Below are 122899 nucleotides of genomic sequence, written 5' to 3'. Positions count from 1 at the left end.
TTTAAGCTTTTTCAAAATCAGAGTTAGGGAGCTTTTTACTTTCTTGCATGAGTTGTGGGAGATTCTTGCAGCTTTTCTATGTTTTTTTTTTTATTTTGTGAAAAACATAGTTTGCTGAAAAATGTCCAACCAACTTTAAAGATTATATCCTTATTCAACTCACTGGAAGTGGCTCGTGTGTTTTATTTTAAACAAGCTGCTAGTTATCACATATTATATTTTCAACATTTTAAACCATGTCATGAATGAGTATAGAGAGTAAGACGAGGAAAACTCAGGACAATTGAGCAGATACAAACAAGCGACTATGGTGCTCCTGTTAAACAAGCCTTTAATGTCTTGCAAAGTGTTTCTCTCACATTTAAGGTAAATCTTTCATATATTATAAAGAAAATTATTAGACTCCACATTAAAAAAAGGTGTTTCAAGACAAGGTTCATGGAGAGAGAGAGAGGGTTAAGTGCAATTGACTTCCCATCCCTGTCAACAAGTAGAAGTGAAGATATAAAGGGATTGTGTTTTGGTATTTATAAAATGTAGGCTTGCTACAAAATCAGATGCATGCAAGAAGTGGATCTAATTGCTTCTTTTTCTCGGGGAAATAATTACTGCGCTTGTGCATGCAAAACAGTTAATGTTGTGCAAGAACAACTAACGGCAATTTGTAAGTTCAGGTTACTCAAAGTAAATACTAAGCAGATGGACAGAAGGAAATTTTATGAAATGCATGACATTTTGTCTGTCTTGTTTTGAAAACAGTCCTTTATGAGGAGGAAATGATGTTTAAGTCTTCAAGTTTGTTTTAATTTAAATAAAATAGTCCTCTTCTTCCCATCCCCATATAACATGCTCCAGATGTGTTTGCAATGTGGTGTTCACACAACCAGTTAAAGTGATAAAAACCGGTCAGGCCTCTTTCATCCGTGTAATTGCAAGGTGAGATTAATGATTTTTCCTCTCTGTGTTGTGGAAGACAAAGACAAATTTAATCCTTCACAGGCTTAACATCCAAATCCCAAATAAAGGGTCTGAAGTATCTTTGCCCAGCAGAGGACAAGGCAGGGTATTTGCTCATCATCTGTCCTAGGGGACCAGTGGGTCTCCTTTTCCCTGTGTCACACACATACCTTAGCATCCATCATCATACTGGTGGGATAAAACCTTATATGGGTCTGAGGAGGCTTTTAGAAGGTGAGGAAACCCTTTTGAAGGACATGATGGGCAGTAGCTTCCAGCATCTTGACTCACTGATCCCAATGTTTCCACAGCGCTTGACACCTTCTGCCTCTGCCAGCAAGGCCCTCACGGACGCCTAGGTTGGAGGAGGGCAGGCAAAATGTCCTCGGTCTTCCGGAGCGAGGAGATGAGACTGATGCAGCTCTTCCTGCAAGTGGAGGCTGCCTACTGCTGCGTGGCTGAGCTTGGGGAGCTGGGTCTGGTCCAGTTCAGAGATGTGAGTAGGGCCCAGCCAGCACATTGAGCTGTGGGAGGTGTGCCCTGGGTTGTGCTTGTCCTTCCTGCAAAGTATGTGGGGAAGGTCCACCTGCAGGGTGGTCAAAAAGCCCGTAGAGAGAGTGAGACTTCCCCAAAGCTGATCTGAAAGCCAGTCACCATGCTGAGACCCAGCCTGCTCCTGAGTCCCTTTCCAGTGCTCTGCACACTCTATGCACAACCTTAGGACGATTCCCTCCAACCCCGAGAAAGTGGAGTCTCTCCATGAGAGTCCATCTATGACTGACTCCTGCTGCCACAGGAAAGCTGGGTGGAAATAAGCCTGGTAAGGCCACAATATCCTTGGTCCTAAGGAAACATATGGTATTGTCCTGCCTCTAGGAGTCTGTAAGATGCAGCAGTGTTGGCCATCTGCACCAAAGGCGTTCAGTCTCTGCTGATGTTAAAACTGAGCACAGCAGCATACAGCCTCCAGCCTCAGGCTTGTTTTCCCTCCTGTTTTTAGCTGAATGCGAATGTGAGCAGCTTCCAGAGAAAGTTTGTGAAAGAAGTGAGAAGGTGCGAATCCTTGGAGAGGATCCTGCGTAAGTAAATGCCTATCAAATGCAATCGGCTTCCTGCCAACTAGTGGCATGGGATTTATTTCTTTGTTAAGTGCTCTCACACTGTGGAGCAGAATTAGTGGCAAAATGGTGATGTTTTCATCTGAGCCCCTGGAAATGTTTTTGCATGTGTCAGCTAATGACTGCTTTGCCCCATATGGGCAATAAATTGCTGCTCCTGTTTTGAAAATGGTTAACTGAACTGAAAGGAGGAGAATTAGCTTATATGAAATCACAGGATAAATCTGGGGCTGGGCAGGAGGCTAATCCGGATAACCTGACTGTAACCCCCATGCACTAATGCTTGGCATACGCTTCCTGTGGCCAAAGACTTCAGCCTGGGGACAAAGCCTTAAAACCCAAGCAGCGGAGCCCGTGGCACCTTGTGTCCCATGGACGTGTGTCCTGTGAGCTCTGCACTCACCCCACCATGACACCAGTGCCCACCAGAGCCACTGTAACAGCACCTGCCATGGCTTGAGTGGAGAAGTGAAGCCTGAGCTTGCTGCATGCCTTGCTTGCTGCCTCAAGCAAGGAGGTGCCATCCTGGCTGCAGGCCGGAGGGCTGTCCAGGGCATGGGGGTGGGAGCGGCTACGACAAGTTTGGGAGAAACAGCACCCTCACGGAGAAAGGAGGGTGCTAAACACTCAGTTCTTGATGGCTGTTTATATGCACTGGGATGATGGCACTTGTATATCACTGCCCCTTGTCAGATGTCCTGACAGGGGATGATGCTTCAGGGATGACCCTGTATAAAGATGTCTGTGTCCTTTCCTTGCAGGTTTTCTGGAAAATGAGGTGGAAGGCAACGTTGAGATAGTCGAACTAGAAAAGTACCCAGAGACGCCCCTGCCTCGGGAAATGATTGATTTGGAGGTACAGAATTTGGAGCAGGACAAGGAGAGAGGGAAGGGGATGTCCACTGGGTACCATGCTCAATACAGCCCTCCGCAGCAAAGAAGGACCCAGTGACTGAGGCTGGCACAGCTCTCCCTGCCTGGAAGGTGCTCCCCAGGTTGCTGTGTCGGCAGTTAGGTTAAGGCTGGTCTTGTTGCATGTTCCTAAAGGAGCCCCGTCTTTTTAACATCCCCTGTGAAAGCTCTGATCCAACACATAGCTCCCACAAAACCCCCTTCTCGCCATCCTGTAGGTGAGAATAACAAGGTTTTTGGTGATTAAACAGGAGAGCTGATGTTAGAACTGACTACACTGCAGAAAAATCCCAGGGCTTTCTGTCCTGGTGGGAGTATGGTTGTGATACAGTAATGTTGTGGCCTGACACAAATATTTGTGCCTTGCTTTTGGAAATCAGATTTACAGACTGGGTCACTTTTAAATGCTGCACAGGTAGGTGACTAGAAAGGAAAATTGTGCTCTCCAAGGGCTTCAGATTCGTGTGCGAGGTGATTCCTTGGTGTGCTCCTGAGTCCACATCCTCACCTAATTTTTGGCTTATGGCTAATGAAACTAAGCTGACGGCCTTGTTGTAGGCTCCTTCTGTGGTCAATAGGCTGACAGCCAGTCCACCTGGGGCTTGAGATGTCCCATGAGGAACCACAGAAGTGCTAAGACAGGCTGAGGCACCCACACCAGGCACTCACTCACCTGCCTGGACTTAGGTCAGTTGAATTCAGTTTCTAATGCTAGAAGAGGGCAAAACACCCAGTAGGGACTGTGGCAATGGGAAAATGAGGTGTCAGCATTGATGTGTTAATGGACTCAGTGTTAATGAATGCACACATTGGATATTTCTTTATTTCCCCCTTGAAAAAAAAAAACAATCATCTATTTTTTTAAATTTGGTATCAGCTTGGTAAAGGGCCATTGATCTGCTTCAGAGTTTTCCTGGATATGCTTGGACCCTAAACAGGCAGTGCTGGAGAAACTTGGAGCTGAGCTGTTGGAAACCAATCATAACCAGCAAATGCTGAAGCAGAACTTCCTTGAACTGATGGAACTCAAACATCTTCTGAAGAAAACCCAGGACTTCTTTGAGGTGAGAGGCCTCTTTACTCTCCCAATAGAGATATGGAAGGTTCCTAAGAATACTGACATTTTCCTTCAGTATGTGTTGCTGTTATTGATTTTTAATCAAAACCCAGCAGTCTTTTACCACAAGTCAGTAAGATACGTTTGCAGAAGCACTTCAGTCTCTTTGGAGCCTGCATTGTTCCATGAGTCCATGGGACTCAAGAACCCGGTTCCCAGCTCTCTTTGAAAATGGGTTTTATGCTCTTCAGTAGACAAGATATGGTTTACCTTTTTTTCCCCCTCTTTCACCTAAATCTCTGTGGAAAGCTACCTTTGGGGGAAAAAAAAGGTCAGGAGAAAAATGTGAAAATAGTTTTCAAACTGGCAATGCTGAACAGTTTTTAAAATGAATGTTTTCCAGGCAGAAACAAATCTGCCAGATGATTTCTTCAGTGAAGACACCTCTGGACTGCTGGAGCTGAGAAGCACTCCTGCCCCTGCAGCTGCCAAGCTGGGGTGTGTATTGGTGACAGCCCTCAGTGTAGCCAGGCTTCCCATCTGCCCTGCCTCTCTGTAACACTACTACACTTCCTTCAGCTTCTTAGCAGAGGTTTTTTGCCAGCCTGTTCAGCGTAGTTGTTTAGTGAAGGTGAAAGCGCGACTGTCCTCTGAAGTTCTCATCAAAACTGTGGTCAGGTTATGGGTCAGTGGGGCAAATGGACTTTTACTTCCAGTCCACCAATTCCAGTGAGCTTTTAGTAGGTATTGACTGGAAATTGTTATCTTACGACATCTTTCTGGTGGTTTCTGGACTCAGGCAGCTGGCTACCAGCCGGCTCCTTAGGGATGGCTGTCTAAGCACAGCGAAATGCCATGGGATTTGCTTCCACTGGACTTTGTTTGCAATAGAAAGTGGCACTAAAGTTGAGAGTTAGGGGAACAGAAACACTGCTGAGCATAATGCTGATGGTAATTCAGCAGCCAGTATAGACTCAAATGGCTTTCCCTTGTGTTTACATCAGCTCTGGGTGGTTAAACTCACTGATGGTGTTCTCCCAGACTGGTGGTTTTAGCTGCTTATGGTGGTATTTCTAAAGTCCAGTTCAATTCTGGTATTAGCAAAGCATATGCCTGCAGAGGGCTTTCTTTGGTGGGTTTAGCAGCATGTTGTGGTGCCCTTCAAAGGTGCAATCTGGTGCTTCCTGGGGAAAGAAAAATAGGAGGGAGTAAAGATGAACCACCACTAAAAAACTGCTGCCTGCTTTTGTGTGACTTTAAGCATCTCTCTGTTCCTCCATTTCTAGCCAGAATTGTCTCTTCTCCTTTTCTTCTGTTGATCTGTGGAGGACTTACAGTGTTTTAAAGAAAGAACAACAGGATGAAGTCAGTAGATTGAAGCTTGAGCAAGGAGGTCTTCCCTATGAGTGCCTACAGCAGCAGCAGAGCCCTGTGTGTTACAGGTCCTAAAAGAGTTGGAATGGGCTTGTCATTTATTTATCTTTTAACTCTGCTCAGATTCACAGCAGGGGTAATAAAAAGGGAACGGATGTTACTCTTTGAGCGTTTGCTGTGGCGAGCCTGCAGGGGAAACATTTACTTGAGATACACTGAAATTGACACCCCCCTGGAGGACCCTGTGACAGTAAGTACACATGTGTTTTTGTTTCACCCTTCTCCTTGTGCATGTTTGTGACCTGCAGAAACCGAATTGGTGCCCTGGCTATGCTGCGTCAATGGCTGCTTCACCAAAGCTGGGTGTCTGAAGGCAGCCTGTAGAAGAAAGGTGGAGAAGTTTGAGGATGGGAGAAGGTTTTGGGACGTTGCTTTCCCCTTTTGCCTGTTATTGAGGTGGCTTCTTTTTCCTGCTTGGTCTAGGTGCATGTGAGCCCCAGCAGGGTGGCTGTGTTACAGGGACCACCGGGGAGGTGGGCTGTGGCTGTCCTCACCCTTGGCACGCCATGGAGTGTTGATTTCCCTTAGTGCCTCTGGGGTGAACCCTGTGCCCCAGCAGAACCTCTGTCCCTGACTTCTCTGCTCCATGTTGCTCTTTCCCCCATAAGCCAGTTCTGCTGCCTGCACCTGGTCCCTGAAGCAGCATCTAGGGAAAACATTGCTGCTGAAAAACTGGGACTGGGGGAAAAATACAATCCAGTGGAGACACTGATAAAAAAAACCCCTACATTTTCTGCACCTGATGCTTTGCTCTAAGTGTGTTAAATTCTGCTTGAACTGCATTGCAGAGAGAAGAGGTGAAGAAGAACATGTTCATTATCTTCTATCAAGGAGAGCAGCTGAAACAAAAAATCAAGAAGATTTGTGAAGGGTAAGGCAGGCTGCTGGGCAAACCAGCCATCTATAGAAATGTTTACCTGTCAGCCCAGGCTGGCTGAGTTTGGAGCTAGAGATCAGATCTCAAGCTCTCCAGCTGTCAGCTCTGCCATGGAGCTCCCTTCCGCTCCTCAGCTCTGCTGCTCCTAATAATAATGAAAGATGTCCATCACCTTGGCACTTGGAAATTGAGATCCTAAATTTTCCAAAGTGACTCAGAAATCTTGGGAGCTTCAGTTGCCATGTTTTTAACTTGGGACATTTTAAAGGGGATGTTTTTTTAAGAAGTATTCAGCATCCTTCCCCTGAAAATCAGGGGCCCTAAAGTAGGCACTGGGAATGTGGTAATACCCGACCTGCTCTCAAGACTTCCTCCATTTCTACATAAAAAAGTTGATGTTGTAGTTTATTCAAACCTTTCCCAAGGCCTTTGGGCAATATCTGTAATCAGAGACAGAGCCCAGAAGAGAAATGAAAGCTTCATGCAGCCTGACTTGTTTCCACCCTGCTAAGCATCTTGAAAAGATAATTCAGGTTGAATATTTTGTTACTCTTTCATAACGCTGATGACTGATGGGCTTTGTTGCAGTGTAAATCAGATTTGATGAGGGGATCTGTCTGCTGTCACTGAATCCATTTCAGGTACAACCCGGAGGCCAAGCGAGGCCAGCCAAGTGCCTGCAGGGTGCAGAAGGTCACAGGGAGGGGGTGAGCAATTGCTCCTACCTGACATGTGCACTCAGGGCAGGTCTTTCCTTACATCCTGCTTTTAATCAGAATAAAAGCAGGAAGACCATTCATCCAGCTGGGAGAAGTGACTTGGGTCCCATGAAGTGACAGACCCCTGGGGACTTGTCAGCAATTCCTGCATTAGAAATGGGGTCCTCCAAGATGCCTTCTAGAGGCAGTGGAGGGCAGTGCTCATCATGAGAGCAATTCAGCCCTGCTGAGGTGGGCATCTCTCTCTATGAAGCAGTCCGGAGAGCATGGACAGCTGGAGGGAAGAGTCCCAGCTCTCAGCCCCCGATTTCTGACCCTGAACCTCAGAGATGGAGGGAGTTTTGCCATCTGCGCAGGATCAGACTGCTGCTGCCAGAGGTCTCCAAGCTTTCAGTGAGCCTCTCTGGATTACGATTTCCTGCTTATTTCCAATTTTCTGCTTGTTTCCTCTTTCCTGCTTATTTCCCATTTCCTTTGCCTGTTCAGTAGCCTTTTCCTCTGCACTCATGAGCAGTTGCTGCTGGTGAATGCTTCCCATTGCATTTTCCCCTGTGTCGATGGCCTTGCAAGTTGCCAAGCCATACATTTTGAATTGGCTGGGCTTGCCCAGAGTGCTGCAGGCACTTCATTTTGGAGTTGTTTCTTTTTCCCCTGCAGCACTGTAAATTCCCTGCAGTCAAAAGCCCAGTATGTTTTTTGTGGGGTGGGAGTAAAAGAACAGGCAATGTGATGCCTGTCAGCATTTTCATTATTGAACCCAGAATCATCCAAACTAGAGGCACGACCTTCTGCAGTGGGGTGCAGCTTGGAGCATGGGGCCAGGCAGCACTGGAAGTGTGAGCAGGTGTGCCAGGATGTGCAATGAGCTAGTGGCATGGATGTGGTGGCAGGTTCATAGAAAAGAACTTAGACTGGTTTCTCTCAGCCTTTGTAACTGAAGTAAAACATACTTACCTAAGATAAATTTACAGGATGTCCTTCGCAGTGCTAGTGCACTGTTTTTTGTTTGTTGCCAGCTAATCAGGCTACATTAAAATCATCCTTTCTGTCTTTTCTTCCTCTTTCTCAAATCTTGGCCTGGTCCATCTTCAAGGCAGGGTTAACTATACCTAAAAGCAGATGGCAGTGTCATTCCAGCCCCAGCAGGACATTTCGGCTTAGCACTAAGTCATCATTCACGACAAGTAAATATCCTGCAAAAAATCATGTGACTGGTATAAGCCAGTCTCCTGCAAGGCAGGCTAAGATTTGTTTGCAGAGCAGTGTGCCTCGGGTTACGCTTGTAGTCCCAGCTTGACTCTAATTGGTAACATTAGTCTGCCAATTTCATGAGCATTAAGTCCGTGCACAAATTTATTAGTGAAAGGTGTAGAGGGAGCAGGAAGGAGGAAAATGTAAGAATTTTTCTTTTCCTCCTTTTCTTGTGGCTGCCTCAGTGCTAATGTGAATACTAAACTGGGTTTATCAATATAAGGATTCCCTGCTGAATTCTCCTGGAGCTTTCAGAGATGTCTGTGCCATGAGGGCAAAGCTGATACTCAGTATGCAAAATGGCTGTTAAAAGATCAAAGCAACACTGCTGCAATAACGTTATTGGAAACAGGGGAACTGTACAGCATGGAGGAATAAGCTTTCAAGTTTGATTAAAAATCCTTATTAAAGATGAACTAAGAGTTGTGAAGAATAAGAAGATGGAAATAATTAGGTAGGGTGAATAACCTTTGGAAATGAATATCAGGTGTTGAGCGAGGAGAGATTCAATTCTGGAAAGGGAAGTTTAGCTGAAGAGCACGTGCTGTCATTACACACAGCTCTGGGCTGATCGCTAGGAAACCACTCTGTGTTTTTTTCAATTTGCAACTGTCCTCACTTGTGTGTGTGCTGGAACTGATTTTGGAGAGCAGGTGGTGATATATTCTGTGCTCAGACAAAGCCAGGACATGATGCTTATCTGTATACAGAGCATGCATGTTTTTGTCTCCTCAACAGGGATAGGCCCCTATGACCCTGTTACATCTTCTTTTAATTCGTCTCACGTGCAGAAAGGCAGCTCTTCCGCAACCCTAACTCAGCATAACTCCATGGCAGGATGGTAGAATCTTGTTGCCTTAGGTGGGCAGAAAATCTCCATTCCATAAAGAGGAGTGATCTCTTTCTGCAGACCTATTGGGGCAATATTGGAGGATGACATTTACAATGCCCTTGAAGTGGCAGGGCTGGCACAAGCGCTAGACAGTACTGAACAAACCCAGTAGGAAAAAAATGGAGAGATCTCTGCTGATTTTAGTTGCTGCAGCACCTCAGCTCAGTCAAAGCTTGTAGGTGCAGAGCCTTGCAGCATTGCACCTTGTGACCTGCAAGGTCCCACTGGGAACTCCTTGTGCCTGCTCTTCATGCCTGAAGTATACTCTGAGACCTGTTTTGCAGGCAGGACAGGTAGCTTTGCACTTTTCAGTGAGACATGCAACTAATTTATTTCTAACGGGTGGTATTGGGTTCATATAGTGGCTTTACAACACTGCGGTGTGCTGTGCTAGTGTAAACAGCTTTAAACTAGTATGAACTGACAGCCGTGATGGAGAAGGTCATTGCGTGCTATAGACAAAGCATTGTACAACACCTGCATGGACATAAGACCTTCACTTACATATTAGAATCCCACATTAGTCCTTATTACACCACACTGAACAAACCAGTTGGACCTCACAAATACAGCCTTGGGGGTAAGTTTATAAAAGCATTTATACTGGCATGGCCACATCTAAGTGGACATAACAGATAACACTCTCAGGTGTTTCATCCTTCCCTCACTCCCAAGATGTCTAGCCGAACAGATGGACCAGAAGCCAGCAAGAGCTGGCTGTGTGGTCATCCTCCTTTTGTTTTATCCTGGAAATACACTCATGGGTGATTTTCGTGGGTTTTGGGGCTTTCCACCCCCCTCCCCTTACAGGGTTATTTACTTACACAGCCTGCAGCACCAAGGCTGTTTGCTGTGCAGCAGTAGCTTAGCCGATGCCCTCCCCCAGTGCCTGCGAGAGGGTAGTGCAGGGACAGGGACGTGGTATTTTTCCAGCCTCAGTGCAAGAGGGCCATCTGTTGGCTACCGTGCTATCGGTGATGCCTTTGCCAGGGTGGTGGTGAGTTGTGATTTTTTTTTGGTGACTCTTAGCAATTCGAGCGGCTTGTGGGCATAAGGGAGGTGCCTGCATATTAGTGCTGACCATTGTACAATGTGACATACCTTGTAGTGCTGTGGGTTTTTTTTAGCTAGAACGGGTGAAGGGATCCTTTTTCTCATTAAGAGATATTAATAAATGTGCCTTTGTGGACCTTTCTGGGAGACCAGGCACACTTTTGTAATATGTAACAAGTGTATACTACCGGGTAAAGAATAAAGGCTTGTTTCCCTGCCTTTCATCTGGGAAGAGTCCAGAGGAAGAAAAACTCAGTCAAATAAATGGTATTTCTCACTTTTCTCTTACTGAGACCAGATTTCGTACCACAGTCTATCCCTGTCCAGAGTCTGCCACTGAGCGCCGAGAAATGCTTGATGGAGTCAACACGAGGATCGAGGATTTAAACACAGTAAGTGCCAGTGGCTTTACTGAGACCTGAACCCTGCAAGTGGGACCTGCCCAGGTGTTTGTCCTGTCTGAAACCCTGTGGCCGTGGCCAGATCCCAAGCTTGAGACCTGGTTGTGCAGAGCTGGCTGGGGATGAAGCCACCAGCCCAGGAGTTGTCCCTCCACCAGTTGTGGAGGCCAGTGGCTGTGTTCTGCTCTGCTCATTTACACCCCACAGGAGCTGCTGAGGGACAGCCTTCCACGTGAGGGGCTCAAAAACTACTTGCTGCTGTTGGCTGTGCAGAGGTTGGAGGTTTAGACCTTATGATATGAGGGAACAGGGTGGGATCTAAGGTCATCAGCAGGCTGCAAGTATTGTAAGCAAATTGCACATTGTCCAAAATGGTTTCATCTAGCTCTTACAGCATGGTTTCCATTGGCAGTTTGCAAAGTTGTTCAATCACAAGTGTAGTTCAACTATACTAGGCTCAGAGAGGACTCTAAATATTCTTTGTATTTAAATTAGATTCACTTTACCAAGGAAATTGTGCTTGTCACACTAGCACTGGAAAGCCAAGACTGCTGTTATAGAAGAGCAAGTCTCTAACCTCTTTACCCCAGCATTTAACACATGGTTGAAATTTATGATTTCAATTGCTATGGGTGCTTGGTAGCTTGTATATCCATATGCTGTATGAGCACACCTTTTGGAGGGACTCCTGCCTGTCGCCTTTGTATTGTCATACATGACAGTCAGCATGTCCCAAGGAAGGAAGGAACAGATACCCTGTTTGCCTGAGGTGGCCCATCTTGCAGTTGACATCCTGCTGTCACCCCCTCTGTGGATGCCTGTGACTGCCAAGCCTGCATGCAAGTCTGCTCCCAAACTGCCTTTCAGTCCTGAGCATCGTGGGCAGCTAGGCTTCCTCAGCACTTGTAGGCCACACAGGTTATCTTCCCAACGTATCTCCATCTCTTATGTAGCAGCACTGTGATGACTACAGGATGCATGGAGGTCCCACCAGGGCCATGAGCTGTAGCTCCAGTAGGACAGGCACACTCATGGATGTGATGTACCCCAAGTTTGTGGCATGGAGATGCCTACAGGAGATGGCAGGTTTGGGGCACATGGTGAGATGTGACCAGTCTGTAGGCTACTGGGTAATGAGACAATCCCACAGCGGAGTCACTTCTGATGGTCTCCTCTACAGTTACAGTGGCTCAGGGCCATGCAGGCAGAGTCCTTAGTGAACAGCATCGTGTACCTGGTGTCACATGTTGCTGTGTCCAGACCTGCACACACTGCCCTCCAGGACTGCCCACACATTTATATGAATCGCTCCCTTTCTGCAACACTATTCCACCTGCCAAGTAACTGCTGAATAGACCATGCCACCTATCTCTTCCTATCTCTAGTGCTGCCTGTGCTGTGCTTACAGGTGATAACCCAAACTGAGTCCCACCGCCAGCGACTGCTGCATGAGGCAGCAGCGAGCTTGTGGTCCTGGAGGATCAAGGTGAAGAAAATGAAGGCCATCTACCACATGCTGAATTGCTGTAACATTGATGTCACCCAGCAATGCGTCATCGCAGAGATCTGGTTCCCAGTGGCTGATACTGGCCGGATTAAAAAAGCTCTCCATCAGGGAATGGTAAGAACAAACATTTTGAGTCCTTGAAGCTCTCACCCAAACTGAATTGTTTATGTGTTGAGCATATGTTCAGATTTCTGTCTGTTACCATAATGCTGCGCTCCCTTTTCTATTTTAATTAAAGTTGAGGTTGTCACATGATCACTTGGCCTCGAGGAGTTTAAGGTCAGCATTAAATCTTAGCAGGTTTGTGATCGACCCACAGGAGTCAGCAGTGCTGGCAGCTTTTCCTGAACAAATCAATAGCACAGTGTCATGGTTTAACCCCAGCTGGCAACTGAGCACCACACAGCTACTCACTCACTCTCTTCTGGTGGGTTAGGGGAGAAAATCAGAAAGGAAAAAGTGAGAAAACTCATGAGTTGAGATAAAGACAGTTTAATAGGTAAAGCAAAAGCCACAAACACAAGCAAAACAAAACAAGGAATTAATTCACCACTTCCCATGGGCTGGCAGGTGTTCAGCCATCTCCAGGAAAGCTGGGCTCCATCACACCTAATGGTGACTTGGGAAGAATGCCATCATGTCAGCCATCTTCCCCTTTCTTCTTCCTCCAGCTTTTACACTGGGTATGATCCCATACAGTATGGAATAACCCTTTGGTCAGGTTGGGTCAGCTATCCTGGTTGTGTCTCCTTGCAACCTTTTGTGCACTCTGATCCTACTCATCGGTGGGGCAGTATGAGGAGCCAAAAAATCCTTGACTGCATAGCAACAGCTAAAACATCAGTGTATTGTCAACATTACTCTCATACTAACTCCAAACCACAGCACTCTGTCAGCTACTATAAAGAAAATTAACCCTATCTCACTGAAAAGTAGGACACACAGAAGATGGAAAAATCTGGATATTAGAAAAAGGCTTGAGATACAAAACTCTTGAGCCCAGCTTTCAAGTTGCTGCCTGTGTATGTGTGGACACAGACCATGGTGCTTTGGGACTGATTCTTCTCTGCTATCCACCCTGATTGTGTCAGTCCTTGTCACTGGGTTTGCAGGAGCGCAGTGGCTCTTCTATGACCCCTATCCTGACTGCTGTACACACCAAGATGGCACCACCCACCTTCAACAGGACCAACAAGTTCACGGCTGGATTTCAGAACATCGTGGATGCATACGGTGTGGGCAACTACAGAGAGATGAACCCAGGTGAGAAACACTCAACTACCTGCACCTGGCTTGCTAGAGCCAAAGTAAAGCCTTTGAGCTCCATCACTATCCTAAAATATGTGCTCATTGCTGATTTAGAAATCTGAATCATATTTTCTTCTGGTAAAATTGATATTGTTTGATAGATAGGCATGGCTTTTCTCAGGCAAAGAATTCAGCTGTTGGTCTTCAATGATTAATTGTGACAGGAATAATGAACTACGCAAACACGGGATGGGAACAAATGGTGAGGTGGCAGCTCTGAGGAAAGACCTAAGCTCATAAGGCAAATATAAGTTGAGTTTATAGTGCTGAGGCAAAAAAAAGGCCTGAACTACCTGAGAAAAGTGTGAAACAATGGTAGCAAATCTCAAAGAGACCACTGAGAAATGAACAGAAACCTAAAAATGGGGGCCCATGGGAAAGGATTGCATGAACTCAGATTGTTGAGGCTGAGAAACATGATAACAAACTTCAAGCACATTTTTCTGTTGCAAAACAGAATGCAATTGTCTACACATGCTGTTCATTATGGTGAGACATGAAATGAAGGCTAAAATTGCAAGAAAGATGCAGGTCGTACAATTAGAAAATATTTCTGGTGATAAAGCCAGTTCTGCACTATATCTGACTCTCAGGTGAGTAGGGGAGGGATTGTGGAGGCCTTTAAGGGTAGCAGCTGTGAAGAATGGTCTGATGGGGTGGACTGCTGCTCTGCTGACACCTTTTTGTTTAGGAAGAACTCAGCTTCTTGTCCTTTCCTTCCTGCAGCTCCATACACTATCATTACATTCCCCTTCTTGTTTGCGGTGATGTTTGGGGATTGTGGCCACGGCGCCATCATGCTGGGCTTTGCCCTCTGGATGGTCATTAACGAGAAAAACCTTCTGGCCCAGAAAAGCGCTAATGAGGTGAGTACCAGGGAGCTGGTGCACCCCATGAGCATAGGAAAAGGCTCATCATCCCCATTGGATAAAAGGGGCATCCAGCCTCCCAAAGGCTGAGTGCAGTTGCTTCGAAGATGCTCATGAGGCAGAGATTTGGCAAGTAATTCTGCCTGCTCCTACACAGAGACATCTGTGGGCCCAAGGGACCTGGAGTTTCCTATGAATAATGGTATATACATAGATTGATACAATCATGTCTCCTGTTGGCTGATGCCCACCATTTGGTGGGACTGCAGGTACGTTGATCACTGACACTGGCTTCTCTCCCTGCAGATCTGGAACACCTTTTTCAGCGGGCGCTACCTGATCCTGCTCATGGGCATATTCTCCATGTACACTGGCTTCATCTACAATGACTGCTTCTCCAAATCATTCAACATCTTTGGCTCTTCATGGCGTATCAACCCCATGTTTAAAAATAGCACTTGGAAGTAAGTAGCTAAATGTAGGAAAGAACTGAAAACACACTGAATGGAGCATGTAGGCTTTGAAAGAAAGGCACAGCAACTGCCTGTGTGGGGAATGGAAGAACTCCCTGCTGTGGATGCAGTCATGAATGAATCAGAGGTTTTGTCTGACACACACAGACAAACTCACTATTGAAATGGAAATGCAGAGTCCCCAGGAACACGCCTATTTGTTCAGGATCTGATGTGCATAAAAATCTGCAGGTGTCTGGGACTGATGCATAGAGAATTATTCAGTGCCATTGTGTAGGACCCATTTATACACACACGTGCCCACACACACACACACACACACACACACAGAGGATAACAGTTCACAGAAAGACTGGAGCTGGTGACAGATATCATGGGGTAGCCCTCAGCACGTGTCACGTAAATATACTGTAAGTTTATGCCATGAGATTAAGCTGCTAAGGTCAATTCCTTTTTCTCTTTTAGTAATGACGTACTTCATGACAATACGGTGCTGCAGTTGGATCCGGCAGTCCCCGGAGTCTACTCTGGAAATCCATATCCATTTGGAATAGATCCGGTAATTAAATTAAATTGCTCTAAGATAATTTGTATTTCAGTCCTGTTTCTGTCTATCAGGTACACCAGGAGTTCCCTGCTCTCTCTCCTGAAGCCGTGCTATCTTCTTGCTCTTTGCCTGTTCTTTAGATAGTAGTTGTGATGCTTTTCTTTAGCAATCACAGATATACATTGCTGACAGTTTTGCACAGGCAGCAGCAAAATGGTAAGCAGGAAGGAACTGATTTCACTGGAGAGTGGTCTTGTGGTGCAGCCTCTGCTCTGTCACCAGGCTGCTGGACTCAAGTTTCCTTACTTACATTTTCTTCTGTGTCCTATTTCCCTTTTCTTGTCGTTGTTCTCTCTTTATCACGTATTGAAATGCAGTTGGTAACATCAAACTTTCCTATTTCAGTCTTCATATCAGCCAAATAACCTTTGTTCTGCTGGATGCACTGTAATTTCAGTTTCTCACACAAATAAAAAGTGGCTTCCCCTGGTTTGCAGAGAGGTTGACCTCGTAGGAAGTTTTTCACAAACCAGCCTCTAATGCTCTGCCCAGGACATAGGCAGTGCAGCTCAAGAAGTCACGACAGAGGAAGATTAATTTTCTGTACATTGCCCCAAACTATCCTAAATTTAGACTAACCCAGGCTAGCCTCTCTTCCACCCTGGCTGCTGCTTGCTCCAGGGTCTGGGGCCCCTGGCTGGGAGGGAGGAATTAGCTGAACCAGTGCTGGCAGGGAAGGGGTGGGCTGGAAAGCACCAGCCCCCTTGTGACTCTCTCTGTGGAAATTATCTATGTCAGCTGCCCAGAAGGGTGGAAGGCTCTTTGCATTTTGCAAGTCCTGGCAGGATGGCTGAGGTATATCTTGGAAGAAAAAGTCCCCTTGAACCGAGAAGGCTAGGCAAGCTCTTCCATAGCCATAGAAGAGGCAAAGAATCTTGAACAAAGTCACATAAGCTAATGTTTTGCCTTCCAAATAATCTCATTTTCCCTTCTTTCTGTGCAGATACTATACTTAATATCTGAAAAATGTATCTACTTACCATCTTTGGGGTCAGAAGACTTTGGGATCTAGGAAGTTTTAGATGAAAAGAGAAGGAACCCTGGAGCTCTGTAGCATAAAAAGGGCAGGACTGAGAAGAAGTATATGGTTACTGTCTTAACACAACCGAAAAGCTACTGCAGAGAGGCAGGAGATGATCTGATCTCCATGACCAAAGAGCTGGAGTGAGCTGGATTTTTGTTCAAACAAAAAGTTTTAATATGCTCTGCCCTTGGTACTTCTCTGATGAAGGTGGAACAAATTTCTGTGTCGGCACAAGGGATTTTCCCATGTCTTTCCACCTGTGCTAAAGGAGATGACTCAGCCTGGGGGCAAGGAATGACACTGCAAATGTCTAGGTTTTGCTGCCATCCTTTGCATCAGTTCTGGAGGACTGAAGAAAAGTCAGTGCATCATTTTAAGTTCCTGTTGTTTCCTCTGTTAAATGAGAGCAATACTTTATACCTTATAGATGAGAAGCTTGGCAGAGTGAAAAGTATTATAAGGAACATCTATATTTCTGTTACTTGTTATGTTCTTACTAGAACCAGTAGAAGTAATTTGATGGCATCAAAGCAACAACTTCCACAAATCTGTTATTGAGCACACGCATGAAAACCTTCTTCTTCTGTCTCTGCTTCTTTCCTCAAAGATCTGGAACATTGCATCAAACAAGCTGACTTTCCTGAACTCCTACAAAATGAAGATGTCAGTTGTCATAGGGATTGTGCACATGATTTTTGGGGTGATACTCAGTCTCTTCAACCACATGTAAGTATGTTTTGCCAAGCCCATTGCTGCAGCACACAAGTCCTCATCTCTAGTGTCCTTCATTCAGAAAAATCCTCGTATCTTGGACCGATTACGTGAACTTCGCCTTTTCTCCAAGGCGAGTAGAAATGCCTGGTTCACACCACTGACTGGTGTGAACCACTGACTGGTTCACACCACTGTTGGTACAGAGTGCTGAGTCTGAATACCAGATTGATACCCATTGCATTGCAGATATTCTCTTGGATAAGCCTTCTTTTTCTTTTTCTCTCTTATGTTCTTGATTCTGCAGAAATGCTGAAGTACACTAAATTAAAAATATATAGCACCTCCCACTATTGATAACTTTTGTCTTGAAAGACAAACTCTTCTGCACTAATCCAAAGCACACAGAAATCTTGCACAGTTTCTGTGTGTGTATTTCACCTGATTAGTGGGCCTTTGGTCAGGATCTGTGGGTGTGCGTCTCTATAACTCTCCCTCTGTATTTTGCAACACAAAATCAGAAATGGTGTTAGAGTGGAGAGGCTGAAACTACTGCCTTGAGAGACTCTTCAAATCTGGAAGGAGTGTAGTGACAGTACAGAAAGTGTTTGCAGATGACAGAGAGGAGAACTGCCCCTACAGAACTGATTCTGACCTTCCTTAGCATGTAATGCATAACTTTGTAAATCAGCCATTTCTGAAAATTGGCTTTTATTTCAATGTAGTAATTTTTTGAGGTGCTGAGATACTGGTGGCTCACGTACAAAAACCTGAAGAGAGTCGGGATGACAAAACTTTTGTATTTACATAATGGCTTTCATTGCTAAAGACTGCAATTACAGAATTCTTTCTTGGCTAGTGATATTTGTATATTTCTCATATTATTTTGCAAACTCCAAGTAGTGTACAGTACTACCATACTTGGGTCCAACTTTAAGTTAATACCTAGTGTATTAATTGTAGTTGCTTTTCCTGTTTCTTTCCAGATACTTCAAGAAATACATAAACATTGTCCTTCAGTTCATTCCAGAGATGATTTTTATTATCTCTCTTTTTGGTTACCTGGTCTTCATGATTATTTTCAAATGGTGTCATTTTGATGTCTACTCATCCCAGAGTGCACCAAGCATCCTCATCCACTTCATCAACATGTTTCTGTTCAATTACAGTGACACTTCAAATGCTCCATTATATCTGCACCAGGTATGGATCAAGCAGCTTAAATCCACTGTAGCTGGTTTTGGATTCACAGTGGGTGTTGTGGATGGTGGGCATAAATATGGGAAACAGGCTCAGAAACTCAATCACAAGTGCCAGTCACATAAGAGAAGTTTATTCTTCTGGCATTTGTGGTGGCAGGTAGGACAGAGAAGCTGTCAATCAGTGATGCAGAGGAAACATCATCCTTAGCATCATCTTTACAAGAATGATAATGCAATTTAAGATACATTTGGGGAAAAAAAAGGAAGAAGGGTGATTAGAGATGCAAAGCCGGGTATTGCAGATGTGCTATCCTGAAGTCTTGGCATGATGCTAGCATGCTAGAGACAAAGCATGCCTCTCCTTTCCTTGGTAGTTTCTTCTTTGGCTAAAAGAAGCTTCTTCAGCTAAAAACCAGAAGTAGCTAGAGGATCTTCTGGCAGCTTTTTGTCTGAAATATCTCCTTTGGGGAGTTGACTTAAAAACAAAACATTTAAAAAAAAAAAAGAAGCTAAAAAAAAAAAGGCTAAAAAATTTCCCCTAAGAGAAAACATCTTTTAAAGTCATGTCTATCTATTTGCTCAGAACATGGATTATGTTTTTCTTGCTTGATTTTACATCAGCAGCATCAATGAACAATCTGCAAGCAAATACTGCCTCCAGCCACATGTTTGTGTCTACAATCTATACAGTCGCACTTCAATGTGAGCTCGGTTTTAGGGCGGCTGGTGGTTCAGAGTTAGTAGAGAGCCTCAAGCAGTTCCAAGTAACTGCGTTAAGGCTGCAGGGGAGTTTTGGAAAACACAGTTTTCCCAGCCTTCAAAAACTCACTAGATTCACGTTTTGCTTTATAACATCCCAAAGCCTTTCCAAGATGGTAATTTTTTTCTCATATTTCTGTCACCTTACCCAACCAGCAACTGTCTGTGCCACCCATCTGGGTAGTCTGAATGCAAAGATTGTATGAGACCAACCATAAGGTGATCAGAGATCTGTGTCAGTTTTAGAAAAATGCAAAAGTTGTACCTTGGTGTTTTGTTTGTTTGTTTTTCTTAAAGCACAGTTACATTAGGACAGCAAGAGGGGCGGCAGACTGCAACAAGAACACCTTATATTGTGTTATCAGACCTAAACGATGGGGATTCAGTTCCCTTCTGGAATTGCAAATGTAGAGCAATTCCTGGATTCCCTGCTTTCCAGGGGAAGACATGAATGACTTGGCTCTTACTGTAGCATTTCTACCTTGACTCAAGCCAGGCAGACTGACTGGCTCACCCAGCAGTTAGGACATTCACTTGGAACAATGGAGATACAGGTTCAAGACAGTAACATTGGGTTTTGGCAAATTAGCCCTTTCCAACATGAAAGCCTTTCATCTCAGAGTCTCCAACCATCCCTAGCTGGCAGTGCTTTCTGGAGCCTTAAGCAGCATACATTTATTTTCATGTCCTTACAAGCAGAGGAGACTCAACCAGTACAGAGAGTATATCTGTTGTACAAAACAACCAAACAACCAAACCCAAAACAAAACAAACACCACCACACACAAGTATAGAATCAGGTTTCTAACTGTAAGTGTAGTTGGCTAAAGGAAGTAACTTTTTGGTCTTCTTGTTTTGTCTTTTAGAAAGAAGTGCAGAGTTTCTTGGTCATATTTGCTCTGATTGCTGTTCCCTGGATGCTCCTAATTAAACCTTTCATCCTCCGAGCCAACCACCAGAAAGCACAGCGCATGGTAAGGGATGTGGATCAGGCAAGAACTGTTCAGTACAGCAGAGGCAAAGCTGAGGAGACAGATGCCAAAAACTGTTTGCAGAGATCTAGATCTGCTTTTCTCTGATTTCAGAGTTTCTCCAGTGATTTCAAACTGTACTTTATCACACATGCAAAGAGAGCATGTGTATGGACATTTGGCTGAGCCATCTCAACAGGAAGCAGGAGCTTTGCTCACAAGGCCATACCCTATTTGTTGAGAGAGGAGTTAGGCTGACACTGATCTCTTTCAAGTGTTGTATCCAAAACCAGAGAAGGTTTAGAAAGACTGAAGTGTTGGTAAAGCCAAAACAGGGCAAAGGACTCAGTTCCTGGCCCACAACCACCACTAACCACTGTTTGTCTGCTCTGTAGGAATGAGGCACCCGTGATGCTCCTCCCTTGGAGAGATCAACACTGCTTGTAGGAGAGGCTTGATTTAAAAGCTGTTGCATGCTTTCTTCCCTAAGTGATTGCCTTCATATTAATGGAGCCTGCCTTCCCATGGGCTCTGTGGTTTGCCCAGCTCTCTAGCGTGTAACTGCGGCAGCTGCAATTTCCCAGTTGTTCATTAATTCTCTCCTTTATTACACTAACACGACTTTACTTGTCTGTCAGGATTTACTTCTCTTTATAGTTGGAGTTAGTGCCTGGAGTACCTTTTATAGAGCACAGATGTTTCCATTTGAAGAAAGAGATGCTGGTTGTGTTGCATGACCTTTTCCAACCCAGTCACTTCTGACCTATAACTGAAAGCCAGATCCCTGGGAGACCTTTGCAGCTCTGCCTCTGTGCTGTAATTTCTTATTTTGTCATTCTTCTGGGATTTGGATGAAAACTTGACACAGCTGACTCCATCTCCTGCTTTTATGCTAGTAACATCTGACAGCTTTTCCCCACCTCCTATTATGCCCCTGTATTTCTGTTCCTAATTTTCATATGTTAGCTGTCTGATCACATCTTACATTTACCCAGATTTATATGTTTGCAACAAAGTCTGCTCTCTATGCTGACATTCAGGTAAAGCAAAGACAAAGTGAGTGTGACAATGATTACTGCTGCAATAGGAAACAATATGTTATCATGAGACCTTGCCCATGAAACCTGCTGGAAGCTATAAAGAGTGACAGGACAAAACTTGGCAAAAGCTGTGAGGTCCGTATTCGGTTATGCCATATAATAGGCATATAATATACAACTGTTCTTATGCTGTGCTGTCATTTCTGGAGTGAGGCTCATATCAGGTTGTTCAGGCCTCTAGAAAAGCTCCGTAAAGAATAATTACAGAGAGAAGATGGGTTATTATGAGGTTTTTGTCAATTTGGAATGAATCAAGAGATCTGAATTGTATTTCTGTCTGTATCCCAGGAACTGTGTGACCCTCATTAAGTCACCTGATCCTTTCAGGCTCCATTTCCCTTTCACTAGGTGCTAATTCCTCTGATTTGCACCCATCTAATTTTGCTCATCAGCTTTAATGTGCCTCAGTTTTCTCATTTCTCAAAAGTGATCGATCTTGTCATGGTGGGTATAAAGAGGGCATTGTGAGACTAGAAACTAGCTCTAAAGTAGTTGGAATGAGTGGGAAATGCTCTAGTATGGAAAATATTTAAGTATTATTAGCCATTTGGCAGGACTACTCAGTTTCTGTGGTTCGTGGTGATTGACTATTGTTGAAATTGTCCTCATGCTCATTATATGGTCCTTCATATGTTACCCATCATGAGGCAGTTGATGCAGTTCTGTGCTATGGTCAGATTCATTTTGGTGTCAACCTGTAGCATGACATAAAAGACATGTTACGCTTTGTTCCTGAAAGGTTCAGTCTCAAGCTGTCTCAGGAAACCCTGGAGGTGAAAATGAGGTAGATGTCCCAGAGATCAATCACTCCAAGAAAGCTTCCCAGGGAGACAACAGTGGTAACCATGGAGGACATGGGGATGATGATGAAGAGGTAAGAAGATGTGGGCAGAAAATTATTCAGACAGACACAATAGTAGAAGACACAAAGTCAAGGAGAAGGCTTTTGCAGAGTTGCCAGCCCTTCTTTTTAACAAGATACCAAGACATAGTCTTGCAATAGTTTGTTTTTCCAAGCAGAGTAAGCTTTGAATTTTCACATAATTCCTCTAAATTTTTCCTTTAGTTTTACCTTGTGATGGCAGGCGTTCTTACAAACATCAGGCTTTCACAAACGTCAAGCTTTTTTTTTCCCCGGGGGGTTGTTTCACTTCCACATTACACCTGGAGAAGGTCAAGCCTTCCCCAAGAGTCAGTGAGGTTTCCTTTCTTTAAATTGCAAAGGAGCATTGAAAAGTTGGCAACCTGTAGTGTTGGCTAGGGAGAAAAGTCTTCTTTTGGCAGGTATTGTCAAGGCCTTCTACAGTATGCAGCAACACAATTAAAGTGATCAAAGTGTTTGTAGCAGTTGGGAGTACCAACAATATTGAGTGAGGATATGGCTGACTGTTCCTGGACACAGGGAATCTTCAGAATCTTACAAGATATGCTTATTCAGTGATATCTCCCAAAATGCATAAGCCAATAGGGAGATAGTCTGAAAAACTCTCATTTATATAAGAATTTCTGCCTCTACAAGAAATCACAAAGACAGGTAGCAACTGGATTTCCATCTTTTTTCAGATTTGAAATCATAAGGCTGGAATAAGAGGTGGTTCATTAACATTTTATTTTCATGGGAATTGTAGAGAACTGGGAAAATCATAGAGAACTGACAATTTTCAAAGCAGTCCTTTTATCTGGGAACTGTCTGTGTGCTGCTCAGGACATACCAAGGAAAAGGGAGGACTATGAAAAACCTTTGGTGGTGTGTTGCCTTGTTAACCAGAAAACTCTGAACCAAGAACTAACAAAATGTGTTCGGTTTCATGTTGTTTCAGTTCAATTTTGGAGATATATTTGTCCACCAGGCCATCCATACCATTGAATACTGCCTTGGATGCATCTCCAACACAGCGTCCTACTTGCGCCTCTGGGCACTGAGCTTAGCCCATGCACGTGAGTGATTTACCACCAGTTTTTTACCTCACCAGCAGCTCCGTGCCCGTCACGTCCTCTGCTGGTGTTTGGTTATTGTTTGAATTTCTCCATGAAATCAAAATTGCCCTTGTGGATGTTTGTGTCTTGCAATGTTTTGCTTCAGGTCAGATCAGTCCAAGCATTTTGCAGTGTCTACCTCAGTTTCCAGCGGTGACCCCTGGCAGCTGTCTAGCAGGCAGCTCCTGGCTGCATTTACTGGCTGGGGCCCCTTTCCCACCCCTCTGGAATAGTCCTTATGGGGTGTAGTATGATGGGAGGTGCAGCCCAGATGGGTAGTCCAGTTCATAGAGGTAAAGGCAGCATAGGAATCATAGCTTCATTTCTACAGAGGCACTTGCTATCACCTTAGGGTGTGCAGGTGAATGTCAAAATGACTTGAAACAGTTATTTTTATTTGGTTCAGCAAAGGAGAAAAAAGTTTGTGTTCAAGAACTCCTGGAATTTGTCATTTTCACTGGGATTTTTCCCAGCAACATTTAGTGGAACCTCACATTCCATGAGAAAAGTACAGCATTTCAATGTCTTTTGTCTTGATTTAAGATAAAAACAAATGTTCAAATACTAGAAATTGCCTCAGGCTGATGTTTCAGATTTTCAATGACTCTAATTTTTCTGAAATGTTTTTTATTAATATTGCTGTACTGCCTCTGGCTAGGAGTTGTGCCTGACCTAAAGAACTGGGCTCACAAAATAGGAAAACAAAAGGCAGGCCACGCCATGGATTGACAGGGGTGAACTGTACTTCTTGGCACAGAAATGAGCCTAGTAGGTGTTGAGTGGAAGCTGATGCTCATCAGCTTTACATGGAGGACAGGTATCTAAATAAAATAAACCAACTAAAAAGCTTAGCTAAGGGCCATCTTGTGTATTCTGTCAGAATTCTGCCTGGAAAAAACACTGTATTCCTTTGCAGCCTTACAAACTGGAATTGACAGGAGTGTTTTTCCTCAGGGCAGTAGTTACAAGGGATCTCTTACATCTGTTGTCACCTAAAGTAACAGGTCATTAGATCTGAATATGGTTCAAAGACCAATGCCTGGCTGAACTGGTGGCTGGAGCATCTGGATGGAGAAGAGCTGAGCTAAGTCCTTGATTTTCCTGTATCACAAGAGGAAAATTGCTCAGTCCTGAATCTCTCCTGTAGGACTGGGGTAGTAAGTTAGGAATATGTTATTGTTATAGATGGAGATATACCAGTGCTGTGAACATTGATATACACCTGTGCAGGGAAAAAAAACTTTCACAGCATGCAAGCAACCTGAACACTAATACAGCCTGCCTTGGGCAGGACCAACCAATTGTTCTTTTTTTCTTTTTTCCACCACAGCTTCTCTGTGACACCCTAAGAGTAGCAGTTTAGAGAATTACAAATATATGTAATTTATTAATAATATATAAATTTATATAGAAATTATCATTTATTTAATTATAACTTACTAATGGGAATTACATATCTCCTGTGGGTCTTAACATCAAACAGCAGAGCTTGTAACCTAATTTACACATGTATTGACTATGTGAATTGATCGTGTTCACTGGGATTTAGCAGCAGGCAGTCCTAGAAGGCTCCACATACTGCCTATCTCCCATGTTAAAGAGGTGCAAATTAAACTGGTAACTGCATCATGCCAGGGTAACAGCAGTCTTGGTGGTGTGCTTGCATGGACTTGGGGTACAAAGCCAAGGCAAAACAGCACCATCAGCTTCTGACACTGTGAAGAGGAGCCATGGAAAACAATCTGCATCCACTTTCCTTCCCCAGTCATCAAGAAGGGACAGAGCGGCCATACGTGATTACTGTCATATACGTTTTACTATCACGTACCTGATTACTGTCATGTACATTTTTTCCTAGGTCAACTTATCTAACTGGGAAAAATGGGTGAGCTGCCAGACTGTGCTCTGTCTGTACGCAGCTGTTGCTCAGCACTGTTTTCCTTTTATTTCCTTTGCAGAACTGTCAGAGGTGCTCTGGAGCATGGTGATGCACAACGGGTTAAACAACAGCAGCTGGGCAGGCCTCATCATCATCTTCATCATCTTCGCAGCCTTTGCAGTGCTGACAGTAGCCATCCTGCTTGTCATGGAGGGGCTCTCAGCCTTTCTGCACGCCTTGCGTCTGCACTGGTAGGTGGTGTGTCTTTAGGAGCTTTTCCCAAAGAGGTCTTTGGGGAGGGGTCAGGCTGTGGAAACAGATGACAACCGCCAGCTTACATTAGACATATTGTGCTAGTACCTATGTGTTAGGACATCAGTCTCCCTAGGCAAATGAAGTGAGGGAGACTCCTCCAAAGGGAGGTCAAAGCTCCCTGCTCCATCTCTGAGCTGCTCCATGGAGCAACCTGCCTGTCCTCCTGAGCCTGTAGGGCCTGTGAGCACGTGTGGCAAATGGCAACCTGCAGCTCTGCCCTGGTAAACATGCAGAGCTGCCAAGGCCACCTTGACCTGCATGGTGAGGCCTAAAGGCATAGCCACACCACTGGTGGTGTATCCCACACAGGGTTACCATCAAACAAGCCATCTGGGGACTACCTCCTGCAGCAACCGTTCAGCGAGGCCTCCGAAAACCTGCTGAAAACCTGGGTGAGCCCTTGTGCCATTGGCCCAGGTTGAGCTCCAGGTTGTTTTGGCTTTGTGGCAAACCAGTTTTAAGTTAGCTCGTGTCTGCCTTAACTAGGCATCAGTCCAGGCAAGGACAGCAGTGCGGATGCACCATCAGGCTAATATGTAAAGCAAGACCAAGGTAACAAATCACCCCTCACCACCACCATAACTTGGCATCCTGCCTGAGCACTCAAGCTGTGGCATTTTCCACGATGTAACATCCCACCACAAATCACAAATGCTGCCCAGGCAAACTGGGGCGCAGTTGTTTGTCGTCGTGCAGGGAGAAGGAGGCGTCCATCTCCCACCAGAGTGTGCAACCAGCAGGCAGTTATTCCAGCTCTCAAAGCTGCTAGAAGCAGTTTGGCGGGTAGGCAAGGTCCTGCCGACCGTCCTCACAAGGAGCATTTCCAGGCTGACTGATGGAAAGTCAAAGCAGAATGCATGCTGGGTCGCTCCCTGGGCTGAGACATCACCACTGGCTCCAGAAGGAGCCTGTGTTCCTGGCTTAGAGGCCACTGCCTCGTGTCTGCCCTTTTCCTGTGGGTGCCATGTTTCAGCCTCTCAGCTGGCCATAGGTCCTGCTCGTTGGCAACACCAATGCCCTTCTCTTCTCCTTCCCAGGGTGGAGTTCCAGAACAAGTTCTACGTGGGAGCTGGGTACAAATTTTCTCCGTTCTCCTTCAAGCGCATCATCGATGGCACTGCAGACGAGTGAAGCTGGTGCATCGCTACTTTGCTTCTGAGACTGGGCTCTATTTCCTTGTGATTGGTCACCCACAGAGTGAAATGTATGGGATGAAACAGAATGGGATGTGGCCCTTGAAAGGAGAGAAGCTGTAGTTGAAAATGTCCTAGCTGTGTTCACATATACTGCTCTGTGAGTTGAGAGCTACACTGACCAGGCTGGCTGGACCCCTGGTTGAGTGTCTCTTCTGATGTCTTTGCCAAGCGCCTGGTCCTCAGCATCTGATCAGGTCAGCTGCTTACAGCTTGGCTGAAAGTGGAGACACACCTTTTTGAATTAAATTTGTTGTTAATAATCTACTCGCATATGTTTTGCTCCACTTACTGCCTTGCCTTTGTGGCATATTCCTTTCCAAGGAAAATATGTTTCGTCTGTTGTTTCAAGCTGTGATTGGTCATATGACAACGATTAAGTCCCTTATAAGATTGCAGCCCTTCATTTAGCACACAATGCAAACCAGCTCAAAGATAGATCATATTGCAGGCTAGCAATTTTCTACATGCTTCACTACAACGACCCTCTTTTTATCTGATTTGCTCCAGGGCTTGACAGCAGTGGATTATAGATGTTTGCACACGTCATCACTTAACAGAAGTGTTAGTTTTGAGCTATGTAAACAAAAGAGTGTGCCAGTTTCCACATTGGCAACCAATTTATTTCTCTCTATTGACTTGTTTCTCATTGGAGACTTAAGATGACTCCCCTTGTGCTGTATTTTTCAAGGCAGGTTGTTAAAGCAGAGAGTGTAGAAATGCTAATACCTAACGAACAGGAAGAAGAGAGGAATCAAAACAGTTGAGATGAATTTGAAGTATTGATGTACTGTGAACTTTCCTAAATATTCATGAATTGCTTATCTTTCAAACTGAATAGTGTTAATTGCAACAGGCTATTTTTTTAATCATGGAGGATGTAAAAATCCCAACACAGCACATCAATGGATTTGGAAGTGGCAGTGCTTCCTTCCATGTGGTGTGATGAAACAAGGCCTGTTTTCAAACTTCACACCCTTGGCATTCAGCTCCACCAAAGAAACCCACGAGAGAGTGTTCCTAGCAGGACACACAGTGGAACAGTCATCTTGGGCCATGAGTCTGCAGTAGTCAGGCTTGAGAGTCACCTTCCTGCTGCAGTGACCAGGGAGAAAACACAGCCCTGGGCAAAGCAGCTGTTCCTCCCTTCCCTTGTGGTCTCAAGAAGCCACACTGGTGTCAGGCACCAGTTGCCAACTGAGCCACAGGCATTTTTCCCTTTTAACAGCTTGGGTTTGAAGCCACAGCTAGAGCAGAGAAAAGGTGAGCACAGGAGTGTGTCTGTGACCCATGCGTGGCTTCATGCCACCGGTTCTTCAGGCATGAGTAGCCTATGGCACAGATGAAAAATGCACGGATATGAATGCAGTTGGTGTCATGGTTGCTCAGCATGTGCACATCACCTTTGTTTCTTCCTTCCAGCCTATTTTGTCTGTTTCCATTCAGGAGAAAAGCTGTCTTGCAGGAAGAAAGGCCAAACTGGTCTGATGCATTACCAAACACTTTATGAAACAGTGGGTGGATTTTCTGCACAAACATACGTTTTATCTTTATTGCACCATTCCCTGTGATTGCAATGTAATTGAGAAGTTGATTACCTGACACAGAATACCTCCTCCTTTTATTGCTTCTTGGTGTTTTGCTTTTTGTCTGAGGTTTACATTTTAAGCAAGAAAAACAAGTTATCCTGTGACCACTGCAGGTGACAAGATGGTCTGTTGTTTGCTATACCAAACGGTGATTTAAATATTTGGCTTAATTCTGTATTCAGTTCTCCCTTTCTGTGCACAAATGAATAACACAGCAGAGCCTGTGGCTCACTTGAGCATTGGTGATATGGGGACAGCATTTCCCCACTCCACATGAGGACCAAGCCCACTTATAATCAGGGAGCATTCAGATGAGATATTGCTGAGAGACAGGGTTGAGGAGAGCCTTGCCCTTTATCTGTGTCAACTTCTTTAAAAACCCAGAAATGTTCCAGAGAGTACTATATTTTAAAAATACTTTCCTGCAAAAAATGAAGGGGATTTTGGAGCAGTGACTGGCCATTCACCTGCACAGCAGCTAAGCTGAATGGGACTGTGTTTTCTGGCTGTTGCTGTGAAGGTGGGCACCAGATGTGATTAGATCCAGCAGAGACCACTGTTACAGTCTAGTAGACCTTGGTACAACAACCTAGTGTCTTTATCTAGACTTTACCCATTGCTGAAGGAGGTTTGACTTGTAATTACCTGACTGGGAACACTTCCCAAATCAGGACCTCAGTGTGCCCCTCTGGGGCGAGCTCAGGATCGATGCCTAGAGACAAATGAGTGTTTCTGGATCCAAAGGTCATCCTATTGCTAGGAAGGCAGTTGTTTCTGAGAGCTGGTGACATCAGTTATACCATTTTGTAGGAAATTAATATTAAAAAAATTCAGTGAATGACCGTGTAAGAAGGGAAAGGGATAACAAAGTCAATCAAACTGGTTTGAGTCACTCACCCTTGTTCTCTCCTGGATATTTTATTTCTTCTCATGAGAGACATTGCTGCGTATGGCCAGGCCCTCCTACCATGATGACTTTGGTGATGTGGACGATGAGGAGAGCCAGGTATCGAGTTCTTGTCCAGTCTCTTAGGTCCTCTGGACTGGTGCTGATGAACCAGTTTTTCGATTGTACTTTCATAAACTTCAGGAGTGAACAGTTTCTTGGAGCCCAGCCTCTGGCCCCTGCAGCAAACAGCACTTTCCTCAGCGCTTATCCATATGATGGCTCTTCATCATGTCCTTGGCCAGCATGGAGACCTTTCTTCTTGCCCTCACTCTTCTGTTTGTCCTGGAGCTTTCACACATGTAGACATTCCCATTAATGCTTCAGTCTTTGCATTTCTGTGGCAAATAACTAAAATATCATGAAGTGGTTAAAAAAATATAGTAGACGTAGCATCCCTTTGTTCAGTCCCAAACGCCTGGGCCTGAAAGCACATCTCTTGTTCAGAATTTTACTGGTATTTTGGTTATATTTTCCCTTCTGTGCTGGGAAGTTGGAAGGCTGAAATATCTGCACCCTCCTGTGACTGCATGCATGCTGTCTGAGATTTTGTAATGCAAACATAATGGTATGGATCTGGCAGCCTGGATCATGCATCTCATTCAGCAGATGCCAATAACAGCTGTAGCTGAATATTAGATATTATTAAGAAGATGTAAAATAAGGCTGTGAAATAGCATATGTTGGCTTTTAGCAAATGTCCTCTAATGCTTGGAAGCATGAGATTCAGGGTGGGAGTTGCATGCTTGGATAAAAATATTGCAGCATTGCTGTCAGCTCATTGTGTGTATTTCAAAATGGAAGGATTTGGGTAACCCTTGTGAGAGAGACACAAAAGCCATCCCAGCATCTTTGCTGGCCTTCATCAATGCCAACACACTTGAGCAGTAAAGGTTGATGTATAATCTCCTGGTCAAGAGCACCTACTCATCATAGCTCACATTCACTGGACAACACAACCTGTAGCACTGAGATTTGCTGCATGGTAAGGTTGGGATCACTGTGGCAGTTTAAGCCATGAATGCTCCCTGCAGTTTGGTACTTGGTCAGGAAATTTAGAAGGATGAAGCAGATGAACAGGCCTCATTTCTTCATGGTGCTGGCACCTGAGTTGGCTTCAAGTGGCCCCTAAAGTGGACTGGTGGCTGCAACACCTTGGCACTGCTTATGGCTTTGCAGGGCATGGCAAAGGTGCCTTTAGTGGGCACTGGTGCTGCAGGACCTGCCCCCAAACCTGTCAGCTAAAACCTTGCTGGTGTTGCAATAGGGATGTCTCCCCAGTGCCCTCCCTCCATCTCACTGGGTTTGTCCTCACAAAAAGGATGGGCAAATGGGCAAACACCCTCACTCATAATGAGCACCCCCTGGGGAGGAGCTGTAGGTGCCACAGGAGAAACACAAATCAGCATTAGGGCATCTCACCTGCATCACCTTCTTCCGGGGGTGGAGAGTGACCCGCCTGTGCCCAGCAAGGAGGAAAGGAGGAAATCTGAATCCTGGGAGCTGGATCCCAAACCCACAGCACCGCCAACACTGTAAGAAGAAAATAACAGAAGAGAAAGGAACCATCAGAAAAGAAGAAAGGTCTGCTGCTCCATCCCTGAGACACCGCAGAGGTAAGAAAGCTTCATTCAAGGAAAAAAAAAGAAAAAAAAAAATCTAATCAAGACTTGGCTTAGGAGTGGGGGTATCTGATTGTTCATATGTCACATGCAGAAGACTTTACTGACAAAATTCCTGGCTGGTTTTACGAGCAACACTACATATTGTGTGCCTTTTGCTGTGTCGCAGCCCTCTGCTCTGGGGCCATAGCATCCCTCCATCAGGTCCCAGCAGCAGTTGTTCCTTTTGGATGGAGAATCAAATAGTGGGAAATCTGTGACTCTCCAAGGAGATGTGATGGAAACTAGCTGCTCCATTATGGCAAACAGGGCTGCAAATGAGCAAACTGTGGGTTCGGTAGGAACCGCTTGATTTACTGAAGTGTTGCATCTAAATCTCTGCCTTTTGGACATGAAGTCTAGAGCAGAGCGTACAATGCTAAGGACTTAACTGAACAGTGGCTTCTTGTCTGCTTATGGATAATGAGTTTTGCTCCAGCTGCCACAATACCCTGGAGAGAGGGGGATGCAGGTGCCTGCACAGATTTGTGATGTTATTTAAGATGCTAGGGCAGGTATCCCACCTGTTCACCTGCTGCTATTTGAGAGCAGTGTGGGTCTCTCATAGATGTTATCTGCTATCCTGATGCCTCTGGGTGGTGTCTTGGTTTCTGTGAAGTGCTAGAGGTGGCATTGCACTCTTCTGTTTGAGCACATGAGCTTTACCAGGGGTCCTGCACAGCAATGCCAGGGATCAGGGTTTCATCACCTTTTCTGGAAGAGCTGCAGCACCTCCTAACAGGGCAACACATGGCCAAGAGACAGTGAGCACCACTGAAAAGCTCCAGCATTTTTCAGCAAAAATTAGCAGAGTAACCCAGCGTCAGGCTTTCACATTGGGGTGGGAAAGGGTGTAGGGCTCGATCCTTGTCCTGGGCATGTCCCAGCCTGGCCTGCCAGCACCCTGGGCTGCACCCACCACAGGGTTCGGAGGAGAGCAGCTGTTGTACCAGACGCAGCTGTTTTACCACACACAGCTGTGACCTGGCAGTTTAGGGCAGAACCTGTTTGCAGGTCCTTCATCATAAAGGAACAGAAAAGGAGAAAAACAGGCCCCCAGATTTTGATATTGCAAAGCTCTTCTTGATTCATTGACACAGTAAAACTTTACCTCTTCTGGCGGGCTCTCCCAGGAATCTTGTTTGGTTGCTCTTGAGCTGGTTCCACTTGGAAACGGTCCATAGCTGGTGGCCAGCATGGTCAGCTCGTGGCACCGTATTGCTGTCTCTGAGGCCACTGCTGAGAAACAGTTGTAAGCAACATCCTATGCATCCTCTTGGATGCTGACTGTAACAATCCATAACAGCAAGGTGTGCGACCCGACAAGCTAATCTACCATTAGCCCTTAATGGCCTCCTCATGACTGTATCTCAGTATAATGCTTTTATGGTGTCCAGCCTGGGAGTGCTGTAACTTTGTGTTTTCCATGTTTGTGCTGCCCTCTATCACAGCTGGGATTTTGCATCTTTCATCAGATGTGCTCAGTTGTAAATTCTCTCAAGATCTCACCCTCCTGCAGCCTCCCCGATCGCTGCTGGGTGGCCATGAATGCTGCCTGGGCCAAGTCCAGCACCCCTGGGGAGAGATCATCAAAGGAGAAGGTGTCATCAAACTGAAGACTGGTTGAGTTCCCCTAACCCGGTGTCTGTGCATGCACTCAACAGGAAAGCTTGTGGGTTAAAGCAAGAAGTATACTTAATCCCTGCCCTGGCATTAAGATGAGGATAAAACTAGGGATCTGGCACTGCAAACCAGAAACACCAGTGGAGGAAGCCAGCTCTGCCCTGTTGTAATCAGGACACATATCTGTGTTTATTGCTGACCTGAGAGGACGGGGATTAGCGCAGCGGGGGCATGAGGCAGGGGATCAGGTTTGCCGTGGGAAGTGCTCAGTTGGCAAGGTGTGGGCTGGTTGAGGAGGTGTTGGGTGCTTGCCTCTGGCTAGCCTTGCCTTCCCCGGCCAGCTGGAGTTAGGGGAGCAGCTGGGCCACCCAGTTCCTTGGCATGGCTGTTCCTGCCCCATGGCTCTGCCCCATGGGTGCTCCCGCAAGGCTGAGCCATTCCAGGGTGCAGCAGCTCTGCTGCTCATGCAACCCAGCTCCCAAATGGTGGCAATTCCTGCCTCCAAGAAGGACAACATGCTGCCAGTCATGTCATGTTTTGGCTCTAGGAAATGCAGCATCTTTTGGCTGTCTCTGCATTTCACTCATCTCTGGGCTGGGGAAGTTGTCACACGCTCTCTTGTGTGATCAGGTCTTCTGTCTTCCCTGAGGCAGGGCCTGGATTTTCGATAAAAATGGTCACTGCAATGTGATGACTGATCTCTGTCAGTTTGACTAACCTACCTTGCGAAGTTTCTATCTATTTTTCACCGAAACCACTATGGGAAGGGACATCTCACAGGAGCTGCCCAAAACAACCTTGTGTTTGAGCAAATCTGAATATTTCCACTCCAGCACAGGTTGCTGCTTTGCTGGCTGATTGTTCAGATGGCTTTGTGACTCTCCAGAAGTTTCACAGGTAAATCCCAGCTTTGCCCAGCAGTGACAGTGGACCCCAGCAGGAGCTGACATGGCCACTGCACCAAAAGAGGCGGAAAATGCTATTGGCTTGGAGGAAATCCACATGGAGAGACAAGAACCCCCAAAAGGTGGGTTTGTATTGTCAGGACTAGAAATTTGGGTCCCCTGTGCTGGCACTCCAGCTACCTAAAATGTCTGTATATGGAGCCAGAAGCATCAGCTTCACACTGCTCCTCTCTCATCACAGCTGCCATGCTGGTGGCTGCTGCCCATGATGGTAGGAAGAGCTGGCTGGCTTGGTTTTTCTCAGACCTCTCCTTTGTGTAAATATTTTTTTATATTGGTAATTCGAGGATTCTCTCATTTTGGATACTTTTTGTAAAGAGAAAAATATATTCTATTTCAAAAGCATTTTCAAGTGAAAAAAATGCAGAAGAGCATAAAATGAAAAGTTCTGCATTTGAAACAAAAAATAATAATTTCCTCCTGAAATCCTGTTGTACGTTCTGTTCCATTTCAGAGGTAATGTTGATGGGTTTGAGATGACTTAGCTGGGAGATAAACGGTCTGACAGAAAAATTTATATAGCTATGACTTTACCTAAATAAGAGTTTGAATGTATACATAGACTGAAAGCTTTCTGCCAGGTCTGTTTATAAAGCCATCCTGGCCCTGATCTTGAGATGCTTTGTTTGCTCTTGAAATGGGGTTGGAGTGGGGAGCAAGTCAGGAATAAAGGTTTAGGAGATGAAACCGAGCCCAGAGCTCCTGGCTGTGCTCATCTTGCAGGGCTCAGGGCTGGGGCGGCCCCCAGCTCACACCACCCATGCCAGGAGCAGACCCATAGCCCAGGGGTGCAGAGGGGCAGTGTATCATGGCAATTTGGGCAGGGGAAGGGAGCAGACCATTGCCCAGATGTAGTCCAAGCCATGGGTTTCTGAAGCAGCTGGGGTAACTCAAGGCAAGGCTGTCCTGCCTCCATGCCCAGCCTGCCCTCTTCCCCCCTGGCTGCTGTTTCAGCAACCCCTGAGCAGGGGCTGGTCTGTGGACACAAAACTGGTAGATGTTTCCAGCCTTTTTCCTGGTGTGGTCCCACAGTAACATGAAAAATGTTGACATTTCATAAGAAGGAGGTAAAATTTGACTGCTGACATGTTTTTTGTCTCTGTCTTTCCCTTTGGTGTTCAGGGCAGAAGACATTTACAGTGGAAGAGGCTGTGGAAACCATTGGGTTTGGGAAGTTCCACATTGCACTTTTCCTGATCATGGGCAGCACTGGGGTAGGTGTCTGCAGCCATCTGCACTGGCCCGAAAAAAGGCTCTTCTCATTTTCCTCATTACTGTGCAATAACAACCATAAGCACCATGAGCACGTATTGCAGCCCATTTTTTTCACACATACCTTCTCAAGCAGGATTTCTGCTTTTGTCATCTTTGGCCAAATTAGATGTTGGCCACAAATGATTTCAGGGCAAAGCCAAGCAAGTTTTTCCTGCCTGGAGCACTGTCCCACCGGGCAGCACTGGTGGGGCACATCTTCAGTAGCACCTGAGGGTTTGGTTCAGTCTCTTGGCAGCATGTTTCATGCCATCCCCAGGGCACCCAAACCCTGCTCAACCTGGCATGGGACGGCTGCCATTCTCTCACCCTTGGGTACCTGAAAAATTTGCCAGGGTCTTGGGTTAATGGTGTATCTGTTTTGGGAACTGGGGCAAAAGCCTGAGGTCAGGCTGGGGTAAAGATGTGATGTTAAGACGTGATCCATGAGGATCACTGCAGCTGAGGTCTAGAAGTCTCTTGCTATGAGTAAATGATAGGCTTATTTCTTTTATTTCTTAACCGAAGCCAGCTGCTGGGGCAAACAGCCAATGGATCAATGAAGTTATTAATAAAAAAATTAGAAAAAATTTTAAAAAAACAAACCAACCAACCAAAACAAAACAAATGCTGAAACTTTTAAGTTCTCCTTGAATTCTCCTCAAACAGATGTAAAATGTTCCCAATTAAATGAAACTTTTTGCCCTGTTGGGGCAGAAAGGGGGACATGGAGGGGGAGAGGAGGAATTCACAATATTAACAACCTCTTCACTCGGAGCCTGGCAAGCCTGGTCATCTCTAGGTTAGATGCCAAAATTCACAGCTGGGTACCTAACCAAGAAGCTTGGTTTCCAGAGATTTTTGAAGACCTTCCACTAGCACAACTGAGTGAGAGTGTCCTCTGCAAGCGATGAGTCTTTCCATCTTCCTAGATACACTGTGTACCTAGATACCTGCTTTGTAGGTGCATCTTTCTCCCTTCTTCTCCAAGTACTTTTTCCAAGTGCTCACTTCTTCCAGATCATGCACAGGGTTCAGACCACTATGGAGACACCATGGCTTTGCAGGGCTGTTTTGACATGGTGGGACTGCCGTGGCTGCAGGCTTGGTGGGACTTCCATGGCTGCAGGTTTTGTAGGACTGATGGACTTTCCCCAGTGGGCTCCTTGTGGCTTCCCTTCTTGATAACATGCACACTTGTTCCCGAAGGTGGTTGAAGCCATGGAGATCATGCTAATAGCTGTTGTGTCCCCTCTCATCCGATGCGAGTGGCAGCTTCAAGACTGGCAGGTGGCTTTAGTGACAACGGTGAGTGACTTGTATTCTTCCCATGCATGTCATCCGTCATGTGGTCATTGTCAGGGGCACCACCAAAGACTTTGCAAAGTACGTTATTTCCCAGTGGGCCAAATAAATTCCTAGGACATCCTCTCAGGGACAGGAACAGTACCACAACTGCAGAAAACCAGAAAGCGAGCTGATGTGAACACACATCTGTGCCCAGAACTGTAATGCCAAAACAAGCCCCTGCTTCCGTATTCTTATTTTGAAGTCCCTACCATCCAACTTCCAGCTTTGAGGACTGAAACAGTGAGTGACTACCTGAAGGAAATCAAGCCACCTCACTCATGGTTCTGGGTGCTGCAGTTTGTCCTGCTGCCCAGAAAGCTTTCAGCTCACCTACAGTTCAAAGAGCAGAGCTGCCTGGTGCTGCCAGGCATGGATCCACTACAGCTTGTGTTTATATCCCCTTAGATGGTGTTTTTTGGCTACATGGTCTTCAGCATAGTGCTCGGGCTCCTGGCCGACAGGTATGGCCGCTGGAAGGTGAGTGAGCGCCTGGGGCTGCATGTCCTTTTCCTGAGCCCCACAGGAGCCACACACCGGGCTCAGCTCATGGTTTGGTGACCCCAATCTTTCCCCTTTTGCAGATTCTGCTGCTCTCATTCCTCTGGGCAGCCTATTTCTCCTTGCTGACCTCATTTTCCCCATCCTACATCTGGTTCGTGTTCCTGCGGGCCATGGTAGGAGGCGGCGTGGCGGGCCACGCACAAGGGTAAGGCAGTCAGAAGCCTTCACGGGGAGGTTAGTGGGGGCACCCACGGACCTGAGGGGCTGAGTTCCTGGGTTTACAGCAAGAGCTGACCTTCAGCTCATTTTGTCTGGCCCTGGTGGAGCTCCTGGTTTGCCTTGTGCTGAGCCTGGTAAGCTGTGGCTGTGCTGGAGGCTGGAGGAGATGGTGGGGAAGGGGCCTCCATGGGGGCTGGAAGGGGAGAGGGGAACAAATTCCCACACCACCTGAAACAAAATGCTGCTCTGTAATTTCACTGAATCCTGGTTGATTGACCTAAATTGCAGTTCTCAAGGACTCCTTGGAATAGAGGGGGTAGCTGGTTTATGTTAAGCCAGTGACAGAAGGATTATTAAGCATATATATTATAAAAAGAATTAGAAAGGGAACAGATGAGCAAAGGCCGCTTTCTCATTAAAAAGTCACAACAATTCTGCTTAAGTAGCAAATTGTCCTCGAACAGATGTAAAATGTTCCCACTTAAATTAAACTTTTTGTCCTGTTGGGGAAGAAAGGGGGACGTGGAAGGGGAGAGGAGGAATTCACTGTATTAATAACCTCTTCACTAGGAGCCTGGCAAAATAAATTATTTCTTGCAACTCTCTCAGGGAAACAAATGCAACATTTCAGCGCCTTCCATGGTTTCTCAAAGCCTGATTGCTGCCTATGCAGGAAAGCTTTAAGTCAGTCATGCTGACCCGAGACCCCTGTGCCAAAGCAAAGGACAGGAGGGAGATGAGTGCTGCTGGGAGGAGATGGCACTGTGCACCTGGGCTGTGCATTCTCTGAGCTCCCAGGGCTGCCCCCCTTGCAGGAGAGCCCCCATTCCCTGGCCATGGAGGCTGCTAGTGAGGATGGAGGGAGATTACACGTTTCATAAAACACTTCAATAGCTGAGACAGAAGGACCCAATGTGGGTCTCTCCCCACCCCTCTTTCCAGCCAAGGGAGCACAATTCACTCCTGTGAGCTTGAGAGATGCCAGTACCAGGCCCTCCCCACAAAGGCTATCCAATCATTTGATAAAAAGTGGAACAGACTCTTTTCTTTATTTAATGAAAGAAATATGATTCACTAAAAATTGTTCATTTCTACAAGCATACTCTGTGCCTTCGATGACACCCCAGCCTCCCCATAGGACCTTCCCATAGGTTTCCTGCTGTACAGACTGCAGTGTTCACCTGCCTATATCCTATAGCAGTGGCCTGCAGGGGGACTTGTGCCATGAATCTCCCTTGCCTGTAATTTGCTGCCTGCCCAAGTGGAAGTTTTATTGAGCAGGGATCCCCCATCTTTGGGTGCTCAGTGTTGGAAGAATCATAGAATCACAGAATAGTTTGGGTTGGAAGGGACCTTCAAGGGTCATCTAGTCCAACCCCCTGCAATGAGCAGGGACATCTTCAACCAGATCAGGTTGCTCAGAGCCCTGTCCAGCTTGGCCTTGAATGTCTCCAGGGATGGGGCATCTACCACCTCTCTGGGTATCTGTCTATAGGCAGCAATGTCCAGCACTGACTGAGCTGAACTGCTATTTGATTAGTACCGAAATTCTCATTGTTGCTGTATTTCTGCTTTTTTTCCCTTTTTTTGCTAGGCTCATCATAAAAACGGAATTTTTGCCCACCAAATACCGAGGATACATGTTGCCCTTATCTCAGGTAAGAGTGAGCACGTTACTATTTCTCCTAGCCCCAAGTCCCAGGAGATTTGTCCCACTGCTGTTTGGAAGCTGGGTCGCCAGCACATCAGCCTTTCTCTCAGACTATTCACACTTGCCTGGGTCTGAGTGAGTGCCTGCTGCCTCCTGCACCCCGCGACGTGGTGTCTGCAGTGTTAAAAGATACACACAGGCAGCTCCCTGAAGAAGAGAGACAATTTCTTCTCAAATAATGGGATGCTCTGAATATTGCCCGGAGACTTGAGCGATGGCTGACATCCAGCCGCTCGGTCTCCCTATTGATAACTGTGCTGCTCACTCTAATGGGGTCAGTGTCGATGGGCTGTCTGTCAGGCACTGGAGCTGGCAGCACCACTGGCCTCCTCCAGCCCTGGGCTCATTGCCCCCTTCTCCTTGGATCCCTGATGATAAGAGGTTAATGAGGTGGTTCTCAGATGAGATCCTGATTTGTGCCTCTCTCTGTCCCTGCTAAGGGATGGCACGGGGCTTTACTCAGGATAGGGTAGTCCCAAATTAGGCTGGAGACACGCTGGATGGATTGTGACCACTTGCTGGGCAAAGACCACAGCAAGCGTGACTGGGGCTGTTACTTACTCCATATTTCTGCAGCGGGCACTTGCTGCATGAGCAGATGATCTGCGGAGGCCTCACCGAGTGCACAAATTCAACTGACTATTGAACCAAAAGTGTTTGTATATGGTGTTGGTGGCAGGGATAATTTGCTTTTCGTTACTGCCTCTTTGATCCTGGTGCTTCATCACTATAGTATCATCAGAAACAAAAAGGTTTATAAAAAAAGAACAATCTTGTATTTCTCCACAGAAATTTGTTATTTCTGCCCATAGATTACTCACGAACATGCTGTGGCTTTTATGTATTTGTTTGTGCTTTGTGCTGGCTGAGCTCCCTTGGGTAGTCCCCTGGAAAGGGGCATGTCTCCTAATGGCAGCAAGTGGACTTTGGGGAGGAACATACTTGCAGATCAAGGGGACAGATTCTCTGTTGGTATATCTTGGCATTGCATTTAGTGGAGACTCACCAGCTTCCAACAGTGGAAATCTGGTCTGTCTTTGCCTTTAGTGCTTGTAAAGCTGCTGCTTCCCCACAGAGATTTAGACAAGAGGAAACTTGACAGGCAGGAACATTAGCAGAGAAGTGACTGAAATGACAAAAGAATCGGCTTTAAGTACAATGGTAGCCACAGCAAGTTTTCTGTTTTCATCTGGAGCTAATTGAGGCTATCTTCAGCCATCCCTCCCCAAATCCTAGTCTTTCCCTCTTTCCTTCAATCCAAGCTCAACTTCTTAGACAGCTGTGGGATGGCAGCATTTGCACCTCAGTGCTCCTTAGCACAGATCCCCACCTAGCTATAAAACCAGACCAAAAGGGAAGAAAATAAACCAGTAATTTCCATATGTTCATGTTTTAACCCATTCCTTTCCCTTGGAAAGGTGTTTTGGTTGACAGGATCCTTGTTAATCATTGGCCTGGCATCAGTGGTGAACCCAACCATTGGTTGGCGGTGGCTGATCAGAATTGCCTCCATCCCCGGCATCCTTCTCATTCTGGTGTTCAAGGTAAGAAAAGCCCCTCTCCCTGCTCTCCACCACACCACCAGCAAGCTGGCATTTCCCCAGGCACCCAGAAGCATCAAGAGAAAGACAGGCTAGCTGGGATGTGCAAAAAAACACAATACCTTCAGTCTAGTGCTGGTCACTGCACACCCTTTTCAATCTTTACATTTCCTAGGGCTGAGGGAAGGAGCCTCAATGAAGTGTTCACACAGCAAATGGATATCAGGGTCAACTGCAGCTTCCCCAGGTCCACTCATGTTTCTGAAATACTGATCTGACCATGTTATTTGTGGGGAGTGATGCAGAAAATCCCTACTTATGGTGCTCATGGGTACTGCAGATGTGAAAGCCCTTCCTGAAGCTGAATGAATGCACAAGTCCACCTGGGGTGCTACCTGGGCAGTGAAATGCAAGATTGCCATGAACAGCCAGTTGTATATCTTTGACATTTGGTTTCTCTGATTATTTTTGCCAGAAAGAATGGGTAGCAAAAGTTTTTAGTCCAGAAGAAATAAAAAACATGGCAAATATACACACACCTTTAAAAAAGGAGTCTTCTACTTTCAGTGATACACATGTAATTGTTTATAATTCAATAGAGCCATAATTTAATAAAAAGCTATTTTACTTTGGGGAGACCATCAGGTACTAGTGAACATTGCAAATGCTAGTGATGAGTAAGTTTGTTCCTAATTTTTTTCTGTGTACCCCTTTTTTAGATTATGTTGTTGAGTCTTCCAAGATTTTCACTTGAGTACGTGACATGCCCCTCACCCCAATTTTTGTTAAACCCGCATCTTTGGCTTGGGAGCTGGACCAAGATATGGGTTTGCCAGGCAAAGTCAGCCCCCCAGAATAGGCCATGGGGAGCTGGGATACGCAGGGGTGTCCCGAGGCATGGCTGAGGAGGAGGAGAGGCAAAAGGCTTCCCCAGCTCAGGCTGTGCTAACCTGGCTGGCCTCCTGGGCATGACAGGAAGCTGTGAGTAGGGCTGCACGGCCAGAGAGATGCAGAAACACTTTCTGATGCCGCTCCACTTTCAGTTCATCCCGGAGTCAGCGCGGTACAACATCTCCACGGGAAACACGGCAGCAGCTCTGGCCACGCTGCAGAAGATCGCCAAGATGAATGGGGCAGTGATGCCTGAGGGGGTGCTGACAGAGCCCGCCAAGGTAAGCCGAGCTTGGGGCCCTGCCCGGACCCTCCGTCCCAGGCAGGGCTGCCGTCATCTGGGGTTTGAGGAGTGAGCAGGACAGCCAAGCATGTCTTGCTCTGCCTGTCTTCCACTTCTCACCTGTGTTCTTTCCCAAGCAACTACTGAATGTGATGACCAAGATGTCACTTTTCTTTTGGAGAGACAGTAATCTTGACCCTCAAAATGCAATTGAGTTTTCTGCCTTTTTTTTTTTTTTTTTTACATTCTTTTTGTGTTCACTCAGAAAAATATTATACTGAGAAAATATTTGCTTCCTTTACCACAAAAAAGGCTCCCAGCAAAGCACGTTCTTCCTGATTGCCCATCCATCCCACAGGGATGACCCCAGTGCTGGGACACCTGAGACCTGCCCCTTGGGGTCCCTCTCAGGGCTGTGGCTGGTCCCTGCCATGAGGTCAACCCACTGTTCCCAGTGGCTTCTCCCAGTCCCTGCCCAGGCTTGTCTGCTGGGTACCAGCACCCCAGGTCCCTGAGTGTGGAGCCATAGGCCAGCAGAAGAAGGTCAAAGCAGAAGTAATTTCAGGCCTAGTGCCATTTGTACCTGCAATCAGCTGAGCAGCTCAGGAGTTGATCATTACTCAACCAAAATGCCCAAGAGCAAGTGTGGGTGTTGTAGGGGTGGCAGGAGAGGAGCTGGGCGCCAAGAGAGGAAGAATAGACAATGTTGTCCAGGGCCACAAAATTATTACCTAGCTCTTTTAAGTCCCTTTCCTGGACCTCTTTGCTGCTTATTCAACCCCACAGGCACCAAGCATTGTCCTTAGCAATTCATGCGAGATGTTCCTATTGTATGGGAATTAATTAGGATTAAAGCTTCCCTGTAGTTTAATTGAAGTAATGGACCTGCATTAGCTGTAGGAAGGGTTTTTGTTAGCTGTGTACCCTCTCAGGTTCAACCAATGATGAGGAAAATAAAAATAAAGGTAAGCCAAACCACCTCTGTGAACTTGTCTCCCCTCGGTGGTGGGACACTGAGGTGGCTGCTGGTGCTTGGGGAGCAGGGGGGGAGGCAGGGCCCCCCAGTGCCTGCTTGTCTCTCTGCTCACTGGCATTTCAGGGCTCCCAGCAGGATGCACATAGTCACAAACTTGTTCTGCAGGCAGAGCAGCAGATGCTGGGCCACTCTCCCCGACACGCGGGGCAATGGGAACCACCAGCAGCCCCAGCAGTGCTGGCCCCCACCGCAACCAGGTCCCCCTCCAGCATTTTGATGGTCATGCTGTGGCCAGACTGCTGGGAGTTGGGGGTTGGTCCTGTGGGGCCAGGAGTGCTTAGGGTGTTCTATTCTCCTCCCCTCCATCCTTTGCAGCGCATCCTCCTGTGGGCATCCTTTGGGAAGAGGGACTTTCCTCTCCAGAGGGCTGGTGGAGTGCTGTGTTGCACCATCTGTCTGTGCCACCAGCAGCCTGGGCTGAGGCATGGGGGGTCGGGGCTCCTGCTGCAGAACACTTGTCCCTGAGTGAAAGGTGCCTTTTTTAAAACCTTCTATCAAATGATTTGCAGGAAAGGAGAGGAAGATTCAAGGACCTCGTCCACCCCAAATACCTCAGAACCACTTTGCAGATATGGATCATATGGTAAAAAAGAGTTGTTTTTTAATTTTTTTAATTTTTTTTTCCCCTCTTGCTTATCAGCTCATTCTCTCAGTTGAACATGTACAGGGAGCAGAAGTTTCCCATTGACTCTGCCATTGCAAGGCACTCCTTCTGCTTCAGGAGGCGGCTGCAGACACTTGGCAGCTGCAGGAGAAGTATGCAAGCATGGGTCACTGCAGGCTTGTCCTGGTCTCAGACCATGCCTCAGACACCCTGTGTCAGTCAGTGTTAACATAGGCAGAAAAAGGCTGGACATGCAGCATGGTGCAGGATGCCAGGAGCCCTTCCTCAGGACACGGTGGCTCAGGGGAGGTGGGGTGGTAGCCAGGCAAGAGCTGCAGAAGAGAGCCCACACCTGCCTGCAGCGTGTCCAGCGATGTGCCCATGGCTCAGCTTCCCTTCTCAGTGCAAATGTGTTGTGATGGTTTGACTGAAAATTAGTTAATATTCTTCATGCAGTTAGAAACCTTTCTTTTTTGTAGCTAACATGGTCATTATTTGGACTTAGTCTGAGGACAAGAAGATAACACCCGGGACAGAGTTAATGTTTTTAATTGCTCTCGTCTTAGAGCCAAGGATGTTCTGAGCGCTCTGCCCACAGGTGTGAGGTATTGAGGAAGGGGGGCTGGATGGGGCAGAGCTTGACTGACATCCAGACTGATCAATAAGAGTATTCCATCCCATTAATGTCATGCTTCATATTCAAGGAAAGCTGGGATCTTTTGGTCTCTCTCACTTCTTCGCTCTCTTTGTTGCACCTGGGATGGTTTATGGGAATTCTGTTTAGGACTTTCTTTAGTTTGGCCATTTGCCATCCTGCTGTTTTACAGAGGCCTCTGGGCCTTTCTGCCTTTTTCTCTCCTCTCTCTCTGGGATTGCCTGTTAGGACCAGGTGCTGTTTCCTGGGACTGGCTGCTTGGTGCAGACGTAGTTCATGAGGAATTGCTTTGAGTATCTTTTATTTTATATTCTATTTCTATTATATATATATATATATTTACTAATAGTGTATTAGTATTTTGCTATTTTATTAAACTGCTTTTATCTCAGTCCAAGTTTCTCCCTTCCCTTTTGATTCTCTCCCCTATTTGGGGGATGAGGAAGGGAGGGGTGTGAGTGAGTGTCTATCGTGGTTATATTGCTAGCTCGGGTTAAACCACAACATGTTCTTCCCATGAGGAGCAAAAATGTACAACTTTTGCAGACCAGCCAAGGTATTGGTGAAATAGGGCTTCAACAGAAACTCAGTAACTATTACTGGTGCCACAGGCTGAGGAAAATAAAGATTGAAGGGAGAGATGGGTTTCATATGCAATGTTCCTGGTAGCTGTATGCAAGGGTAATACGTTTCATTGACTTTGCTGTCTGGAATAGAAACGTATAAATAATGGGTCCGTGGGAACTCATTGACCCAAAATGTTGCTAAGTCAGGCCTTGAATTGTTTATGTCTTTTTTTTTTTCTCCTTAATTGTATAAGTGTTATGATTTATATAGATATTTTTTTAAATCCTCCTTTCTCTCCTAGTCCTCCCAGGAGTCACTGGTGTGTTCTTGGGTTTGCATTCCTGCCCCCCCATGCCCCGAGCATCCCCCACCTCCTCAGGCAGCTTGTTTCCTAGCCCAAATTCTGCTGCTTGCTTCTGAAATTGCTGGGGGAATAAAAAAGTGAAAATTACATCTCAGCCTGGTTATGATTAGGTGTATGCTGAATTACTTGATAATGACACAACCAGGCTGCCGTCACCAATCCTGTGTTTTTGACAGCCAGCCAGGGTACGATGTGAGCTTCTCCAGCCAGCTAATGAAAACTCCTTTTGAAAAATCTCTGGGCAGAAAGAATAAGGACAAAAAAACTCCAAACAGTTTATTCATGTGAGCCTCAAGCATTGGGGCATGATGTTGAGATCTCCCTGGTCCTCTGGGAAGAGGTTGTTTGGAAATGTCTCCACTTACTGTGTGAGGAGAGGAACTGACGGGCCATGCTCTTCCCAGTGTGACTGCACCAGGTCACCCGCTGTAGAACAAGAAACAGCATTAAGAGGCAAGAAAAAGACAAGCTATGAGCTGAAGTGGGATCCTCCAAGGGCCAAAGGTGCATGGACATAGGTGGCAGTGGGCCTTCCCCATCATTGCCGCCGCTCACTGCAGCATTTACCCCCCCAGGCTTGGCATCGCTTTTGCTTATTACGGCGTCATCTTGGCCAGTGCTGAGTTACTGGAGCGGGACCTCGTCTGTGGCTCCGCGGCACCATCGGTGCGAGACTCCAGCCACGAGTCCGAGGAGAGCCGCAGCCCCTGCCACTGCCGCTTGTTCAGCCCCGATGCCTACCAGACCATGATCATCAGCACAGTCGGAGAGATCGCACGTAACCTCCCCTCCCTGCCCTGCCATCCGCTTCTCGCAGCCAGTTCATACCTGCTGCAAAGCTGATGTGCCTGAGGTCACACATGTCCTCAGTGTTGCCAGGCTCAAGCTCTTCAAATGAAGGTCGGGGACATAGGCCATGAGCCGGTGGCAATGGGCAAGGAAGGGCATTGCTCCCAAGGGGGTTAAGTCAACTTCAGCATAGGTCCTTCCAACAGCAGAGCCGAACACCTCCTTTGCAGCTAGTACCTACTGAAAGCCTTGGTTAAACTCCAAGGGAAATGGCTTATAACTTAGCAGAACTGAGCCTGGCTTCCCAAATTCCTTGACATGTAGTAGTTGGAAAGTCACAAATAAGCAAGGATTGACAATAGTCAGCTTGATATGACTGAATGCGCCACACAGGTGCCCTCCTTTCAAAGAGATGGTGACCTCAGGAGCAGGTGAACACTACAGCTAAGTGCCCAGGGGATCCGCAGGAAACCAAAATGCTTCCTGGTGCAGCCGGCCTGAGAGCGCTGAGGGATGGCAGGATGGCCCAAAATAACCCACACAGCACCCTTGAGAGAACTTCGCACTGTGTGTGGGTCTCATGTTGCAACGCTCCTGGGAGACGAATGTTCTCCCTGGTTCATATCTCAGCAATTGGGTATTGGATCCTGCAGGTGCAGCTGGGCTGGGACCACTCCAGTGATGGACTCAGGTGCCTGCTTGGCTCCCAGCTCATTTGGGGACTCCACGGGGCACAGCCTGGGCCCCAGCGTTTGTGGCTGGGCTGTGGCTGGAGGGAGCAAACCCACTCAGGCCTGTGGTGCTACCTCAGCAGGTGCCTTCCTTGCCTGGCTCAGGACCAGTGCTGGTGTCTGGCTGTAGTACGGCATGGCAATTTCAGAGGAGGACAGGCTGCATCCTCTGAGAGGAAGGACAAACAAAACAGAGACAGCAAATTGCATGGTTTGGGTACAGGCAGAAAATTATAGGGTTTGTGCATTTTGAAGAGCATTTGGTAGGTGCTGGGGATGCAGAGAGGTATTTTTGAGGCACGCTGCATAAAAATCTATAAAGACAGACAATCATTATAGTTCAGTCATCTAACATTTTACTGTTGTCCTTTCGTCTCCAGTAAATCCTTTGAACATTCTCGGCATCAATTTCCTCGGAAGACGCCTGAGCCTGTGTATCACCATGGGATGTACGGCGCTATTCTTTCTTCTCCTTAATATCTGCGTCTCGAGGTAGTCTCGCTCAGCGTGCGGGTGTTTTTGGCTCAGTGTGTGCATGTTTTGGGAGGAGTGCCACGCTGTGGGCAGAGGACAGAATACCTGTTGTATTCTCAGGTCACCACTCAGGCCAGTTAATTCTTGTAGACCTGGAAAAAACCCCTTTGAGTTGTTCCCTGCCCTTCCCATGAAAGCTGCGGCAGCAGATGCTGTGGTGCAGGGGTGTGCAGAGCAACCCACTGGTATTACTGAGCCCATCTGGCTTCCACTAAGTACATAACTAACTGCTTTCCAGTGCTGTCTGGAAAACGAAAAGTGATGTGAACAACATCCACCACAAAGAAGTAATATTTTTCTTTCAGTCTCTTTTTTCCACCTTCCTTTCATTTTTGGCAATGCTACACATCTCCTCTAACCTGTAGAGTTGGGCACTTCAAGAGGAGCTCAAGGCATGAAAGGAAAGCCTGCCATGAGTCTGTAATTATCAGGTTCATCTGTGAGGATGTGTAAGAAAGATCCCGCTCAAGCTGGCAGAGCTAATGGTTACAGAAAATCAGGATGGCTTCTAGCCCAAGTTTCCTCTAACCTGCCTGGCAGCCCTAGGGCCGCTTGCCAGCGACATGCACCTCTGTTGCTTGTCCTGTGGCCACCGGCCCTAGAGACTGGCTGAAACACTTGGGAGCTGGGGTGGGAGCCTGCACGTAGTCGTTAAGCTAAATGAGCCCCTGTCAGGGAGCTGACAGTTCCTCATTAAGGCACCAACCTCTGTACTGCTATTATTGTTATTTTCAGTTTTCCTTGAAATTGAGCCCAGCCAGCACATTTATAGTTTTATAGAGGAACAGAAAGCAAGGGTTAGGCTGGAAGTCAGACTTCACCATAATGTTGAGGGCACCAGCTGAGCCACCGCTGTCCTGTTCAGATCATCCCCTCCAGCCCCTAAACCTGGTCTAAGGGAGACCTCACATGCAACAGCCTGTTACCAAACATGCCTTACCAATGGACTAAAGAAAGATTATACTTGTCAGCAATCAACTTTTCCATATGCTTTCCATTACATTAAGCTGGTAAAAGCCCCAGCACAGTGAATATATGAGGCTGTGTCTCTGGTGACCACTATTCAGTGGCGCTAACTCTTTGCTCCCCATGGCTTCCTCTCTAGCGCAGGCACGATCGGGTTTCTCTTCATGCTGCGCGCCTTGGTTTCAGCCAACTTCAACACCATCTACATCTACACAGCAGAGGTGGGTTCTCCTGAAAGTACATTAACCTGTTCTGGGGCATGAAACCCATTTATTTGCCTGTACCCAGCAATGTTGCCTTATTTATTGACTAGTTAGTTAGTCAACTTTCTTGAACTATGGCTCTCTGGCTTCTTTACCACACTGTTTTCCTATCTGAGATGAGAGAATAAATCAGATAAATAGTTGGAGATGACGAGAACAGGTATAAGAAGAGTCACCTGCTGGTCAGCTACCACAGAAAAATGTTATTTTTGAGGATGGTGTGTACCATCATCTTCCAAACCTCATTATCTTTCTCCTCCCCAACCCCTGCAAAGCTAGAAAATAAGCTACCACTGAAAGGAACCTTTTCCAGCACTAAAGGTACTGATGTAGTGTATGAGGTAGCATATGATTTTTTTCACTTAATGGAAATTGTTGTGTTCTGTCCACAAGTAATTTAAATCCTTTAGAGAGTCTGCCCTGCACACAATTCAGGAGCCATGAGTTCAAGGAGGCAGTGTTGTGCTTTTTTTGTTGTTGTTGTTGAGTTAACCTTCTAGGTTTGTTGAGTTTGCCTTCTAGGTTGAGTAAAGTGACAAAAAGCAAACAGAAGCAGCTTCCTCTGGGTTCACCTGGTACTTTTTTTCATAGCACACTAAATTTAAGCATGCACCAGCCTTGATTAAATACTGACCTTTTAATACTCCTGAATTAGATGCTGCTGATGGTCAGACTATTGCTGCAACAGCAATATCATAAATCCATATTACTCAAAATTTAATCACTGATCAAAACCAAACTTCCCTTTCTGGAAAATTCCTTTTCTGGCCACAGGCCTGGACTCTTCTTGAAGTAGATTATCTCCATTGGCTTGGCCTAGTAAAACAAAGGTTCATATAACTATACCTCCTAAAATCTCTTGATATTGAACAGGACTTAAGCATGTGTTTTGCTTAACTTTAGTTAACTGTTTTATCAGCACAGGTGTGTGGGAGATGTGAAAAAGAAAATACAGCATATTTTTCTAATCCTGAAGCTTTCTTATTGGGATCCGTTTTTCTTTTCCCTCCTGCTAAACAAAAGTGCTGTTGATACAAATAAACAGGCAGCCTTGAAGGCTGCAGACAATATCCTTTCTTTCTGCTTTCCAGATGCAGGGCCCAGCAATATAAATTCAATTCTTCCATTATCACCCAGCCTGTCCGCTGTGACTTTGATGTGAGCTGCCCAGCACAGCTGGGAGAAAGGCCGTGGTCATAACAAACAGCAGGGGAGTCACATCCAGCTTCGATTTACTTGCCCTGATACTTCACTTGGGGCAAAATAGGTCAGGTTGGTAATGGCACAAATGAGAACCAAAGGAGCCTTTCTTGCCAGCTCTTATCACTCTAGCTGCCCTTGATAGTGTAATGGGCCTCGCTGAAGAAAAATTAAAAGAAAAAAAAAGGAAAAATAAGGACACATATCACAGATCATTCTCGAGATAATGAGATTACTTTCTGGCCTTTTTTTTTAGGTTTATCCCACCACAATGCGAGCCCTGGGGATGGGAACAAGTGGGTCATTGTGCCGTGTTGGAGCTATGGTGGCCCCATTTATATCACAAGTAAGAGCATGCTTGATTATGTTGGTAAACATTGCATTTGATTCCTCCTCAACTCATTAGCTCTTTATTTGATGTTTACACAGAGTACTTATGTGGTCTTTCTTTGCCCAATGCAGATCTGCAAAAATCTTTTCCCAAAGCTTAGCATTTGTTACTTTTGGAAAGCTCTTACATTCACAAGACATTGTTTTTCTACTGTTGAGTCTTTCAGGTGTTTGTGACCCTTTGTCCATTCTTTAATTCCCAGTTAACTGCCAGCTCCCCAGTACCACTGAGCTGATGTTTGAACTGTTCTTTTGCCTGCAGGTCCTTATAAACGCTTCTTTCATTGGGGCCCTGTGTCTTTTCGCATCGGTGTGCATCGTGTGTGCCATCTCTGCGTTCACGCTGCCCATCGAGACCAAGGACAGGGCACTGCAGGTTTGTGTCACCCCTCCAGGAACTCCCCTGTATCTAAATGCTACTTAGAAACTAGTAGACTATGATTCAGCCAGAATCAGGGAACTGCTGGACAAACTCAAGTGGAAGAGGAGAGTTTACAGATCATGGAAGGAGGGGCTGGCCACTTGGGAAGAATATAAGGCTGTTGTCAGAGGATGTAGGGAGCTTCTGCAAATACATGGCAGATAAAACTAACACCAGAGGCAATGTAGGCCCACTGGTGAATGAGGTGGGTGCCCTGGTGACAGAAGATACAGAGAATGCAGAGTTACTGAATGCCTTCTTTGTCTTTCTTCGTCTACTCTGCCGGAGGCTGTTCTGAGGAGCCCCGTACCACTGAGGCCCCAGTGAAAGTCAGGACAATGGAGGAGTTTGTCTTGGTTGATGAGGACTGGGTTAGGGACCGATTAAGCAATCTGGATATCCATAAATCCATGGGTCCAGATGGGAAGCACCCGCGGGTGCTGAGGGAGCTGGCTGAGGTCACTGCCAGGCCACTCTCCATCATCTTTGCCAAGTCTTGGGAAACAGGAGAGGTGCCTGAGGACTGGAGGAAAATAAATTTCACTCCAGTCTTCAAAAAGGGCAAGAAGGAGGACCTGAGTAACTATAGACCAGTCAGCCTCACCTCCATCCCTGGGAAGGTGTTGGAACCACTTATCCTTGGTGCCATCTCAAGGCATATCAAGGATAAGAGGGTCATTAGGGGCAGTCAACATGGCTTCACCAAGGGGAAGTCATGCTTAACCAACCTCATCGCCTTTTGTGAGGACATAACCAGGTGGATTAGAAGATGGTAAAGCAGTGGATGTGGTTTATCTTGATTTCAGTAAAGCATTTGACAGTCTCCCATAGCATCCTCACAGCTAAACTGAGGGAGTGTGGTCTGGACGATTGGGTAGTGAGGTGAACTGCAAACTGGCTGAAGGAAAGAAACCAGAGAGTTGTGGTCAATGGGGCAGAGTCTAGTTGGAGGCCTGTATCTAGTGGAGTGCCTCAAAGGTCGGTACTGCGGCTGGTATTATTCAATATATTCATCAATGACTTGGATGGGGGAATAGAGTGCACTGTCAGCAAGTTTCTTGATGACACCAAGCTGGGAGGAGTGGCTGACACGCCAGAAGGCTGTGCTGCCATCCAGAGGGACCTGGACAGGCTGGAGAGCTGGGCAGGGAAAAATTTAATGAAATACAACAAGGGCAAGTACAGTCTTAGAGAGCAGTGCAGGGGAAAGGGACCTCGGGGTCCTGGTGAACAGCAGGATGACCATGAGCCAGCACTGTGCCCTTGTGGCCAGGAAGCCCAATGGCATCCTGGGGTGTATTAGAAGGGGGGTGGTTAGTAGGTCGAGAGAGGTTCTCCTTCCCCTCTACTCTGCCCTGGTGAGACCCATCTGGAATATTGTGTCCAGTTCTGGGCCCCTCAGTTCCAGAAGCACAGGGAACTGCTGGAGAGAGTCCAGCGCAGGGCAACAAAGATGATGAAGGGAGTGGAGCATCTCTCTTATGAGGAAAGGCTGAGGGAGCTGGGGCTCTTTAGCCTGGAGGAGACTGAGGGGTGCCCTTATTAGTGTTTATAAATATATAAATGGTGAGTGTCACAAGGATGGAGCCAGGCTCTTCTCGGTGACAACCAATGGTAGGACAAGGGGCAATGAGTACACACTGGAACACAGGGGATCCCACTTAAATATGAGAAGAAACTTCTTCTCAGTGAGCACTGGAACAGGCTGCCCAGGGGGGGTGTGGAGTCTCCTACTCTGGAGACATTCAGAAGCCGCCTGGACACCTTCCTGTGTAACCTCATCTGGGTGTTCCTGCTCTGGCAGGGGGATTGGACAAGATGATCTTTTGAGGTCCCTTCCAGTCCCTGACACTCTGTGATTCTGTGAATCCAACCCCAACTGTCCTGAGGGTTCATAAGCCCAAACAAACCCTGACAGGCAAGCACAGGACCATGCTATCGCAGCAGCTTAAAGCACTGTCATCCCAGTTGCCTAAAGCTGATTTGTCATAAAACAAACCAGAAGATCTGCCCTCGCCCCAGTTACTCATGCAAGCGTGTTGGCTTCAGCTAGCACAAGCACCTCTTCATTAGTACAGAATCATAGAATCATTTTGCTTGGAAGAGACCCTCAGGATCATTGAATCCAACCATAACCTACTCTGGCACTAAACCATGTCCCTAAGAACCTCATCTAAACACCTTTTAAACACATCCAGGGATGGTGACTCCACCAATTCCCTCGGCAGCCTGTTCCAGTGCTTCACAACCTTTTCCATGACAAAATTTTCCTAATATCCAGTCTAAGCATCCCAAAACATCTAAACATCCCCAGTCCTAACTTGAAGTTGCTGCTTCACAGGTACGGACTCTGTTCTGCCTGTGCTGCAGGAAGAAAGGACAGCAAATGTAACCAAAACTTAAACCACTAAAGCCATTTCTGCATCAAATTCAAGTCAGAAGCCCCAACTGCATCAGTCCGTTAGCTAAGCCCTTGTGGCTAGTGTTTCCTCTAAAGCCATCAGCCAAAACACCAAGCACAAAGATTAAAAGAGGAAAGTTTAACTTCAGACAGCCTCCCATGCCCAAGTGGCACTAGTTTCATTTCAGGAGGTGGTGAGCAGTTCTGTGATTCCAGTCGCTTCAGCTACACCAGCATGGAAATTTTCATGTCGTGCTTGCAGCGTGCCCACATTGCACTGCCTGTTATTCTGCAGTCTTACCTGTATAAATCAGAAGACTGTGGGATAAATAATCCACATTCTTTAGCAGCCCAGAGCAAGACAGCAGCTTTAAAAAAAAGCCCATATATACACATAGACGCTCAACTTCATTGGGTCACATCTTCTAAGGTTTCCCAAGATACATAGAAGTTAACCTTAGGGTTTTCAGAAAAGCAACATATTAACAACTGCCTGCTTCTTTAATTGCTTGTCTTTTAGAAATACTTGTCTTTTATATTTTTATGCCATTTAAAAGATCTAAATGATATTCTATAAAAGACTGGGGAAAAAAAAATAACCAAAGTTTAAGCAAGGAAGTGGACAAAGCAACTTACTCTTCCCTTGTGGGTGAAATTCAAGCCCATGCACAGAGGCCAGAGAGCCACTTGGGCCTTCAAATGGTTGCATTTAGAGAAAATTACTAAGCAAAACACTTAATTAAAACTGCTTTAGACCTAAAAGGTCAGCTTTGATTCAGCTGCAGTTGGATTAACTTTGGCTAACAGTGGTCGAGATAAATGGAACTGTAATGACTCATTAATGGGGTCCCCTCTTTTTTGGGGACTTAATAGAGTTATTATCCTCCTTGCTATAAATAAGCGTTTTAAGTTCCAGCTGCTGGACTCTACACACACAAGTCAAAAAGATGGAAAAATAAAAATCTGCACAACTAGCTGTGTATTCAGAAAAGCCACCATCAGATCTTAAATTCAACTTGCTAACTCTCATCTCGCGGTCATTTCAGAGGTTACATTTGTGCACATGGTCATTCAGGGATTGCTGAATTCCGACTTTCGTCCGAGGGCCTCACACAGCACAGTCATCCCATCCGTACAGGAACTTCAAAGCTCTCTTAACATGGCAATATTTAAGTCCTAAGGCTCTAGGCAAGAGCCGTGCTCCTTAAAGCTAGGCCTAAATTAACCAAATAAATAAATAAATAATGTAAGTAAGTAACTTATTGTGAAAGCTAGACAATGAGAGGTAAAAAGCCTATCTACTCTTCTTTCAGTTCATTAGGGCAGCATCAGTCCACTCTCAAGGCAGTCACGGGGATTGCCTGTCAGAGGCGAGACCTTTTGGACATATCCAATTGCATATTGTTTTCCCGTGTATCCATGCATTTTCATGTGCATTTTATTAATTTTATGTATTTTTTTTCCTTTTCCCTTTTTAGCAAGTAAAATGAAAGCGAGTGTTTGATGTTGGATTGGGTAGGAAAGAAAAAATAAACCTTTGGAATCTGTCATTTCCTGCGAGCTGCATTTGATGTTGATTGCTTCTCCATACCATTTCCATTATTAAAAATTGCAGCTGAATGGTGCAAGAGCTATGATTTGTATAGACAAATGGCATATTTCTTACAGACATTCCTTTTCTTATGATTCAATAAATAGATACTTTCTATCTATACCATGAAGTGAGATGAAGACTCTTCAGTAACAGCCACCATTCAGTGGACTGAGGCAAAGGGGGAAAAATACACAATGTAGATGCACTCTTTGCTATATCGGCTTGAAAGAATACACTACTTTCCTTTAAAAAAAACCCACCCAGCATGCCGCAGCTATTTGTGTGTATACCATCCGAAATAAAGTAGTTAAATTTAACATCTCACACCTCACTGCAGCGCCCATTTCTGAAGGTTCTTAGGGTGACATTCAAGATCACAAGATGAAAATTGAGTCAAATTTTCCAGTGGCTTATTTAAAGAGACATTTTCAGACAGTTCACAGCAGACTGATAAGTAACTGGACTGCAGGAGAACATCTGCGCTCCTCCCCCCAGGATCTTCCACTGGGAGAACAACTTGATTGTGGAGCTGCAGAGGGGTCTAACACCACCTCTAAATGTGATAAATCCCCCAACAGCTCTGTTCCTGCAACTTACGGTCCAGAGCAACCCACAGCACCTTCCTCTGGAAGTACTGCTAAACTTGGTGAGGGGACTTCTAGGCATTGCCAGATCTTTAAGACTTCAAATGTCACGATGGCAGTGCCTCTTATTTCTTGAGTCTGTGCTACTGTCGAGTGCGCTGATCAAACATTTGTTAGAATGGTCTCACCTCACTGTCCCGTTCTGCTTCTTCACTTCTCTTCCTTTTTTTTTTCTGGTATTCTGGGGTGGTAAAACTCCAAAGCTATGTCAAAGGCCTGCTGCAAACACAACCGAGTGCTCTTGTGAAGTGTCCCCTACATTTTAAGTAGTGCCCACGTGCCTTTGTGACAGGGACGCAGTGCACATCTCACCCGGTGAGGGCCTTTTTCTGAGCGCAGATGTACACGGGAGGGAGGCACAAGCAGAACTCGGATCTAGACCCATCGCTGATCTACCCACAGCACCACACCAGTGCTACACGGCAAGTCAAAAGCAGTTCTGTGTATACTCTGATGTCTTCAATAATTCCTACTGCAAAATTCTGGCACAATCAGAGCTCAATTAATCCAACAGACTGCCCGCTCTCCTGAAAACTCAGCTTTTGTTTAAGATGATATAAATGAAGGGTATGAATCAAGAGCGGGAGCAGCCATAGACAAATACTTCTCTAACTCTGCAATCTCTGAGGGCAGAAACAACCATCTATACTGTTGTCAGTGCTTCTGGAAAACAGAACAAAAAAAAGCTAATGTGTCCTCACCTTCTGGTGATTTTAACATGGACAGATGAAGGGCTAAAGAGCAATATCTGTCTTTTTTCTCCAACTCTTCAAATTTGCGTACTTTCAAGTGAACAACGATGCTGGTTGCATTCCAACAATATCATATTTAGAAATTTGGAAAAACAAGAGCTTGTGCACAGGAAGGATGCTTTTTTCCTCCCTTTAAACACACACAAAGACTGACTGATAAGTGCAAACAAACATTTTTCAACTCAAGACTTTGCCATCAACTCCATTAAACAGAGACACATCAAACTTGAGACACCTGTTAAACAAAATGGTACAGAAATACCATTGTTTCTTGCTGGTGGCAACAAAAATGTCACAAACCAAATAATTATGCCCCTTGCTTCCTCCATTAAAAACTCTCAAACAACTTCTGGCTTTTGCTTGTTTTTTAAAAGTTATTTTTAATACACTCTCCCTTACATTTTAAAATTACCAATAACTTCTTTGGGGGCAACTACACTTTCATTGTACCAGTCAGTATTGCAGGACAATAATATTACACCATCTGTTTTCATGGCTTGTGTTAAATACAGTACAAAGAAACCACCTCACGGCCAGCCACATGCCTTTGGTAAAATTAAAAGTCTGGTGAGATCACATTTTCTTCAAACTCAGAAAGCCACATGTTGAACCCATGTAAAGTTGTAAAGTTCAGTTCTATACAAACTTCTTTTCTTGCTCAAAGTTAAACAGCTGTCGCCCAAGGCAAATGGCAAGTTCTGTGCTGCTCCAGAATGATGATGAAAGTTTGGAACTTCAGAGAAGCTCTCCATGTGCCTTTGTGTTTCAGACAAGGAGTAGAAAGTCTAGTAAATATCCACAAACCTACAAGTCAAAGTAGTCCCATTTTTTCCTCTTTTCACAATTAGCAGTGATAAATATTCTCAGGTTTTAAAAAACGTCTGTCGTAGCACACGTGGCTCATTTAAGCAACTGACGCTCTTCCCCTTTGAGGCGCTTTTTCCGGGGCTGCACAAAGTCATCATCCGAGTCGTCGGTAAGTTCCAGATTATCTTTTTCACTCTGGCAGCTGGGTTGTACAGGGAACTTTCTTTCAGGATAAAGGTTACTCAGAAGTTCTTCAAAGTACGCTTCAAGTTTCATGCCGGCATCAGCCACTTCTGAATCAGGCTGTTGGGTGAATTAACAACATCAGTGCATCATGAAATAGCTTTATACTTAGGTAAAAATGAGGTTTTTTAGGTGCTCTTACAGATTACAAAAATATCTATCAGAGGTAAAAATGTGGAACACGTGTCCCAAAGAGCACAAGCCTGCAAAACCGAGGGCGAGGCGGGAGCTTTTGACCAACACTCCCAATGACTTTTTTCCCCAATGAATTATCACAGACGCCAATTACAAGAGCCAAACTGCCTGCTTTCTGAAAGCTATATAAAGATATTCTAAAACCTCTTAAATCCTAACTAAAAAATAAATTTAAAAAATTTGGGTTATGCTGTGAAATATATAGGTATGCCTTCAGGGTGTTAAAGTGCTTTGGAATGACTGCTTGAAATGCTAGAATTTCTCCAGCTTACAGATCCTTTTTTAATTAGGGTGAAATATTTGCTAGCATAGATGGTGTCTGGAGGACTGCTGGAGAGAGTCCAGCGCAGGGCAACAAAGATGATAAAGGGAGCGGAGCATCTCCCTTATGAGGAAAGGCTGAGGGATCTGGGGCTCTTTACCTTGGAGAAGAGGAGACTGAGGGGTGACCTTATTAATGTTTATAAATGTATAAAAGGTGAGTGTCACGAGGATGGAGCCAGGCTCTTCTCGGTGACAACCAATGATAGGACAAGGGGTACAAACTGGAACACAAGAGGTTCCACTTAAATTTGAGAAAAAACTTCTTCACAGTGAGGGTGCCAGAGCACTGGAACAGGCTGCCCAGGGAGGTTGTGGAGTCTCCTTCTCTGGAGACATTCAAAACCCGCCTGGACACATTCCTGTGTAACCTCATCTAGGTGTTCCTGCTCCGGCAGGGGATTGGACTAGATGATCTTTTGAGGTCTTTTCCAATCCCTAACAATCTGTGATTCTGTGACTAGGCAGTCCTAATTAACATGATTCCCAGTCATCGTGGCTGCGCAGTTTCCTGAAGCAGAGGCCACTGTGGTAGCCAGTATTTGCAGCCACCCAGGGTGACTGGAGGAGCACTCAACCGAGGCCACAGAGAGAGGCATTTATTCCTGGTGTAATTCTCTCCCATTTTGTGCTCCACTCATTACCTGCATCCCTTTTTCACCACTTGTTACTTTGCGTGCGCTGAGGGATAATAATCACTCGACATGCAACTAGAAATGACAAGAGCGAGCACATACCTCTCAAAATGAAAATCCCACTGAATTTAAGATTGGAGGCGAGGAGGATTCAACCAATTTTTAAATCAAATGCCCACCGTTCAACTGTATGATAAACAATCGTCCCATTCTTTACCTGCCGCCTTGTCATTCAGCGAGCATGTTTGTTACAATTCTCCTTCCTTCTGTGGAAGGATCTCTGCTGCATACTCATCTAAAACCCCCATAGTTTCAAATGTGATCTATGTATTCACTACAGTCTCATCACCAGCATAAGTTTAACACCATAAATTCTTGTGCTGCCAGTTCTACCCCCACCACAGTCCTGAAAGCAACTAAACCTACAAAACCAGATAAAACATTTACTTCTCTGACCTCATTAAATTCAGCACAGTTTTGGAAAATCAGTCTGAAATCAGCCACAAAGTCTTCTGGCTTCGTGTAGAATGAATTGGTCGCTTCAAGTCTTTTCTTGATGGTTGACAAGTCCATAGGCTTCTTGATTATTTTGTAGTAATCAGGAACCTAAATGGAGAATAATTTTTTTTTTACTGAATGCAGTCATGTTCATTACTTACTGTTTTATAAACCTTTAGCTCTGAGAGAGAGGGCAAGATTTAGTCTCATCTTCAAAGTACGATTCTAAATATAACAATTGTACAGTTTCTGGAGTGAGAGTGATGTATGTTAGTTTTGCTGGCTAAAATATACTCATCCCAATGCCTACTTTAAAATCAAAGAAAAACAAATTAAAACCCCACCTATATTGACTACATACAATGGAGCAAATGATCTGGATGTTATTTTTGGATGTAGTCAAATGAGCCGTCTTAAAGTTTCACTCTCAAGACAACTGTATGAGAACTTTGGCAACCCACTCAAATGGAGACAGTACATGGGTTGCTTAAAATGAATTTTGGTCACAAAATATGTCCTTGGAAATGGTGGCAAATTTCAGAGATATCAATGACTTTGGCATCCTTAGCTGTGGTTGCAGGATTAAGATTTATTCTTTCTTTAGAAATTAGAATACATGATATGAAATACAATTATAATATTTTCCCACTTTTTTATTAACTAGATTCACTTTTTAAGATAAATGCTATAATACCTGAATTTAGTAATGCATGACCATCATATTAAACAATTAATCTCTTGTGCCCTTTCTTTTTACTAAACCCTGTGGAATGTACTCCAAAAGAAGAATTCGTATTCAAATGGAATACAAAGGTACATAGGAGCATATTACTTATTGATGAATTCCTTTCCCATGGACTTGTACTGAGGAAAATAAAAGAGGTGCTTTTCATCTGATCAGGCTGGTAACTCTGTGTGTCCATGGACTTCTAATGCACCCAGGTATTGTTTACCATTTTAAACTAATAAATTTCACGCTAATAATAAATTCAATTTCATATTAGTACTATGGAGTACTCTAATTCTCAAAACAAGGTAATTTTTTAAAAAATAACCAAACATATCCCGATTCACCTTTCTAGTGGTATCACTCAGCATTGTGAAACAGCACTTAGTATTTGTGTCTGGTTTTGAAGTACTAAGCAAAATCAGTTCTTGGGGAATTTTACTGGCAAATGCCCTTCCAACTCAATGCTTCAACTTTTAACCCCCCTTCAGACAGTTTAAGTAAAATTAAACATGCTCAATACACTCAATGTCTATGAAACTTGATTCTGGTAATGGACTGTGATGGGACATAAAAATGCCATTAGAAACATATCAATTATGCTACAAATATGAAACAGCAAGAAGTGAGGTACATACTGTGGGAGGAACTGGATCTTGAAAATCAAGACTCATTTCATGACAGTAGAGGTATAGCAGCAATCTCTCACACTTCTGTGTTGAGAAAAACAGATACCCGAGTAATTATAATTAGAGAATCCTACATGATTTGTTCTAAATTAACAAACTATAGAAAATACCAAACAGATGCTCAGTACTCCCCCAAACTCTAAGCAGGAAAGTGAGAGCAGAGAAACTGTATTTGGAAGCGAGATTAACTAGTGGCCCCCAGGGTTCCTTCTCTGCGATAGATACATCATCAACTCTCACATACATGCTAAGAAACCTCATACAGTTACTAACAGTGTTATTCAGCATTTGCTGAGCCCAGTAGACATTCTAAGGAATTAAAAAAGCATGCGTGGCTCTTCATGCTTTATCAATATTCAGAAATAGCAGTAATATTTTTCTAGATCTGGGTATAACTGCTAAGCCTACAGTGCTTTTTGTTACCAGTGGGAGGGAATATATTTTCTTTGTGTATCCAAATATTTTAAAGCCTCGAAAGAGATTCTAAAAATGGTTTTGTGTGATTTTATGCTTGCTGATCCTTTATCAGAATATTTACAGGACTTATATTTTTATAACTTACATTTAAAGCAAAATGCAAAGTTAGGGTGTTTTTTTTTTCCTTTTAGATAGCAGCACATGTAAATAATGGTTCTACAGGTAGACTAAGACCCCAAATAAAACACTAATTTCAGTGTATTTACACCAGTTGGCAACTGAAACCGAGTAAAACACTGCTGAAAGTTGTCAACACAGCTCAAATATCTTTAAAAAAAAGTTTTAATAATAATGAAACGACTACAAAAAGTAAGAAAAATCAAGAAAGGCAAATCCAAACCAAAACCACACCAAGAATCCAAAATATTGTTGAGCAGTTCAACTGTCTGCTCAAAGGCAGTTGCTTTCTTTTATCTCTGAGGTTTAAGGAAATAACAAAAGTTGGATATCCACTGCCTGCTTTTTAGCTTTTCCATCAGAATATTCAAAGCTGGAAAATGACCAGCAGTTATTCCCAGAGTCTTGTGTTAATCTCTGCAGGATCAGTATTGCACCTCTATGTATCTTCATTGTGAAAGAACCACCTTAATTTTTCAAGAAGGATGTTGGCAAAGTGCTTTAAAGACTAAAACCATTCGTTGATAATGTCAATCTATGCCAAATTTGGAGAGTACAAAGAGAACAACTCTCAATGCCAGGTCGCTGTGTACCAGAGCTCTTGTTAGCAACAGCACTTGGTGATTCCTGGAACACAGACCCAGTTCAGAGCAGCAGATCAGAAACGCTTCTCAGACACTCAGAATTCTGCATCATTCAGCCTGTTTACGTGAAGGCTGCTATGATCTCAGAGCTTATTTTAAAAATTATTTCTCTTTAACATCACTTTTTAAAAGACGACTACATTTCAGAACACAAGAAGCAGCAAGGCAGTGCTCATTTTATCTTACCCTGCGGTCTATTGGCGCCAAACCCACAGTGTCTTCCAATTTTCTCTTTTCAGAGCTGTGAGCAGGTTTATCACAGTCATATTCAACTTCTGGCTTGGACAAATCCCGACAGAATGTACAAATCCACTCTCCGCTAAAGAAGACAAACAGACACATTGACCCCAGTGATGCAGCACACTCGTAACAAAAGGCTTTCCACGTATTTCTAGAAAAGTTCCTCATTTGTGGGCTGTTTTTTTGCTGCATCATGTATTATCTTGTTGTTAGTAGTCTCTAAAACACTACAAAAGGCAGAGAGTGCTGCCAAAAGTGCTTTTAGAGCTTTGTTTCCTTTTTAATGGCACTGGTGTCATTAATGGTGTTATAACAGAAAAATGGTTCGTCATAATAGACAAATGGTGTCTACCCTTGTTAGTACTGGAATTTTTTGCTTGAGCTTGCAGGATTCAAGCAAAGCACTAATAGTTCTATTTCCTAACACAGAGAGACTGAATGAATAATACAGAGACCAAACAGAAGGAAAAGTGTTAGAGCTGTATGGTGAGAACTATATATTTTCTCTACAAGGCTGATCTAACACACATTCCTAATCTATACAGATTACTCGGAACAAGATTTTTTTGGAAAACCAGATATTCTTTACTCCCTAAAACTTTCAGATGCTCCCAATTTTAGCAGTTAGTCTAGGAAAACCCTGCAAATTTAAATGACAGCACAAGTTTACAATAAAAAGTAATTCTGCAAGCTGTGTTTGCTGATCCTCTAATACAAGTTGTGAACCTTGTTGAAAAACTTAGCAAGTCTATGTTTTTAATACAGTTCTTCACAAATGAAACTGGCATGCTTGCAGACAACCACAAGAGGGCTGAATTGCACTGCGTACATATAGACAGAATTCAGCAATAACCAGCTAAGGGATCTAACTGTGTGTATTTACTCAGGCATACATTATAATAATATCTTTGTAAATGGGAAAGAGTTTCTGCAGCACCTTTTAGTTCGTTTAGTAAGGCAGAAGACTTTCCAAGTTAAAAATAATAATTTATTACGGGATTTTATTTAGAGTAATCCAAATATTTCCACCATCTGCAAGCTGTAGCATACAGTCGTGAATGATGGGCATTTTCCTTCAAAGAGATTTTTACCTTCTACTCTCTTAACACGACACAGTTATTTATATGACAGTGACACCACTGTGCCTGGACTAGCAGCAGAGAAATGACATGGTAGATACACAAAAATAGATACAGGCCATGAGCTAAAGACCTTATGATACAGGAAACATATAAAAGATAGAGGAATGAAGCATTTAAATATCCAAGAATCAGGGAGAATGTGGTGGCTTGGAGTGAAGAAGAAAAGATGCAGCAACCTTGTGAATCTATAGGGGAGATTGTTCCATCCACCTGAAGCAAGAATCAAAACTAATACCGAAAGCAGCAGACTGGCACTTCTGACATAATAATAGCGTAATAATTTTGTGTGTTTGAAGGAACTAATGCTGAGAGACTGAAGTTTGTTAAGCAGAGTGTTACAGCTGCAAAAGAAAAACCCACAAAAGTGAGACCAAAAACCTGACACATCTAAAGACAGGAGGAAAATCAAGATAACCATGGCCTGAAGTCCAGGAACACTGTGCACTTGTATTAAAATGCACCTTTACAGATCTGAACACTTGTCAGGAAAGTTGTTTTTGGCTCACTTGCCCCTGGACGGCATCACCTCAGTTTCCACAGAATGATCCAGTAAAAAAAGAGACATTTCAAAGCCTTATTCTTGAAGCATTAATTTTGACAGAAAGTGTTGTGAATACATAGTTATCTACCTCCGTAAAGATAACTTTTTTTTCTTGTCAGAAAAGCACTAATGCTTATTAGTTTAAGTGCTTACTGTAACTTTACTGGGTTTTGCTTACAGCACAAAGCTGTAATATAACATAATCTTATTTAAAAAAACCCACATCGTAATGTAAAGTTTTGAAAGGTAAAAGAAACATTTTTATGTGCAATTTCTAGTTACATTTAAAAGAGCAGACATGCCTGGAGAATTATGCTTGTTAAGAGTAGCACAGAGATGATCAATGTACTAAACCAAGGTGCTATCCAAATGTTTTACACCAGCAAAATATGCTGATATTTAATAAGAAAACCTAATATTTTAAGAGCATTAAACAATGAACATGTTATGACAGACGTTTTTATCCTTTAATACTAATAAGCTTACTGCATGGCATTTCAAAGTTGGAACGTTGCAAAATGCTGCTTATTTTAATCAAAGACACTAATTCCAGAAGCAAATGCCACAAATGCTTATAACAAGAACAACCTATTTAAGACTGTATTTTGAAACTACTGAAACTGAGTAGTTGTGCTGTAACAGGCAATGAAGAAAGCCTACTGGTTATTTCAACATAGAAAGAGATGTTACCAGAACATACCAGTTGCTACATCCAATGCTTGGAATGTAGCCATGTATAGCACTATAATAACATATATAATTATAGTAATAATATACTTAACACTATATTAGCTTAGATTTTCCTTCTTTTATTATTATTATATTTTATATCATGCTTAAAACATTGTATATCAGACTGGTAATTCTGTGGCCCAATTTTTAAAAATAAATGCCCTAGATGTAAGTGGCCTTGCTTAATTGCCAAATAAGTGAAGAGTTTTATTACTGTGGCTGCAAATCTGTAGAATTAAACTGGAGTTTCAATGCGAATTCCAATTTTCACCAATTATTACGACTTCTGGATTCAAGAATTCAAAGCTGACTGCTTCCTTTGAGGCTAAAACTTCTTGCGCTGGGTTCCACAATACAAAGCTTATGTCTTTTAAAGCACGTTTAGATGGAATTGAAGGTGTTGTAATTACCTTGGAAAGCTCCTCAGTGAAGGGACGTGACAAGAAAGATGGAACACTTTGGGACACTTCTCACAGCAAAGGAGCTCCCCTCCATTTTGACACACTGCACACCAATCTTCATTGGGATCATCCTCTTTTCTGCCCTCCCCGGCGTGGGACGGCCCCATCCACCCCGTCTTCCCGCTGGATGCGTTCTCCTGCAGCATCCCCGGCTGATCGTCGGTGCTGTCCGGCGCATCTGTTCTTAAAACAGCTTCATCAGAAGTGGAATTGTGATTGTTATCTAACAGCAACGAAGTAAGTATGCTTCTTGGAAAGGTGGTCTGTAAAAAGAAACAAAGGAAGCCAGAGTGTAAAATTTATGTACATTTACATGACCATAACACAACAAGTAAAATGACCAGAATAACAAATTTATATGCAAGCAGCCATATGACTTGCAACAGGCGCGAAAACATCAGGCAACTAAACACAAGAAATCAGCTATGAAAGGCTATTTACCACTCCGCTAATAAAAACTAATCTTTGATGCCCCAAAAGTCTAGCAATCTTTTTTATGTATATTACTGCACTACGATTAGAACTTCCTAGTACCCCAGGAAAATTTGATGTTCTGTGCCTTCCCAGGTTTTCAATGGATAAAGGCAGTTAGATTGCACCAGTTAATTAACTGAACTGGCAGCAGAGACAGTTTGATTTTGAATTTCTCCTCTTCCTTTTATTTAGCTTTATGTTTTCCCTGTAAAAATTCCTCAACACAATATTAGGAAATTATTCTATTCCCCATAAATGCAAAATACCCTCCACCAAAGAGAAAGGAGATCTTGACAACTGTTAATATTACATTCTGAGGCCGGGATTCCTCTTCCGTTTCTTGCTTCACTACAACAATTGGGAAATCAAAGTTCTCATTTGGCGTGCTTGTCTCCTGTTTAATTTTGATTGGCTCCAGCATAACGACGGGGACTTTGTGTGTAGAATCGGCTCCTGGTGGCCTGCTGGAGGAGCCAGAGCTGTAAATGACAGAAAGAGGTAGGAAAAAAGGAAATTAAGAGTCAGAACTGGACGCCTTTTGTACACTGATGCTTTCCAAGACCTCAGGATGCTAATACATTTTGCTGCTTTGAATCCTGAGCACTACAGTATTACTTCATAGAATACAACATCCAAGTTAATTTTCTTTCATGTATGTTGAAAAGGCATTGCAAAAAGGGAAAAATTTTATGGCGCAATTTCACAACCAGCTAATTACTCATGGTTTTACTTATCATTAGTGCGAGACTTGCAAATAATCTCCAGTTCTTTTAGGTCACACGCAAAAAAGCACTTCCACTGAACATTATCTCACTTTGGAGGACACGCAGCTGTGTTTTTCAGAAGGCCAGTGTTTCTACGGCGCCAAACTGATGATTGTAAACCACACAAGGGGATAAACCAGATAAAACACATATATACGTTATCGTGGAATATCTTGCAGACTTGCAACTCTACCAAAACTAGGCCCTTACTTTTAGAACTGGATCTTTTTTCATGTGTTTGGTCATAATACAATGAGAATGGACAACCAAACTCAAACCCAGGAGATTACCGGCTTTTAATATGCCCTGGTTTCACCTGGGAGATGGTTTTCTTCCTAGTAGCTGGTATAGTCCTGTGTTTTGGATTTCAAATGAGAATAATGTTGATAACACACTGACGTTTTACTTGTTGCTAAGTAGTCAAGGACCTTTTAGCTTCTAATGCCGTGCCAGGTGCACAAGAATTTTAAATCTAACAAAATGAATTCAAGCAGCAGCAGACAGAATCATGGGTTTTTTAAATGCAAGTAAAATACTCTTCAGACAGATATTTAAAGAAATTCGTAAGAGTCCTTCACAGAATTTACCACGTGAATGGAAGAAAGTAAAAGATATTCTATATTAACAAGCATCTGCATTCCCAATTCGAGCACGATGAATTTAACCTGATTTTTCTCTGCATGAAAAATTAATCTCATGTCAGATGTGTGCTCTGATTTACCAGAACACATCAATAGAACTGTGCTCTTCAAACAACATTGTGTAAATCTATTTGTTCATTAATATTCCATCACTACGGGATAAAAGCATTTGTGTAGACTCTCCGTAGATATCCAGTGCTCACTTAACTAACTGTATTATGGCAGAAAATTCTTAATAACCCTCTTTGTAACAACAGTTCCTTAAATCTGAAGTCATGTATAGTTTTGTGAGGACTTTCAATATGCAACTTTTTCCTTTAGCTGATTTTTCCAAATTTAAAACCTAAATTAGAATTGGCATTCTTTTAATAATGCAAATCTAGCAATTGTTTACAGAGTTAATACACTTTTAGATGTGCTATTAATACATTTCAAATGAAATTACTACTTTTAGAATGCAAAGAGTGTGGTAATAACCATCAAGCCTGGCCTGCTAACAGAGAAGGTGAGGCCAATTGACTTCTATATGCATTAAAGGGAGAAGAGACCAAGACATCATCTGTGGAGGTTGAAGTTACATTTTATTCTTTCCTTACCTCTCTCTGCTCCCAACACTGGAGGCACTGGGTGAACGAATTGGAGGGTGTATGTTTGTCACACTGACTCCTCCTAGGACAGAAGAATCAGATTAGAACAAAACACAGGTCTGTGCCAAGTCTGAAATGTGATCCAGAGAAGTACACAGGTTTGGGGCAAAATTTCTGCTGCGGTGTCATTTATTTAACCCATATCTCATTTAATCTCATGAATGTTGCATGAGTGCTCATTGGGAATTCACACTCATGTAGCCTCATTACATGAAAGGAAAAACAAAGCAGATTTTAGCAAAATGCACCAGGCATGGTGACAGAAATCCAAGTCCACCGCATGTAGCTATGCAGAACAATCACCTCTCTGATCGACTTGTGTCAGTGCTGCACTACCCTTCCAGTGAAAAAGTTTTTCTGGTATCCAAATTGAACTTCCCAAGTCACCATTTGTAGCCAATGTCTTCTGTTACATCCTATCTTGCTTTTTCAAATACTTGTCTCCTACCACAGCTTCTAGTTTTTAATTTGGTGCACCCCTAAGAGTGACATTTTTCTATGGATTTCTATGCAACTTGCTGTTTTTCCCTCCATGTTTTTAAGATCTGGCAACTTACTTCTGTTCACAAGACTAAAATATTGCCTCAACTTTACCTCCTGCTAGGGTTTCTACAACTTCGCCTTTGTTTCCATATTTCTCATCTTTGATATAAAATAGAAGTAACTAATTCTGACACCAGTGTCAACATTGCCACATTACATTTTCTTCCATTACACCACAAACAGAAAATTGCACCCCATTCCAATTACCTGAGAGGCCTGGTGATGGTACTGATGAATTTGGTGACTGCACAGTTCTGTTCGAAGGGGGTTTTGGCTGATTCTGCTCTGCAGTGCCATCCTTCCTTACAACATTATCCAGTGTGATGTTTCCTGAACAATCAATCTAAATGTGGCGAAGAGAGGGGAAGCATTTACTGTTAGGAGAGAAAAACAAACAAAACCAAACCACAACAATATTCCCCAAACAACAACAACAAGTAAACACCCCATGCTTCTGCCATACTGTTATTTTGAAGGTGAAGACCAAAATGTATCTCAGCTAACTTTAGCTGCACAAAAAGCGAGGTGGTTACATTAAAACAGGTCATCCTGCTTTCTCTAAAAAGAAAAGAAATGGCCCAATCCAGGCAGCGATTCATTTTAAGATCAGATGATTGTGCAAGAGCCAATTTTTCCCCATCAGCTACATAGAAGGCTTACATTAGACAGGTAGCTTTCACACATTGAAGTATGAGACGAATTTTTTATCTCCATACCTTCTTTTGACATGCTCATGTTATATCCTCCAAAAAAAGACAATAAGCAATACACAAACTATCCATTAATTTACTACCCCAAGGGCCACTCAATTCCATCTGTCCCAAATACCTTCAGGGTAGAGGCCAAGCATATTGACTCAAAATGCAAACAGCAAACCAACACTTGTTCTTTCCACCCACAGCCCAGGCTCAACACCTGAACTCAGTTTTAGGGGCTCCCAATTTACCACTCTGATTTTCTGCAAAAATCACACATTCTGGTTTGACAGAGGAATGCTCTTTTGAAATATTAGGGTTTTTGCAATACTTAAGATCATGTTTGATTAGAAAACAGGTCACCTTGGTATCAGTTTTCTCAGACACCTCACAAATCCACTGGTATCAACTGTATTGACCACTGAAAGTCTAGTTTATAAACAGAAATCATGTGAAGTGGATGCACGTCTGCAGTGATCTCGGCCATGTATCTTAATAGCACAAACTTAGCCATATACAAGTAGAAGAGCTCATAATAATACTGTGCACAAAAGCCAGTATGCTAACATGTCTCACAGACTCAGTAGTTTTATGATCATGTTGTGTAGTTCACCTTTTAAGCCTGACAGATACTGTGTGTACTCTGTGTATACTGTTTAAAAAAAACAGAATCCTTTTATCTGTTAGTTTATTGGTGAGAACAGAAGACAGATGGGAGAAACAGGGACAACAGCAATTTATGACTAGAAAAAGCATATTTCAGGTGTCTACAAACCTTGGGCCGCAAAAATAGGCTCAGCAGTTATTTGAAAGAATAAAGTCAACTGACTAAAATTCAACAGCTCTAACACAGACCTCTGACAAACATGTACCAATAAGAAACTATGAAAGAGAAGTTCAGAAATTTAAGAAAATATGATCTTATGATGCTCCTTCTGTCACCTGCTCACAGTCATGTTAGGCGATATATGAAGAAAAGAAATATCAAAAGGAGAAGATATAAGGCATATATCCAGGATACTAACAATTAATACCTAAGACAGCCCTTTCAATAAGGTGCAAATGTATTAAAAAAATGCTAAAAATTTACCAGAAATATCATCAGCAAACCAGTGCTATCTATGGACACTGGTAAAGAAAAGCTAACTCATTTTTGTTAGTATCAGTATGGGGGATGGGGGGAAAATATGCAGCATCCAAATTAACAAGTGTAATTACAATTACAACCTGCAATGTTATTTTTCTTAGTTGTCCTAACAGCCATCTCCCAGAACAGTTCCAACTATTACCAGCATCATGTAGGCAATCCTGCACTGTTATCTGGAACTGTCTCATTTTGACAAACAGAGGAAAAATTTCAGTCCAAAAGGGTTTGTTCTGGTTTTGGCTGGAGTAGAGTTGATTTTCTTCCTAGTAGTCGGTACAGTGCTCTGTTTTGGATGTAGTATGAGAACACTGATAACACACTGATGTTTGAGGTGTTGCTAAGGTAGTCAAGGACTTGGCTTCTCACACTATGCCAGGTGCACAAGAAGCTGGGAGGGGGCACAGCCAGGACAGCTGACCCAAACTGGCCATAGGGATATTCCACACCATATGACATCATGCTCAGTATATAAGCTGGGGGAAGAAGAAGGCAGTGGGGGACATTCAGAGCAATGGTGTTTGTCTTCCCAAATAACCATTATGTGTGATGGAACCCTGCATTCCTGGAGATGGATGAACACCTGCCTTCCCATGGGAAGTGGTGAATTAATTCCTTTTTTTGCTTTGCTTGCATGTATGACTTTTGTTTTACCTATTAAACCCACTTCTGTTCTTCTGATACTCTCCCCCGACCCACCAAGGGGGAGTGAGCAAGCAGCTAAAGTGGCTGTGTGATGTTTAGCTGCCAGCTGGGCTTAAACCACAACAGGTTTCTACTTTTCACAAACATTAAGACTTACTTCAAAATATAATCCATAAAACACAGCTCTTACGTTACACTTACATCAGGAAGTGATGGCAGATTGTAGGAGCTACCCACTGGAGAACTCAAATCAATGACAGGGGGACCGTATGTCTTCCCATCACATTCTACAGCACTAGTGACTGTAGGGCTGGACGGAGTAGACGTTGTGCTGCTTGCAGTAGAAAGGGCAGTTGAAGATTGCCCACTACCAATCTGCCACTAAAAAGAAAAGACGATATTCCACAATTCAGCATTATATTTTTTTCAACAGATCCCATCACATACGTACACTAGTTCTAACTCAGCAGTTAAACAAGCAGGCTTAGTTCAGTAAACTGAATTCAAACATAAACCCCTGATTTATTCTGAAGTTATCTAATTTCAAGAACCAATCTTACACGACAAGGGAAGATGACAAGCAGTTGAAAATTATGAATAGAAGAAATGAATGGGAATTCTTACATTCAAACCTATATCTTGATGTTAAGTATCTATTAATATTTCATGCTGCATTGACAGTCTTGTGGGAGAAATGTAACAGTTTTAGTGAAATAAATGCATTACAGATAATAGGCTGAATGCACAACCACTCCAATGCTTTATTAAGTAAATAGCTATAGTGTCACTTGGATGTCATCAAGCATTTGATGTCGTGCTTCCCTTAACAACTTAAAGTGATTAAGCATTTGAAATGCTGACTGTATCTCCACTCACATATATGTTTTACCACCAAAATATGAAGCGCACAGTCAAGTCAGACTAAATTTCTTTCTCATTTAGACATACACAGTTTTCAATGAGTTTAATAGAATTTCATGGCAACCACAGGCAAAATTTGACTCCGCTCAATCCCTTTTTAGTCATTCATTGTATTTACTGGTCCCTAGTTTCAGAAAGGCATTACTAGATAATGAATATACTTGAAAGAAAGGCTTGCAGACAGGCCAATCCTCTTTTCAGAGGCACAGAAGTGACTTAGTTTTTGTTACTACAGGTTCTCTTAAATATTGTATAGCTTTCTTCATTTTTAACTCTGACATCATAAGCATTGCAAACATGAATGGTATTACTCCACTCCTCAGGTCACAATCTTCACTTGATTCTTGCCTGCTTTCTTCTAGTGACATGAGTTTCTCCTTCCTTCCACATACCAACTACTCACATGTTAAGATGAAGATTTGCCTTCCTGAACATTCAGAAAACATGTCAAGTGTTTGCTTCTGCTCCAGTTCAACTGCTGATTAGGTAGGTATTTATCAGTCTTACTCAGTAGATGTGCCACAATTGTGGACTTTATTTTCTTGCCTCATCTGTAGAAGCTCAGATTTGGCACACTCTGGAGAATGGTGGCAGCTGTAGTTTTTTAGTCAAGCTGTTACCTGATTCCCAGTGAAATCACTAAGATCAAGCTAAATAATGGGATTTTCTAGTTGTCTGTTCACCAATTGTAGTGTGCAGACCACGGCCATGTTAAGTTTTGAATAAGTGGCCAGAACAGTAACAGCAAACAAGAGAATGAAACACCTACATAGCACACAGTGGCTCACTTCTGTAATGCTTCAGCTGCTTAGAACTGTCAAAATTAAAGAAACTCGACAGTTATCTCATCAAGAAAACTGTGGGTATCTCTGTTCTAATTGAAAAGAATGCTAGAAACTTAAAAAGATAATATAAAGCACATTTTATGTTTTGTTTCTACACAGGAGTGAAAAGGGAAAAGAAACTCTACCTGTTTTATAGCTTGCTGGGCCAAGAACGCCATCTGCAATGGGTTGGGCTTTATTGCTTGCCTTGGTGGGTTCTGATTTTGGGGAAATCGCATCTGTTGTGCAGGAAGAGCTGAACCATTGGGCTTGGGGCTGTGATTCTGAAAATGAATCAAGCGGGGAGGTGCCTGCATGAAAACAAGCAAACAATTCTGCAAGTTAGCTGGTATCTATTCTAGGTATTTTTACCAAGTGGCCCTTTTAAACTTCTGAAACGCTTTACAAATCAGATGCAAACAAATAGTACCACACCATTTATCTGAATGAGCACACAATACATTGATTTTCCGTGTTAAAAACAAAACTCAGTAGATGGTTTTGAGTTATTCTGATAGAACAAATGCAGATACATCACAAGGAGCAGTGAGAGTATTTCCAAATTGGAAAGAGATATGGGAGAATCGCAGAGTTTCATGCTAAAAAGTCAGGGAAAAAGAACTTTTTAATCATTTGACAAAAATAGAAAATATGTAGCTTGACACTATATATGGTGGGACACATTATGATTTTTTTAATTAATAAAAATAGGCTGAGTGCTACCACACATTCTGCCAGACAAGTTTAAAATGCCCATTCAATTCCCAGTAAGGAAAATGTTCCTTAACCCATTTACATAGCCACATGCTACAGATGAAGCTATCTGCACTTACGTAGCTAAATTTCATTTCTTTCTTTTTTCTTATCTTTCTTTACTTTCTCCTTCAGTGCCACAGTAAAAAAGAGTCTTCTCTGGAAATAGTAATGACTTACGTGATGAGAAGCAGGAGGCTGCTGCATGGCTCCTGGCATTCTTGGATTTGGTAAAACTACCGGACCTGCTCTGCGCTGAGCTTGCTGTCTCTGAGCCATGACCTGTTGCTGCATGTGCTGGAGCCGAAGCTGAGCTAAGCTTATCTGTGTTGGGAACTTAGAGAGCTGGTTGGAAGGTAAGCTGCCTGGTGGCTGCAAGTTTGTTTCCATCACAGGGCTCCTGGGCATATTTGGTGGGGTTTCTTTATCTTCAATTACCAAAGAACCTGGTTTAAACAAAACAAAATTAATACAAAAATATTGCAGTTAGCAGTAATGCTATTTTTCACAAATATTTTATGCTATGGAGTCACTGTTTGCAATTGTAATGTAACAAATGCATAAACATGAGAGGTCTCTCTTTGTTTTGTTTGTTTCCCTAGTCACTGATTGCATTTTATAGCCCATTGTCTTGTGCTACAGCCTTCTCTATATGGTGGATTCTCCTAGGAAGGTATCCTGGCCTCTCCAGAAGAGCAAAGGAGCAAAGTTTCAATGGGAAAGAATATCCTGATCTGATCATCTGATAAAAAGATTTAACAACATAAATGAAATTGTGATCCTTTCTAGCCTGAGTCAACACCATGGAATACTCAAATGATACTCTTCAGTTGCTACACACCACCAATTCTAGGATGTGATAGGCATCTCCAGGAGATGTTTTACATCATTCCACTGACTCGGAAGGAAATCTGACTAGACAGGTAACTTTCAGACAATAACGCTGGGTGAGAGAATTTATCTGAAGAGATATATAGTGTGATTACGTTAAACACTCATGAAAGATTTTGGATACCCCATTCAAGAAGGATGATGGCCAACCTGAACAGATTTTGATTTGATTCAAGGGAATAGCACACTGTTTGTACAGAAAAGGACAAAGGTACTTACTTTGTTTAAAAGGGAGTGAAGTAGGGAAAGTTATGGCCCAAGACAGAGAGTGTAAAAATTCCAATGATCTATGGAAGGTTATACAAAGGCTTTTCAATACAAGTGGGGAGACTGACACTTCATACTCTCTTTTCTGTCCCAGAAATTAGGGTGGCTTCCCAGGAGAGTTCACCTCACGAGGTAGGTACACCATGTGATAGCCTGACAATCCCAGCAGAACTTGAAGTCACCCTCTGCCACTTCTCTCCTCATATCCACCAGCCTCTGTGGATCCTGTGCAGTCCAGCCTGGCTCATTTTGGGGCAGATTATCTGAAGAAGGAGGAACCTTCTCGCATTATATATTTCTCTTCTTCATCCCAAGAGCTGAGAAGCTATGCAAGTAGCATGATTCTAGTCCCCTATCTAGATATAAGCACAGAGGAAATCGACATACTGTGGTGCAGAGCAGGGCAGAAAGCTAACAGCAACACCACTGTTTTCATATTGACACTAGGTAATTTTGGTGTTGCATGCTTTTTAATTATGATCAGTCTTTACTAAAATGGAAAAAAAACCCTACCAACCTATGCCTAATATCATTTACTAAGCCTGTAACAGGTCTAGTCAATGTTTCCCAATAAAGTGAGCAGAGAAGAATGCAAATAAATAATACTGTTTCCTATATACAGCTGTCTGAAATATTTCACTAGAGTCCAAATAGATCTGTTTTATTTTCTTTCTCTAAAAAAGGAAATTACCTTGACTGAGAATGGCATTGTATACTACAATCAATTGCCAAACCCATACCATACTTTAATTCTTTTCTCTCCAAGTCTAATCACATCTTCAAAAGTCTTTCCAGACTTAACATGTGTGGTATAAAGCTACTTACACAAAGGTACTAAAGAGAATGGTTCCCTTCCATTATTCTATAAAACGATGGGTTATCATACAATTTGTGGAAGTAAAACACTTCAAGTGTTGTAATTTTTTTCTTAAATACATTCTGAAATCCATAAGAGAGCTATTCCATTAGTGTACAGATGCTGTCACACTGTCAGCAACACGCAGCCTGACTAGAATTCAAGCCATTCCCAAAGTAACTAGTTTCTTTACTCAGCTTTTATTTTTCCTTCAGTGGTTCTTAAATCTGGTTTACCTACAGGAACAGAACATGTCTGATCATAAATGTAACAGACTAAAGGTAGTGAGTTCTGAAACCAGGTAGATAAACATTATGTGGTTTTACCTATCACTTAAAAAGATAAATTGTTACCATAAGTCCTGTGCTGATCTATACAGGTATCATTTCTATTGTAGCACTTCTCAGAATTTAAGGGAACATATTTCAGCAGCTCATTAAATAAACAAATTTTTTAAAAGAGTCCCCTTATTAATCACTAAAGAAAGCCCTGTCTTGACAAGCATCACCTCAGTTTAGCAGCAGCTCATTTCTGGAAACAGGAGTTTCACTTTCGATTCCTTTACCAAATAAAATAATTTACATAGAAGGATCTTGGAGAATTTCCCTGCTACCATCCAGTGTTCTGGTGCGTGGGAAAAGGAACTTGTTTGCCTAAAGCACTGTCATAACACTTTCTTTCTCTGCCTTTGTAGAGAAACATACATTTGCACCTCTCTGCACATTTGTAGAGCTGACTGCACTTTCTGATGAAAGGCAGAAAAGGTCTCATAGGTACCTCACAAAGCATTCTGCACATGACAGAAAAACAAAGTGCCCATTGAGATGACAGTGGAGAGGAAGGAAGCATGACAGCAGTTAAAATCCTGAAAAGATCTCTAAGCTTTACTTTCTGCTCCTAAACTGATGCACTCCTAGGATTCTTACGTCCATTAAACTCAGACTTCCAGGCAGTCACACAAGCAGGCTACCTGCAAAGCTTCCACACTCTGGGATTCACCAGTATCACAAAGCCCTAGCAGCTTTTCTAGCTATAAGAAAAAAAATTTAAAGACCAGTTTGGAGACTAGATCAAAACCTACTAGGATAATGAGGATGAAGTACATTTGCAACTCTGTTAGAAATATGCTTTCTCCTTAATTCCACCCCACAACTTCACAAAATAATCTAAAGGCAGACAACTGTCAAAAAGTAGTGTTCTCTTCTTGTTTTTCTTCAGTATTCTCCCCGTCATCTTAGTTCTCCAAGGCTTATTATTGCTCAGTGTGACAAGGGAGTGAATGGGGTTCTTGAACATATGATGCTGTTGCTATTGGTTTCAGCTTGGGAAGATGGGATTGAAGCAGAAGAAGGGGCTGGAAGATGCAGAATGAGACTGACTTCTGGAATCCTTTCTTACAATGTGAAGTAGGGTTAGAGATTCTGTTCCTTGTTTCAGAAGCCCAAAGGCGCGTGTATCACACAGGAAACTGAAGGCTGTTATTTTCACCATCATATGTACCATTCAAGCAAGGCAAGTTTGTTGATACTTTATCGTAAGTATTAATAAATAATACTTTTCCCCATACAATGCACTTCAAATGTCTTCCACGGGTAAGAAAATAAAGCTAACAAAGTGAACGAAGAAATGAATAGTGTGGAGGCTATTTATCTTCACAAAAAGAACGCTGCTTTCAAAATAAAGATAAAGAGCGCCCAAGGGCTAATAAAACTTTATCATACCTAGATTGAAAATATTTTGAGCCCAGAAGCTAGGATCACAGTGAAACTGGATGGTGTTGTTAGTCACTGGAGAAGCATCACACCTTGCTCGGAGAAGATAACGCAGTCGATACGTAATCTAGAACAGGAACAAAAGATTTTTTTTTTCCTCTGGGGTCAGAGTCACATATCTGAAGAGCATAAGAAGTCTTTAAAAGCAAACAAACAAACACACAACAACAAAAACCAAACACACCCCCCAAAAAAACACAATCACCAAAAAAACCCTGAACAAGCCCCTAGAGAACACAGGTGAAAGATGGAGAAATTTGTCCAGGCTACAAATGAAAGAGGTATTCTTAACATCTTTCCTCTTATTCATAAAGTAGTTTTAAAATGCAATTGACTACAGCCTAAAGAAAATTAATTATTCTCCCTGTAGACTTAAACTACTTGCAAGTGAAGTACAGATTCACATAACCATTTTTGTTTTCTTTTTCCCCCAAACCTATGTTAGCCCATTTCTTTTTCGTTCAAATAAAAGTATCCTATCCTCTTGGTAACAAGTATGGTTACCAGGAATTTTCCTTCGGAATAAATTTAAGTTTTCTTCATAGAGCCAAAGAACAGTTTTTATAAGCTTTATTGTTGAGAACATTCAGATTCACAGATATTTTCAGACTCTTCCAACCACTTGATTCCAAAAGATGGGACTATGATTACATTACACAAGCAGATTACTCTATCAAATTCTCAGTATTTATCCAGTTCCTAGAAGAAAAAAAAAATACTTTCTTGCAGTTGTTTCACTGGAAATATCTAACACAGGCACTAATTTTTTAATCACACACAGTAGATACAGAAAAAACTTAAGAGTTCAATATTTATTTTTCCTAAACCATAGATTATTTCCTGGAACGGTTCAAGAGACATACTTGGCAAAATCATCTTACGTGTTGAAAATTATACTAGTTATCTTTTACGCAAGAATTTTATAATTATAATTTTATAATTATTAGAATAATTATTTATAATTATTAGAATTATAATTATTAGAATGATTAGAATTATTAGAAGGGGGGTGGTTAGTAGATCGAGAGAGGTCCTCCTTCCCCTCTACTCCGCCCTGGTGAGACCACATCTGGAATATTGTGTCCAGTTCTGGGCCCCTCAGTTCAAGAAGGACAGGGAACTGCTGGAGAGGGTCCAGCATAGGGCAACAAAGATGATTAAGGAAGTAGAGCACCTCCCTTCTGAAGAAAGGCTGAGGGAGCTGGGTCTCTTTAGTTTGGAGAAGAGGAGACTGAGGGGTGACCTTATTAATGTTTATAAATATATAAAGGGTGAGTGTCACAAGGATGGAGCCAGGCTCTTCTCGGTGGCAAACAATGATAGGACAAGGGGTAATGGGATCAAGCTGGAACACAAAAGGTTCCACTTAAATTTGAGAAAAAACTTCTTCTCAGTAAGGGTGACAAAGCACTGGAACAGGCTGCCCAGGGGGGTTGTGGAGTCTCCTTCTCTGGAGACATTCAAGACCCACCTGGACATGTTCCTGTGGGACCTCACCTAGGCGTTCCTGCTCCAGCAGGGGGATTGGACTAGATGATCTTTTGAGGTCCCTTCCAATCCCAAACACACTGTGATACTGTGAAGACACTGATCATTGCTGGGGGTTGGACTAGATGACCTTTGAAGGACCCTTTCAACACAAACTATTCTACGATTCTATTCTATTCTTTGAGCTTCTAGTTTATGAGGTCTTTTTCTTTCAATTTTAGGCAGGTCACTTTTAGACCAGATATGAAAAAAATATTTGGCAAGACTTAAGTTTTTCCAATGACCATGGAAAATTTAAAGTACATGACTATTTTGAATATAGATTTCCTAGGTTTTCTGCATACACTAGCAGAACTAAGTATACCACACTATAGTGGTATATAGTCTTTTGTCCTGTCACCAACACAGGTTGCACACAGGTCTTGTCATGGTTTGCTCCATATGTTCCTCCTACTGTGCACACACGTAAACCCATGACCAGACCAGTTACCTCCTGTCAGTCATAGTGATAGTTACCAATGTTTTGCTCATGTTGGAGGACTAGGCTGGGCAACTGATGTCTTCCTGCAAATGGTTTAGTGGGCTATTTATCTGAAGTACAGACATTCCCTCCTAGCAGGAACTCTGCATTTAAGTCTGCTGAGCTTTTCTCCCTCCTGGTTTCGAGTGGTTGGATATGCTGAAGGAGATATCTCCAATGCTCCTCCATGCATCACTGTTCAGGAATATATTTTCCAGATGTCCACATATAGGGTAAGCGACTCAACTCCCAGACAATGCCAGCTTTCAGCAAAAAATCAGGACCCTAAAGCTCATTTGTATTTTGAAAAATATTTCTCATTTTCTGAGGCTTTATAGGCTACATGGTCTTTTTCTTCAACTGCATAAAGCTTATAAGATTAAGACACCTGCAACATAATTTGTTTTCTTACCGACATAGTAGAACTCTTTGTGACAATGCTAAGCAATTATAAACAACATGACTCAGTTTGATGCTCTTTTTCTCTATTCAATTAAAACATATGACTTGCTGAGGCAGTATAAGACAGGCAGAATTTAGCTACTCAAAGTAAGTTGTTAAAACCAAGTAATATTCTGCTATCTGCTATAGCCTGCAGCATTCCAATGGGCATCAAAAAGAGGAGAGGAAAGAAAGATACACCAACAAAAAACCAACAACAAAGCCAAATACAAACAAATAAATCCCATAAAACCCTTGAGTATGTTCTCAACTTAGCAACAACAAAATAAAGAAAAACTTTGTGATCCGGTTATAGGAACTGGAAGAAAGGGATCTAGCATCTTTTCTAAATATTGCCACAGACTTCTGTCATCAGGGTAGTACACTCCAGTAACCTATCGACAAATCATGGTCAGCTTTTTGTTTGTTTGTTTTATTTCAGGACTTCTAGGATTTCTGTTCATCATGAGAAGTCAGCTTAATGAGACCACATGCATGGAGGACTTAAGTGTCATTATAGCACTGAAATATTTAGCTTTATAAGTGTTTGCATGGACAACCAAAAGCCTCAGCTTCACATTTATCAATTTTTGAAGACTTTTAGTGGAAGATGAGTCTGACAGAACAAAGCAATACATTAATTTTTACATTAAAATGCTGGATATCAGACTCCATGATATGTAAATATCATCTTTCTCTGAACAGTAACAAGTACTGAAAAGAACCTCAATGATGATATAGGACATGCAACATTTTTCCCACTGTTTCATGGCTCTGTGGTTTTCACTCCAGAGAAAAGGAGTTGTCTCTACTGCAGATCTACAACAATTCCACGGCAGCATAACAGGAGAGAATCATGACCAGAGACCTAAATTATTAGAAACATCTGCATTTATGTTTAAGAGAAAAGCACAAAAATTACATACAAATATTCCAACTAGTAGGAAGTCATTGAAAAGTCTAATTCTCTAGTGTTACTGACAAGTGTGTGCGTGCGCATCCGCTTTAACTATAGTCTCTTAAGCAAACAGAGAGGACTACCGTCCCTACCCTTACCAAGCGTTTGCTGTACAGCAGCGCTGTGCTGCTCCCACTGGAAACTGCCCATTTGGAAAAATTCATGACGTGTTCCAGCTGTTTAGAGAGACCTGCCACTTCCTGTTGTTGCTGCAGAAGTTTCGCCCGATGTTCTTTAGCCAGAGTCTACAAGTAGAAAAGCAGTTCCAGTCAGAGGGCTCTCAGTTTACAGTTAACAGGCATTAGCTTTCACATCTGTAATTCACAATGATCAAGTAGCTTCACTTAGCCCTTCTAAAACGCATTCCTGCCCCCTGACTGCAGATATCAGATAAGTCAAAATACATTTATTCAAGCTATCCAGACCTTCTGTGCAGATTCCCACTTTCTCTTATGACTCATATATATATATACACACACACATGCCACTCTATACACATACACTTTTTAAAAGACAATTGGAGGTTATACTTTTCCAGATACTGATTCTTGACAATTCTCTACTTTGATTTCCTATTGGATTGCTGAATAAATGAAAAAATCTGATGGAAACACTTTTCATGCATGACTCTTTGAATTATGACTTGCGAAAGCATAGGGAAAGAAACTGGGCTCAGAGACAGCTCTGATTCAGCAAGTAGGGAGCAAAGATAATAATTACAATCAAAACAACAACAATAACCCGCCCTTGTCCTGGTTAATTTTCTTCCTAGCAGCTGGCGTGGTGCTGCGTTTTGGCTTCAGAATGAGAAGAAGGTTGATAATACACTGATATTTTAGTTCTTGCTAAGCAGTCGAGGCCTTTTTAGCTTCTCACGCAGTGCCAGGTGCATGAGAAACTGGGAAGGGGCACAGCCAGGACAGCTGACCCAAACTGGCCATAGGGATATTCCACACCATATGACATCATGCTCAGTATATAAACTGGGGGAAGAAAAAGGAAGTGGGGGACGTTTGGAGTGACGGTGTAACCGTTATGTGTGACAGAGCCCTGCTTTCCTAGGGATTGCTGAACATCTGCCTGACAATGGGAAGTGGTGAATGAATTCCTCATCTTTCTTTGCTGGCATGCACAGCTTTTGCTTTACCTATTTAAACTGTCTTTATCGCAGATCATGGGTTTGCTTTTGCTCCTCTGACCTGCTGGAAGGCAGGAGGGCTCTGCAGAGTGATCTGGATAGACTGGAAAAATGGGCTGATTCCAGTGGGATGAAGTTGAACAAGGCCAAGTGCCGGGTGCTGCACTTTGGCCACAACAACCCCCTGCAGCGCTACAGGCTGGGCACAGAGTGGCTGGAGAGCAGTCAGGCAGAAAGGGACCTGGGGGTACTAATTGACAGGAAGCTCAACATGAGCCAATAGTGTGCCCAGATGGCCAAGGCGGCCAGTGGTATCCTGTCCTGTATCAAAAACAGCGTGGTCAGCAGGACAAGGGAAGTGATCCTTCCCCTGTACTCTGCATTGGTGAGGCCACACCTGGAGTACTGTGTTCAGTTCTGGGCCCCTCAGTTCAGGAAAGACACTGAAGTGCTGGAGCGGGTCCAGAGAAGAGCAACAAGACTGGTGAAGGGACTTGAGCACAAGACCTATGGGGAGAGGCTGAGGGAGCTGGGGTTGTTTAGTATGGAGGAGGCTTAGAGGTGACCTCATCACTCTCTATAACTACCTGAAGGGAAGTTATAGCCAGGTGGGGATTGGTCTTTTCTCCCAGGCAGTTAGCAATAGGACAAGGGGGCATGGGCTTATACTCTGCCAGGGGAAATGTAGGCTGGATATTAGAAAGAAATTCTTTGCAGATAGAGTGGTCAGGCATTGGAATGGCCTGCCCAGGGAGGTGGTGGGCTCACCATCCCTGGAGGTTTTTAAATTGAGACTGGACTTAGTGCCATGATCTAGTAAATGGACTGGAGTTGGACCAAGGGTTGGACTTGATGATCTCTGAGGTCTTTTCCAACCCAGTCGATTCTGTGATTCTGTGTGATTCTTTCCCCCATCCCACCAGGAGGGAGTGACGAGTGGCTGCGTGGTGCTTAGTTGTCAGCTGGGATTAAATCAAAACACACCCAAAAAACAAACCCTCCTCCCTTCCCTACCAAAACCCCACTTGCTCTAATGGCTTCTGTGGGACGTCTCTCCACTTCGGAAATGTGACAGCATATGCACAGGTGGCTAATGCTAGAAATAGATTTTAAAATACTAAGAGTGACATTTTTGTTTCTTACAACAGAAATGAAATTACCTCCAACTGATGAAGCAGAGCTTTTCCCTTTTTATTTATTTCTACCATCAGTGTAAATATGGCGACTTTAATATCCTGTTCCACCTGCTTTTGATTCTGATTCACTTCAAGAATTCTGTAAGTACACAGCATAGAAAAATGATGTTCATTAGCTCAAATATCCACCTTCCAAACAGTATTAAAAAACCTCCAAAACCTCTAGTCTGTTGCTGAGACTACAATATTTCTTGATCATATGAACCAAATAACACACAGACCATCAGATACTTATAGTCAGGAAAATTACGGGGAGAAATAAAAAGAGCAAGTACCAGTGACCTATGATCAAATTAATTAACTGGTGGCAAATTTTAATGCCATGAGCCTGTAAAATTATTGACATCCATCACTGATAAAAATTAAATGCTCACTCTAATTGAAATTTTTAATTGTCCAGCACGTTTCTGGAATGGTTGACGGCAATCAAAACTGTTTAAGTCTGATTTCCATCTAAAGGTAGAATGGCACCCCAGAAACAAACAAACAAAGATTTTCTAATTCAGCTATTTCAACAATAGTACTCAAACTTGCAACAGCAAAGCATAATCTTATACTGTGAAAACCTCTGCTGCTAAGATGCAAGGGAGAATAACCACTGAGATGCAGCAAAAGAAGAAAAGGTTGTCTGCTGGTTTTTTCCATCTTCACCACCCTCAAAGACAAAGAGAGAAGAAGAGTTCAAGTTGCACCCAGCATCCCGTACTGTCTTGAATCTTCCTGGGCACTTATTGCCTTTGAACTCTGCTGAAGGAGCAGTTACAAAGGCCTACTGCAGCACACATTCTACAGAGTAATTTCTCTCTTACGTTGATAGTACTGAGTGAAGAAAGCCCCGAGCATGAAAGCATTACATAACTCTTAAAATACGTGTCAGGAGCATTATGAAAAACATGAGTCATAACCTTTCACTTCCTAAGAGGGATCTACACTATGAAAATAAGTGTGCCCATAGTGGAGAAGAACATAAGACTGCCTTCTACAGCCATTACTGCTTAAGTTGCTCTGTTGCACCCAAGCTATTGCTGCCCATTAAGTCAACAGGCTGAGCAGAAGAGTTATCTGACACAATCAAGCCCATTAAAGAGGCAACAGTCGCTATAACAAACTGATGATTTTAGCATTTCTGTTTCTGGAAGGATAAAAAGAGAGAGGTACAAAATGCACTAATGTAAATATTTCAAGAAATTAGAGCATATATAAAGTTTGCCCTCTGTGTCAGTGTTGACCTTGAAATCTGATGCATACCTGTTTTGGATCTGCTTTCCTGTATATTTTATGTACTTAGTCTTCTCCATCAATTTGGTGATTAGCATCTCAATGATCACTTTCTGGTTTTGAAAAGCTTCTTCTATAAACTGGTACCTGTAGTAAATAACAGTGAGTATTTACAGATGCAAAAAGTGTGAAACGTTTGCTAGAAAACAGAGTGTCTTTCAAAATACTTCTTTAGTTGAAGAAACATGTTGCTCAAGTTCAGAATTTAACTGTCCTCATGGAAATACATGTCAGCACATGCTGATATTTTTTATTTATAGTATATTTGAATTTATAGTATATTTCCTGTAATTTTTATTTGTTTTGACTATTATGATTTTCGTAAATATGAAGGGATGCTGCATGACCACAGGCCAATTTTGGCAAAAGGTAAATTAATATTATGCTGTAGTCATGACTTTGTAAGTCAAAGTGCATGTAGGGTATTACATCATGCAAGGTAAGTATATAGAAACAGAAGGAAGAAGAGAGATTGCTGAGTCAGTAGAAGTCAGCAATATTTTAAATCAAGGAACTGAAATCATCAACAATTTGAGAAAAAAAAGTGGTGGCATATTCTGAAAGGGACATAAATCCTAAGAAAAGGAGAACTGAAGAGGAAGACTGCAACTCTGCAAGAGCTAGGTTTAGCCTATTCCGAGGACCAACAGTGGCCAAAATTTCTTCACCTATTGATGTTTACTTGGTCAGGCAAGCAAGTTCTCTGAGTCCTTGCATCAGTTACAGTGAGCATATTAACATTTAACCTAAGAGTAGATCTGTCCCAGACCATTACTTCATGCAAGATTATTGTCTTGTACTCAGAAGTTGAATGTAATCCTGCTTTGCAGCTTTGGTGGCCAGTTAAGAGATGGCCAAAGAACAGCAACCCAAAGATCTGAGTGTCATAAACAGTGTTCTCAAAACCCAGTATAACCAAACTCTGGGTTTACACTTCCTTTTAAAGGGCTCTTCACAGAAAAAAATGCTCATTTGCTCCGCTCTGAAATTGCCTGGTAACGCTCCGTTATATAATCATCTCGTTGAAGGACAAATAGAGAAATGACACATGAGTGAAAAGTTGCATAACACGGCCCCTGTGCTTTCTAAGGACTCTCCGAGGAGCTGCAGAGCAACAAATTCCATCCAAACAACTTGACAGTAAAGAAAGGTCTCGTGCTTAAGTCACCAGATTAAAAACTGGAAGAACTAGGTTTTATTCTAAACTGACACACACTCACCAGACATGCTTTTTTTGGATACAATCTCTGGGTTTTTGTGATTTTCATTTCTGAGCATAAAATTTTATCTTGCGCTTTTTTCACCTGACTGTATTCCATACAGCTACGGCTACAATCAAATTCCAGCTGTCCTCCTATAAGTGAGTTGCATAAAACATGTAGTTTATTTTGATACCTGTGCTCTTTGTGTTCTAGTAACTGACAGTCTCGGCAGGTCAGCTTGTCACAGGTTTCACAATACAACTTCAGCTGCTCCTTTTTGTGGTACGGGCAAAACACAGGTCGCTGACTGGTCACACCAACTGCCTCTGTTGAATAAAGGAAGATGTCAGTTCAGTCTCCTGAAATTTTATTAAAGATTTGCATTCTCCTGTTTCTCCTTACCATATTCCTCACCTAGACGCTACAAGTGTCTATCAAGACACCTAATCCAACAATGTAAACACCTAAAATATAAACCTAAGAATATACGAGCTGTAAGCTCAAACGGTAATGCGTCACTCTTGATCAAGTGTGTAGCTAACAATCTCTCATGGAAAATGTCTAGAACCTATTTTACCATAACTTATTATGGCCCCACAAAACTATCTACAAAAGGAGTAGCCAGTACTGTTGCAGTCACAAAAGACACTGGACAACCAGCAACTTCCTTTCTTAAATGTACATGAGGAGATTGCTGACTTAATTCGTTGCTCTGACTTCTTTCTTAGTCAAGTGGGTGAAAGGGTGTTTGAGAATACCAAGACACTGGCATTCAGAAGTGTAAAACATACAGAATATAACAGCCACAAGTTACTAACATTCCTTCAGGTCCAAGAGGCAAGAGGTCTCACTTCAGAGTCTAGTGAGCAAAACCAAAAAGCATAGGAATCACCACCAGATGATAAAAATGAAATCTGTTCTTTAAACAATTTAACTGGCAAAGCCTGATTTCTGATGAATTAGGCTGGACACTGAGTTCATGAGGATTACATGGCCTGTAATGAAAACTGGCTTCACACTGCAGCCCATCCTTCACTGCAGGTCAATAAGGTTTCTTTTCCACACCCATTCATCTACTTATTTGCATGAAACCTGGAAGACGTTATTTTCAGATCTGTATCCTTCAGTCAAAATTCTGTGAACCTGACCAGCAGATTGGGAGGAGGCCTGAAGTCAGAGAGAACATTCCTACCACCAAGTCGTATTGAGCATTAACAGTCAGGCACTTTTACCTACTACTTCTGTCCTCTCCTGAAAGTATACTCAGTACTCACTTTTTATTAATCACGTCTGAAAGTGGGAGAGAGACTATAGCGTAATCTCCAAGGTACCACACTAGAAACCAGCCTTTGAGCAACGAATATTACAGAAGTGAAAGCACACATTATACATAAAATTTGCAGGACTAGATGTGGTGGAATGAAAATAAATATACATTCTTATACATTTATTATAATACGTAATCATTTATAAAAATAATGTTTATATATACAAGATAAATCACGCAACTCTAGAAAATCTAGAGAAGCCAAATGCAGAAAGAAGTATTTTCTGCATCTGATCTCTAAAGTCTAGACAATAATTTGCAGTCATTCCAGGTGAAAGATAAAATCTATGTGCATTTATTGGTTTAAAACACTTTGCATAAAAACCGTATTAAATACTCGTCTGTAGGGTTTCTTACCACTATGCAGCATATCTGACAGAAAAATGGCTGTCACACATCCAGCCATGACAAAGTCTTTCTTTTCAGTAGCTACATTCTAATGCATCTAATGCATTAGCTGGATCATTGAAGAGATCCACTTAAATGGAGAGCAGCCAAAGAAACACCAGAATTGGTTCAATTGGTTGCAGCCTTCGGCAATGAAATTGAAATAAGTGACGGGGAGGCAGGAAACTATTATAACATATCCCTTACCAACCAGAAAAATAACAAGGTTCCACTAATTTATATGCACCAAAGGGTTATATCATAATGAATCTGTTTTTTTACATTTACCGGGATTAAAGAATTAAATTTTTGATATTGATACGTTAAAAAAAAAAGTCTAACACAGTTTTCCAATGCAGACACGGATTCTTTGTGAAATTATAAATCAAGTGTCTTACCTGGAGATACTTCCTCTTTCTGCCTTACTGTGTGATCTTTTGTGAATTTAACCCTCTGGTGAGCTCTGATGCAGGTCTTGCACAACCATTCTACACATTCCACACAAAAACCATGAGCTTCTGCATTGTCTTCACAGCTTGTGCAGACCTGAGGAAGAAAATGTAGCTGTTAAAATACATACAGAATATACATACAAGATGCTGTTCATATATAATCAGTGCACTTTTACAGTTTTCCAAGAACTGTGAAAAGAGAACAGAAAACTGCCTGATGTACGGAACACTAAATAACTGCAAAAAAGGAACTGAATGTGACTTTTCAAAGAAAGTGGTCATTTTGTCAGTGTTACTCTAAAACCTTTACCTGACATGATGAAAGTCAAACCATTGCTTTCTGCCTGACACTGCACACTTTGAAGTCATATAATGTTTACTATATATATAATATGGTCTTGGGAAATATTTATTAAATACAGAACACGATTAGCACTGCTCTGATTTTAGAAGCCTCCCTTCAGTTCACACAGAAGTTTTAATTTTAGTTTCTGTTCTCCTGCTTAAAGTTTCGGGAATACCCAAGTTTCAGCTGGCATAGAATGAAGTTTCCTCCTAGTAGCAGGTATAGTGCTCCATTTTAGATTTAGTATAAGAAGAATGTTGATTAACACACTGATGTTACAGTTGTTGCTAAGCAATGTATAACACCAAGTCAAGGACTTTTCAGCTTTGTGCCAAGTGCATAAGAAGCTGGAATGGGGCACAATCAGGACAGCTGACCCAAAGTGACCAAAGGGGTGTTCTTTACCGTATGACACTCAGTATATATTTCGGGAGAAGAAGGAAGAGGGGGACATTTGGAGTGACGGTGTTTGTCTTCCCAAGTCACCATTACGCGTCATGGAGCCCAGCTTTCCGGGAGATGACTGAACACCTGGCCTGCCCATGGGAAGTGGTGAATGAATCTCTTCTGTTGTTTTGCCTGTGTGAGCGGCTTTTGCTTTACCTATTAAACTGTTTTCATCTCAACCCACAAGTTTTCTCACTTTTACCTTTCTGAGTCTCTCCCCTATCCCACCACGGGGGAGTGACCAAGTGGCTGTGTGGGGCTTAGGCGCCAGCTGGGGTTAAAAAAAACAACAGACCTTTTTGGTGACCAACATGGGCCTCAAAGGCTTCAAGATAATGAGAGTTTTGATTGGAATGTTCTAGATTGAATTTATAGCTATTATTGCTGTTCAGCTATTAATTGACAGGCTCCTGTGCTTGCCATGGGCCTTGTCTGCCTTACTGTAAATTAAGAGTCTTGTGCTTGTTCGTGGCTGCTTTGTTTTCACTGTTTGCCTACTGTTTATCATCTGACTCTGCTCTGGCTGGGAACATTGTGATACCAGCAATGGGTGCCTGGGCTTGCAGCCGGTCAGGGCATCGCTGTTGTATCAGACAAGCTGGAAGTCCAGTGTGAACTCGAGTCGAAACAACTCTGCAGACATCAAGGTCGGTGAAGAAGGAGGGTGAGGAGGTTCTCCACATGCCAGAGCAGGTTCCCGTCGTGACCATGTTGAGGTCGGCTCTCCCCTGCAGCACACAGAGGTCCACAGTGGAGCAGAGATCCACCTACAGCCCAGGGAGGGCCCCATGACAGAGCAGCTGGCTGCCCCTGAAGTAGGCTATGACCCCATGGTCATGAAGAACTTCAGCCCATGGGAAGGACTCATCTTGGAGAAGTTCGTGGAGAACTGTCTTCCACGGGAGGGACCCCATGCTGGAGCAAGGGGAGAGTGGGAGAAGCCCTCCTCCTGAAGGACGGGGGAGTGAGTGAGTGGCTGTGTGGTGCTTAGTTGTTGGGTGGGGTTAAACCACAACAAGGATTTACACACAGTATTGAACAGCAAGGTTCTTCTCAAGAATCTCTGCATCACAACTTAAAGACAGCATTCCAGTTAAGCTTATCAGTAAAGCTACCCTAGAATAGATTTGCAAACAAAGCCTAATAATTTTCAAACTGTGGCCTGTCAGTTCCTGAGGTTCTTTGGACTATTCCCAAGAGATCAAGAAAAAAAAAAATTAAGGAAAACGAACCTTATAGCAGACCAAAACCTCCCTGCACAGAGTCAATGCACACTTAAGAAAAAATTCCTATGGATCCAAAATTTGAAGAGGTTGAAAAGTACGAATGATGGGCAACACCACTTCAGATGTTTATAATACTATTTCATTTTTAAGTCCTCCTTTACAATGCCACTGTAGTCATACCTTCAAAGGTTTTTTGGTGGTAAAAATAGCAAATATGCTTACGTAGAACTTGTTTAGGTAACTACCATCCACTTCTATCAATGCCTAGTGCTGCTGCAAACTAAAGCCTCAAGATGTCTGAAGACTGCTATATCCTACAGGTCACAGTGACAGAATTCTGTTACCAGGAGCAACAAGGAAAAAAATTGTTTAGTTTTCAATTTGATTTTAAAAAATTCCAACTTCTGCACGCACAGAAGATAATTTTAGATGAAGTTAAAGAGGAAGCAAACATTTATACCCTACGCAGACAGATGATATATATGTAGAACTAGGTCCCAGTTTCCCCTTCAAGAAAAAGGGGAAAATTAGCAAAAAACTTGCCTTAGGTCACATAGCAAGTTACTGACAGAACTGGAATTTAAACAGAGCTACAGATTCCCAGTGCTGTGCTTATTCTTCTGGATCATGTTGCCTCTGAAAGCAAATATCTTCTGAGAAACGAAGTTACAACATAAGGGCTGTTGACCCCTCTTGTTGTCACTTGGAGTTTGAAGCAGGTCCTCTTCCCTAAAGGTGACCTGCAAAGGAGGAAAAAAATGGGCTCGTGCCCTTTTTTCTGTTTCTTTACAAAAAAGGAGGCCTGAAAGTTTTATTTTTAAAAGTCTTCTTATATATTTTTTAATCTTCTGCTTGTTTTTTCTTTTCCTTTCCCCTCTTAACAATAAAAATTCTAGTCCTATCCAGACTAGCTGACTAGGTAAAAATATCAAAGAGCCAGGACATCATAAAAAGCCAAGAAAATTGAGGTAAAGCAATCAAAGGAAGGCAAGTGCAATCAGAAAACCGAAAATTTGTACTTGCTCTTAACCCTTAATTTCAATGACATTTTGAAAAAAAATATATATATTCTTAGGGACTCAACACAGCTTCTTGAAAAAAAAATTAGAACAAGCAAGTATCACTGAGACATTACTTCAACATTACATTTTCTCTGGCAGAAACTCCCACGAAAGAAACTCCCTCTCTTCTTCCCTGCCAGCTGTCCCCTCCTCAGGTGTCCCAATGCAACTCACTTGCAAGAGTGTGGTGTAAAGCCAGATTAATTACGTCATTGTAACCCAAGGATCACTTACGTCAGCGCTGCTGACTGGGCAGTGAACTACTGTAGGACAAGAAAGAAGTTTTAAAATCAGTCTCGTTGCCAGAGACGTACAATTGTGCTATGCCTCCAGATACCCAGAGGTGTTTTTGCAAGTTAGACTGGAGAATAAGACACTGGATATTTGTTTTTCTAGTGTAAAAAAAAAAATCCAACAGTGAAAACAAAATAAGCAAAGGAAATAAACAGCAACAAAAAGTCTTTCAGGTATTCTTTAAGTCAAAGAAGCAAAATAAAGACAACAACAACAATGGTAGGAACCCAAGTTAAAAATAAATACATAAATGCAGGGGAAAAAAACCCTCAAACAACCACAACAGCCTTTCCATGTCACCTTTAGCAAACTTAGGCAGATACACTTGCTACATGCCAGGGCATTTAAGTTCAAAGGATTTCTGAAGTTATTAATTTCTCCTGGATTCCAATATCTTTGTCTATTTTTTTCAATATCACAGTATCACAGTATGTTTGGGATTGGAAGGGACCTCAAAAGATCATCTAGTCCAATCCCCCTGCTGGAGCAGGAACGCCTAGGTGAGGTCACACAGGAACATGTCCAGGTGGGTTTTGAATGTCTCCAGAGAAGGAGACTCCACTTTAAAGTGGTGTTTTGTGGTTTTTTTTTTCAGCTGTTTTGACCTGCTATAGTCGAATGAGATTAAGATCATGATTCAATAACCAATAATCACATGCTGCCAAATGAACTGAAACTCCTCCTTCGTAGTCTCCAAAAATACATATTCCAACTTTATACTCTTCAAAGCCACCAAATGGAAGAGAGACAGATTCTAAAATTTGTCATAGACAGCACAGCTCGTGCTGTCAAAACAGCTATGCCTTCTAGGTAGAAACTAGATTCACTTCTACCCACTTCTTACTTGAAACATGCATATTCGCGTATAGCTTGGATTTTGCTGGAACTCCTAGTTATTATAATAAGTCATATAACTAAAGTACATGGAAGTACAATTACTGCAAATGTTTGCTACACTCTTACAAAACCTAAAACTTATTTCACTCTTATTTCTGTGACTCATACAAACAGTGCTCCAGTGATTTCAAAGAAAACCCTCCTTAGTTAACCTGTAAGCCTCTACTCTGGTTAGACAGATATTTATTTTTAATTGAGTTTTCCTTGTAATTATATTTAATTCAGTTTCTATTTTTAGTATTTATAACCCCAGGAAGTGTTCATTCAGCCTTCATCCAAATGTAATGAAAGTAGAAATTACTCAGCATGTTGCAGGTAAGTACTATTTTTTTCTGTTGTACAAGATTGGGTATTTACTTAAAAACAGATTTACATGCAAGATTTGAGGTAATAGAGCTGTCTTCTCAGCTACTGTAGTAACTAACCACTCTTCCAATTAAATATGCTTTGAGCATTAAAGAGATTAAACAAGCAATCAAAGGTTTCCAAGTTTCAAAGAGCGCAAAGTAGTCTGGAGGAATATTCAGAGAACTAACGTTCCAAACTTCACCAGTGTAAATTAGATGAAACGTTTTACCCTATAGGATACAACACCCATCAATTCTAATAGCTATATAGCGATCTCTTGGCACAAATCACCAAAGACAGCACCTGTCTTTCGGGACATTCTTGCTTATATTTAACTCTAAATATGAACCACGTGCTGATATCTCAAAATGCACAAACCCTGCTCAGCATGTCCCCCTTTCCCCAACATCCCATCAAGAGCTGCCTCACTGAAGCACAAAAAAGCCATAGTGAGTCTTCTTGACTCTGTTACCCACTGCCCTAAACCAGTGGCTTTTAAAGACACTTCGGCCATGGCTACAGCTTTGATAAGCTATTTAGGATAGTAGTTCTTCGGAAGAACACACAGCGGCTACTCTGGCATCACACAAAACTAAAGAAACCTTTTGTTCTAAATTGTTCTCATTAATTGCCCTATCATGGCAATCAGACTTGCTGTCTTAGTATCCAGATCTAATTTCCTATCTAAACTAATAACTCACATAAAGTCCAACTGTTCTTCATTCCTACTAAAACATTTAAAATTATCAGGTCAGTAACTGGTAAAGATACAGAAGGTGTTCTCACTATCAAGCAGTATTTTTATATGTGTTCTCTTTTGGACACAGAAGTTATGAGAATTAGGACCTAGACTAAAATGCACTACAGATTCAGTATGCTGCAGCACCACCAACGTTATCACTATGATCTTCTCTTCGGCATCAATTTGACCCTTCTCATTTTTTACTTCCATGGCTTTGCACAAGCATTAAACAATTTTCTCCTGTTACATTCCTAAACTTCCCTCACTGGTCTGCCTTAGTATTATTCAAATTCAGCATTTGTTCCAGTAACAATTCTTGGGTTAAAAGTTCCTTTCTGCTCACCCTTGTGAATCAAGTATAATTATTTTTTTTTCTTTTCAAAGTTCTCTTTTGCTAAGTCTTTCAATGAATCGTAATGAAACAAAATTATAATGAATCTGCTCTTTAAAAGCATTCAAGTCCTAGTTGCTCACGACCTATAATGATTTCTTTCAAAAACATCACAGCTTGTTACTCTATTTTACTTTTTTTTTTTGAAAGCTTCCTATGCTACTAGCAAACACAAAATCCTTTATGTTCTCTTTAGTGCTAGCCAGGAAAACCCTTGTGTAACTTGTTTTGCCTCTGAAGTTTTCAGTAGTAATTGCTAGAAAGTACAGCTGTGTAAGAAGGGCACTAACTGCTAAAATCAGGCTCACATAAAGTAAACATGATTTTAGACAAACGGATGACATTTTAATAAGTCCCGGTTATTTTTCCCACCCCACAATGACAGGCTCCATGATACACCCTTCACTCCTACAGTTTTAATTAAGTATACTAAAAAGTATTTTAGCATTATCATAATTTTAAACCTGAAACAACCAAACTTGAATTTGAAACTTTTGTTGTTCCTTTTTCAGTCTCTCTTGAATCGAAATAAACCAGCTCATCCTGACGACACAGATACAGAGGCTAGTCAGAGATATGGATCAGAGGTTCTAAGCCATAATGTCACTTGCACAGAACCCACTGCTTCTGTCTAATTCTAACGTCTTAAACATCCTGCTAAAGCTGCCAAACTATGAAAGGCAAACCATCTCAGTAGAAAGTTTCTATAAAATGGCCAAAGTTTTGGACAGAATTTAGATCATCTCTGATCCATTATTTCCTGCAAGTCTCAGTCTCTTTTCCACTTCAATTCATGTGATCTGTTGCCTGTCTTGCTACTGGCCTTTTTCCTTTCTCTTTGCTTCTTCAGGGACAAAACAAGGCAGATTGATTAGAAAGACGTCTAATCCTTAAAACCCATAATACTCCTTGAACAGGACACTTGTCTGTTTTAACTATTATTGAGTTAACTTTCTGTTCCATAACAGATAGCTGTATAGAACAATGTAGCTTTTTTTATGGTTCCCATGTCAAAGTACAAAGGACTCATTACACACACACAAAAGCTTCTTTATCATACCAAAATAAATCTGTTCAAACAAAACAGAACTGCTCATCATTGATTTCCAAGAGGTAAGGTACATGCTCACTTAGCAGGCATCTAACAAACCCTCTAGCACCATTTAAAAAAAACCAAAAGTCAGCAGACAAGCACATGAAAGTACTAGTCCGATGGTTTAGCAAAGTCTGCTGGTTTGCCTTCAAATGCTGCAGAAAGTATTCTGAGTCCAGCTGGGAACAGAGCTGAAGAACAGACATGCTCTCTGAACTGCTGGTTTTTGTTAGGAAGAGAAAGAAACAAACACGGAATGGAAGAGTTAGTCTGAGAGGGAACCTAAGGAAACACAAGTGCTTTGAAGAACCTCCCTGTAATCAGCTCACACCACTCAAAAATTGATGATTCTAAACCCGCTGCTGAAAAATGTGGAAGTTCTCTGTATCTCTCTCCAGCAGATCAAGATTGGAAGACAAACAAAAAAGATATCTCCCTCAATTCCGAGGAAGCCCCCTGACATCACTGAGTTTGGTGGATACTCCAGCTTTTGATACTCCATGACCCATGAAAATACACCAAATTTTATAGAATTATGACCAACCTCAAAAATATAAAGAACCCTTCTTGAATTTTGGATTCCTCATCGAAGTCTCAAAGGTTTCAATTCCCTACAGGGGGAAAAAGGCGAGGAGGAGACCAAAAAAAAAATACCCCGAACAACAACAAGAAAAAACTTTGTCACTAAACCCAGGAAAAATAACTCTACTTCTATCACCACTCACCAGAGCAAGGTCTTAGACGACCTGTTATATAACCAAGCAGAGGTTATGGTACAGGCCCCCCAAAAATATTCAGAACTGCTACTGCATAACAAAGGTATTTGTTGTCTTCCTACTCTTCCTAATTTTAAAGTCACTAAAACCATTATTATCAAATTTGCAGTGCAACAGGGACTATTCATTTTCTCCATCTTACTGGTAGAATATTGAAAGACTTTGTGTAAATCTCACAACCACCTCCAAAACTCAAATGTTCCATTGCAACACCAGGGGCAAGGAAACCAAACAAACAACCTCAAAATCCCCTCCCCCACAAACAACAAAAAAGCAAACTTCAAACTGTCCCTACATTAAGAGAACACTGCTCATACTTCCAGAGACTCCAAACTAAGTTTCAGTTTCTGGTAAAACCTATCATTTCTCAGAAATCCAGTTGCAAAATTCCTTATCAGCTGAATACAGTTTAATGGTTTTCGAGACAGAAGTTAATTATCCTTCCTCAGAGATCATGACAATATTTATGCTTTCAATAGTCCATGAGCTGGTATCACAAACCTGACTGGGTACTTTCACCTGTTGCTGAGAGACATACCCCATTCACATACATAAGCACAAATTTCAGATAAGCTTTGAAACAAGCAGGCTACACAATAAAGGACGTCTAAGAATCTGCCCCCGAAACAAACAGATCAAGAGCCAATGATACAGGTCCCTAAAACAAGAGAGCAACAAGAGGCATTTTCAAAACAAAAGGAGAGTACCATGCAAATGTTAGGGGACGAGTAAAAACACAAGCCACATTGACATAGTAACCTCTTTGTACTGTTATTATGAAGAATGTAGCCACATATAAAGAAGCTGAATTATTTACAAGAAGTTCCTGGAGTTTAATAAAATGTTTATGAGTAAAGAGACACTTGATATACTCTCTAACTATCTAAGAATGAAGACATGCAATATTTTGATACCAGAGATTGCTAAACTGTGGTCCTACACAGCTGTGGTTATTCATTTGGTACTGCCTCCACACTAATACTTCCCTCCTGAAAAACCATCATGAGGAAAAAGACTTAGTATTACTATTCTTCCCAAGAAGCAGGTTTTTGTTTTATGAGATGGCTATTGTTTGATTGCAAAAGGAAGAAGAGGTAGACTACAGAAGAAAAACAAACTAGAAACCCGTATAACATCTGCCTTCCCCAATTAGAAGCTTGATCCTCTTGTTTGGTAACTGCACTAGAGCTACTTAAGTATCACATTTTGTCAGTGCTGAGATAAGAAAAATAAAGTCGATTTAACTAGAGGATTCTAGTTTACATTGAGATCTCTTGATGTAGTGTTGTTCAGGTCTCTGTTTCATAGAGTGCTTCATAGAGTGCCCAAAGTCTAGAAATTCCCATTCTAATGACTATTACACCCTGTTCTGCTATGACAATGCTATTTTGTATCAACAATTAAAAGTAGTTTAGAATAAGATAATCACCTTCTTCACATGCATTTTCACCGCTTTTAACTGATTTTCTAGAGTAGCTACCCCTCATGTGATGACTAAGTACCTGAAGTCTTTTTCTGCACATGAACAGCAAAAAGGCCACGCAGCAAGAAGCCAAGGATACGCACACACATCCAGAAGGTGTTAACTTGATTACATGTTAATACACTTACCTGATTTGATTTCTCTACTGTGCTACTGGGAACTTCTGTGGTATCCTTCACAAAAAAGTTATCTATGATGTGTCTCTCTGCATATTCCTGACCACAAATTGGACAGCGGATAACACCGACTGGGGGGAAAAAAAAATAAATCTGATTATGCTTGCACAACTTAAGATATATCAAACAACTTCATAGACAGCTTGTGAGGATAAATACTTTGAAAGGATGTTTCAATATTCTCCTGTCAGTAAGCTGTGAGTAAAAAGAAGCTAATTCTCATTTATCACTGAAGTAACACCTGTTATTCCTTGATGACAAACTCTTTCAACCAAGGTCAAGCACCTTTCTGTTTCAATTCTATAAAGAGTTTGCCTTAATCTTATAGAAAATTAATTCATTTTATCTAAAGGGCATGCATTTTGAATGACAATTTGTTATTATAGAATGGATTAAAGTAAACCTTCATTACTGCAGAGTATTAATTAGTGACATTGAGCAGTACTACATACACACAAGCATACACACCAGCAGTGTGACATGACTGACTTTCAGCTATGTAATATGAGAAACTGAAACGTAATTAATTCAAAATTAATGAGGCAACTGTATAGAGACTACCTTCACACTAAGCAATGGAAAGCAAGCAAGCAAGACATAGAAGTAAATAAGCAAGCTCCTCTCCTCTGCAAGACACATTGGGGAACAATTCTAAGACAATAACATGTCTGGTTGAAGAAAGAGCCAAGAACCAATAACTCAAAGGGTTAAACAATTAATAGTTTTCTTGACAGAAGAAAAAGGACAAAGTGACATTCAAGAGCTAGGATTGAACAAGTGAGTAGGCTAGACTGAAATGGAGAAGATTATATAAACATTAAAGCAGACACCTTTCCTAGGTGCAGAAAACGGAATGTTTTAATATCATTGAGGCTTGTTTATCATCCAGGAAAAATCTCTATAATGCCAGGCATTATCATCTTGCTTTAAGAAAATTATCAGTCATTACCACCAGAAAAAAAGATTTGAAACTAAGTTGAAATAATCACTATAGGATATGGAAATCACGTGAAGCCTACAATACATTTGAGTTCACACTGAGATCAATTCTAGACCTACAGCTGCAAATTGAGAGGAGGCATGATTTTAGGGCTTTTAAGATCAGAGGCACTGTTTAATTTATTTAGCACCAGTATACAATTCAGCACGTGCATATTTAACTAAAGCAGCACGTGATTAATTTTGTTCGTTTCACTTTTACAATAAAATGTAGAAACACAGAAACTATTAAATGTTTCACTTTCTGCAGAAGAATCTAATTCCTTACTGTAAGTGCTTCATACAAGATTTAAGTAACTTCTTCATAATGTTTCAATACACGCTAGAGATTCAACTGGCCAACCAGCTGTAAAGCAGCTCTCTAAAAAAATTCCACCAGTTTTACTAAATTAGCTCTCCATTCTGGAAATTCACCCAGCAGCTTTCCACTTGCGCACAAAGCATTTCACTATCATCTCAAAGGCTATGATGTTAAGCCTTGTTTTCTTATAATTGCCATTTTGCCAGTATGCTTTTCAATACATATTTATGCAGCTTCCTTTTATACACAAATTCTATATTTTGGTTAAAACTTTTGTAACATCTTTATACCATCATCACAAAGGGTAATAAGGAAATCCCATTCTGGTATGTCAGGTAGTTAATAGAACTCTAAGTACTGAATCTAAGTACTATCTTTGAAACAGATCAGTTTTGTTAAGCTGAGCTTATAATAAATGAGCACGAATTGAAAACATGGCAGGATGATGTTAGGGAACCTATTAAAGTAACCCAAATGTTTCATTTACATTTTCACCAACAAAATACTGCCAACTACCTGTTCAAGAGATCACTTTGAAATTCTAGGTTGAGAGGGGAGAAGGAAAAAAGGAAAAGCATCCTCAAAGTCCTCTTGAAATGTTTTTGAGACTTCTTCTGCTGTCTAGCCTTAAGTCAAGGTTTTCTCCTGCTACTGTATGTGGGCAAATCTGCTTTTGATAGATGACAGCTATACAAATCAGGTTCAGTCATCCTCAGGACCATGGATTTAAGTAAAAACCCCTAGTACCAGGATTTCAGTGTAACTGTTACAGCCAGGTTACGCAGCTGGCAACCCAGGACTTTTTGTCATAAAATGTAAAACACAAATTAGCCAAGCAGCATTCCTTTCAGGTCTTTATCTGTTTTTCTTAATGTATACCCAAGGCTCTTTCAGTAACATACTGAACAATATAAACAAAGTGTTGGCCTTTCCTCTCCACTCTCCAAGTGAGAAATTAAAGGTGCAAGTAGAGTGGTCTGTGTGTGTTTGTCATGTGTGCTGCATTTGAAAGAAAAGGGTCATGGCAGGTAACAGTACCTAATGAATTCACGAAGGTTCATTTCAGAACTTCAACCTAGCAACCTCAAAGAGACACTCTCACGCAGATACGCTGCACACCAGCACTGGAACTTCTACCCATGTTTCTTATCAGTAAACAAATCGTGGAGTGGAGCACACTGTATCATCACCACAGTCCTGCAGAACAAGGAGTGGAGCTGGCAGGGCACAGGAGCCCACATAGGTAAGAGAGACACTGAATTACCAGGAAGGACAAATATGGTTTTCAATGAACCCAGAATTCAGAACTTCCTATGGGAAAACAGAGGCAGAAGAGGAAAGACTCTGACTATTTTGGAATTGAGTGAAAAACACAGATAAATACAACAACCTATATGAAGTTAAAAGAAGAACACTGATTATATTCAAGACACACAATTTAACTTAGCAAAGCTCATGGATGAACATATCACTGTTCCAACATTAGCATTTCTACTAATGTTATCAGTTACCTGTCGTAATTAAGTACTAAAATTCTACCTGGAAATAATAATTTTCAAGTAAATTCTTACTTCACAGTACTAGTTACAGAATGCAGCTTTTTATATAAAATGATAACACTACACATAGGCCAAGCAAAGTTTTCAGCCATCCATCCAATACAAATTGTACAGTTGCCAGCTGTCACAGATCTGATGGGATTTAAATAAGTTCATGTTATTTATTTGCTTACAGCCCAAACCGCATCAGCAGAACGCTAAGAGTACATACCCATAAAGGCCAGGCTGCAGAAAGTTATTAACAAGAAATATTGGAAACAGGAAAGTTACTTGTTTATTTCAGTGTCTGCCTCTGAAGATGACACATAACATTTAATTTTTTTCATGTGCAGAGCCTTCTTTTAGAATAATATTTGGTCTGTAACATGGTGCATTGGGTTTACACATCCAGGTTTGGGTAATAGGGGTTGAGAGGGAATTACAGGGGTGTTTTCTGTGAGGAGACACTAGGGCCTGCCCCCATGTCAGAGCCAATTCCAGACAGCTCCAAGATGGACCCACCATTGGCTAAAGCTGAACCCATCAGCAATGCTGGTGACATCTCTGTGTCCGTGTTTAAGAAAGGGTAAAAAAATGCTGTACAACAGCAGCTGGGAGAGAGTCAGAAAAATGTGAAAGAAACAACTCTGCAAACCCAAGGTCAGTGAAGAAGGAGAGTGAGGAGTTTCTCCAGGTGCCAGAGCAGAAGCTCCCCTGCAACCCATGGTGTGGATCATGGTGAGGTCAGTTGTCCCCCCACAGCCCATGGTGGGGATCATGGTGAGGCCAGCTGTCCCGCTGCAGCCCATGGAGGTCCACAGTGGAGCAGATCTCCACCTGCAGCCCCTGGAGAACCCCACATTGCAGTAGGTGGATGTGCCCTGAGAGAAGCTGCAGTCTGTGGAAAGCCCACACCAGAGCACGTTCCTGGCAGGAGCTACATCCCTTGGAGAGGTGCCCATGCAGGAGCAGCTTTTCTGTCAGGAACTGTGGCCTATGGGGGATTCACAGTGGAGCAGCCTGTTCCTGAAGGACTGTACCCCATGGATAGGACCCACTTTGGAGAAGGTCTTACAGAAACACCCCACACTGGAGCAAGTCTTGCAGGACTGTAATCTGTGGAAGGGACCCCGCACCAAAGCAGGGAGTAAGTGGGTGTTAGATGGAGCAGCAGAGCTGTTACGAAGTGACCACAACACCCCATGGCCACTCCACTGCTTGATGAGAGAATGAGGCAGAGTCTGGAATGAAGGGCTAAGGTTGAAGAGGGGTCTGAGGGGAAAGGGTTTTTTTGTGTTTGTTTGTTTTTTTGTGTTTGTTTTCCACAATCCAAATCTATTTAATTGGCAATGATTCTGTTATGCTCATGATGGTAGTTGATAAGTGATCTTCCTGTCTTCATCTGTCCTGTTGCAGGGTGGAAGGTAAAGAGAGGAGCTTGGTGGGTGTGTGGCAGCCAGCCAAGCTTAACCCCACCACACACTGGTCTTACAGACAGACTTAATGGTTCTGGGTTTTTTGGTCAATTTTGTTTTGTTTGTGATTTTTATTTGTTTTCTGTTTGTGTTTTGGTTTTTTGTTTGTTTTTCGCAAGATAAATGCTTTAAACTAGAATTTTATCTTAGTTCACAAGAGAACTGAAGCTGATCTGAAAGAGATGCTGGTTTATATGTAGAGAAGCTGCTAAATTAATGTATACTGTGATTAAGTTGCAGAAGACATACTCATCATTAACCAATTGACATGATAAATGCTTTCTAACCACCTGCAAAACAAGGGGTTATTTTTCAAGTTTTAGATCCTTCTGCATGACAAGAGGGCGACAGAAGATTAAGTAACACTGTTTAGAAGCAGAATGCTCAGCTTATATTTCAGTGGTAATTAATAGATATAAGTAAGAAACTAATCAATTATAACTAACTTTATCAATTATTTCTTAACATAGATATATGTTAAATTCTAAAAATTGTAATGAATATGCAATAATTGTGTGCATATAAGCAACCCAAGAGCATCCAGTTGTTGAAGCACTTATGGAGGATGATCCCCAGTACTGATTATAAAGAAGACCTTTGCTGTTAAGTTTATTTCTTTGTTTCAGTAACTTTGCAGGCTTTACATGGAGAAGACAGTGCTCTGTCATGTTGCAACCTTAAGAGAGATGTAGAGAATACATTAACCTCATGCCAATTACAGTATCTGTACCACTTCGGAGGTCTAATCCAGTTTAGAATATTGCTAACCAAAGAGATCTTACACTTCCTCCTTTTACCCAGTAAAAAGGACTCAGAACACTGAGATTGGTGTCATTGTCCTCAAACTAGTTTACTAGATGACAGTACATACTACAGTAGCTTAAGAAAAATTTTATTTAAAAGATAGGAAGAAAACTCACATAAATACATGCTAGAGTCTTTCAGTGTCAACAATAAAAATGGAAACAGCATATATTAAATTTCAGCACATTAATGACTTGAGAGTTTTAATAGATTGTTTCTACTATCTTAAATATTATTTATCTGTACAGTGATGATTTGATAAAGGAACCGCAAACATGGTTTGAAACCCTTTTTTCTTCATCCATTTTGCCAGTACAAAGGTGATACACGGCTTAGCAGAAATTGACTGTGTAGATGGCAATGTACTGTGTAACTCAATAACAGTTGAGAATGTCTATAATGGGGTCAGCCAAACTAACAGAGATAGGGGCTTAAATGCATCCTTGGTGGGTGAGACAACAGGAGCCTCCGGTACGCAAGAAGGAGGCAGTCCAGTTGTAACCAGGTCTGTGGTTTGGATTTCAGCCAACTCAGTATACCAAACCAAAGGTGAAAAGCGCACAATGAAGAAGACTATGAGCCTTCATCCAAAAGACCCCAACCCGCGACCACCAGATGGCAGTGCGCATGCAACAAGAAGAGGAGTTCTATGGTAAGAAGTTCCGAGAAATAATGATAATAACCATGCCTGTTCCTAGAACTAATTGTGTATTAATCCAACCCCTGTTATGAATATGTATGATGTACTGACATAAAATAGCTACCTTTGAGGTGAACTGGTGTGCAAGCTTTGGGAGAAATTTCTTTGCACCCTGGCACCAGAATAAACCTACCTGCTTTGTAACTTGTCTTGAGTTGTAGAGTTTATTCCCCAAATCAAAGGCTTAACTCAAGACCACGGACAAGTATCCCGCCCTAGGTCCTATGGTAGTAACAAAACACACCACCACACACTGAGGATTACTGCTCCCCCCAGCCTACCAATAGACCTGATGAGGAATTTGACTTCTCCTGGTGCATAAAGAATCAGGTTGGCTTGAAGTCATACCTGACAAACAGTATCAAGACAGATGGCTGAAGTAAACATAGGAGAAAGCGTCTAAGCTTTTTGTTAAGAAGCCAACAGGTGCTGTAGCAAACAATTAACTCCAATTTTTTTGAACAACCAAAAGAACAATGATACTTTCCAAAGACATTTCTGCTTGTATTTCAAAGAGTTACAATAACATAAATAAGGACTGTCATACAAAGGCAAATTAATACAGCCCCAGTATTTTCTTATTATTTTCCACATATGTATTTGCTGTTAATGTTCATTGGTACACCCTTTTTCCTTAAGCATTTAATTACATTTTAAACTGTTCCTTAAGCATGCATAGAATGTAACTCCTAAATTAACCTCTGAATTAATTAACATTTCTGCCATCAGTCCCTCTGCAAGACACTTTTCCTAGTGCTACAATGAATCAAACTTTAGAGCATTACGGTTTGGAAGCAATGGTGCTATAGCTTTCTAACCATGCTCAGTCTTCTTGCCAACAATTCCTTCCTCTTGTTTCAAGACACCTGCTTCCTGAATTGTGCCGCAATTTACTTCAGTGCTTTCATGGCTGGCAACCCCAGCTATTATACTATGGTCTGCTCAGGAAGATTCAGATTCTGAATAGCAAGATATTAAAAGTCATTTAGTTGACTTCCTTACATAAATTGGCAAGGAAAACAATTCATCCTCTCATGAAACTACATGAGAAGTATACTGTGTCATCAAAACAAGAAATACATTATTGCTTTAAAGGAAAAAAAAGTTCCCAAACTATTTTGCTGTTCATTTTCCCCCTTCTCCCAAATACCCATAGTTTTGTTAAAAGGAATGAGGGCAAAAGAGAAGGAAAAAACTGGAAAGTTGCAGCACAGAACATTATTGCTATACTTGGTATACTTGTGGGTCAAATATCTTCAAACTCTTCAAGTACATTACCAAGTCAGCCCAAACCTAGTATTTTCACAAAAGACAAAAGCCTGGTATCTTTAAATCAACACTATCAGAGCAATTCCTGATGCAGCAGCATCAGGAAGAGCATCGGATGCAGGTTATCATTTTGGCTAGTGCTGCTGAGGTTAAGCACACTCCCAGATGATGAGGTTCTACTGTTTATCCTGATTAAACTGGGGGTAAGGAGGACCTCTAATTTCACATTAATGTTCTAATGCTCAACTAATTCTTGACCTAATCAGCTCTGAAGAGCTTCAAGATATTTGTGTGTGAATTAACAGCATAGTTAAGGACGCTTCCAAGACCAAATTATTTTTTAGTGAACAAAAGAATTTTCCTTCCTGAAGGTTCTCTGAAAGAAGACTTGCTAAGATATCAAATTGCCAGAAATAGAGAGTCAACACTTGGTATTTTAACATAATTTCCTTTCAGAATGCCTGATGTTGCACTACACTCCAGAGACACAGGGAATACCTGAGAAAAACAGATCTAGTATTACTTTGAAGAGGAAACAAGTCAGCATCGAGCTACCTTTCCTACTCCTCCTTAGAGTGTGGGGGAATGGAGAATTAGGCTAGGGTGACCTTATATTTTTCTAGAATTGACCGAAGTATCATCACCTACCATCATCTACATCCTGCCATTTAAATGAAACAAACACCCACGAGGATCCAGTGATGACTTCAAAGCAGCTACAGGAGCAGATAACCAGGGACCTTCAGCCAGTTGTTCCATTTTGGACTGGACTTACCTTTCCCCAATTGCCTGTTTGTGTCAAATCCTATGTTCCCCTCTCAACCTTTTGTCAAGCTTTAATTGCCAGCTGATTTGCCATCCTTCCTTCCAATTTGGAGTATTCACTCCTAGAGAACCTCATCTTCTCTAGTGGTAATAACAAACTGGTTTTCTGATTCTAACCATCATTCCACTATTCACATCAAATGCAATCTACTGCTTTCAGCCCTGTAGTGCACATTACAGCACAACAAATGCAGGGGGGAAGAGAATAAAGAAAAACGTACAGGATCCATCTGAAAAATAATGGGAAATTTCAGTGTGTTTGGGCCTGAAGCACTGCAAGGTTTAGTGGATACAAAAAAAAAAAAAAAAAAAATCTGAGAAGTAGAAAGCACAAGAAAACCCCCCTGTATTGTTAGGAACAGGTAATGTTCTTCTGTAGTCTTAGCACTTACTGCATCTTCAAAAGAGCAGCACTGCAAGGGATAACATGCATTAGAATGTCTTTTACCGAGAACATTCCCATTTTACGTGAGCTTAAATTTTCAAATCTAAGAATCCTAACAAGAACTTTTAATAACCAATTACTACATAAGTATCTTCATTCCGAGGTAGAAAACAAAGAAATCCACTGTCTATCAAGAAGAAGAAAGAGAGGCTTGAAACTGCTCCTCCTCCTGTCTCTGCACACAGATGCTCGCTGAGGGAGAACCTAAATGTAGGCAGGCAGTCCACTGAGCTTTGAGAGTAGGTAAGTATTTTCAACGTGTCAGCTTGTAACCATTAGTGTCCAACATGAAATCACTGCAGGAAGTAAGATTTTAAAAGCATACTTAGCCATTTGTTCTTCCTCAGAAGCATGAAATTCAAGTGCCAGGGTTTATTTTTGTCAAAATAATCCTAAAAATATTTATTTTTTTTTAATGGAGCAAGCATTTCCAGAGTGCTCCAGCGGGCAGGTGAAAACATATTACTTAACTTGGGAGGAGTTCCATAATGTCAACGTTTACTGCAGGGCAACAATAAACCATGGCAGATGCTTCTCTGTTAACCCCTGCCCTCCCCACTAAGGAAAGGTAATAAGGGGAAAAGGGAGAGAGGCTTACAAGTTGGAAACGTTAAAAATGCCTTACTAATGCTACCAGTAAATAGAGAAAATAATACAAAATACACAAAACCAATCTTGAATTTCCCAAGGTAGCACAGCTCCAGCAGGTGCACAGCAGGCACCTAGAAGTCCTGGGCTGGACCCCACAGTAAACTGGAACTGGATTCAGGGATGCAAGGCCTGACATTAGGCCTAAGATCACAAGCAGAATTGGCAGAATCCTCTTCAGATGCAGGCCATGATCGAAGAGAGCAAGACCCTCGTGATCTCCCACTTTTACTGGGTGTTTGATGTGTATGGAATTGAATACTTAGTTGGTCAATTTTAGTCACCTGTTCTGTCCACCCCTCTTTGCAAATATACCCCTCTCACTTACAGGACATGCAAAATTTATCAGTAACCTTGGCTGCCAGAGTAATAAGTCTAAACCTGGGCCTCTTCTGCATACCATTGCTATCGTTATCAACTCCAGAGTTAACAGTGTCTGAAAAACCTGCAGCCAAATTCAGAAAAGAGCAGTCACTTAGAAGAACTGAGCTGAAAGGGAAAAAAAAAAAAACAACAACAACAACAACACACTAAAAGAGAACTGATCTTGCTTTAAACAAAACCAAGACATATAATCAGCATCACGGCTATCATAAGGATGATAAGTGATAAGATATGACATCTTCATCTGCTGCTTTGTGCCAGGATAGTTGTTCATGCAGCTATATAATAAGTTGGATCAAAACCACGTGGGTCTTGAGTAGGAGGAGTAGAGGGGAAGATCTTCACCCATTTTTAGCAGCAGGACCCATTCATATAAAAATCAAGCAGCCATGGAACCTTCATTCATAGAACCTACATTGCACAGATGAGGTTCTTAGGGACATAGTTTGGTGACTCTTAGTGGTTGGACTCGATCTTGAGGGTCTCTTCCAACCAAAATGATCCTATGATTCAGATTTTGCATGACAGGCCCGGATGCCACACACATTGCTAACAAAACTAACAACACTGGCTCCCCTGCCCATTCTTTTCTCTCTCGTGACAACATAAAGATTTGTGTTGCCATGCGATGAGCTGGATTAGGGAACATGATGTGGATTAAATGGGGTTGTGCTGAGACAGAAGAGTTGGTTTCCACTGTTCTCACTGGCTACAGGCTCACAATGCGCACATAGACCTCTTCAAGGAATGCAAGGTTGTATTTTAGAAACATTGGGGAAACCACAGCACATTCTTAATCTTCTTCACAAGTTACACGCTGCATCCATGGCAATGCCACCTCAAGCCATTCAGCAGAATGGATTTACAGCATATACTGTATTATTTCCAACTCAGTTCTCGATTTCCCGGGAGGACGTTCCACACTACTAAACATCCTGAGACAACAAGAGAAGACTGCTCTGATTTGCCCCAGTTTCAGCATTTTCACTGTAGTGAACCGGTTTCAGGGACAACTTAATAAAGCCCCTAGATAATCATTTGTAGACCCAAAAGGCAATTTTTATTTGTAGATGCAAAGTATTTTACTAAAAAAGGAGGGCTTAAGGGTCCCCTTTCCTCAGTACAGATCAGTCACAGAAATACCAGTTTTGTGAAAGGGAGGTCTCTTGATTAAACAGAGAGCTTGGAAGCTCTAAAACTGATTTTCCCTAAAATGACATAGTTGTTGCAGAATAAACTAATTAGGTATGCATAAGGCAATTTTCCTCACTTTCACAGGAGTCTTGTTTGAAATTTTAATTATACAGATTTCAGAATAAAAAATACTAATAGCAAGTCAGGCATACAGTTAAATTTTTTAGCAAATGGACAGGCTAGTTAACATTAATAGAAGGTATGTTAGAAACTGAAGACAGTGCCAGCTCTAACATTTTTAGCCTAACTAAACAGAAAATTAGAGCATTTTAATTGTGACCTACAGAATCTTTTCTTGCTGTGTTTATGGACACCATTGATATTTGCAAAGTTTTTCATTAAAATGCATGGGGTTGAGGGTGAGCTGGGTATATTTACACAGGTCATGTTTTTCTGTTAAAAACAAACACTTGGAAAACTTAGTTCAAGCGATGATATCCTGTGCAATAACATCAGAATCAATTCTGAAAATAATTAATGCTTTCCTCTTGTTTCTCATTAAGCCTATAGTGGTGCTGCAAAATTGGCAACTTCTTCAAACTGGTTTGTTCCAGAAAAAGCTGCTCCTATCTAGTTCTGACAGCCTGCTGCTGCTAGTGGAGGGGAGATAGGTTAAACCAACAAGCAAGCACATCTCCAGGGGAAACCTGCACCTACTGCTAAAATATAAACATTCAAAGCAACGATGAATCTAGCAGATAAAGCATTCAGATTTTAATGTACTTATCTACCCCGCTTTAAAATGTAAATAGATGAAAACTAGACAAAGACTACTAGCTGTAATTCCCCCCTCTGGAAGAGTGTTACAGGCCAGTTTTTATGCTGCAGTGCATTGACTTTCTTGGAAAACACTGCAGAGCTGAATTAAAATATTTCAGCTGCTCTGTGAAATGGTTCATTGTTTTTGCTAAACGTGCCCAATCTTCAAACACTTCAAATATCGCCTATTAGATTTCATAAATCGTAAATTTTGGGAGGGTTGACTCTCCAGCCACTTCTGAATACCTCAAGCAATCCTGAAGGGAGAGTTTTATGTTCCCATCCACCACCATCCAATGCATTTCCTTCAACAACACAATTATACATAGTGTCATAATGGTAATAAAGGGATATACTGTTATTGTGGGAAAGATAATATTTAAGTACAAGATTATGAATAAAAAAACCCCACTACCTTGCAATGAACACGCTTAAGTGACAATGCAGAAGCTGCCAACAATTATGCCAATTGTCACTGCTGACTGTGATGAGCATTTCTGTCATCAAAATTAAAATATATTCTTTCAAGTCCCAAGATTGTCAAGTATTTCCAACATAGACGTAGTGAATTCAAGCATACAAGATGCAAGGATTTTTAAGATTCAGTGATATTCTTGCATTTTGAGCAGCCTAGTATTTTTCAAGTTGCTAACATTTTTAAAGTGGGTTTAATGCTGTCTAAGTTAATATATTCTACTGAAATCACATTTTGCAGACCACATTAGGGGAATCATGTTGGAAGCAGTAGCAAGAACAGTAGGTAATGGGCTTTAGAGCATTTCAGGAGAAATGTCATCCAAAACAGGAACGCTAATGCTATTCAAGGCCTTGGGCCAGATCATGTTCTGCCCTCTCTCCTTTGATTGCTCAGTTGCACCCTTGCAATCTGTTCTCTCACAAGTCTCCTCCCATTCTCAATATGATCACTGCTCCATCACCGGAAACTACCTATCAGGACTTGGGAAACTCTCCTCTTGGCCCTCATTTTCCAAGCCACAACCCTCAGGGGAGCAACTCAGGTGCCTCACCAAACAGACCTAATTTGAAGAGGAGATCTTGCCTGGATCCCAAATGCTATGCCAGAAGGAAACAGGTCTCCTGTGGATTGTGCAGCACATCTGCCAGCCCTTTTTGGAATGTCACAGGCATCCCAGACATTCCAAAGTGGCAGAATATATTCCAGCTTGGACAGGTGCATCCCAACTTACCTGTCTACTCTGTACCACATAACTTTGCTATTGTGACTTTGAATTCCTGGTGGAAAATACAAGTGAGGCACACAGAACATTTCTTATGTAGTACCCAAACAAACTGCTGTCTGTAGCTCCAAATAAAAAAAATAGGTTCAAATCACTTCAGTTTCAATATTCAGAGCAATCAACTTGTTAACTGCAGTGTTTGCTGCATTCATCTGTATTCTGCTATATACATATCTATTCTGAAGTTCTCCTCGAGGACAGAGTTCAGAAGTCATCAATACCTCTACTATGTTCCTTCAAACTATCTCAAAATATAGATTACAAGGATGTAACAAATACAATGGAAGACTCCACCAACTTTCTCCGTAAATTGTATATACAGGGAACAGATGTTCAAAAGTACATAGAAATAATTTGCCAATTTAGAATAAAAGGTTCTGCCTTTGTTTAGGTCATTTTGTTTGGTGAGGGAGTAGAGAAAAAGGGCAGACTGATACTAAAGAAAAAAAAAAAAATATTTTTCTAATTCTTGCCTCTTCAATAACTATAATAGCACATTCCAGAAGTACAACACCCAGAACCTAGATCCCCAGCAGTAAGAAAGAATTTAATATGTATTTATCAATAAATTCTGAATATTTATGAAGGTATATTTTTATCTATGCTGAAATTAAGTCTTTCATTATTAACCTGGTAATATTTTCAGGATTTCTAGATTTTTTTTTAAGGCTTGCTGTTGACAGGGACAGAGACAATGAAAGACACAAACAATATTTGATGAAAATTCCCACTCCAATAAGTGTAGTCAGTAAGGCAAAAAAAGAAAGACACTTTTTATTTCCTGCAGTTTCCATCAGATATGTCTGAGTGCTGTGCAAGGCATTATTATCAGAATAAAAAAAATATTCAGGACATTTAATTTATTTGAGCAAAACACCACCAAGATTCCAAATTCCAGTCTATTCTGACTACTTGTTACATTCTAAAGCTGTTTAATATTACAGCTTGTCACGTGCAAAATTTTTGCATGTAAGAAAAAGTAACTCTTAATGGCAGCACAGAAATAATACTGATTTGTTATGCCAAAGTAACTCCATAAAGTTAAACTTTCCACTTGAAAGATGGATAAAGTTTCTTTGTTGTGTTGCCAAACTTCAATATCTTCAGTAGGGTTAATTTAAGTGTTGATTTACACAAAGCTCCCTTCATAGTCAATGCAGACCCAGGCAATAAAGTTAGGTCATGAGTGGTCTCATCCTAAAAGCAGATGTCTACACTTGGTCAGATGAATCATAACTTAAAAACATCCACTGCTTTCCAATAACTACATCAATTATAAAGTTTTTGACATCCAATTCATTTGCAAGAATCCCTCCAATAAAACCAGTAATTAAAGAGGAAAATATCCTCCAAGTTATCTGCAAGTTACAAGCATTGCACTTTTGGGTGTAGATGTACGGGAATAAAAAGCCAACTCACTTTATATTCCTCTCTTATATGTGCACAGTACCCTCACAGCACTGCTGTAAGGATTCAAAAAGGAAGGCAACCAGCTTTTTCCTGTTCCCATATAACTTTAAGACTACAAAGCTGGAGCAATATGTGTATTGTGGGAGCCACAGACTACACAGCCTCCAAGAACCAGCATTAAGATGCAGCATTTTTCCTTCTGACATTGCATTAATATAAAAATTACTGAATGTAACTAATAAAACATATTTCTCTGGGTTGAAAGAATGCGCTAACTGATCAAGTAAGAACAACAGTGATGCTAGCTGTGTTCCCATTAATCTCTCTTGATATCTTCTCTTGCTGTAGACAACTTGAACAGGGAGCCAGACCCATTTGGTTGATGTGAACATCCACATTCACTGAAGAAATCAAGTCTTCCTATGGTTTCCCTCATTCTTCCAAAACCAGAGAAGAACTCCTTCAAAGGCACTTTCCCAACATGACTCTCTCCATACTAAGAATGAAGCTTAGGGAAATGAATCTTTGACCAAAACGGCTCTTCAGAAGTGCCATTTACCCATCCTTTAGAGTAGTTTCATCTATTTCCACCTTGTTGTGCTATACTACCTGAAAGAACTGATAATATACTAGTTTAAATAATAAAGTTCTGGAAATATTACCTCCAATACTAGTTCGGAAATGAAATAGGATTACACTTCAATTCCTGCTTTATTTTTAAGGAATATTCACAAGGGTTCAACCATGTGCTTCTTAACTTACTTGGCTGGCATACTGTCAAATGAAAAAGAAAACAACCAACCACAACTTTGAGGCAGAACAAGAGCTATTCTAGCGAAGGTCTGATGTCAGGCATCCTGCAGCTCATAGCACCTACACTATATTCTCAATAATTTAAATCAGTCAAAAGGCAGCCAAAGAAAACCTTATTAAATCTGATCTCACCCCAATGGAACTGGGAGCAGGGAAAAGAAAAAAGCTTCACACAATAAATACAATCAGATTGGAACACAATACAATAATACTGGTGCTAAATGGACTTTAAAAGGATGCCAGATTAGCATTTAGCTTCCTAAAGAACCCAGACTACAGCTCTTGCACAAAGAGTGGAATGGAGAGAAGAGGACTGTCAGTTCAATCCCTTTGGGATGCCCGTAAAGTCTTCTTTATTTTGCCAAAACAGCTTCTAGAATGATTATTTTGGCCCCGTTGAGTTTAAACAGCAGTGATAATAATCTAGAAGAAATATGAGGTACCATAAACTGTGGCTTTGCTTCTAAATTGTATTTGGTCCAAGCTATAAGACCATTTCTAAGAAAAAGATAGAGGACTGTCTCCCAGTCTGTACCTTGCACCCACTTGAAAATGCCTTATTCTCTAGCCCCAGCAGATTGCTGCAGCTCTCTGCCTCTCTTTCTTCCCACCTACTCATTCCCTGCACAGCTGTCAGCATTCCCTCCCTGAACCAGCAACAGTGTTAGAAGTATCCTGACATAGCAAGTTCAGCAGCTGCCTAAGCCTAACATCATCTTCTGTTAGGCTGGCTTACAGTGTTAGTTCAACGAACTTCAACTCCACACATCCTTAACCATGTTGTGACTGTGCAGCAGATGCCTAGAAAGGAAAGAAGCAAATTAAGGGAACTTTAAGTTTATTACATGCTTCCTGATCTCAAGTAGGCATCCTAGAAAATACACGGGGTTTTCCAAGTCAAGGCTTATGTAAAAATAGTCCCGTTTCCTTTTTACTATGTACAGTACAGACAGATGTGTCAGCTCACTGGGAAAATATACAGGCACTTTTCAAATTAGGTAATCATTTTAGTTCAAAGGGTATTTCAGCTACAGTCTTGTTTTATTCAAATGCAAAATATTCACCTGAGAGACTACAGCACAAAGGGGAACTCACCATTAAAAAAAAAAAAGCTGCCTGTGGCAACTCACTTATTAATCAGAAGCAAGAATCTTTCTACAGTCAGAAAGCAAGTGGTTCAGTTCTCTTGCTCATGTACTTTCCACTTGTGCAGGGCTTAGCACTGGAGTCACAGATTTTTTTTAAATGAGAATGTGCCTGTGACCCAAATCCATGTTAGAAACAAGGGTCCTCAAAACCTCTGAATGCAATTCAAGCAGCTGAACCTTGCTTACTGTCTTGCCTTTTTCCATAGACCACTGATAAGCCTGAAAACTAACTAGAAAGTTTAACATCAGTCCTCCATCATAAGTTAGTAATGTATGCAAGGTAACACACCATTTTCTCCCACATAAAAAGCTTCAAATAAGCATATACTTGAAGCACTGGAGAGACAGTATCAAGTAATTAAGAACATTCTTTTGCTCAACCTTTGGTTTCATACCTGACTTTACAAGACTGTTTCTTGTCAAGAATGGTGTAATTTTCTTATTTACCTCAAACAACTGTTTCATGCTTTCTTTGATGGTAAACATTTATGTTTTATATATTCTCTCTGGCCACCAGAAACAAAGAAGTAGATATTTAGTCAGCTCAACTATGACACTGAGGTCTTCAAAGCACATTTGAGCTGCCAGTATATAGTTTAAACAGTAAATTACTCCATAGCTACCTAATTGGTAATAAAAATTACCAGCATCATGAAGTTTTTCTATTAAAACAATCTTTTCTCTGACCTTTAAATTAGACAAATAAAACACTATCATTAATATCTCTTATCTGTTGTAACAGTTTAAGTCCAGTGGGATATTTTGCTACTATTCACAGTTCAGCCAGATCATCTACATAGGTCCACAATGCAAGCTACAGGGCCATATTCACCTGAAGTACCCTGCCTGACCAGCATATTATTGTTAGGAAAGCAGTGAAAATTACCGCATTAAAGTATTTAATCTTCTTGCAAAAAATATTTTTAAACTCTAAATTTCCAATTTCAGACATAACAGATTTTTCATAAGCGGTCCATTATTCATACTGAAATGCAGTCACATTAAACTTCACTTAAAATTCTTTCTGGTTTTCCCCTGTCTTGTTTTTTAGATTAGACATGAAGGGCAAAATACCAGCTACACAAGTTCACAGTTACTGAGAAATTCCACTAAATAATATGGAAATTCCAACTACAGCAACTTAGCACAAACTGGCAGAAAAGCATTTCCTGCACAAGAGATCAGCTTCTTTAACACCACCACATTCAGAATCAAGAGTTTCAACAAAACTCCTTTGTTAAATTTAAAAAACTGGGCAAAGCTGAATGAACACGGCCACTTTATAGTAGGCCTGTAAGTCAGCAGGCCACCCTCAAAGCCTGCTGTGCGGCCTACCAGCTCTTCAGCACACTTCCCATGAAGCACACACCCATTCCTCAACTTGCCTCTTAATTAACATACGTGCTATCATTTTTCCTTTGTTCTTCAGGCAAATAATTTTCTTAAGATATATCTCTATGATACACATTAAAACAACCCAGTACACTTCTAACTAGATACACATCTGACACTTTAAAATATTAGTCCTCTGACACTTTAATATGTTTTTCCTCTCCTGTTACCTTATGATCTAGGATTCTTTTCTGTTAGTAAAAGTACTAATTGCTTACCAGAGATATTACAAGCTGATTTTGGATGGGAACAGAGCTAGGTTGGCCTCTGAGGATTTAAATGTCCATTAAAAAAAGTTCAGCTATTGTGATAACTTGTACAGCCTAACTTGTAAAAGGCTTTTAATTCAAATGAGCTTGACTAAATCACTGCAGTTGGTTTAACACTCATCTGATGTCTGATAGCTTCAGCTTTTCAATCTCCCACTTCCTATCAGTGAAGGAAGCAAGAATGTAAAAGCATCTAACTTGCCCTGAAAATACTATTCTGTGGACATAAGTAACATAATAAGCATATATTATATGCTTATATTAATCAGATACTGGAACAAGTGTGATTAAAACTTCTTTCAGCATCATGTAGTTATCCACCTCAATAAAGGCTGTATAGGTGTATCTAACAGATTTTTTGTGTGGAATTCCTGGTAGAAAAGAATTCAGGAGTCTTTGGCAAATATATCCTCTACATCAAATTACACTTGACAGTTTGTATCATATCCCATCACTTATCTTGAGACCATACCTTTTTTCTAAAAGAAGGGCATTATAATTAGAAAAATAAAAACCTTTTCTAGATAGTTTACTGATTAATATTTTAAGTTTTTACTATTTTCATTACTTCTTATCCAATAGGTTTGTCCATTACAGGCTATTAAAACAATAATATTATATTTTACCTGTAACAATGCTAAATGCTTTTCATATATGCAGTATCTGAGGCTCCCGAGTTTTCAATTCAAAGTAAGCACACATCAAACAGTATGAAAAGTAGGCATCTCTTTCCTATACATATTCCTATAACATATATTATTTTCAAATATCAGCACTCCTACATCTCCTTAAGTTTGTTACAGGTTAGATAATTCATTTCTGCTGTGGTGCCATCAAGAACTAAGACTTGTGAAAGGATGGATAGATGCAACCATGTATTTTCAAGTATGAGTGTATACCCACACGAATAAAATATGGACTCCTTGTAACAGCAAAGATGGACAAAATTCACTTTAAGCAAGTGGCAAAGATGAAATGGAAATAATTATATGTAACAAGCAAATTTAAAAAAAACAAACAACTGAAGTCGTCTTAGACTACTGAGACCTGGAAGAAAAATTTGTCTTCAACATAAAGCTCTAATGAAGCTATTATATCCTTCAAACTAACTAATAAGGATCCTAATCATTATCAAACTGAGAGCAAAATAATGTTACATACAGAGCAATAAGAAAAATTTAAGTTAATTTTAAAAGCTGTATTTTCAAGGTCAAATGAAGTGATGACATTGGAAAGTCCAGATATCAAGATCAGAAGAGAATCTGAAAGAGCTTAAAGCTATCTGGATAAGGACTAACTGTGGGACATAAAGCAGCAGAGGATATCAAGGGTTAGGTTTTCATTCCATACCTTACAAACCTCCAAATTGCATTAGTCAACAAATATTTCTGGACATTAATAAGTGAAATATGAAACATTAAACATGAACATCACTGAAATCCTTGTTTAGTAACTCTGAAGTATTTATTCCTTAATTAACAGCAAGTATCAAACATATTTGAGTTGTTAGTCTGGACAATCCCCAAGAATTTATACCCAGGGAGTGTCCAAATATTACATGCTTCTAGCAGCTTCATACATATTTGTTTGCTGGTAGGCCTGTCTACAGATAAAACACAGAAAAATCATGTTTCCTCTATTATTTCTGTGTTGACACTAGCACAATTTCATCATGATACCTGCATAAAACTATGCTACACATTTCGATTCACAAGTTTTTCCCCACACCAGTTCCCAAACTATTTCATGTACAGACTGATGACAAACAAACAAGGATATCTGCAACTTAAGCAGTTTTGGAAAGGAATAGAATCTCAATCTATAACTCTGCAGTATTCATGTATCTCTTTTACATTTAAAAATTCCACAAAAGTATTATGATGTCCTTATATTCCCCAAATTACAAACACTGTCCTTTAATTAAAAATAGGCTACTACTCAACTAGTCATTGAAACACCACCCAGCACAAAATTTGTGTGAATGGTGGATTTCTAATAACAGCCTTCTTGCATACACCAGTTACAACTCACACAATCAAACACTAAAGAATGGCCATTTGAGAAACAAAAAGGAGAACACATGAAGTTAGCCAAGATACTTAGCACCAGCATCTGTAGACACTTGCTCACAAGCCACAAGCTCACATTTACAGAACAATTATTGCAGCATACCCCACAGTTCATAATGTTCTGTGTCTGGTAACCCATTTTTTGGCAATGCAACAACAAAAATATCACCTACATCAAATAAGTTGCCATTGAACATCTAGAAAACAAGTAGTGAGTTCTCCAGTGCTAAAACCATTGAAGTCTGAGACACAGCTGATTCTGCAACACCTTAAACCTCAGGAATGGTACAGATACCAGGAAATCCAGGTTTTCTTTTCTATATAAATAATTTCAAAATTGAATGCACATAGCAGGATGGAGTATGTTGGCATTGTTTTGGCCAGTTAAAATGACAATGCCTGTATACTAGCTTAGCTAGTTAGCTAAGCCCAACTTGATATGCCTTGCCACCAGTCTACCTTTGCAGTAGGAATACTGATTAACATCCACCACAGGAAAGTCCTTTACATGTCTTGACACCTGTCTCTGCCATTACCAGTGCTGAACCTTGTATTCAAGTGAGCAACACCAAAATTCTTAACTCACTCTACATCCTTAAGCTTGAAAGTTTGGAGGTTATATTTGTTTGTTTTGTTTTTGTTATTGGTTTTTTTTTTTGTTTTTGTATTCCATAGCACTAGTTGTTAGTACCTTTACAGAACGAGAGCCAACATCCTCCCAAGTAAACTTGTCTATGTGATGAAGTTGAATGCACGTGTTGTTCTAGCAAAGCCAAGGACTGTTTCTGCTTGGAAACAGTTTCCTAAAGACAAAGAGCATATCCAGATTATACTTGAAACTCGGTTCCTCTTTAGCTACCTGCTTCTCAACTAATCTGGATACTAGCACAACACTCCCATCTCAAGGCTGGCTCAGCGAAGCACTTTTCAAATCACATCCCCTCCTTTGTTCAAAACAGACTCCCTTCTACCAATCTTTCTTCAGGCTTCTTTTTTGTGCATCGTGTTTCTACTCAGCACATGTGCACCAGCAGTCTGTCTGCTTATCTTTCAGGAGCTTTTCATAGTTTGTAATTCCCTTGTGTTCCTTACCAAGAGCATTCATTCCAGCACAAATAGCTTCCTTGCTGTTTATTTCTTCAATTTAGTCACAGTAATCTCATAATTTACATCATGAGAGGCATTTACTATCCAACTTTATAAGCTTATACTCTTCAGATTATTTCTTCAGGTCACTCCTCAAACATTTTGCAAAACATACTACCAGAAGAGGTGACAGATTTGCACTGTTTTGTCCTTCTTTTCATCTTTTGGGAATTTAGGAACTCCTCCAACCATAACATCTTTCCTTAATATGATCAGCTTTAGACACTGACACTTTTTTTTTTTGCAATCCTAACTTAAGTTTACAACATTTTATATCAGTTGGAAAACAGAGAGCAGCCTATGCATATCAAGTTAGGCCTTAGGTAGCTAGTATACAGCCACTGTCATTTTAATTGGCCAAAACAATGAAAAGACAAAGAATGTGTCAAGGAGACAGTGAGATATCTACAAGTTTCTTCTTCCTATTGGACAATGAATGGTAGCGTGGAAGCATGAAAATAACGTGAAAGAAGAGTCGACAGGGTAAAAATAATGTCTGTAGATTTGTAGAATGAGGAGGAATACAGACTGTGCAACTCATTCCTACAGAACCAACTCACATAGTCAAAAGCAGGGAATAGAGCTACAAGTTTACTGTTGATACAATTCATTATTTCATCTATCAATTGTCCTCTCAAGCAGATGTTTGAATAGCACTTGTCTTCTCATTCTTATAATGCATCTCATTTCATACTCAACTACAGACGCCTGTTTCTGCTATATTTAAACAAAACAACTGGGAATTGAGCTATGCTGTTCGTGACCTCAAAACCCATAAGACGATGACTACATTGCCTCTTAGCCTAAGCTGCAACCCCTGAGCTAGCTGCATCTCTGACCCCTTTCTCATTCCCCAGTATCTTGTCCTGCAATTCTTTACACTAAGGTTTGTGCCTCATCTGTTCCTCCCACACAGAACTTCACAGTTCTACCTGTGGACATACGACCAATAACATCTCCTGGATTAACTAGTCTTAAATATACTGGCTTTGGGTTTCACAGATTTTCCCATTCTGGACCTTCTGACTAGGCAGTCTGACTATTACATAAATTACATGCTAAAATTAAAGACTAAATGAATACACTAAGAGACATCCATGTAGATGAAGTGGCTCCATATATCCTGTTAATAACATACTCAGGAGTTTGTCAGATATTGTGAAGCAAGGCCGCCTCTTCACTTGTCCCAAATACACCTTTCTCTCAAGAGGGTGTTCCTTTACAAATTGCTGCAAACATTTGCATGTTCAAGTTGTAATCTTTCTGGTCAGAACTGCTGGCAGGATGGTAAAGGTTTCCTAAATGCATTTAAAGGAAAACAGCCAATATTTGCTTAAGAATGGTCAATCTGGAGTTACCCACCTCTTCACATAGAATTTTTCACTTGAGCCCCCACTACACAGCCCAATAAACAGAACCTCCAGTAATGCCTATAGAGAGGCTCCATTTCCATCACACTTCCTCTTTCCTATTCAAGATTCTGCAGGATCTTCAACTGTTTCCACTAGACAATGCTTGTTTGCACCTTTTCCTAAGATGAAGTTGCCTTTAACAAAATTAAGTGACCTTAGACATACTAGACATAAGAGTGCTAGGAAAAAAAAAGAAAAACATTAGGAAAGTACTTTCACATTGTTGGAGTTCATTGCACATCTTCTGCAGCATTGAGAGGAGCTACTATGTCAATATAGGCGCTTAGCAAAACTTCCTCGCCGCATTCCCAGTCCAGCGCGGCAATTAAAGTTTCACGTTAATGCATTACAGGGCCCACGCTGGCTGCCTGTCACATGGACAAGTGTTATTGCTTGTCCACAGTTGTTACCGTCCCGGCACAGCGCCGTGTATAGACGATGGATGACACCTGCAGGGCTTCCCTCCAGGTGAGCTCCAAACTGCAGCCTGGAAACATCACCCAAAAAAAAAAAAGTCTCTTTCCTCGCTACGTTTTTCTGCCTTCATAACACCCCGCGTTAAGGTTTTCCGCGGCAAGAGGCAACAGCAAACCCTCCTGGGCGCAAAAATCGGCCCGGCGCCCACCGTCCCATCCGGCCGCGGGCCCCGAACCCAAGGCCACTCGAGGCGGAGGTGGGGGGAGAAGGGGGACGGCTCCCGTTGCTCCTCTCCCTCCACACTGAGAGGTCTTGGCAAACTAAATTACTGCCTTCCCTTCCGAGGTGGGAAATTTAAAAATAAATAAATAAATAAACAAAATAACCACACACACAAAACCAAACCAGAACCCCCTCACCAGCTTCGGCGCTGGCGAGCGGCGAGCACAGCCCGCCCCGACGGGTCCGCGTACCCCCGGCAGCCCGGCACCTGCACTCCGCCCACGGCACCCGCGGCTTCCCCATCGCGACAGCTCCCCGCCCCCTACGTCTATCGCGACACACAAGCCTCCGAGGGGACAGGGGAGGGGGGCGCGGGGTGGAGAGGGCTGCAGTCCCAAGCACGGCGGCCAGGCGGAGGGAAGGGGTCGGCGGCAGGAGGGCCACTTACCGGGCGTGCAGTTCAGCGTAGACGGCGAAGAGACGGGCACTGAGGGGGGCGCCGGCGGCTGCGGTTCCCTGGGGGTGCCGGCGGCCGAGGCGGGTGCGACGGGGGGCAGCATGAGGTAGCGCTCGGGCCGCGGCAGGCAGCGCAGGCAGACCGTGTGCAGGCAGGGCAGCAGCTTGGGCCGCCGGCTCTGGATGGGCTGCCCGCACACGCCGCAAGTGTCCAACAGGTTGAGCGGGGCCACCTCTCCGCCGCGCTCCGCCGGGCCCTGTCGGCTCTCGGCCTCATTCTCCCCGCTCAGCCCCGCCGCCCCCGTTCGATCCGTCGGGCAGGGCGCCCCCGTTCGATCCGTCGGGCAAGGCCCCCCTGCCGCCGCGACCGCTGCTACCGTCGCTGCCGCCTCTTCCATTGTCCTGCGCCGGCCGCCGACCGCAGCGTCGAAAGGAGGCGGGGCAGCCCCGCTGCCCCCGCCGCTTCCCGCCCGCGCCGCCACCGCCGCCGCGCCGACCCCCGCCCCTCGCGGCCCGCGGTGTTTGTGTGCCTGCCCCGGAAGGAGGCTGCCCCACCGCGCCACAGGGCCAACGGCCGCCCGCGCCACGCCCCTCGCCACGCTGCGCCCCGCCCTTCCCCCCGCCGCGCCGCCCGCCCCGCCTGCCTCCCCGGCCCCGGCGCCCCGCCCCAGCCCGCCTCGCCACACCCCTTTCGGGGCCACGCCCCGCCCACCGCCTACGTGCGACCAGAGCTTCTCCCGCTCCCCCCAGCAGGCAGCCCGACCGCGGACGGAAGCCCCGCCCCGATAGGCCCCGCCCCTGGAAGCCCCGCCCCCTCTCCCCGCCCTCCCCCCAGGCGGTTGGCGGGGCTGTTCCCGCCGCTGCCCCCCCGCGGCCGCACTGGGGTGCTCAGGGGCATCTGTCAGCCACTGCGCACACCCACTGCTTCTCGAGGTCCTGGGCTTCCACAACCCACGCTCTGCCTAAAGGCTTCCTACCAGCCCCACTGGAGCTCGTGGTGCTCTCAGCCTGTGCCCAAATGGCCACCCTCTTGTCTGGATCATAGAATATCCTGAGTTGGAAAGGACCCACAAGGATCATTGAGTCCAACTCCTGTCCCTGCGCAGGACAACCCCACAGTTCACACCATGTGTCTGAGGGCTTGTTCAGTCTCTTCTTGAACACTCTTAGGCTTGGGGCTGTGACACCTCCCTGGGGAACCTGTTCCAGTGCTCCACCACCCTCTGGGGGAAGAACCTTTTCTTAATGTTCAACCTAAACCTCCCCTGGGACATCTTCCTGCCATTCCCTTAGGTTCTGTCATTGGTCATCAAAGAGAAGAGATCAGCACCTGTCCCTCCTCCTCCCCTTGTGAGGAAGCTGTAGCCACCATGAGGTCTCCCCTCAGTCTCCTCCAGGCTGAACAAACCCAGTGACTTCAGCCGCTCCTCATACAGCTTGCCCTTCAAACCCCCCACCAGCTTCATCTGGATAGAAGGCCTGGCCAGTGGTGTGTGGGCAGCCTGGCACTGGCTGGGTTAGAGGCTTTCCCTCTTTTGAGAGGTTGTTAAGTTGCCCTTCTTCCCCACTTCATGTATGTCTGTAAATTCTGGCCCAAATTTGGTTTGGAGGATCACAACTACACTACTACGCGCAGGCATGTTACCTGACTGAAGCTAACTGGTGACTGGTAAAATTTTTTAAAAGATAGAAAAGTGCAATTCTGGTTTGGACCCAACACTTTATTGAATCAAATGCTTCAACCCAAGTGTGCTCGCAGACATGACACACAGCTTACTCATTGGTCACAGGCCATTGTAAACCGATCCAGCCTCCTCAGAGTATTCCAGATGGCTCTGCACTTAAAATCCCAGGGCGGTCAGCACGCTTCCTGCTTCCTTGCAATCCCATCAAACCCTAGCATCAGACCCATAATAAATAGGAGTATAAAAAGCCATACATGACAAAAGATGCATTTCTTCAGCGCATAGAACAACTGCATACATGGCTATTGTTGTGATTCAGCATGTCTCACATCCATAATTTACAACGACAACAGGAGAACAATACTATGGCTTGTTTCAAAGGGAAGATTAAAAAAAACAAAGCGAAACAAAACAAAAAAACACCCCACAAGGCAGATTTGGCTTTACAATGAGGAACTGTTAAGAGATAAATGTGATTCCCTTAAGAATAGCAACTGAGGGGACAAGCCATACCTTCTCCACTCTTGACCTGCCAAAGCATGGGGAAAAAACGTCCCCAGGAGCAGTTTCCTGAAGCACAGCTGCTGCCTTCCAGCCCAGCTGCCTCTCTCCCTTTGCTTGGACTCAAAAACTGGTAGGGTAGAGTCTCGTTGTTCTCTTTCTCTGATCCCCCACACACTGTCTTGGCTGTGCAACACCCTACGATGATGTTCTAACAATTCCTTGTGATGGGAGCTAACACACTAAGAGCATGTGTTAATGACGAACAGGTTCAGGAACTAAATCTAAGGATGATGGTGCAGGTTCTGTAAGGCAGAAAAGTATAAAAAATCCTGTTAGAATGGGTCTGTTGGGAAGAAGGTCATAACTGAAATATGTTTGATTAGTTTTAATAGCAAACATGATTGGAAAGTGAATGAATAATGTATTTGTGAGGGATGATAACAAGCCATGAGATCATCAAACTAGATGGTTTCTGTAACTAGTATAAGCTGTTTCTTCAATAGGTGACAACACAGGAAAATAGAGATTATCTAACAGTATGAAGATCACCCTGCTAAGCATTTGAGCAGACACTTTGTTGGAAAGTATGATATTCATGAGCCAGTATTTCAGAGATTAGTAAAATGATACGATTATGTTTCCTGCAAAGTTTGTTTGCTTGGGATGTTTGCAAAGCTAACACAAACTGTATTGTAAAATCTGCAGTTGCATGGCATCTGAACAGCATCTGATTTAAAATAAATGTTTAAATCTGTATTATTTGAATTTAAATGTAGAACCCTGCTCTCCTTCCTGTTAGTGATGGCATCGTATTAGTTTTACTCAGGACAGGAGCAAAAAGCATTAGAGAGGGACAGAAATAACCATCCCAAGATAACCATTCATGCGGTGTGGGAAGACAAGAGGGTGAAGGAAAAGCCTTTCAAGTGTAACAGCATTACGCATACAAAATGTGAAAGCAATTAATGAAAGATGCTGCACCCCATTATGCCGCACCCTGGGTGCACTGCTTTTGGAACACAGTCAACACGGACCCCAGGCAGAGGTGGCGTGGGGCTGCATGTAAAAGGCCATGTAGAGAAACCCAGCATGGGGCAATAAGAGCTGTACTGTCTTCAGTCCAAACACAGCTGCTGGTTTTGTCTAGTTCCCGTCAAAAGCAGGTGATGACTTGTTGAGTTGTCCAGTGTTTCATTGGGATGAGACGAAGCAATGGAGGAAAAATGAAGCTGGTGACAAGCTGATAGAGTCAGCTAAGAACACATGTCAATTGTGTTGACTGGCTGCAGGAAACAACCAGAAGCGGAGATTACTTCACCTCTTCTTCCCTTTTCCATGCTTACAGAAGGGCTTACAAGCTCACTGTGCTACTTATGCTCACAAGATGTGGGTTTTACTAAATCCTCTGCTTCTTCTGGACATCCCGATCAAAGCAAATTCCAGAAGTAGTTGTATTCCTCCAGCTTTTTGCCTTCTGTTTAGTTGTTCACTTTGTGACCACGGTCTAGACCTTTGCCATTTGTAATCTAGATTTCTGGAACATAGTCCACAAAAGGTTACTGCTCAGAAATTTCGGCTGCAGAAGGAAATGGCTGCCAACTACCTAGTAGAACTTCTCAGTGGAGGACTCATATTTAGGAGCTACTCACATTCAAAATTTACTTGTTGGCTCAGATTTCTTCCTTTTGTCTCTGGTTCAGTTCGCCTCCTCCCTGTATTTCTAGATTTTCTAGTAGTCATTCACTCAGCCTTACAAAACGCAACCCTTACCGAATTACCCCTAAACATTGGAATGTACATTTCCTCCTCCTACAACAGCCATGTGACGCTCAACAGTCTCTTTCCAAAGTTGTGGTTTTGTTTAGTTTGTTCTTTTTGGTTGTTTTTTTTTTTTTTTTTTTTTTTTTTTAAAATAGGCCAAAATGAAGCCATGGGGCTTGCAGTGTGATCCAGACAGCTCAGTTTTATCTTTTATTTGGCAACAATGAAGGAAGTGGCAGAGGACAGTCAGCACTCCATCTGTATCATTAAAAAATGCTTTTGCCACAGTGATCATCCAAGGGGTGGATATAGTAGCTTTTTGGCCAGACTCCACTAGCAGCACCATGAAGCAGTCACTGGGAGGGTCTGCCCCAGAATATACAGTGTTTTCTAGTCTGGCTTCTTTTGAGGAAATGGATGTCTCAATATATGACTGGTTTTGCTGTTGAGTGAAATCCATAAAATATAAAAGATTTTCACTGGGGGCAAGATGAGTGCATTAGAAATTTACAGTTGGGAAGATGTAATACATTAACCTTTCCAGCAACACTGAAGAAGGAGAACTTTACATACCAGAACAGCTGGAGTAAGCAGTGAATGAAAACAGTGCCTCC

At 42.5% G+C, this 122899-nt stretch overlaps 3 protein-coding genes across 3 annotated transcripts; 2 read left to right on the top strand and 1 right to left on the bottom strand.

The window, feature by feature from the left end:
• Nucleotides 1-1336: 1336 nt before the first annotated feature.
• ATP6V0A4 (ATPase H+ transporting V0 subunit a4) lies at nucleotides 1337-26539 on the top strand (the record flags this gene model as incomplete). The annotated part of the gene is made up of 20 exons (XM_082061986.1): nucleotides 1337-1453; nucleotides 1958-2036; nucleotides 2837-2931; nucleotides 3926-4051; nucleotides 4448-4542; nucleotides 5542-5668; nucleotides 6267-6349; nucleotides 10569-10662; nucleotides 12080-12292; nucleotides 13291-13441; nucleotides 14213-14352; nucleotides 14662-14819; nucleotides 15294-15387; nucleotides 17067-17185; nucleotides 18157-18373; nucleotides 19998-20105; nucleotides 21942-22076; nucleotides 23023-23140; nucleotides 25138-25309; nucleotides 26411-26539. 20 exons carry the CDS (start codon nucleotides 1337-1339, stop codon nucleotides 26502-26504), a joined length of 2535 nt encoding a protein of 844 aa, XP_081918112.1. The 3' UTR covers nucleotides 26505-26539.
• A 9817-nt stretch (nucleotides 26540-36356) lies between these two features.
• Nucleotides 36357-49851, top strand: SVOPL (SVOP like; the record flags this gene model as incomplete). Its single annotated transcript, XM_082076341.1, has 11 exons — nucleotides 36357-36428; nucleotides 36533-36657; nucleotides 38266-38329; nucleotides 39801-39926; nucleotides 40967-41095; nucleotides 42643-42716; nucleotides 44899-45101; nucleotides 46224-46335; nucleotides 47483-47564; nucleotides 49063-49152; nucleotides 49459-49851. 11 exons carry the CDS (start codon nucleotides 36357-36359, stop codon nucleotides 49618-49620), a joined length of 1239 nt encoding a protein of 412 aa, XP_081932467.1. The 3' UTR covers nucleotides 49621-49851.
• A 5121-nt stretch (nucleotides 49852-54972) lies between these two features.
• Nucleotides 54973-118838, bottom strand: TRIM24 (tripartite motif containing 24). The gene is made up of 19 exons (XM_082042977.1): nucleotides 118328-118838; nucleotides 94934-95052; nucleotides 85648-85795; nucleotides 83729-83861; nucleotides 82304-82420; nucleotides 81020-81134; nucleotides 78820-78966; nucleotides 75264-75381; nucleotides 71709-71974; nucleotides 70922-71086; nucleotides 69232-69411; nucleotides 66754-66889; nucleotides 65953-66025; nucleotides 64262-64430; nucleotides 63427-63740; nucleotides 60548-60680; nucleotides 59073-59147; nucleotides 57666-57815; nucleotides 54973-56118 (listed from the first exon to the last, which is right to left on the bottom strand). Exons 1-19 carry the CDS (start codon nucleotides 118731-118733, stop codon nucleotides 55909-55911), a joined length of 3174 nt encoding a protein of 1057 aa, XP_081899103.1. The 5' UTR covers nucleotides 118734-118838; the 3' UTR covers nucleotides 54973-55908.
• Between the last annotated feature and the right edge of the window lie 4061 nt (nucleotides 118839-122899).

The sequence above is a fragment of the Streptopelia decaocto genome (assembly GCF_964273445.1).
Source record: "Streptopelia decaocto genome assembly, chromosome: 1".
Lineage (NCBI taxonomy): Eukaryota > Metazoa > Chordata > Aves > Columbiformes > Columbidae > Streptopelia > Streptopelia decaocto.
The sequence above is the reverse complement of the archived record's forward strand: the minus strand, read 5'-3'. Positions and strand labels throughout refer to the sequence as shown.

Coding starts and splice junctions, on each gene's coding strand:
- TRIM24 (XM_082042977.1), bottom strand. CDS start 118,733: ATGGAAGAGGCGGCAGCGACGGTAGCAGCGGTCGCGGCGGCAGGGGGG. Junction 82,421..83,728: donor CTAGAACACAAAGAGCACAG/GTATCAAAATAA, acceptor TATTTACTACAG/GTACCAGTTTATAGAAGAAG. Junction 57,816..59,072: donor AAGATCCAGTTCCTCCCACA/GTATGTACCTCA, acceptor TTCTCCATTTAG/GTTCCTGATTACTACAAAAT.